Here is a 144,179-nt window from a genome sequence, read left to right on the forward strand (position 1 = left end):
GTCCTCATTAATGCCACTTCAGGGAAGCCTTACAGTACGTATGTATGCACTGAACAAGTGTACATATATAATTTCCTGGTATATGTGAACTACACATCAGCTTACATGCTTGTGTTTTCAGTTATACATGATTAAGTAGACCAGCTTGACACAAGTACTACTTTATTGTCTGTATTGTGTTGAGGCATGTTGCATAGTAGGTTTCTCGTGTCGATTTATTCATGTATGTGTTTAAGAGCTGAATTTAGATGTTGGGTTTGGCAGGAGAGCGAGGGGGTGGTCACCAAGAAGGAAGGCATTGACTTTATGTCTATCTGGAATGCATCGTGAAGACCAAAGTGAATGTGGATTAGTGCTTTGAGGAGGTTGTACTGAAGGTATATGTATATGTTGCCACTTTCAGCTCCGTATTTTTGTATCTGGCTTCTTAGCAACATCAATATTGGGCTTTGAAACTGTCCCTGCTTAAACAGCTACTTGTCCACACTTGATTGAAGTGGAAGTACTTGTTCGGTTTTTATGCTAGTATATAGTAGGATTATTAATTAGCTCTTGTTAGTTGGTATTCTTGTTGTACAAGCGGGGCCCTCTCTCCTAGAGATATAATTCTGGGTGCAGGTTCATCATAGTTTTAGTGCAAATATTTGCATCATATGGATGCATGGAGTGTTCCTTTCTTCCTTATAAAGCTAGCCTACTATATTGAAATTGACACACTTTTGCATGCATGATGATGCAGATTGTAGGCACGCCGAGGCTGCTGGCGGATGCTTCTTCAGGGGCAAAGAATAAATCTTCAAGAAGAAGGTGCCCGAAGCTGATGCCGCGGAAAGTGACTGATGTTTACATGTTGGGTCACGATGAAAATCATTTGTTGTTGCAGAAAGTTATAGGTAAGCAGCCAACTTGTTTGTTCCATCCACTTTACAGCTGGACTGTCCGTTTAATTTATAAATGGTTACCTGTTGTTGCTGCTGTAGGAGCAACATTACTGATGGCGACGGGTACGTGATGAAGTTCATAAAGGTATGATAAGAACTGAGAACTCAGATTCACTAATTGTCTAAGATATTCCATTAGGATCTGTAAACTACTTGAGGTACATAAACTGCCCGCACCACCAATGTGTGTAGTTCTTGGGCCCTCTTGGTAGTTGATTCTCAGTAGGACTATAGAGTTGATAGTATGCTACTATGCATCACCATTTATGAGTTATGCAGAATAAGAATTAAAATTTGCTGCAATTCACATGCTTTGTACCACTTTACTTGCAATTTAAGATACACTCTTATGTTTTTCACTCCTGTATTGCAGAACTGTGTGTATCAAACAAATCATGACATCTGCTTCATTTCAAACAAATCAACGAGTCAATGGATGATGGTTTCTAATTTGCTCCTCACAACTTATTATTTTGTTGTATATGGTTACTAATTTAAAAGGCATGTGGATAGCTGATGTTGAACTCATGATGGCATTATTTGCAGGACAAGTATCAGTGTGTGGTGAAGGCCAATGTTAATCTGGAGAAGCAATTTCTGTCCTTGGTTTTGCTCTATTGGTGAAGCCTCCTCACTGCTATTCTGCAGGAGAATCTGAGATGCACCTCCAATGCCTCAAAATCCAGCAGAAAAAGGTTTGGTTTTGCTCCTCCTAGTCCTCTTCTAGCTAGTTGTACACTGCTGTTACCTGCACTTTGCATTCCTGCCACCCATGGATGCCTAACTGAATCACAACCTCAACGAAAAAGAAAAAATAATATCAATCTAGTTTACTGCAGTATATGCAAATACAGTTGGGGATTCAGTTGTTGACTTGTGTAATCGCGCCATAAAATGGCACGACTTTGTTTGCATCATCATGTACAGGACCCTGCTGTGTTCGCGACGCATGCATCGACACCGAGCCGCTTCTGGTACAGCTGAACCGTCTCCCCTCTCTACTCATACATGGAACCATGTTCGTGTGTTTCATTTAGACCGTGATATAAGACACAATGTAGGCAGCATGTAAGCTAGATTGTCGTTTCTTCTTATTCCTAAAATTTGAGAATTGAACAACTTCTCAGGCTTCTACCTTGGAGGTAGCCTACGTGTGTGTGTATTAGGGTTTCTAGGTGTGGTCCTATGTGCTACTTTAGAATTTTCTTGCTCTCCTGTGAACTGTTCTATTTTCAACAGTTTTTGTGGTTCATGCTAGCAAGAGTCCTTGCGTGATTAGTGTGGTCTTTTGAAAACTTCCATGAGAGCAGGCTAGCTAATTTTCTACATTTAATTACCTGCCTGCATCTACCATTGACCTGAACAGTGGCAATTCAGCACCACCACTACTAGTAGATTCAGAATATGTAGTCCTGAAAATTAAAGGGAGTAGCAATAAATGAGTCAAACAAAGATATCCATCTGCAAATGTTTGCTCTGTTGCCGAAGCTCCTCTTTGCTCTAACCATTTTCGCACCAAATGCAGAATGTTCTGTTTTTATTTTGTTCCTAATTGTTTTGTTTATAAGTTGTAGATGTCCTTTGTTCAAGTGTCGAAGCACCCAGCAAGTCCCATGATGAAGAAGCACCCAGCAAGGAGTACCTAATTGGAGCTTGTTATTTTTGATCTTTTTGTGTATTAGAAAACTGGATACTATGTATTATTGTAATGTACCAAGTTTGGCTGTACTGAGAAATATTCTGCATTTATAGCATATATTTGAACTGGAAATTGACTGAAAATTACGCATGTATAGAACTTAAGAGTGATGAGTCATAAATTAAAATGCCATGGCTGAGTGCCAAAAAAATAGACTGTAAAAGGCAGAGGCAAAAAAGAAAAGAAAAACAGGACCATAAAAGGCTGAGTGCCAAAAAAATACTAGACTGTAAAAGGCCGTGGCCCAACAAGAAATTGAATGTCAAATTTCATAAAAATAAAAAAGGCAGCAAATGTTGGGCCAGGCCCATGTAGCTAGCGAAAATTAACAAAAAAAATATATATTAAAAAGGCTGAATTAATGGGCTCGGCCCATCTAAAGCACCGAAATGGACCAGGCTGATTCTAAGTAACGACCTTTTCAATTGGTCGCAATTTTGCCACGTCAGATTGCCACGTTGGATCCGACGTGGCCTGGGCAGACAGCCAGTGACCAAATCAAAAGGTCATGGGTTCAACGACCTTCTGTTTTGGTCGTAAACATCTACGACCTTCTCACAGAGAAGGTCGTTAATTTCAGTTTATGACCGCCAGCTTTTGACCTTCTGTTTTTGGTCACAAAAAGGTCACAAATGAAAAACAATGACCTTTCAGTGACCAATAGTCAAGGTCACAAGTTGATATATTTCTTGTAGTGATCGGGATATCCTAACGAGACAATCTACATAGAAACATAATGATTGTATGAACATCGGGCATCTAAAAAAACAACATTTGTTTAAGTGGCTGTGATGGTTACCTGAAATTGGCTCAACCATCTAAAAAGAGGCCCATGAGGATCGTTGTCTATGGCCCTAGCAGTCGGCACCGCAGCCAAAAAATGGGTCTGCATCGCTGCTTGCCAACCAGATTCTGCCTCTAAGGGACCTATGGCAGCACCGGCCAGAGGTAATCCCAAAAAGTAAGACACATCCTGTAAAGTAGGCGCCATCTCTCCCTAGGGAAAGTGAAACGTATGTGTCTCTGATCTCCATCTATCTACTAAGCAGGTAAGGAGTGACTTGTCGTAAGAGAAACGTTTCACTTGCCTCTTGTGTAACTGCAATGGTTCACCTGCCTCATCTAAGTCCGGACCATGAACACACTCACCCAATGTACCCTCAAACAGTCGTGCCAAGGGTAGAAGTCCAGCCCAATTTAACCTACAAAATAAAGAGTTTGTTAGCGGCTATGAAAAGTATGACAAACATAATAAGTCATTATATGGATTCCATTATATGCACACTAACCTATCAACCCATGACTCGTGTATCATCCAGTTAGTCTTTGGGGTACGAGTGACCAACACGTCTAAGTTGTTGCCCGCTTCCAAAAGGGCGCCTCGGTGCTTTCTATCGATGTTACCATTAAGCAACGGATACGAAGACATATCTGCAATTCAAACAACAAATCTGAGGTGCAAATAAAACATAGTACAAACATATTAGAAATTAAAACATAGTCCTGACATATTATGAATTAAAACATAGTCCTGACATATTACATATTAAAACACAGTCCTGACATATTACGAATTAAAACACAGTCCTGACATATTACAAATTAAAACATAGTCATGACATATTACAAATTAAAACATAGTCCTGACATATTACATATTAAAAACCACTACGACACAATATATAGCTTGTGAGTTATTTCTTCCTCGTCCGCGCCTTCGGCCTCGACTGCCACGACCACGTCTGCCTCTTGCTCCTGTTGTCGCAGCCGTCGACATGGAAGCACTCGTCGATGTGGAAGCACCATCTTTGTTCAGGTCGGGACAGTATTTCATCCTATGCCCATAAGCCGCGCATAACAAGCATTGTCTGGTTGCTCCACCAGCTTCAGACTGGTCCATATCGTTCCGGATGCGACGGGCCTTTCGTCTGCCCCTACTTGTTCGGCAATGGTCTGGATGCGGGATGTATACACTAGTAGAAAACGGAGCTTTAAAACCGGTTCGTAAGGGCCTTTAGTGCCGGTTCCATAACCGGCACTAATTGGTGGGCACTAAAGCCCCCCCCTTTAGTACCGGTTCGGCACGAACCGGCGCTAAAGTGCCACCACGTGGTGTGAACTCGCACCCTGGTATGGGGGACCTTTAGTACCGGTTGGTGTTACCAACCGGTACTAAAGGTTTTTTTAATTTTTTTAAAAAAAAATTGGAAATTTTTTTGATTTTTTTTTCGATTTTTAATTTTTCTGAATTATTTGGTGATTTAGTCTCTAATGACCTCTCTTAACTGTTCAAGTGAGGATCACTCATTCCAAATAATATAACTTCCCGACCGGTCACCCATCCCTCTCACTACTCCAGCCCGAGCACGCTTAACTTTCGGGTTCTATTCTCCTTCGTTTCCAAGTCTGCACTTGTTGTTTTCCTGACAATAGTAAGATGCCAATCCTATTAACCCTCAGGAGTTTAGCTTGAGAATGAAGTCACACATTTCACTGTTTGAGTTTGAAACTATTATTCTAAAAAACAGTAATTATTTAGTAACACTAATATTTCTTGAATAAGTTTGACCAAAGTTTGACCATAGTTTGACCACAGTTTGACCAGATTTGACGAAAATTCAAAAAATTGAAATAATTATTTAGTAACACTAATATTCTTGAATAATTATGTAGTAACATTAATACTTCTTGAATAAGTAGTTTGACCAGATTTAACAAAAAAAACTTAAAAAACTTAAATTTGACCATATCTTTTTTTCCTTTTGGAATTTGAGGATTCTAAAAAATTGCAAACAGGCCATAGGCCGTCTCCATCGGATGCGGATTTTCGTGCTGATTTTTTTGATATATTATACTTTTTTTCCGACATCGTATGCAAAATTTATAGTCGTTTTACATTTTCCCTACACTTTTTGCAAAACATGTCCAAATTTAAGTTTTCAAATTTTCCTAACTAGTAGATGTAGTAATATAACTACCTCTCGAAGGATTTTATTTTTTGAAGTTTTTATCATTTTCTTTTGATTTTTTCAGAACTGAAATGGCGACACACCTGGGGGGTAGAGTTTGAAAATTGCCCTATAGTGCCGGTTTGTGTCACAAACCGGTACTATAGGTCAGACCCCTTTAGTACCGGTTCGTGGCACAAACTGGTACTAAAGGTGATCGTGGGGCCCCAGCCTGATGCCAGCCTACCATCACCCCTTTAGTACCGGTTCATGGCACGAACCGGTACTCAAGGTTCAACACGAACCGGCATTAATGCATAGTCATTCGAACCGGCACTAATGATACCACTAGTGCCGGCTCAAATTCAAACCGACACTCATGTGCTTCACGTTTGACCCTTTTTCTACTAGTGATACTCTCTCACCGCCGTTAACCTGGTTGAAATTGCCGACGAATCTAAACCCTGTCATCTCGCTTGTCCAGGTGTTGAGCACTACCTCTTTTAAATAGTATGGGGACACGAAGGAGATAGCATCCAACTCAATCTGGCCACATGCAGCCAACACATGAGAGCAAGGTAGGTGCAACAACTTCGGTTTGTTGCATGTACACTCACACGCTGGATAAAATTCCGTTCCAATTTTTACCTCATGTGTCTTCACCTCATGTCCAGAACCAAAACCATCGGTAGGAAGCTGAACCTCATACCTCCTTTCTTGATTCCCTATGAGTCTGACAGTGTGCTTCTTTGCTTTCTCTATCTTCTTTGCCATGTATTCCATGACACGTCTACAATAAGGTGTGTTCTGATTATCTTCAATATGCTTCTTTGCTAACTCGTGCCTTTCTCTGAAATATCTCAAAGTGCCATGGAATACAACCTCCACAATAGTTGTGAGTGGTAATGCTCTATTCCCTCTCAGCACAAAGTTATACACCTCTGCAAGATTGGTTGTCATGTGGCCATACCTAGCTCCATGTGTGTCATGCAGCAAAGACAAATTCACTGGAGGCTCTTTCTCTATCCACTCAGAAAAATTCTTTATTGCCCTTCCCTTCTTTCTCTTAGTATTAGGAGGGTCAATTGCTAGCAAGTCACAAAGACCTACTGGCTCCTCTAGCTCCGCGATGAGTGCTGCTAATTTAACATGATCTTCTTCCATTTTCTTCCTCGCACGGACCTGCTTCTTAGTAAACTCATCTAGTTTTGACCAAATAAATTCGTATTTGCGCTGCTGACTCTGCTTGCATAATTTTTTGAACAAGTTCATCAACCGCTTGTTCTTGAACTATGAGAAAAAATTAGCCCCAAGATGGCGCATGCACCACCGGCTCTGCAAGTCCCTCCAAGGTGTTGGTTCGTCAACTGTTGGATCACGTAGTGTCTTCACGGCCTTCAATATACCAGCATGTCTGTCATGAATGACACACACGTTTGGTCGGTCCTTCACAATGGCAATTTTCACTTGCCGGAGGAACCATACCTAGCTGGGAAAGTTCTCACCCTCCACAAATGCCATGGCAAGTGGGATGATTTGATTGTTCCCGTCCACACCAATAGCAGTCAGGATTTGCCCTCTATACTGACCGGTCAGGAATGTACCATCCACAAACATAACAGGAGGACAATGCCGAAAAGCTTCGATGCACATAGCGAAAGAGAAGAACACTCGTTTTAACACCTTGTAATCTGGTATACTCAGCAACCTCATGTGTTGTACGTTCACATAAGCGCCAGGATTCCTGTCCTTCAATATGGCAAGGAGACGGAGAACATTATCATATCAGTCGAAGAACGTCCCAAACCTTTCCTCCATAGCCTTCTGCTTAGCCCTCCAAGCCTTCCCATAAGGAATGACATAATTCCATCTGACCTTCACTCCTGTCTGGATGTGTTTTGCTTCCATATCTATCTTCTCTACTATCTCAGTATACATGAGTTGCGCAATGAGACTTGAAGTCAGGTTCGGATGCTTCATCAGCAGGTTCTTCCTCACACAATTATGTGGGATGACAATGGTGACAACCCAGTGGATGTCATACTTCGGCACGTGCCCGTGCACCTTCCCAGGACAACCTGTTTCAACACATTTCACGGTATAGTTTGTTGGACTTGATATGTGTGTCCGGAAAACCCTCTGCGTAGACATAGCCCACTTTATCACCGCATACTTCAATTTTTAATTTATATCAAACATAGCCCCTATCTGTACTTGGTTCAGATTATACTGCCATGGAGTCTCATGGCCATCGTTCATCGTAAGGCCGTTGGATATGTCCTGCTCCCATGCAGAAGGAATCGGTACCTCCACTTCATCCTCGGAATTTTCAGAATCCAGTTCCTCCACCAATCCATCCTCGTCCTCTTCCTCCATCACCCTCTGCATTTGATCCCCTTCCTCATCCCCATCAGCAAAACCAGAACCAGCTAATATTACTGGCTACTCCGCCCAGTATCAGGACCACAAACATTGTGTGGCACGTAGTCCGACTCTTTCTCGGGTTGGCTAGCATCCACATCTTGTGGCTGTGACCCGGATAAAACAATCTAATTAGCCACTTCACTGCCTTGGCCGGGTTCATACCCCCTGTGGAGTTGTACGGTATTCTCCTCCATCAGCACAGGTTGCACAAGTGCATATGGGTGGATTCTTCGGTCTCGGCAGCATCTTAACAGAGACAACCAATGTTGGCTCCTATCTATCGGCATCAACTCCCACTTGACATTTTTACAAGATTTGGTCCACAATGCATGAATACTGACGGAAAATATACTTTAGGATCCAACCCGAAACTAGTTGCCAACCAGTACTTCAACTGTCTAATGTCCAGTCTGTCCGGGTCTGCTAGTGTCATGACGCAATTTTTAAACTCACTAAGATCGACCCCCAACTCATTATATCAAACATTACCAGTGCCGTAGTAAACATTCAGATTTACTGATTCAGACATTTTCACCTGTCAGACATTGTCATCTTCTCATTAATCACAACGAACACTAATATTACCCGCTACACTAACTACGCGCTAAAATGCCGCCAAAAACATATTAACACTAACTAATAAACTATACAATTTAGAGAAAATTTGTGACGCCATGGTTATACATTCGAAGCGTGCGTCTCTTCCGGTCAGCGGCACCGGCCACCTCGCGGAGTACTTGCACCACCGGACAACGGTAGCGCCGCCCACTCGACGACCGGATGTTCAACTCCGGTCACCCCCAAGCTACTGCTCCGCCTCACCACCTCCTCCTCCACAGCTGCTGCTCCTCCTCACCACCACCTTATTCCCAACTGCACCTCCTCCACCCCACCATGGCTCCTCCCCCAAGGGCACAAAAAACTATCCCATAGCAAAAAAACACCGTAGGCCGGTGGAGAATGCTATGATCTATCTATTATGTGCCTTGGTTGTGAAAATGCGTGCAAACTAGAGGAGATCAGGGAGGAGACGCGAGCTCTACAGAGAAGAATGAGAGGAAGAGAAAGAACAGAGGCAAGCTGACCCGAGGAGGAAGGTGACGACGCGGTGGCCTTATCCAAACCTTTTCGGTCTAGGCCTAGCCAAAAAGCTTTTCGGCCGCAGGCTGGCCGAAGACAACCCATTTCGTTCTAGGCCTGGCCGAAGCTACTATTTTCGGCCCACCACCCATCGACGCCACCTCTTCGGCCCAACTGAGGCTCTTTTCGGCCTACTGCTGGACGAAATGTCCTTTTCGGCCAAGTTTGGGCCGAAAACTACCTGACGGTGTCCTGGACTAGGGGATACTCAGCACGTCATCTCCTGATCTGTTAGATTGGGCCGAGGACCCCCATGGCCGTATACTCATGGGCCAGTTCGGACAGCCGCCGCATACAAGGAAGATTCCACAAGACTTGGCGGGACAAGGACTCCTCCCCACCGGCGTATTCGGCTAGGACTCTTCTTATCCTAGGCCTCTGGTGCATTATATAAACCAAGGCCAGGCTAGTTGATAGAGATATACAAAAACCATAACATACAATCATACCATAGGCTAGCTTCTAGGGTTTAGCCTCTCTGATCTCGTGGTAGATCTACTCTTGTACTACCCATATCATCAATATTAATCAAGCAGGATATAGGGTTTTACCGCCATCAAGAGGGCCCGAACCTGGGTAAAACATTGTGTCCCCTGCCTCCTGTTACCATCCGGCCTAGACGCATAGTTTGGGACCCCCTACCCGAGATCCGTTGGTTTTGACACCGACACTACCTCTTCGGCCACCACAAGGCCGACGGGGTCATAGTTTTGATATTTTGGCAATGGGTACTATAGTTTCCGAATTAGCTATAAAAATGTGATACTTTTGAAAAAAATCCACCAAAGCACATGTAGATGTCAAATGTATGGCTCAAACATCCATATATAGTAGTGCTACCAACTTAAATAAATGACATATGTGAATGACTAGTTGCAAAGAAGTTAGGTGCTTAAGGGCATCTCAAACCACCGCAACCGTCCATACCGCGTGGTCCGGACGTGTTTTGCCAACCAATGCAGTCTTGTATCATTCCTCTCGGTGGTCCGGACGAACTTTTTTCCAACAAATCACAGAAAAATTAAGGGGGGGTGTTGGGGAACGTAGTAATTTCAAAATTTTCCTACGCACACGCAAGATCATGGTGATGCATAGCAACGAGAGGGGAGAGTGTTGTCCACGTACCCTCGTAGACCGAAAGCGGAAGCGTTAGCACAACGCGGTTGATGTAGTCGTACGTCTTCACTATCTGACCGATCCAAGTACCGAACGCACGGCACCTCCGAGTTCAGCACACGTTCAGCTCGATGACGTCCCGCGAACTCCGATCCAGCAGAGCTTCACAGGAGAGTTCCCTTAGCACAACGGCGTGGTGACGATGATGATGTTGCTACCGACGCAGGGCTTCACCTAAGCACCGCTACGATATGATCGAGGTGGAATATGGTGGAGGGGGGCACCGCACATGGGCGGGAGAGATCAACTGATCAACTTGTGTGTCTAGAGGGGCCCCCCTGCCCCTGTATATAAAGGAGCAAGGGGGGAGGCTGGCCGGCCCTCTATGGGCGCGCAAGGAGGAGGAGTCCTCCTCCTAGTAGGAGTAGGACTCCCCTTTCCTACTCCTACTAGGAGGAGGAGAGGAAAAAGGCGAAGGAAGGAGAAGGAGGAAAAGGAGGAAAGGGGGGCCGGCCCCCTAGTACAATTCGGGTTGGGCTAGGGGGGCCGCGCGCCCTACCTCCTCTCTTCCACCACTTGGCCCATGAGGCCCATTACTTCTTCCTCGTATTCCCGTAACTCCCCGGTACCCCCGAAAATACCCGAATCACTTGGAACCTTTCCGATGTCCGAATATAGTCGTCCAATATATCGATCTTTATGTCTCGACCATTTCGAGACTCCTCGTCATGTCCCCGATACCGTCCAGGACTCGAACTACCTTCGGTACATCAAATCACATAAACTCATAATACAATCGTCACCGGAACTTTAAGCGTGCGGACCATACGGGTTCGAGAATATGTAGACATGACTGAGACATGTCTCCGGTCAATAACCAATAGCGGAACCTGGATGCTCATATTGGCTCCCACATATTCTACGAAGATCTTTATCGGTCAGACAGCATAACAACATACATTGTTCCCTTTGTCATCGGTATGTTACTTGCCCGAGATTCGATCGTTGGTATCTCAATAACTAGTTCAATCTCGTTACCGGCAAGTCTCTTTACTCGTTCCGTAATACATCATCCCGCAACTAACTTATTAGTTGCAGTGCTTGCAAGGCTTAAGTGATGTGCATTACCGAGAGGGCCCAGAGATACCTCTCCGACAATCGGAGTGACAAATCCTAATCTCGAAATACGCCAACCCAAAAAGTACCTTTGGAGACACCTATAGAGCACCTTCATAATCACCCAGTTATGTTGTGACATTTAAACGGGAGTTGCATAATCTCATAGTCATAGGAACATGTATAAGTTATGAAGAAAGCAATAGCAACAAACTAAACGATCAAGTGCTAAGCTAATGGAATGGGTCAAGTCAATCACATAATTCTCCTAATGATGTGATCCCGTTAATCAAATGACAACTCATGTCTGTGGCTAGGAAACATAACCATCTTCGGTTAACGAGCTAGTCAAGTAGAGGCATACTAGTGACACTCTGTTTGTCTATGTATTCACACATGTATTATGTTTCCGGTTAATACAATTCTAGCATGAATAATAAACATTTATCATGATATAAGGAAATAAATAATAACTTTATTATTGCCTCTAGGGCATATTTCCTTCAGTCTCCCACTTGCACTAGAGTCAATAATCTAGATTACACAGTAATGATTCTAACACCCATGGAGCCTTGGTGCTGATCATGTTTTGCTCGTGGAAAAGGCTTAGTCAGCGGGTCTGCAACATTCAGATCCGTATGTATCTTGCAAATTTCTATGTCTCCCACTTGGACAAAATCCCAAATGGAATTGAAGCGTCTCTTGATGTGCTTGGTTCTCTTGTGAAATCTGGATTCCTTCGCCAAGGCAATTGCACCAGTATTGTCACAAAAGATTTTCATTGGACCCGATGCACTAGGTATGACACCTAGATCGGATATGAACTCCTTCATCCAGACTCCTTCATTTGCTGCTTCCGAAGCAGCTATGTACTCCGCTTCACATGTAGATCCTGCCACGATGCTTTGTTTAGAACTGCACCAACTGACAGCTCCACCGTTCAACATAAACACGTATCCGGTTTGCGATTTAGAATCGTCCGGATCAGTGTCAAAGCTTGCATCAACATAACCATTTACGATGAGCTCTTTGTCACCTCCATATATGAGAAACATATCCTTAGTCCTTTTCAGGTACTTCAGGATGTTCTTGACCGCTGTCCAGTGATCCACTCCAGGATTACTTTGGTACCTCCCTGCTAGACTTATAGCAAGGCACACATCAGGTCTGGTACACGGCATTGCATACATGATAGAGCCTATGGCTGAAGCATAGGGAACATCTTTCATTTTCTCTCTATCTTCTGCGGTGGTCGGACATTGAGTCTTACTCAACTTCACACCTTGTAACACAGGCAAGAACCCTTTCTTTGCCTGATCCATTTTGAACTTCTTCAAAACTTTGTCAAGGTATGTGCTTTGTGAAAGTCCAATTAAGCGTCTTGATCTATCTCTATAGATCTTAATGCCCAATATGTAAGAAGCTTCACCGAGGTCTTTCATTGAAAAACTCTTATTCAAATATCCCTTTATGCTTTCCAGAAATTCTATATCATTTCCAATCAATAATATGTCATCCACATATAATATCATAAATGCTACAGAGCTCCCACTCACTTTCTTTTAAATACAGGCTTCTCCAAAAGTCTGTACAAAACCAAATGCTTTGATCACACTATCAAAGCGTTTATTCCAACTTCGAGAGGCTTGCACCAGTCCATAAATGGATTGCTGGAGCTTGCACACTTTGTTAGCTCCCTTTGGATCAATAAAACCTTCTGGTTGCATCATATACAACTCTTCTTCCAGAAATCCATTCAGGAATGCAGGTTTAACATCCATTTGCCAAATTTCATAATCATAAAATGCGGCAATTGCTAACATGATACGGACAGACTTAAGCATCGCTACGGGTGAGAAGGTCTCATCGTAGTCAATCCCTTGAACTTGTCGAAAACCTTTTGCAACAAGTCGAGCTTTGTAGACAGTAACATTACCGTCAGCATCAGTCTTCTTCTTGAAGATCCATTTATTCTCAATTGCTTGCCGATCAACGGGAAAGTCAACCAAAGTCCACACTTTGTTCTCATACATGGATCCCATCTCAGATTTCATGGCTTCTAGCCATTTTGTGGAATCTGGGCTCACCACCGCTTCTTCATAGTTTGTAGGTTCATCATGATCTAGTAGCATGACTTCCAGAACAGGATTACAGTACCACTCTGGTGAGGATCTTATTCTGGTTGATCTACGAGGTTCGGTAGTAACTTGATCTGAAGTTTCATGATCATTATCATTAGCTTCCTCACTAATTGATGTAGGTGTCACAGAAACCGGTTTCTGTGATGTACTACTTTCCAATAAGGGAGCAGGTAAAGTTACCTCATCAAGTTCTACTTTCCTCCCACTCACTTCTTTCGAGAGAAACTCCTTCTCTAGAAAGGATCCATTCTTAGCAATGAAAGTCTTGCCTTCGGATCTGTGATAGAAAGTGTACCCAACAGTTTCCTTTGGGTATCCTATGAAGACACATTTCTCCGATTTGGGTTCGAGCTTATCAGGTTGAAGCTTTTTCACATAAGCATCGCAGCCCCAAACTTTCAGAAATGACAACTTTGGTTTCTTGCCAAACCACAGTTCATAAGGCGTCGTCTCAACGGATTTCGATGGTGCCCTATTTAATGTGAATGCAGCCGTCTCTAAAGCATAACCCCAAAACGATAGCGGTAAATCTGTAAGAGACATCATAGCTCGCACCATATCTAGTAAAGTACGATTACGACGTTCGGACACACCATTACGCTGTGGTGTTCCGGGTGGCGTGAGTTGCGAAACTATTCCGCATTGTTTCAAATGTAGACCAAACTCGTAACTCAAATATTCTCCTCCACGATCAGATCGTAGAAACTTTATTTTCTTGTTACGATGATTTTCAACTTCACTCTGAAATTCTTTGAACTTTTCAAATGTTTTAGACTTATGTTTCATTAAGTAGATATACCCATATCTGCTTAAATCATCTGTGAAGGTGAGAAACTAACGATATCCGCCATGAGCCTCAATATTCATCGGACCACATACATCTGTATGTATGATTTCCAACAAATCTGTTGCTCTCTCCATAGTACCGGAGAACGGCCTTTTGGTCATCTTGCCCATGAGGCACGGTTCGCAAGTACCAAGTGATTCATAATCAAGTGATTCCAAAAGTCCATCAGTATGGAGTTTCTTCATGCGCTTTACACCGATATGACCTAAACGGCAGTGCCACAAATAAGTTGCACTATCATTATTAACTCTGCATCTTTTGGTTTCAACATTCTGAATATGTGTATCACTACTATTGAGATTCATCAAAAATAGACCACTCTTCAAGGGTGCATGATCATAAAAGATATTATTCATATAAATAGAACAACCATTATTCTCTGATTTAAATGAATAACCGTCTCGCATCAAACAAGATCCAGATATAATGTTCATGCTCAACGCTGGCACCAAATAACAATTATTTAGGTATAAAACTAATCCCGAAGGTAGATGTAGAGGTAGCGTGCCGACCGCGATCACATCGACTTTGGAACCATTTCCCACGCGCATCGTCACCTCGTCCTTTGCCAGTGTTTGCTTAATCTGTAGTCCCTGTTTCGAGTTGCAAATGTTAGCAACAGAACCAGTATCAAATACCCAGGTGCTACTGCGAGCTCTAGTAAGGTACACATCAATAACATGTATATCACATATACCTTTGTTCACCTTGCCATCCTTCTTATCCGCCAAATACTTGGGGCAGTTCCGCTTCCAGTGTCCAGTCTGCTAGCAGTAGAAGCACTCAGTTTCAGGCTTTGGTCCATATTTGGGTTTCTTCTCCTGAGCAGTAACTTGCTTACTGTTCTTCTTGAAGTTCCCCTTCTTCTTCCCTTTGCCCTTTTTCTTGAAACTGGCGGTCTTGTTGACCATCAACACTTGATGCTCCTTCTTGATTTCTACCTCCGCGGACTTTAGCATTGCGAAGAGCTCGAGAATTGTCTTATCCATCCCTTGTATGTTATAGTTCATCACGAAGCTCTTGTAGCTTGTTGGCAGTGATTGAAGAACTCTGTCAATGACACTATCAACAGGAAGATTAACTCCCAGTTGAGTCAAGTGATTATGATACCCAGACATTTTGAGTATATGTTCACTGACAGAACTATTCTCCTCCATTTTGCAGCTATAGAATTTATTGGAGACTTCATATCTCTCAATCCGGGCATTTGCTTGAAATTTTAACTACAACTCCTGGAACATCTCATATGCTCCATGACGTTCAAAACGCCGTTGAAGTCCCGATTCTAAGCCGTAAAGCATGGCACACTGAACTATCGAGTAGTCATCAGCTTTGCTCTGCCAGACGTTCATAACATCTGGTGTTGCTCCAGCAGCAGGCCTGGCACCTAGCGGTGCTTCCAGGACGTAATTCTTCTGTGCAGCAATGAGAATAATCCTCAAGTTATGGACCCAGTTCGTGTAATTGCTACCATCATCTTTCAACTTTGCTTTCTCAAGGAACGCATTAAAATTCAACAGAAGAACAGCACGGGCCATCTATCTACAATCAAACATAACCAAGCAAGATACTATCAGGTACTAAGTTCCTGATAAATTTAAGTTCAATTAATCATATTACTTAAGAACTCCCACTTAGAAAAACATCTCTCTAATCTTCTAAGTGATCATGTGCTCCAAATCAACTAAACCATAACCGATCATCACGTGAAATGGAGTAGCTTTCAATGGTGAACATCAATATGTTGATCATATCTACTATATGATTCACGCTCGACCTTTCGGTCTCAGTGTTCTGAGGCCATATCTGCATATGCTAGGCTCGTCAAGTTTAACCTGAGTATTCTGCGTGTGCAAAACTGGCTTGCACAAGTTGTAGATGGACGTAGAGCTTATCACACCCGATCATCACCTGGTGTCTGGGCACGACGAACTTTGGCAACGGTGCATACTCAGGGAGAACACTTTTATCTTGAAATTTAGTGAGAGATCATCTTATAATGCTACCGTCAATCAAAGCAAGATAAGATGCATAAAAGATAAACATCGCATGCAATCAATATAAGTGATATGATATGGCCATCATCATCTTGTGCTTGTGATCTCCATCTCCGAAGCACCGTCATGATCACCATCGTCACCGGCGCGACACCTTGATCACCATCGTAGCATCGTTGTCGTCTCGCCAATCTTATGCTTCCACGACTATCGCTACCGCTTAGTGATAAAGTAAATCATTACAGCGCAATTGCATTGCATACAATAAAGCGACAACCATATGGATCATGCCAGTTGCCGATAACTCGGTTACAAAACATGATCATCTCATACAATAAAATTTAGCATCATGTCTTGACCATATCACATCACAACATGCCCTGCAAAAATAAGTTAGACGTCCTCTACTTTGTTGTTGCAAGTTTTACGTGGCTGCTACGGGCTTAGCAAGAACCGTTCTTACCTACGCATCAAAACCACAATGATAGTTTGTCAAGTTGGTGCTGTTTTAACCTTCGCCAAGACCGGGCATAGCCACACTTGGTTCAACTAAAGTTGGAGAAACTGACACCCGCCAGACACCTGTGTGCAAAGCACGTTGGTAGAACCAGTCTCGCGTAAGCGTACGCGTAATGTCGGTCTGGGCCGCTTCATCCAACAATACCGCCGAACCAAAGTATGACATGCTGGTAATCAGTATGACTTATATCGCCCACAACTCACTTGTGTTCTACTCGTGCACAACATCACCGCATAAAACCTAGGCTCGGATGCCACTATTGGGGAACGTAGTAATTTCAAAATTTTCCTACGCACACGCAAGATCATGGTGATGCATAGCAACGAGAGGGGAGAGTGTTGTCCACGTACCCTCATAGACCGAAATTGGAAGCGTTAGCACAACGCGGTTGATGTAGTCGTACATCTTCACGATCCGACCGATCCAAGTACCGAACGCACGGCACCTCCGAGTTCAGCACACGTTCAGCTCGATGACGTCCCCCGAACTCCGATCCAGCAGAGCTTCACGGGAGAGTTCCGTCAGCACAATGGCGTGGTGACGGTGATGATGTTGCTACCGACGCAGGGCTTCGCCTAAGCACTGCTACGATATGACCGAGATGGAATATGGTGGAGGGGGGCACCGCACACGGGTGGGAGAGATCAACTGATCAACTTGTGTGTCTAGAGGTGCCCCCCTGCCCCTGTATATAAAGGAGCAAGGGGGAGGCCGGCCGGCCCTCTATGGGCGCGCCAGGAGGAGGAGTCCTCCTCCTAGTAGGAGTAGGACTCCCCTTTCCTACTCCTAATAGGAGGAAAGGAAGGAGGAGAAGGAGAAGGAAGGAGAAGGAGGAAAAGGAGGAAAGGGGGCCGGCCCCCTAGTCCAATTTGGTTTGGGCTAGGGGGGCCGCCCGCCCTACCTCCTCTCTTCCAACACTTGGCCCATGAGGCCCATTACTTCTTCCTCGTATTCCCGTAACTCCCCGGTACCCCTGAAAATACCCGAATCACTCGGAACCTTTCCGATGTCCGAATATAGTCGTCCAATATATTGATCTTTACATCTCGACCATTTTGAGACTCCTCGTCATGTCCCTAATCCCATCCGGGACTCCGAACTACCTTCGGTACATCAAATCACATAAACTCATAATACAATCGTCACCGAAACTTTAAGCATGCAGACCCTACGGGTTCGAGAACTATGTAGACATGACTGAGACATGTCTCCGGTCAATAACCAATAGCGGAACCTGGATGCTCATATTGGCTCCCACATATTCTACGAAGATCTTTATCGGTCAGACCGCATAACAACATACGTTGTTCCCTTTGTCATCGGTATGTTACTTGCCCGAGATTCGATCGTTGGTATCTCAATACCTAGTTCAATCTCGTTACCGGCAAGTCTCTTTACTCGTTCCGTCATACATCATCCCGCAACTAACTTATTAGTTGCAATACTTGCAAGGCTTAAGTGATGTGCATTACCGAGAGGGCCCAGAGATACCTCTCCGACAATCGGAGTGGCAAATCCTAATCTCGAAATACGCCAACCCAACAAGTACCTTCGGAGACACCTGTAGAGCACCTTTATAATCACCCAGTTACATTGTGACGTTTGGTAGCACACATAGTGTTCCTCCGGTAAACAGGATTTGCATAATCTCATAGTCATAGGAACATGTATAAGTTATTAATAAAGCAATAGCAACAAACTAAACGATCAAGTGCTAAGCTAATGGAATTGGTCAAGTCAATCACATCATTCTCCTAATGATGTGATCCCGTTAATCAAATGACAATTCATGTCTATGGCTAGGAAACATAACCATCTTCGATTAACGAGCTAGTCAAGTAGAGGCATACTAGTGACACTCTGTTTGTCTATGTATTCACACATGTATTATGTTTTCAGTTAATACAATTCTAGCATGAATAATAAACATTTATCATGATATAAGGAAATAAATAATAACTTTATTATTGCCTCTAGGGCATATTTCCTTCAGTCTCCCACTTGCACTAGAGTCAATAATCTAGATTACACAGTAATGATTCTAACACCCATGGAGCCTTGGTGCTGATCTTGTTTTTCTCGTGGAAGAGGCTTAGTCAGCGGGTCTGCAACATTGAGTGGGCGTTACAGGCATCCAGACCGTTGTCATGTCCGTTTCTGATTGTCTTGGCCCACTATTAACCCCCTGCCTCGCCCGCACGTGCTTCCCGCCCGAAAGAGTCAGCACCGCTCTAGAGCGTCAGTGTTGCATTCATGCCCGGCCAGAGTGGACACGACCTCTCACTGATGCCGGCATTGAAGTGGGGCGCCTGCTGAAAAAGCACCTCTTGCGCCGCTTCCCGGTGCAGGCAACTGCTCCGGTTCAAACAACACCCCTTTGGTCTGTTACCCTACATTAATGATATGCGGGTGTCGAGGAACCTACTCCGATGCCACCCACCCATCCATCCGTCTGCCGTCCACCGTTAACCACACCGTTGCGGCCCATTGTCATCCACCCACTATATAAACTTGAGCCTCGGCCATAGCCCTCCTCCGGCCCCTTTCTCCTCTCCGCACCACGCCTGCCATGGCCTCCTCGCGCTCCAAAGCCCTTTGGTACACCCTCTCATCGGAGCAGAAGAAGGAGATGGCCGCCATTGTTACCGGTTGGCAGGGCGACAGATAAACAAAGGCTGATGATGCCCCAACGGAGGACGAGCCGGCACCACCCTCCTCGTCGGTACATGCCGACATCATCATCATCGGCGAGGCCCGTGCCCATTACACGGATATGGTACGGCAGGAGCAGGAGTCCAAGTTCTGGCAGGCGCAGACCGACCAGGCCTACAACCTCAGCCTCCTTGACGAGCACCGGCGCGTAGAGGAGCAACTCGCCCTCGGGAGGGCCATCGCGCCGGGCGTGGGCATGGTGGAGCAGGAGGCACTACTCGACTCATGCCGCTCCGCCCATGACATCCGCCGCGACCGCTGGTGGTACCGCCTCCATCAGGCGAAATTGAAGGTCTCATACAATGAGATGGACGAGGCGGCGACTGAGGTGTTCGGCAGGAGCGGTGGTAAGGAGGACATCAACAGTTCCGTCGAAGTCGCGCCCTGCCGCCACGACGACTAAGCCAGCACGTCCGTGGGTGCCTCCGATAGCGAGGAAGAGTACTGCATGGTTGGTCGCCACCGTGAGGGTCCCAAGAAGGCCACAACTCCTCCCATCCCATTGAAGACAAGCTTGGTGGGCTGAACATCGTCGGCTGATTAGCCGCTTGGCTAGTGGCATGAAGGCAGACAACTTCATTTTTGGGGCTCATCGCTGTGGAGGCGGAGGCTACGGAGGCAGAGCTGGAGAGCGCCGAGGCGGAACCTGAGAGGGCTAAGGCAAGAGCCGGAGCTTCAGTTTTCGGGGCTCATGGCTGGACGGGCGCCCACGATCATTTAGATTAGGTTAAGAGTAGGGTTTAGTTAAAAATTGTCCAAAATGTAATGAATTTCGTCTAGTTTATATGAAATATGTCGTGTTTGCATGAATTTCGTTTGTTTAGTTCAAACAGTGGTTGAAATGTATGCGAGCAGTTTTGTAAAACATAAAATAAAAATGAAAAATAATTAAATGGTAAAAACAAAAAGAAAAGGGAAACACAAAACGATACCCCTAAACCCTCCAAAACCATAAACCCCTACAAACCCTCCAAAGCCCTAAACCCCAACTCCTGAGGTGTGGCGTCCTTTAGTCCCGGTTGGTGTTACCAACCGGGACTAAAGGACCCTTACGAACCGGTACTAATGTCCCGTTTCCTATTAGTGTGGCTGGCTCCTGCATCCGTGTCCGCGAACTGACCCCCCTCCCCCCCTATCCACGGACAGATGCCAGAGCAAATTTACGGCTTAGTGTTGGAGATGCCCTAACTATGTGGCAAACAAATGCCTCACTCAAACGGCCGTGTACAGTACCAACTTCTACTATATGTGCTATCAAACTTTGAAGTCTCTCACCACTAAATAGTAAAACATAATTTAAGTGTGTTAGATTGAAAATATACCATTAACATGTTGATGAAAAATAATATTCATAGTATTTATAGTTCTGTATATAGGTACTTCATACATATTCGCACAAAGATTGATATGTAAAGTTGCTCATTAGATATCATGTACTTTTTCGAACCATGCAAGAGGACTGCGTAAATATTGATACACCTTCTGTTTTTGCAAATGAGGGCATCAATGGATGCTTATCTAGGCGGTTATAGACAGAAAAAATAGCAAGACAATTAAAAGGCCCCAGGCGCTATCTGGTCCAACGCTCGGCGCTAACGATCGGCGCTAAATACGTGTGGAAAAAAGGTTAAGGGGGTGTTTGTTTTCAGGGATTTTTTGATGTAGGAACTAGAAAAGGTATCTCTTAGAGACTTTTTAACCAAACAGGAGGGACTACTAGGAACTAAAAGTTGCTTTTTGGGACTAAATGAAGAAGACTCTCAAGGAGTCTTTTTGGGACTTTTTGAGACTTTTCCAACAATGCCCCTCCCTGCACCCATTGCTCCGCCGCCCCATGGTATTGTTTGGTTGTTATTTTTCTGTATACTAGGAGTAACATGGTCTTTTACATATCATTTAATAACCTTTAGGTAAGGACTATGGACTTTTTAGTCCCTAAAAACAAAGAGAGAGGGACTAAGGACTTTTTAATTGGGACTAGAAAAAGTCCTAGGACTTTTTTGCATCACTGCGGCATCCGACGCCAGGATTTGAGGACGGAATAGCCGACTGAACGGGTTTTTTTCCCCTAGCATCCTCTTCTTGCGCTTGGCGTTGGAGATGCCCCGATGGGGCCATGGGGTACATAAATACACTCTGGCAGACAAGGCAAATTCATGTATATAATCATGATAATTAAACTGAAAAAAACATACTCCATTGTATATGTGTAATGATTGGTTTGAGTAAGTACTATATCAAACTACTCCCTCCAAAATAGTGATCTAAACACTCTTTATAGAGGGAGTATTTTGCAAAAAAGAAGGCACTACTATACCAAACTACGAGACTTTGATACAGCGTCCTGGACTGGAGTTCACTCATGAGATGTCACATCGACTTACCCTGGCCAGGCCACCTTGCACTGTGCACCTAACCTACAAACCTTGGTCCTATTTATTAGTCCCACTTGTATTTTGTGTTAAATTTTTACGAAATATTTAATTGATAAACTGTTAATGTATTTAGTAAATAATTTATCATTGAATTTGTATTTAAATGTAGTTTTCGATGATATTATTTTTGATGACATGTATTAATATTTTCTTAATTAAATCTATGATCAAAGTTTAACACAAATGTGAAGAGTGCGACGAAGATAGTATCTATCTACAGGTACCCCAGGACCGCGCATGCCTATCATTAAAAGACAAGACAGGAACAATCCGGTGGAAAATCCATTGAGAATTCACCGGCCACAAGTACGCGATCGACTGGACGTGGCAATCCGATCGTTTTCCTCTGGTTAATGAGTGCTACCCTGGGAAAAGGAGAAAGAAGAATGGTGCTATGTGCGTACCCTCATGTTCTCCGGCCAGTCCCTCCAGGAATCAAATGATTTTGGAATCCATTGCCCATTTTGGCCCTAATCATCACGCGCAAGAAAAGCTCCGTCGCCCTCGGCGGGAAGACACACGCCAACATTTCGAACGTCCATTGACCATGATACGTTCCTTTCTTCTAGTGAGATGAAAATTGTTCCATCGGACGCCTGTCAATCCCCTCAGCCGCCAAGTAGTTGCGTCTGCGGAATTGTGGTGACCCGCCGTTGGGATTGGAGCAACGGGCATAGTGGAGGTCGGCAGGCCACTAAAACGGACATGTGTAAAATGTCTATGCAATGCCGCCAATCTCTTTTAGCAGATGATCGCACTTTATTACCGGACTAGGCAAAAAAATCACCTTAGAACTATTGTTCTCCAGTTTCGGGGTAATTTTTGTCTAATGCAAAGTACATCAAATTGAAGAAACTGGCACACGAAAATAACTGCAAACATCCGTAATGAAACTAATGGTAGCATCAAGATTTTTCCAAGCCACCGGCTTGAAATATTTCTTGCTATTTCATACATGACACTTGGATTGTCAACCACACCAATCATTGTATAAGCACATTTACAGTTTAGGCCACGAAGCACTTTGAATTCAGTAGTAAGATGACCGAAAACATTGTAAGGAGCTTTTTCTTATGTCATGCATATATCATGTAATGCAAGCAAACAAATTTCTATGTTGTTCGTATGGTTTGAAGGACCAAATTTCTTAGGCTTATGTCGAGGAGGCAAGGGGATGACACATTGCATGAATGACACACTACTACAGAAATTGGTGCCGGGGGTGGTTTTGGAACATGAGCATGAGGCGGTTTTTCTTTCCGCCTCTAAGCATGCGTCGCCAATAATCAAACCATCGGAGATGGTTGCAAATCCACCTGAAATGCTTGCAGACCCGCTTGTGGTTCCTCATGAATAGTCATTCTTGCAGCTTTAGGTGTCGAAGGCGGTTCTCCATATAGAACCGTCAGGAATACTTCTTCACTGGAAATGGTTTTAGTTCAGAACCGCCTTCATTGTTTATTCCCGGATTGCCAATTCAGTTCCATTAGGTAACGAAGCCATCTACTGAAATTTACATACATTGAAATACAAAGGCATGCACATTGCCATTGATTGGCAGTTTTATAAGTTCACACCAAACACTCGTATTCATATATGATAATTCGAAGCCAACATGTAGAAAAGTTTTGCTAGTTCATAGTAAACTTAACCAATCCACCATTGGTCGTCTCAAGGAGTCTACTCATCTTGCCTTGCCCTCTCGCTACCAGATATCTGGTTGACGGGTACCACGGATCACTTGTGTGATGCACAAAATAGGCTAAGGCATGGAAATAATATAGCATACTGATTGGTTTGTAATGTAATTGAGAAGATCATACACCCCCTCTGGCTCTCTGGATGTGGAACCAAACAAACAAACATGAGCCAATAGCTGGTGCCATTTATATCTCTAAATCACATAGCTAATTGTCTTTTATTTTGTGCAGTGCAACTAAAATTGACCAACATGTGAAAAATACAATCAGATTATCAGAAATATAATGCAAGCTAAATCCAGGTAAGCGAGTAAACACTAGTAGTTATCAGAGAAGTTGGAACACTTTGCAGTTACGAAGAATAGGAAGCAATTTACATTTGAGAGTGAAGTTGAAGAAGTTGCATTTTTTACACAGAACTTGAAGCAGCAGGAGCGTCGCCGCCTTTCATGGCCTCGTATGCCGCATCGCCTAGTTGAATCACCTCCAATTGCCTTATAAATCGAACCCCTCGCCCCACCCTAAACCTAGTTGTCGACCCCATTACCCGATCTAGCATCGGTTCACCACACCGTTAGCCACCATTCCCTTGATCTAGCTATGAATCTCTGTCGCCCTGCCTAATACGGGTAAATCTCTGCCGCATGTGGTCTCAAATAATTGTGAAGGTGTTTGTGATGGTCGTTGTCATGGGCGTCGTGGCGAGCTCCTATTTAGGGGAGGTGGACGCTAATGAGGAGGGGCAAACAAAGGTATGTGTGTGTATGTGTGTGTGTGTGTGTTTTTTTGGGGGGGGGGGCTCGTTGGAGGATGCTCTGCCTGAGTTCCTCTGGACCATGGTTGAGCACCGTGCCGCCGAGGCTAAACTCGCACCACTGTGCGTGCACACAGTTGTCATCCTTGCCAATCTGGAGCCGATGGTGTAGCACCACACCACTTAGGAATCAATAGAGGACGAGTATGAGGTCATCGCCAAACATCACACCTTGGCCTCGTTGAGGACGTATACGAAACCATTTTTGCCAAGCACGACGACATTGATGACTATAAGGAGTAGAAACCAATGACTTGGATGCTGAGGGGCACCCATGACCATGAGGCCTCTTGCTCCAGCAACCGCGAAGGTCATCGAGCTCTCTTCTAGCATTGATTGGTTTAGCCAATTTTTAGCTTATTGTACTATGTCTGGTGGTGGTAGTACTAAGTCTAGTAATGGTAATGTTGTACTAATCTATGTAATGGTAATGTTGTACTAATCTATGTAATGGTATTGTATAATTATGCAATGTGATTCAAATTTCTATTTCAATTTAGTATTTTTTTAAGGACGAGATCTAAGAGAATGGCAAAATACCGAAGTTAGACGAGCAGAGTGAGGTGGAGGCATGAGGCGCGGGTGACGGAGTCCTGGACTAAGGGGTCCTCGGGCGTGCGGCCTGTTATCCATGGGTCGGACTGATGGGCTGAGAAGACATGAAGGCCGAAGACTGTACCTGTGTCCGGATTGGACTCTTCTTGGCGTGGAAGGTAAGCTTGGCGACCGACTATGAAGATTCTTTCTTATGTAACCGACTCTATGTAACCATAGATTCCCCCTGATGTCTATATAAATCGGAGGGGTTAGTCCGGATAGGAGATACTCATTACCATAGTCATACGGGCTAGGCTTCTAGGGTTTAGCCATTACGATCTCATGGTAGATCAACTCTTGTAACACTCATATTCATCAAGATCAATCAAGCAGGACGTAGGGTATTACCTCCATAGAGAGGGCCCGAACTTGGGTAAACACATCGTGTCCCCCGTCTCCTATTACCATCGATCCTAGACGCACAGTTCGGGACCCCTTGCACGAGATCCGCCAGTTTTGACACCGACATTGGTGCTTTCATTGAGAGTTCCACTATGCCGTCGACGAAAGGTTCGATAGCCCCTTCAATCGTCTATAGCGACGTTGACAAATTTTCGTGTTTGGCGGCTTCGTACTGCGGGCCAACTCGCTTGGCCATCTGAAGCAGATCGATAGCTACGCCCCTGGCCACCAGGTCAGATTTGGAAGCTTGAACTATGTCACGGATATCCGTGGTGACTTGATCTTCAATGGATTTGAGACCGCAGTGATCGCTCCCCCTCGCCCCGATGAACATGACTCAAATCTGTCATCGGACCAGATTCAGGAGATGGCTCCTGTCGCTTCAATGGCCTTAGAACCAGAGCAGATGCGCCATTCGAGGCCACAGAGTCCACGGCGTTAGAGCCGCACGCAGACTCGACACCCTGCAATATTTGCGCCAATGGAACTCCGGACTCGTCTCCGGCTATAAGTTCCGGACCATGTACGCTTGCGTACACCGAGCTAGATCGGTTATCGGTCTTCGAATTCAGCGCCGCAGACGTTTTTCAGCACTCACCTTTGGGAGATGTGCTAAACTCTTCAAAGAACCTGTCATTCACGGGAGACTCGCAGCCGAACTATGTCCGGCTCAAACTAGGGCCTGACGACGGAGAATTTCGCTCCTCACCCGCCACCCACTTCATAGCACTGTCAAGGACTTAACCGACATGCCCGCTCCTGGCTCCGCAGACATTGACGGTATAAACAAAGATGCCGATAAGGAGCAAGGCCAAGACCCGCTAGTCATCAGGCGCGAGACGGCCACCCCTTCACATGACGTGTACATGATCGATACACTTAAAAAGCCTCGCGGCAAAGACAAGGGAGATCCAGTTAAAACTCCTGACTCATAGTCTAAGTTTCGACGCCCCAAACGCTGCCCCAAGTCACACCGCAGCAACAATGGCACTGGAGAAAATAGTACTCCGGACGGCGCTGAAAGCAATGAAGACCCTGTGGGAGCAACATCCGAGCAGGAGGAACAAGAAAACGGGCAAGCCAGCCCCGACGAACAGGCCCTGCCCAGCGACGGTTCGGAGGACGACAACTACCTTCCGCTCTCCGAAGATGAGGTAAGCCTCGGCGACGAAGACTTCATCGTACCCGAAGAGCCCCTCGAACAGGAGCGCTTCAAGCGCAGGCTGATAGCTACGACAAGGAGCCTGAAAAAGAAGCAGCAGCAGCTTCAAGCTGACCAAGACCTACTCAACGACAGATGGACCGAAGTCCTGGTCGCCGAAGAATACGACCTTAGTAGCCTAGCCAAAGGCTACCCAAAGCACAGATTGCTATACCAGTCCGATGAAGGGGCGTTGGAGCCCATACCGTCGTCACACAATGCGACAGGTCGCCGGCAACTCTGTCCGGATAAAGAGGCAACTGAAGCCGAACACCGGACAGCCCATCTCATCGTAAAGGCAGGAACAACACAGGTCACGATTACCCAAATGACCTGCAGAGAGACCTGGACAATAAAGCATGAAACGCAAGACCGATCTACGGATCGCGAAAGCATGCTTCGACACGCGAAGACGGCCACCTATTCGGACGTGTCAAACCTCGCCACGCCCAAGCCGAAAACCGCAAAGGGACTCCTTCGGAGTTACGTCACAGTGTGGCCCAGCATAGAGGCGTCGCACACCCGCTTTGCTTCACTGACGAAGTAATGGATCATGAATTCCCCGAAGGATTCAAACCCGTCAATATTCAATCATACAACAGGGCAACCGATCCCGCAGTGTGGATATAAGATTTCATCCTCCACATCCATATGGCCCGTGGGGACGACCTCCGTGCCATTAAATACCTCCCACTAAAATTAAAAGGGCCAGCTCGGTACTGGTTAAACAGCCTTCCTGAAAATTCCATAGGTAGCTGGGAGGACTTGGAAGAGGCCTTCCTCGATAACTTCGAGGAACATATGTCCGGCCACCAGATGCCGATGACCTAAGTCAAATTGTCCAACAGCCCGGAGAATCAGCCAGGAAGCTCTAGAGTCGGTTCTTAGTCAAAAAGAACCAAATCGTTGACTGTCTGGACGCGGAAACCCTTGCGGCTTTCAGACACGGCGTCTAGGACAAATGGCTTGCACGCCACCTCGGCCAAGATGGACCTAAATCCATGATAGCCCTCACTGCTCTGATGACCCGCTTTTGCGTGGGAGAAGACAGCTGGCTCGCTCATAGAAGCAATAGCGCCAACAACCAGGGCACCTCCGAAATCCGAGACGGCAACGGCAAGCCACGTGGAAGCACAAAACAACAGTCACAATGACAATGAAAGACCAGGTGACACGGTGGTCAACGCCGGATTCAGCATCCCCAAGCCCGGTCAGCGGAAGAAGCCATTCAAGGCGAATCGAGACGAACCATCCAACCTGGACAGGATATTGGCCCAACCATGCCAGATTCATGGCCACCCCGACAAACCAGCTAATCATACCAACAAAAACTGTTGGGTCTTTAAACAGGCCGGCAAGCTCAATGCCGAACATAGGGGGAGAAGGCCGCCAAGCGACAGGGATGACAGAAAAGTTCACCAACGAAACACCGGGGGTCAGAAGCAATCTCCACCCGAGGATCATCTACTCCTAGAACGGAAATAGCAACTCGGCTTCCGCCGCCCACTCCACACACCTACAAAATTTGTACCGGGCATACATCATTACGCACTCAAGATACCATGGGCATTGAAGGAAGCACAATACGGACAAGCCTGCAAGCACTCTAGTAACTTTCTTTTAATGCTTATTTTTTATTTTCTTCCTTCGCTATCCTTTAAAAATAGGTGACGAACAGGATAAACATCTGAAACTGGCTCTATTGGAGTCCGGATCCGTACACTCACCCAAGGGGCTACTTCCATCAAGGATTGCCCCCACCGAGGACTAGCGGCGCACACGTGCGACAGGAGATCCAAAATAACTTTTTGTAGACCGCACTCCCTATTTTTTGAGCCTGTACTATGCCTGTTCCTCTGCCTCCAACCCTGAGCATGTCAAATAGCCGGGCGGATGGCTTTTATCTATACCTACTAATAAAGCAAGGTAATATTCTTGGTTTCGTCCTGCATATGTGATTTTGTATATACGCAAGGTGGTACTAATTCAACTTGCGCGTCCGGCAAAAATAATTTTTGGGCCAAGTAGCCGCACAACTGGGCTTTTCTAGAGTTCAAAGAATAACTGGACCATGTAGATGCGTTGTTGGGTCTTCTCTTATGGCCCATGAGAGGCTGCAAAAACAAGTTAAGACCAAGACTCGAACCGAGGACCTCTTCTAACGTGCTCGGAGGCAACAACCAACTAGGGTAAGGTTGCTTGATGTTTAATAGTCCCACCCTGCGTGTAAACATATTGAGACCGGTTAATACACCAACCAACTCAAAAACCAACATAATGGTGGTGAAAAAGAGGCGAGCTAATTAAGCGGATGAAATTAAAGAAAAGATTCTAGGCTCAAAGGAAGGATTGAGGGGATTGTCAAAAAAGGAAAGGAAGGATTGAGAGGGCTCTACGGAATAGAATATTTAATCAGATATCTTTAATATAAAGAAAGGATTGTGTGAAACGGGTGGATCCTTATAAGGAAGACTTAAACATGGTAATTAAAGGCCGTGTGTTTTGGTTTGGACTAAGTGTGGCAAAGAAAATATGGACGTGGCCAAACACTACTATTTTTTAGTGTTCAGTATTTGTATATTAATGCGTGCATTCTTTTAAGATCTGCGTGTTTAAGAGCTTAGATTTATTTTATTTTTTTATGAGAAAAGAGCTTATAGTTATGATTGTACTTGCCCGTTTGAACATCCAATTAATACTTACAAGTCCGTGAAAATTATAAGTTGGTGGGGGGAGAGAGACACGTGAAGCGATGTGCTAGAGTATGTTGTCAACTCATTGTTGTGTGATTAATCACCATTGACGATGGTGATGAAAAGGAGAATTAACAACAACGATAGGTCTCTAGGAATGTACAAGAATTAGCTTCTCCCATTGCAATGCACGGACCGGCAACAACTGCCGGTCACCAGCCACCTAGCACATGCCAGCACGAACTATGCAACCATCATGGAATATGTTTCAAACAGAGATCAAAGATAACCAATTACGTTTTTACTTGAATATGATAAGGAATTATAGCTGTACTTAAACACACTTTAAGTGCATTTGGAATTAGTATATAACTTTCTATTGTATGGGTCCATGGATCTTGGTAGGCACTAAATATCAAATGAACTATGATTGTTTTTTCTCATATTATTCTAACTATTTAAAAACTCAATTATGTCTCCCGTTGCAACGCACGGGCATTTGTGCTAGTATATATAATAAGTAATCATTGGCATATCGCTCAGTTACCAGTAAACAATATCCGAACTAATCATCCGTATTATTTTCTCAACAAATATGGCTCCTACTGTTATTTCACAGAAATACCTTAGCATAACCTGGCAGGGGCTCGGTGTGGGAACAAATGAGTTGCAGTAAAAGTTTGGCCTTATATGCATCAGCTCCGAATCATTGTCTTGGGTCAAGAGTTGGGTTACCTGACTCCTGTGCTTGCTACCCCATGTTCCGCTCTATCGGTTAGGGTAGTAAAGGGAGAACTACTGCGATTGTGCCCTGGTCTAAACCGGAGGAGCACCTCAGTAGAGAAAGCCGAAAACTGATTGTCATGATGCGGCGTGAGCTGGTCAACCACTTGACGACTTATTGGAATCTTTAGCGATTCTCCGTGTCACACGAGGGATCTTTTTCAGATCAAATATGTAAGGCACCATACGCCGCATACATACCAGGGACTATGTCGTAGCCCCACCACAAAACTCCTATGGCTAAGTGAAAGTGTTAACGCCTTATAGTCTGATTGCCTGGTTCGCCGCATTATCACCTCCTTCATGGACCAAGACGTTGGATAAAGAGTGATTAAATGCTTTTTCGAACACCCCCGTACTTCCTACGAGGGGGCTGAAGCCGACGACTGGAAAACTTTCAGATTATATCAAAACGGCCGCACAGGAGGAATTCAAGCTTTCAAGCAAAACATGAAGAGATTAACTATAAAATTGTGTTTTACAATTTTCATACACCTCACTCAAACATTATGTCTTTTGAGCACTGGCCCTCTATAAAGCGGGCGGCCTCTAGGACGTCTTCAAAATAATGCTCCGGTTCCGGACGGTCCTTGCCTTCGGGTGGACCCTTTGTCGCAACATCGATGGTCTTCATCTTCCCCAGAACGTCCTGACTCGGGCAAAAGCCATCCGTGCACCCTGAATGCACGTTGACCGCTTCACAGCATTGATACACGGCACTGTGTCAACAAGCCTTTGCACCAAACCGAAATAGCTATTCGGAACAGGCTCGGTTGGCCACAACCGGATTACGACGTCCTTCATGGCAGCGCCGGATATCCTATGAAGTTCGGCCCATTGGAACATATGTTCATTGAGCAAGAAAGGGCGCTTTGATGCGTCAAACTGCGACCAAAAAAGCTTCTCCGTTGCATATCCATCTCGCGCTTGGTAATACCACGCCGCATCGGCAGAACTCTTCGGCAAGTCCAAGAACTCATCCGGCGAACTCCATACTTGGTTAAGCTGGGCATAGTTCGAATCACCGAACTTACTTTGCAGCACAAAGGGCTTTCCAGCCGCAATCTCCCTCGCCTGTCGAACCTCCTCATGGGCTGCTCTGCATTCCAACCACGCTTCTCTCGCCTCTTGTAAGGCCTTGTCCAGATTAGCCGTTAAGGCTTTACTCTCCTTCTCCAGAAATTCGCAGCGGCCGGTAGCATTCTCCAGTTCAAGCGTCATCGTGGATATCTTCTCCTCATCTTGGCGTCGTGCAGCTTGTTCGGCTTTTAATTCAATCGATGCCTTTTCGATAGAAGCATTGCTACGCTGGGCCTACTCCTTGGCCCGGGCCAGCTCCGCTACGGAGGCAGCACCATCTACAGCCAAATCTCAGCATCATGCTTATACCACACAAATGTATGAGGATTGTGCCGAATATATACCTTGCGACTCGTCCAAACGCATATTGATTAAATCAATATCATCCCCTACCACATCAAGCTTCCAATGTCCGGGAAGCAGCCAAGGGGGAAGCAGCCTGTGTTCAAAGTTGATCAGGTTAGTCCTCAAACGATCCTTTTCGATCCTCTGTTTCGCTTCCTAGTGGAAGCCGACCCGAGTATCAGGGGCTACTACCTATACATAGGCGCATCTTTACAAATGAAGCATAGCCGAAAACATTATGTCACAAACCTCGAAGCCCTTCAGTAGACTCATGAAGGCTTCATTTAATCCGCTCTTCATGGATGAAATCTTCTCAATCACTGTACCCATCAAGGTATGCTATTCCCCCGAAACAGATGCTTTCCGCAACAAGTCCTGCAATATATCCGGAGTCTCCGGCTTTCCGGAAGCTGCTCCAGGAGCACAATCATCCTTTGAAGGAATTTGTTCACCCGTCAACAGAATCACTATCGGTTGCGAACCAGTCAGTCTGGGGCCTTTGTTATCATCAGCCCCGGACTCCCGGATGGTCGAAGCTCCACCTTCGGGTACTGCCTCTTATGTGCCCTGCGTAACTTGTTGGTCAAAAGGGAACCTCCACGATGACACTTCAGAATCATCCGCCTTGTTGGGCGAGGAGGTTGGAGGAGGCGTCTCGCTCTCCATCATCTCGGGGAGGAGACTCCCCGAAGAAGAGGATTACCCAAAAAACTCTGTGCCAACCTGTAGAAATACATGAATGCATTACGTATATCTTCAGTAACAGAAACGAAGCGCGACGTTATCAAAGTGCTCCGGATTCTCTTACGGTTTGGCCGAGGGCTTGTCCCCTTGTTGGAGCTGTTTAACAACGTCGCTTTCCAAACACAGGCCGCTCGACGGTGGCATCTTGCCCTTCATGGGAGACCGCCCCTCCCAATCTTCGGAGGCGGCCCTTTTCCTCCTGTTTGGAGAAGGGATACTGGGTCCTTTTCCGCCTCCGTCTTCGGGCGAGGAAAGGCCAATTTCTCAGGACTCAGTGTCCGACTTACCCCTGGAACCAAGGTCATCTTGGGTCTTCTTGCCCTCCCCTGCTGGTGCCTGGTGTGGCGCCGAGGCCAGCATCCTTGTTAACACGGGAGTAGCTGAGTCTTCGGGAAGGGGAGACGGACACCTAATCAGTTCCACCTTCTTTATCCAGCCCTGAAAAAAGATGATACTATTGGTATCTTGCCACTTGGTATCTGATTATAGGGTATTCGGTAAACGGGTACTTACCGGGGTATCCGGAAGGTTACAGCCTAGGCCGACATCTTCAGTGGTGTCCGGCCATTTCCTTCGATTCCCGAAGAATAATTTCCACATTCCTTCATGCGTTGTGCCGAAGAAGTGCTGAAGAATCCGCGGCCCTTCTGGATTAAACTCTCATAGGCAGAGTGGTCGTCGATGACACGACAGGGTCCGACGAACTAGCATTACTTGAACGACGTTAGCTATGTCGATGTCCCTCTCAATGAGGCTTCGGATGCGACTTTGCAGAGTTCGCACATCATTCGTTGATCCCCAATCCGCCCCCTTGTTAATCCACGATGCAAGCTGAATTGGGGGGCTAGATCGGAAGGCGGGCGCAGTTTCCCACTTGGAGCTGCGGGGCTCGGTGATATAGAACCACCCCTGCTGCCACAGATCAGAAGATTTGGCGAATGATCCTTTCAGCCAAACGGCGCTAGCAAGCTTGCTCACTACAGCGCTGCCGCACTCGGCTTGCTCCCCCTCTATCACTTGGGGCTTCACATCGAAGGTCTTGAGCCACAAGCAGAAGTGCAGAGTAGTTCGGAGGAAGGCTTCGCACGCGACGATAAACACCGAGATAAGAAGGATAGAGTCCGGGGCCAGATCGTGAAAATCAAGCCCGTAGTAAAACATGAGCCCTCGGACGAACGGGTTAAGTGCAAACCCTAACCCGCGGAGGAAGTGGGACACGAACACGACCCTCTCACCGGATCTGGGGGTGGGAATAACCTGCCCCTCGGCAGGAAGCCGGTGACGGATTTTTGCGGTCAAGTATCTCGCCGCCCGAAGCTTTGCGATATCTTCCTCGGTGACAGAAGAAGCTACCCACCGGCCTTGACGGCTGGATCCGAACATGATTGGGGCTTGTGGCAACCGAACCCAGGGTGTTGGAACTCGGGGTTACAGGGGTCGAGGAAGAGGCAAGCGTAGAAGAAAAAGACGGGTCTGTACCCCTATATAAAGGCTAAAAATATCAAATGTCTCCTCTTGGGCCTCAAAAACGTGCTTGTTTCCAAGGAGTTGTACCCCAGCGACGGTTGGGTTACCCATGTCCGGGTTGACAGGAATCCCTTAAAAAAGGGAGGCACGATCTCCGCTTGGATAAGACGTGCCAATAAAGCCACGTCTTGGGACATGGGGTGACGGGCCGGCTAAAATGGTTTGCAAGTAGTGGTCGGGAAGGCGTGGTGTCATATTACCAAAAAATGGTCGAGGGGGTGAACTCGTAAAATATTATGTCCTTTGCGGTTGTGTATACAAGTCTGGATACTATCATCGCATCCGAAGAGTATCTTGAAGTTCAGATAGAAGGGAACCCGCCTTGCAATGCCAAAGACAATCTGCGCGCCGGACTCCTCGTCATTGAAGCCAGGTTCAGGGGCTACTAAGGGAGTCCTGGACTAAGGGGTCCTCGGGCGTCCGGCCTGTTATCCATGGCCCGACTGATGGGCTGAGAAGATATGAAGGCCGAAGACTGTACCTGTGTCCGGATTGGACTCTTCTTGGTGTGGAAGGCAAGCTTGGCGAACGACTATGAAGATTCTTTCTTATGTAACCGACTCTATGTAACCATAGATTCCCCCTGATGTCTATATAAATCGGAGGGGTTAGTCCGGATAGGAGATACTCATTACCATAGTCATACGGGCTAGGCTTCTAGGGTTTAGCCATTACGATCTCATGGTAGATCAACTCTTGTAACACTCATATTCATCAAGATCAATCAAGCAGGACGTAGGGTATTACCTCCATAGAGAGGGCCCGAACCTGGGTAAACAGCGTGTCCCCATCTCCTGTTACCATCGATCCTAGACGCACAGTTCGGGACCCCCTACCCGAGATCCGCCGGTTTTGGCACCGACAGCAGGGATGTCGCATGGCGGTCGCATGGGTCACACGTGGCACCACGTCCATGTGTTGGTAACAAACAACGTTGGCGACGAAAGATCTGAGTGTGGGGGAGGCAGGGGTGAAAAAGATAGGTTAGGGTGGGTGAAAGCAATTTAGAGAAGATTTGTGTTCAACATGATGAAGGTGGCTATTTGGTATAAACCGGCTCGAATACATATAACTTGCAGGCAGTTTCAAATATCAAACCACCTCCACTTACGATTACAAGTGGCCGCTTCTTATGATATCAATACACTAGCTTCATTGGCCATGTGCAGTTTCTGGAATCCTAGTGGTGTTGGTTCACCATTTTGCATTTCACAACCATCGAAAGAAGTTATTGGCAACTAAAGGATGTGGTTGGTTGGCAACTGATACATCTCCAACGTATCTATAATTTTTTATTGTTCCATGCTTTTATATTATCTGTTTTGGATGTTTTATATGCATTAATATGCTATTTTATGTCATTTTTGGGACTATAATATTGACCTAGAGCCCAATGCCAGTTCCTGTTTTTTCCCTTGTTTTAGAGTTTCGCAGAAAAGGAATACCAAACGGAGTCCAAACGGAATGAATCTTTCGCGATGATTTTTCTTGGACCAGAAAATATCCAGAGGGCTTGGAGTGCACATTAGGAAAGCCACGAGGCGGCCACAAGGTCGGGAGGCGCGCCCTGGGGGTAGGGCACGCCCCCACCCTTGTGGGCCCCTTGTGACTCCACCGACCTATTTCTTCCGCCTATATATTCTCAAATATCCCAAAACCTTCCAGGGGAGCCACGAAACCACTTTTCCACTGGCGCAACCTTCTGTACCCGTGAGATCTCATCTAGGGGCATTTTCCAGGGTCCTGCGGGAGGGGGATTCAATGATCGAGTGTGATACGTCTCCAACGTATCTACTTTTCCAAACACTTTTGCCCTTGTTTTGGACTCTAACTTGCATGATTTGAATGGAACTAACCCAGACTGACGTTGTTTTCAGCAGAACTACCATGGTGTTATTTATGTGCAGGATCAAACATTCTCGGAATGACCTGAAACTTCACGGAGACACTTTTCAGAAAATAAGAAAAATACCTACCAAAGATGAAGGCCAGGGGGCCCACCGTCTTGCCACGAGGGTGGGGGCGCGCCCCCTACCTCGTGGGCCCCCTGTTGCGTCTCCGACTCCAACTCCACCTCCATATATTGAGTTTCGATGAGAAAAAAATCAGAGAGAAAAGATCATCGCATTTTACGATACGGAGGCGCCGCCAAGCCCTAAAACCTCTCGGGAGGGCTGATCTGGAGTCCGTTCGGGGCTCCGGAGAGGGGAATCCGTCGCCATCGTCATCATCAACCATCCTCCATCACCAATTTCATGATGCTCAACGCCGTGCGTGAGTAATTCCATCGTAGGCTTGCTAGACGGTGATGGGTTGCATAGGATCTATCATGTAATCGAGTTACTTTTGTTAGGGTTTGATCCCTAGTGTCCACTATGTTTTGAGATTGATGTTGCTATGACTTTGCTATGCTTAATGCTTGTCACTAGGGCCCGAGTGCCATGATTTCAGATCTGAACCTATTATGTTTTCATAAATATATGAGTGTTCTTATGTGTTATGATCCGTTAACCCCAAAGTGACAATAATCGTGATACTTACCAGTGATGACCGTAGTTTGAGGAGTTCATGTATTCACTATGTGTTAATGCTTTGTTCCAGTACTCTATTAAAAGGAGGACTTAATATCCCTTAGTTTCCGTAAGGACCCCGCTGCCACGGGAGGGTAGGACAAAAGATGTCATGCAAGTTCTTTTCCATAAACACGTATGACTATATTCAGAATACATGCCTACATTATATCAATGAACTGGAGCTAGTTCTGTGTCACCCTAGGTTATGACTGTTACATGATGAACCGCATCCGGCATAATTCTCTATCACTGATCCATTGCCTATGAGCTTTGCATATATTGTGCTTTGCTTATTTAATTTTCCATTGCTATTGCTATCATCACTACAAAATACAAAAAACATTATTTTTACTACTATTACCTTTTGCTACCGTTACCACTACTATCATATTACCTTGCTACTAAACACTTTGCTGCAGATATTAAGTTTCCAGGTATGGTTGAATTGACAACTCAGTTGCTAATACTTGAGAATATTCTTTGGCTCCCCTTGTGTCGAATCAATAAATTTGGGTTGAATACTCTACCCTCGAAAACTGTTGCGATCCCCTATACTTGTGGGTTATCAGAGTGCTTCTACATCAACACGATCGCCTCTCCGATGAAGCGTGAGTAGTTTACCACAGACCTACGGGTACATAGCTAGTAGCTAGATGGCTTCTTCTCTCTCTTTGATTCTCAAGACCATGTTCTCCTCGATGTTCTTGGAAATCTATTCGATGTAATACTCTTTTGTGGTGTGTTTGTCGAGATCCTATAAATTGTGGGTTTATGATCAGCTTATCTATGAATATTATTTGAATCTTCTCTGAATTCTTATATGCATGATTTGATATCTTTACAAGTCTCTTCGAGCTATCGATTTGGTTTGGCCAACTAGATTGGTTTTTCTTGCAATGGGAGATGTGCTTAACTTTGGGTTCAATCTTGCGGTGCTCGATCCTAGTGACAGAAGGGGAACCGACACGTATTGTATTGTTGCCATCGAGGATAAAAAGATGGGGTTTCCATCATATTGCTTGAGTTAATTCCTCTACATCATGTCATCTTTCTTAATGCGTTACTCCGTTCTTTATGAACTTAATACTCTAGATGCATGCTGGATAGCGGTCGATGTGTGAAGTAATAGTAGTAGATGCAGAATCGTTTCGGTCTACTTGAAACGAACGTGATGCCTATATTCATGATCATTGCCTTAGATATCGTCATAACTTTAAGCTTTTCTATCAATTGCTCGACAGTAATATTTTCCATCTTGAGAGAAGCCTCTAGTGAAACCTATGGCCCCCGGGTCGACTTTCCATCTTATAAGTTTCTGATCTATAATTTTAGTTTCCTATTTACTTTATTTGCAATCCTTTACTTTCGTTTGCATAAACCAAAAATATTACTTTACCGTTTATCCATCTATATCAGATCTCACTTTGCAAATAACCGTGAAGGGATTGACAACCCCCTTATCGCGTTGGGTGTAAATTGGTGTTTGTTTGTGCATGTATTCGGTGGCTTATGCGTTATCTCCTACTGGATTGATACATTGGTTCTCAAAACTGAGGAAAATACTTACTCTATTTTGCTGCATCACCCTTTCCTCTTCAAGAGAAAAACCAACGCAAGCTCAAGAGGTAGCAGCAACTGGTCTTCAATGGATATTATGGTCTTCTCTTCTGTTTATGAGAAGACTCTTTGACAAGGTCAGGGAGTATTACAACACTCACCTTAGTCGACCACCACCACTACTTCGTCGCAGTCCTTAACCTACACCACCTTAGCCTGCACTGCTACATGTCGATGCTTGCCTCTTCGACATCACTAATGTTCACTTCGACATTCGTTACCACCGCGACTACGACAATACCAAGGGACATCATGTTTTATGGGAACCAGGCAGTAAGGGCACAATACCATCTTGATGACAAGCTGAGTTTCAAAGTGGAGAATGTCATGGGCATGTCTTCTACAGGGCCTCGGACCTTGCCTTGTCCCTTCTTGATGGACCGACGACCATTCTCACCACAGTTGCGCTACAAAATAAAGTACCCGGGCACCCAAGATGGTATTGATGAACATCTACTAGGAATTGGCTGCTTTTTTAATAAAGCCATCCAAATGGCATCTTAGATCTGATTAATATCGAGGAAAGCAAAGTACAGTCCAATGAATGGACAACTGGACGTAGAACTACTAGTAAAAAAGTAAAATTACATTAAAAATTATACTAGTCTTCTTCTTCCTCCCATTGTACGCTGCCTGCTAGAACTTGAAAATTGCATTGAACTAACAATAAAGAATGAAACCTACAAACGCCCTCGCCAGACGATGCTTTAAAGCCCATAATAGACACTAGCCCCTTGAGACTACATCTATAAATCGTTGAAGCAACATCGGCTGGAGCATCACCCAACACAGAATAGGCTTGCAATCCATCACCATCAGTTCAGAGGGCTGGAGAAATTGGGCCAAGCCACAGAACTACACATAAAAAGATGTCGAAGTTGCCACACCAAAAGGCAGCTAAAAGGTCTTTTTGAAAGATTGAAGGGAAACAACAGATTTGGAGACACAAACTCTTATAGGACCTTTGTCAACGCCGGATCGAACGTCGTTGAGGTAGGGAGAGAACTTAGTTCAACAAACCATTGTCGCCACCACCTCGTCGATGTCGCAGGAGAAGCAGAACATATGGAAGAACGAGTAAATGTTTCTCTAAAATAAGAGTAATTTGACTCTCTTTTTTTCTGGCAGCTGCAGATTTGTACCTTCTTTTCTTCTTTGGGGCTTGAGTGACCCAGCTGAGGTGTAATCTTTTTGACTTAGACCCCTTATGATTCATTGGCTTCCTTCTCTAAATAACCAAAATGGTGTGATAAAAAGTCATAGTAACTCCTACTTCGTCTGAAACGTGCTTTTCTTGACAAGTGAAGACGAGGGCCATTGGGACAGAGAACATGCGTAGTCCAGCCGCCTGCAGAGACTTTAGGACCAGGAGTACTCCGACAAAATATCGGTCAGGCACATGCTCTCTCAGTCTTGCTCGTGCTCGTGAAGAGAAAGGCTGACACGCGTAGGCCCCTGCGGTGGTAGCTAGCTCCTCAATTACTCACGATCACCGAAGAAACCGTCGTGCTGATCTGCTGGATCATGCATGTCTCCGTCAATTTATGGTAGTGTGGCCGTAGCTTTCCGCCATGGACTTTTGGTGGCACATACGGCATGCATGCATGCATGCAGCGGCACAGGCGCTCTAGCTCACGTGCGGCGAAGAGGAGAGGAGAGGCAGCCTTTCATCTGCTCTGATATGATCTGATCGATCGATGGATCAGGCGGGCGCACTCGGGTCCACCCACACGTGTGGCTCGCAGGCCAGAAAAGTGATGGATGCATGCGTTGCACAGAGAGAGAGCCGGAGATCGAGCTGCAGGCCGACTACCAGTTGCGTCGTGCGTGCGTGCATGCATGCGCTGCGCCACGACCGGCGTGATGGACCTTTACCGTGTACGGACCAGTAACATTTATAAGCGCGTCGGCATGCCTTCCTTTCAACTGCGAGATCTCAAATATCCTGCCAAATACTCCACGTTTATACTACAGCCTCTTACCCTTTGATGTATATACCTTGATCCAGCGACGTAGTATATACCTTGACCAATATTTGCATGTGGTGGTGGTGGCAACGATAAGCGCCCCACCTATGTACGCCGACCACAGAACGAACTAAACGTGCACGTACGTACGGTGGACCAGCATGCATGATTAGCGCGCCAGACCAGACGATACACTTTCTACGGTGGAGCACTGTGTAACCTGGACCAGCAGTGAAGATCTATAGAACTTTTGGACCAGCGCGTACGCATGAAAACCAACATGCTGATTAGATGCATGCATGAGATTGGGATGTATCGAGCAGGCAGCCCTGCGGTGCTCTCGTCAGGCAAACCATTCTACGGGGCCATTTGGAACAGTGCAACTTTTAACGTGCAACTGTACGTACGTGCAGGATGAGCCGCCAAAGAGAAAAGGAGATTGCCATGACTTTTTCTTTTTCTTCTATCACAGTTGATTTTGACCGGTCCTAGGATTTGAATCGAGAGGTGTCCTATTTTTTTAAACATGCAGCCACCTTTTTACTTCTCTCTTGCCTCCGATCGACGCGCTCGCCGGATTCGTCACATATGTCTATCACTCCGACGGCAGTGGTGGAGAGGGAAATCTCGGTGCCTAAGCTTAGTCTAGTAGTTTAGGTTAGTGTTTTTTAGTCCTTGCATGGGCGGCCCTCAGGCGGATTATGGTTTTTCTACGAGTTGAACTTTTGGGCTCCAATCCTCTTAAAGGTCGTCCATCTAGTCGGGTCGACGCAACTTCGACATAGATTCCCACAGTCTCCTTAGGGCGGCAAATTTAGAGTCTAACGGTGTGCGTGCGTGATGGCGAGATCTATTGTTAGGAGCTTTAGGCCTATTCAAAGGTTCAACAACGGTGACTGCTGATGCTAGACATTAGGGATACGTGCATAAAGACTTTTCAACTATTAACAACGAGGCCAGCACGGCACTGGTACTGGAGTGGTGACATCGACACAACAATGGCTCGTTGCGGCAGTACTGGTTGTTCTATAGTCCAGTTTTTTCTGTGTGTGAATAGGTCCAGGGGTTCATTGACCCTTTGCCGGCAAAAGTATTTGACTAGATTTATGAAGAGAATGTGAGGTGAGTTGGCAAGATTCCAGAGACAAGGAAATGCTAACAACCAACCAAGCAAGAGGCAAGAATCTTGCGGCCCATCTAGAAAGAGTGCATCTACGAACCGCTTCACGAAACACCATCTTGCCATCTTCCCTTCTGCAACAATACGAGAGCAAAATCTTAATAGCAAACCCCTAAACCCCTAACCCACCTTCATCTTGGTCGAATCTCGCTCCCGTCCTTGCTAACTTTGTCGAAGATCGTCTTTGTCGGCTACATTCGCATCGAGTTGTTGCCGCCATCTGTTTGGAGCAAAATTCCCGAAGAAACCACATGGTCGGAAAATTCAATTAGGAAAATTCCTATCAAATGAAAGAAAATAAACTATTTGCTCGTAGGAAATAGATTTAGGCTGTGCTTCGATTTTTTTCTAGAAAAGGAGGATGACCCCCGACCTCCGTATCTGGGAGATGCATGTGGCCACTTTATTGATTATTCTCGAGGACCTTACAAAGTATTACAACAATATGCTTGAATCCGCCGCTACTCCTATCCAAATGATGAAGGCGTGCTAGCTGGGCCACTACCCAGACCACTCATCTAAACCTAACATCAAAATGATGAAGGGGTGCTAGTTGGGCCACTACCCAGACCACTCATCTAAGCCTAACATCAAAAGCCGGAAGCCCCAGCCGAGCCACATACCGGGTCTGGGGTACAAAGCGGTCTGACGCACTCGTGTGTCGTCGCCGCCATATTCCACAGATCCGTCTTCAGAGCAAATATTGAGGCTTCTACCTTGTCTGGCCACTCAGCCATCGGCATCACCACGACACCAGACAGCTTCGTCCTCCTGCGCGAGTCCATCGCCACACATCGGACGCGGAATCTCCACTGCACCACGCCGCCGAGATACGTCACCATCAATGAGTAGGATGAAGCACCGCTCCGCCGAGTCCGGCAGGGCTGCTGAAGACCAAGCACCGTGGAAGGACTCCGAGGCTGAGCGCATATGTGGCAGAGCGCCAACGCACCGCCACCAGACGAACTGCGACCACACCACCAACCGCCGCCAAGCAACCAAAGCATCACATCCACCCCAAGCTCACCACGAACGACACCCCCAAGAGGGTGACGACGTCCGGAGCACCGCTGTCGCTCGATCCGGCAAGGATTTAAGCTTTCACCCGGCATACGAGCTGGACGGAAGGAAGAGGGGAAGGAGGCAACCTGGACGGCGTCTACAAGAAGGGTACGCCGCCCTCGGGTGTCGCCACCGTCGTGGCCAGCACTGCTGGCCTCGGATTTCTCCGAAGCCACCTCCCACCTCCAGCCGCCAAACAGGTACAACTCCGGCGACAAAGGCCGCCCAAAGCAAGACCATCGGAGACAGCCCTGGTTGAAGTAGACGGAGGCCTTCAGATTTGGATCGGGCGCCGTCGAGACGCCCGCACCACAGCCGCCACCTGCTGTCGCCTCACCGCCCCCCGCGGCCGAGGAAGAACGGCCAGCACCAACGAGCACCGGTCACCGCAGACCCGGCGTCGATCCACCAGCCGAGGCCGCCGCCACGGATCCAAAGTCCCCCGAGAAGGAACGGGGCAGCCAGATCCTCGCCGCCACCTTCACCGGCGGCCGAGCGGCGAGCCGCGGCCACCTCCGGTGGCTACGAGGGAGAGGGCCGGCGGCGGGCTAGGGTTACGCCGCCCGAGTCGCCCCTGCGGGAGCGACGCGGGGGCCTCCGTTTGTTGTTCTCAGTGGGTGCGGTAGCTAGGAAACAAGGCTGCTAAGTTTTTGTTCAAACTCTACGTTTGGTGTGTGGTGCGTGTGGGGTGGTAAGAATTTGTTCGTGGTAGCTATTTGGGACTTTACCTGTAAAGCCAGAGCAGTGCTATAAGGACGATAACTTTTCACCCAATTTTAGAACGATGAATCAAATCATCCATTAGATTGCATCATTTCACAAATCGGCATCGTTCAAGATAGGCATCATTCAGATATCGTCCGTGGACTGTCGTGTGCAAAGCAGTTTCGATAAAGCCAAGCAGGAAATGCAAGATGCCTTTATTAGTCCAAAATGAAAGAATCCACTTGCAAGCTAAAAAAACTTAGAAGTGATTAATGAGGCAATTAAGCTTAAGTAGGAGCAGAAGAAGAGGAGAAAACACACGTACCAGGAGAGAGAGCATGCACGACATAGCTACAGTTGCTCTCTCACTCTCTAGTGCACTTTCTCATGGTGGCCATGACATGCCGGGTTAACTAAACACTGTATACGTACGTGTCACAGCACTGTGGACGTAACCTGCTAACCTAGAGAACAGGATGCAGTTAAAGTACATGACGGGACAACGGGAGTACGCGATACATTTTGCCCGTATGCTCGAAAACTGCATATCAGAACAGTAGAGAGAGAGAGAGTAATCGTTGTGTGTGTGTGGTGGTGGTTTTTAACTGGTAGTAGATGGAGGCGACGCCGACCGGGCGGTGGAAGCCCATGCGTACCACATCCACACGGAGCAGCATCGGCGACAGTGTGGCGCAGCGGCGGTTTGTTGGCTTGCGCCGGTGACGGGACGTCTCCATGCCCCCGCCCCGCGTGAGAGGTGGTGGTGAGCGAGTGAAGGAGGGCAGCAAGCTGGCCGGTGAAAAGACGGGTGAGATGACGACCTTTTCCCTGCCGTGGAAAGGCAAATTTGACAAATCTGACCTATAGACGAAATCAAATCACAAAATAAACTGTCCGTTAAACTATTTCATGCAGCTGACCTGTGGCGCCTAGCTTTTAGGCGCTGCACTAGTGCAACGCCCGGGAGCTAGGCGCTGCACTGTATAGTGTGGCGCCTAGCTCTTAGGCGCTGCACACTGTTTTAGTAATTTTCGGGTATGACGCTGGCCGTGTAGCGCCTATCTGTGAGGCGTTGCACAGTGTAGTGTGGCGCCGTCGTAGCGGGCGCTACACAAAAGGGTCAAGCGTGTGAAATAGTTTCACGGGCAGTTCATTCCATGATTTGATTTCGTCTATAGGTCAGATTTGTCAAATTTGCCGTGGAAAGAATCACCGCCCCTTATCACTCGCTCACTCACTCACTCACGCTGCCTGTCTGCCATCACGCCCACGAGGTGGATGTCTACGTTCAGGGCCCCATGCGTACGTCCGGCCCTTCTCCCGTCGGTCTCCCAGGCTACTGCCCTGCTTGTCCGCCATGCCTTGGCTGCAAGCGGCATTGATCCTGCCCTCTCTCGCGCCGACGAGTCAATCTTTTGGTCTTTTGGACCAGTTTCCTCGTTACGGTTTCTCTGAATCTTGACGCAAGGATTTCACCATTCAGTTTTGCAAATATTAGGTCGAATCCACTAGCCAGAAAAAAGGCAGGATACAACCAGGGGTGGAGTGGATTTAGATTTAGGAAGGCCAAGGGCTTCAAGACGGACCCGTAAACCGCCCGCATTCATTTGGATCACGTTGTCCGGACCGCGAAAATCATCCAACACAGTCTGTAACGATCCGCAGGATGGTTCGGACGTGTTTTCTCTCAAAACAAAGTGGGAGAAGGTTCGCGGGAGTTCGGACACCTGAAATGTAGGACATCGACACCCTCGACTCACCCAATCTCCCTCCTGGTCTTATTTTCTTTCACTCTGCCCTTCTCCCACTTACTTTGCATCGGCACCTTCCACCTCCGCTCTCGCTGTTGTACGTCTTCGGCCGCCACAGAGGACCTGCTGGATGTCCGCAACCTGCACCGACGCGCCCGCTCGACGGAGCTGTCCACCCTAGAGCCGTTTGTACCCAGATACACTTCGCCCCTTGTCGACGGCCTCCATGGTGGACACCACGCTCGGCAGGTATTCGGTCAAATGTCATTGAGCTTATTTTCAAATGTTATGTCGTTTCCTGGGGTACAAAGGATGGTGAGCTACTTGACCATGGAGGATGCGTTATTATGCGATGTGTGGCCGGCCGTATCCGTGGAATTCGTAGGCAGGAGAAGATGGAAGCCCTTCTGGGAGCAAATGCATGAAAAGTTTCACGCACGAAAGCACATTGCGTCCTACGACATGTACATCATTCCACCACGCAATATGAGGTCGTTGTCGTATCGCTGACACGCTATTCAGATCAGCGTCGCCAAGTTTTGCAACGTGATTCGTCAGCTCGAGGTAAGGTGACCATTGCACACGGCGGAGGACTATATCGCAAGTTTTACTTTCTCTTGCTCAATTTGTTGATTGATTCATTCACTCAGTGTCGATCTACACATTATATATAGGCCGCATGCGCTGCCGTGGTGTACCACATGACAGAGGGACGGCCATTTACGTGCACACACTATTGGATGAAGCTGAAGGGGGGAGTATGTGTGGGACGACATGATCCTTTTATAAAAAACTTGTTGGACATCCGGAATTTAGTCGAATTTGAAACCTTATTGTACTAGACTTAATTTGCATGGTATTTATGGATGATTTGTGCTATTTTTTATCCGAACTATGATGAATATCGGCTGGTTTGCATGAATTTCGTCCTGTTAGTTAAAATGCGGATTGACATATATGCGGCTACGGTTGAATGACAACCTTTCACATCAATGTTCACAGACTGGTCCACCTATTCACGGACTGATGCGGAAGAAAATTTGCAGGTTGCCACTGAAGATGCCCTGAAACATCACACAATACAATATATTACTCCCTCCGTCCCACAATAGGAAACGTCGTATATCGTGGGACGGAGGGAGTAGGTCTCAATATAGATACTCTAGATAAATAAAAATTTAAAACACAAGTGTACAAATTAACTAGACTAGTATATTGTAATTCAAGGAAATAACTAAATAGTACTAGCACTACTAGTGGTAGATTGTGTACACCGATCTGATTTAAAATCCAGTGCTACATCAAGTAGTTATAGGTGTAAAAGAAATACTTACGGTGATAAACGACCTGATGGCTGGACATCCGGCGGGAGTGCAAAATCAACGGAGTGCATGCGCACCTAGCACCATAGCTGAATCACGGCGGTGTCCTGGCATGGTCATTTACTGGGGCATGCGGACAGGGAGCAGCGGCAGGAAGATCAGGATCTTGCCCTAGGCTCCAGCGGCGAGACACAGTTTTTTTTTTTGAATCAATACGACCTCAAATAATACTCAGGTCATTTTTTTTTTGCGGCACAGAGGAGTTTTATTACAAAATTATAGGATTACAATGTATTGGCAAGAGATCCTCGATACACGTAGAGCCTCTCTGAAGCCAAACAGCAATACATGGTTCTGTACTGCTGTAATTAGTCAGACAATCTGCTACCCTATAATACTCAACTCATTTACTGTCACATTCTATGAAACGATTATCAGAGCAAAACCAAGCATCAAAGAGGGCATGCTATCATGGCTAGATTGTATTTAAGTGATCTCTTTTCTTGCATTTTTTTTCTTTTCTTTGTCAGGTTTTCCAACCCTTACTGTTCTCTGGTAAAAAATCATGCTCAAGTCATTTACAATGAAGTAAGAAATAAAGTCAAGGATAGACAATTCTCAGAAAATAAAAGATTTATCACTAAAGCATTTTTACGCTAATGTGTGTGCATGCCACCTCATATAGAAGATTTATCACTAAAACATTTTTACGCTAATGTGTGTGCCACCTCATTCGCCTCACGGAAGCACCGCGAGACAGAGATACGATACACTGATTGTTACAATGGCGGCGCCAGATTGCTTTGTGGAAAAGAACGGTGAAATGATTAATTAAGGAGTACTCGTTGTAAAGAACACTTCACTTTTTCAGGTCGCGACAAGTGGCGTAAACTTTTTTTTTCACGAAAAAAACCGGACGAAAAAAACCGGGAGAAAAAACCGAACCGGGAGGACGGTTTTTTCCCTTCCGAAAGAGGCACGTCCGTGCCTCTCGCGAAATCACAACCGTGCCTCACGTAAAAGCAAAATCATGACTATCGTGAAAAGAAAAAAAAACAAAAAACATGTTTTTTTTCGTTTCCGAGAGGCACGGCCGTGACTCTCGCGAAGGCACAACCGTGCCTCTTGCGAAAGCAAAACCGCGACTCGCGAAAGAAAAAAAAAACAAAAAACGCGTTTTTTCCCTTTCCTAGAGGCACGGCCGTGACTTTCGCAAAAGCATAACCGTGCCTCTCGCGGAAGCAAAACCGTGACTCTCACGAAAGAAAAAAAAACAAAAAACATGTTTTGTTTTTCTCTTTTCTAGAGGCACGGTCGTGACTTTCGCGAAAGCACAACCGTGCCTCTCACGGAAGCAAAACCGTGACTCTCACGAAAGAAAAAAAATAGAAAATGCGTTTTGTTTTTCCCTTTTGCGAGAGGCACGGCCGTGACTCTCGCAAAAGCACAACCGTGCCTCTCGAGGAAGCAAAACCGTGACTCTCGCAAAAGAAAAAAAAACAGAAAACGTGTTTTTTTCGTTTCCGAAAGGCACGGTCGTGACTCTCGCCAAAGCACAACCGTGCCTCTCGCGAAAAAAACCATGACTTTCGCGAAAGGAAAATAAAAGAAAATGCGTTCTTTTCGCGTAAAAAAATTTCTTTTCAAATTTTTTTTGATCGAAAAGCTAAGAAAGACCGAGGGAAAACCAAAATGTCGAAAAAACCAGAAAAACCCGTTTAAAAAGCCGAAAACGCGTGCGAAAAAATTAAAAAAATTCCGAAGGAAGCGTCCAGAACGCGACACATGGCAAATGACTAAGAGTGCGACAAGTAGCGCTGATCGTTGCGAGGCTCCCGATGAAACGCTCGTTAACTAGTTGCTCCCAAAAATGGGCACTTTGCAAGCCAGGATTGGCAGGCTTCTATTGGGCTTGGGCTCATGTAATTTGTTAGTAGTTGTCTACTACTCGTACTACTATTTCTTAACAAAAACCTGCTACTCGCACTTCGTTGCATACCTGCTGTTTGTCGGGATCATAACTACTTGCCTAGGGAAAATTCTACGAGGCCTACAACTGCAGCTAATAATAAACCGGGAGAAACCTTTTCGTTTTTGGGTGTATATGCACATCAAATGAAAAAACAATAACTAAAAATTAGTCAAAAAACTTTAGAAGTTTTTTGGAACAGTATATAATTTTCACACAAAAAAATCAGTGTTGACTTCAGGAAAACAAGCAAAATTTATTGTCATTTGACCATTTTTTAAAGAAGTAAACATGGGTTTTTCTTTTTTGTAATTTTTTCACAAGTATAATGGAAGGTCAAGTTTATTTCAAAAATATCTTAAGAATTTTTTTGACTTTGTATTTAATTACTAATTTCTTTTTCCATATAGAGTGTATGTACTTCCATAGACCAAAAGTTCCCCTTCCTAATAATACTGTCCTTTTGTCTCGGACCTTATTGATGCGACTAAGGGAAACTCAAACGGGGCGACCCATTTTGTTCGCTGGTGTCCATTTGGGTCGGTGCGGACACAAAAGACGACCTAATGCGCTGACCCAAACGGACACACATCTGCTTGGCGTCCGCATGCCAATCCGTTCCCGACCCATTTTTTAAGCCGGATTTACGTCGGCGCAGACACGAGACGGACGCGCACGCGTGCCCACTCCTCTCCCTAGGTCCGCCGGTTGATGGCAGCCACCATCATTTCCCCCCATTTTCCCCAAAACCCTCCCGCTCGCGCGCGCTCCCGCCCCACACCCACCATGGATGACGACCTCGACGCTGCCGCCGGCCTCTTCGGCATGACGACCGCCCCCTCCGGCGAAGGCAAGCCTCGTGCCCCCACGCAAGACCGCCGCGACGCCCAAGCCAAAGAAGGCGCTCATGCCCGAACAACGGGCAAGGGTGTCGGCCAAGAGGAAGGGCCGGAGGCACACCACGGACGCGAGGGATGAAGCCGTCGCGGCTGCCGCCATCACCGCCGCCGCGCAGCAGGAGGTCATCAACGCCCGCGTCGTGGCAGCAACGAGGGAGGCACTGTATTTGCTAGGGTTAAACCCTAGCCAGCATGGCCTCGTCAACGCCGCCGCGGCCAACACCGGCTCATCAGCGTTCCCTCGGATGGTGCTGCCCGATTTGCCCCGCCAACCAAGCCGCCGGGCCGAAGCCGAAGCGCAAGAGCAAGCGCACGAAGGCATACACGGCGGCCGAGGACAAGCTTCTTTGCGAGTGTTGGCGAGACATTGGACAAGACCCCAAGACCGGCGCCGAACAAAAGCATTCAACTTTTTATATGAGCACAAGTTTCCTCCTTACCAAATTTGTGAGCACACGCGGGTGGGTGTCCATTTCGAAGCGATGAAGGGTGATCCAACAAGAGTGCAACAAGTTTTGTCCACTCTTGAGAGTGTCGAGGCCTGCCCCGTGAGCGGCATCGACATGCAAGATATGGTATGCTAGCAAGCCGTCCTTTTTGGTGTCATCAAATTTATGCTTGCCGGTTCATTTGCATACCATTTGCCAATATGCTTGCATGAAAACATTTGTAGGCATTTCAAACTTTAGAGGCATTCAAGGTCCAACACAACGACATGTGCTTCAACCTCTCCCATTGCTTTAGGGTCATCAAAGATGAGGAGAAGTTCAAGGCGCAATATGCCGTCCTCAAGTCGCGTGGGGGAAAGAAAGCCATGGAGGAGGTTGGGGACGGCAAACCGGCACGACCGCGGGGGAAGACCAACTCCAAGAAGGAGGACAAGCGGGACGCGACATCGAACGCCTTGATCGCAAGCGTGGAGGGCATGATGAACAAGAAGGACTCACGGGAGGAGGAGCACCGGCCTTTCAAAGAGGAGTAAATGAACGCCTTCATGGAAATCCAAAGAAGGAGGCTTGAGATGGACGCGGAGAAGCAAGCCAAGATGCTTGAGATGAGTGTGGAGAAATAAGCCAAGATGCTCGAGATCGAGGCCGCCAACGCCAACACCAAGGCGAAAGAAGTGGCTCTCGCGAGCATGATGATCGGGGTGGAGATCATTAAGGCGGCTCAACACCGTGTCGCCAAGGAAGAGGCCGTGGTTCGAGAAAGCCTACATGCTCAAATTCACCGACGAGTGATCTCATGGCCAAGAGCGCCTTCCTTTTTTGTACTCAATTCTCACCCTTTTTATGTCCTGGCATGTGTGCCGGCCACTGGCGAGTGTGTCAGTATGAACTTTGTGGTGATATTTTTGAAGCCGGCAATGTATGCCGACGCTGACATGATGCTGGCATGAGACATAGCCGCTGGCGCGCATGAACTATGGCCGCGACCTTTTTAAAAAAAATGAGTGCGGACATGAAAATGGGTCGGCGTGTTGGGCGCATTGCCGACCCAAATGCAAAACAGGGCGAACACCGGACGGACAGCCGACCTAAATGGACAAAAATCGAACAAATGCGCCATCCGTTTGGGTCGGCGTGTTCCCTTTAATACCAGGTAGAGCAAAGAACTGGTGAGAAATACTTTTTTACCCATGGATGGCACCTCGAATTTTGAAGTTCCTATTTGCGCAAGGAACATATCAGATTTTTCATCTTGGGTTTCTGAGAGTAACGGATATTTTTTAGTTAGTTCCACCTATATTATGTTCATAAACACAAAAATCTCAAGGGAGCTTCCGACCATGTGTCAACTTCGAATCAATGGACGGGTCTGTGGGGAATTTTTGTTCCTGCAAAACTAAAGGTGTTCATGTGGCTCTCTTGCAACACTCAATCCCTACCTTGGATGTTTTGAATCACAGAAACATGGCTGACACTCGGCACTGTCTTTTATGTGACACACTACAGGAATCAGACACTTTGCCATCTGCCATGGCTGAGGCAAAAGCATGTCTGGCGGACGACAAAGGTTGTCGTCTGCCAGCAGACGGCAATAGGTCCGGCTGGTGAAGGGTTCTTTGTCGTTTGCTGGGGAACGGCAAAGATGAAACGGTCTTTGCTGTCCGCCAACAGACGGCAAAGAGCCTAGACGGCACTCGTGGCAGGTTAGGTCCGTTAGGGGGTTAACGTCATGCTTTGCCGTCCGCTAGCAGATGGCAAAGACCATTGCACCTTTGCCGTCTGCCAGCGGACGACAAAGTAACCAAATAGGCTAGCCCCCAGGTGCTACCACGTGGCATGCTATGCCATCCATTGACAGACAACAAAGAACCTATGTAGCCAAAGTAACCAAATAAGCTCTTTGCCGTTTGCCGGTATACGGCAAAGATCCTGTATAGCCCCTGTTTTTTCTGTTTTTTTGAAATTCATTCAATTTCACATATATATATAGACAAGCATATCCAACAAGTTTACTTTGGAGCTAACCTAGCTTATTATGGATCTAACCTAGATATATCTGTGAAATTCTTTGAAATTCACTACTAGGAAAAGGCCTACTAATGGCGCACCAGTTTTGCCTACTAATGGCGCATCACTGCTGCGCCATTACTAGCACGCCACTAGGAGAGGAGGAAGGAGAAACCATGAGGGAATGGGAGGAGAGGAGGGATGAGGAGCTCACCGGAGAGGAGGGAGGAGAAACCGTGAGGGGAGGGGAGGGGAGGAGAGGAGGGAGGAGGAGATTCCCAGAGAGGAGGAGGAGGTCGCCGGAGAGGAGGAGTAGGTCGCCGGAGAGGAGGAGGAGGTCGTCGGAGAGGAGGAGAAGGTCGCCTGAGAGGAGAAGGAGGTCGCCGGAGAGGAGGAGGGTAGTATGGTGGAGGAGAGAAGGAAAGATGGAGTGGAGGAGAGGAGGAGATGGAGTGGAGGAGAGGAGAGGAGGAGATGGAGTGGAGGAGAGGTGGAGTGGAGGAGGTGCGCCCAGCCATATATACGGCATAGTAATGGCGCATCGTGGCCAGGTGCGCCATTATTAACTTTTTTTATTGTTTTATTTATTTTGAATTTGAAGGCGGGAAGATACTAATGGCGCAGCATGGGCAGGTGCACCATTAGTAACTTTTTTTTTATTTTGTTGACTTATTTTGAATTTTGAAGGCGGGAAGATACTAATGGCGCACCATGGGCAGGTGCGCCATTAGTAAGTTTGAATTTTTTTGCCTCTCCAGATCTTAAAAGCCCCGTATCTTTTTTTCTATTAGGTTTTTGAGGATTTTGAAAATGTTTAACGGGGTTCCACTCTTGAGAGTGTCGAGGCCTGCCCCGTGAGCGACATCGACATGCAAGATATGGTATGCTAGCAAGCCGTCCTTTTTGGTGTCATCAACTTTATGCTTGCCGGTTCATTTGCATACCATTTGCCAATATGCTTGCATGAAAACATTCGTAGGCATTTCAAACTTTAGAGGCATTCAAGGTTCAACACAACGACATGTGCTTCAACCTCTCCCATTGCTTTAGGGTCATCAAATATGAGGAGAAGTTCAAGGCGCAATATGCCGTCCTCAAGTCGCGTGGGGGAAAGAAAGCCGTGGAGGAGGTTGGGGACGGCAAACCGGGACGACCGCGGGGGAAGACCAACTCCAAGAAGGAGGACAAGCGGGACGTGGCATCGAACGCCTTGATCGCAAGCGTGGAGGGCATGATGAACAAGAAGGACTCATGGGAGGAGGAGCACCGGCCTTTCAAAGAGGAGCAAATGAACACCTTCATGGAAATCCAAAGGAGGAGGCTTGAGATGGACGCGGAGAAGCAAGCCAAGATGCTTGAGATGAGTCTGGAGAAATAAGCCAAGATGGTCGAGAACGAGGCTGCCAAAGCCAATGCCAAGGCGAAAGAAGTGGCTCTCGCGAGCATGATGATCGGGGTGGAGATCATTAAGGCGGCTCAACACCGTGTCGCCAAGGAAGAGGCCGTGGTTCGAGAAAGCCGACATGCTCAAATTCACCGATGAGTGATCTCGTGGCCGCGAGCGCCTTCCTTTTTTGTACTCAAGTCTCACCCTTTTTATGTGCCGGCATGTGTGTCGGCCACTGGCGAGTGTGTCAGCATGAACTTTGTGGTGATATTTTTGAAGCCGGCAATGTATGCCAACGCTGACATGATGCTGGCATGAGACATAGCCGCTGGCATGATCTATGGCCGCGACCTTTTAAAAAAAAAGAGTGCGGACATAAAAATGGGTCGGCGTGTTGGGCGCATTGCCGACCCAAATGCAAAACAGGGCGAACACCGGACGGACAGCCGACCTAAATGGACAAAAATCGAACAAATGCGCCATCCGTTTGGGTCGGCGTGTTCTAGTTGCTTTAATACTAGGTAGAGCAAAGAACTGGTGAGAAATACTTTTTTACCCATGGATGGCACCTCGATTTTGGAAGTTCCTATTAGCACAAGGAACATATCAGATTTTTCGTCTTGGGTTTCTGAGAGTAACGGATATTTTTTAGTTCGTTCCGCCTATATTATGTTCATAAACACAAAAATCTCAAGGGAGCTTCCGACCATGTGTCAACTTTGAATCAATGGAAGGATATGTGGGGAATTTTGGTTCCTGCAAAACTAAAGGTGTTCATGTGGCTCTCCTACAACACTCAATCCCTACCTTGGATGTTTTGAATCACAGAAACAAGGCTGACACTCGGCACTGTCTTTTATGTGACTCACTACAGGAATCAGGCACTTTGCCATCTGCCATGGCTGAGGCAAAAGCATGTCTAGCGGACGACAAAGGTTGTCATCTGCCAGCAGACGGCAATAGGTCCGGCTGGTGAAGGGTTCTTTGTCGTTTGCTGGCGAACAGCAAAGATGAAACGGTCTTTGCTGTCCGCCAACAGACGGCAAAGAGCCTAGAGGGCACTTGTGGCAGGTTATGTCCGTTAGGGGGTTAACGTCATGCTTTGCCGTCCGCTAGCAGATGGCAAAGACCATTGCACCTTTGCCGTCTGCCAGCGGAAGACAAATTAACCAAATAGGCTAGCCCCCAGGTGCTGCCACATGGCATGCTATGCCATCCGTTGACAGACGACAAAGAGCCTCTATAGCCAAAGTAGCCAAATAAGCTCTTTGCCGTTTGCCGGTATACGGCAAAGAGCCTGTATAGCCCCTGTTTTTTCTGTTTTTTCTTAAATTCATTCAATTTCACAGATATATATATATATATATATAGACAAGCATATCCAACAAGTTTACTTTGGAGCTAACCTAGCTTATTATGGAGCTAACCTAGATATATCTATGAAATTCTATGAAATTCACTACTAGGAAAAGGCCTACTAATGGCGCACCAGTTTTTCCTACTAATGGGGCATCACTGGTGCGCCATTACTAGCACGCTACTAGGAGAGGAGGAAGGAGAAACCATGAGGGAATGGGAGGAGAGGAGGGAGGAGGAGCTCACCGGAGAGGAGGGAGGAGAAACCGTGAGGGGAGGGGAGGGGAGGAGAGGAGGGAGGAGGAGGTTCCCAGAGAGGAGGAGGAGGTCGCCGGAGAGGAGGAGGAGGTCGCCGGAGAGGAGAAGGAGGTCGCTGGAGAGGAGGAGGAGGAGGTCGCCGGAGAGGAGGAGGGTAGTATGGTGGAGGAGAGAAGGGAAGATGGAGTGGAGGAGAGGAGGAGATGGAGTGGAGGAGAGGAGAGGAGGAGATGGAGTGGAGGAGAGGTGGAGTGGAGGAGGTGCACCCAGCCATATATACGACATAGTAATGGCGCACCGTGGGCAGATGCGCCATTACTAATTTTTTTTTTATCTTTTTGATTTATTTTGAATTTTGAAGGCGGGAAGATACTAATGGCGCACCATGGGCAGGTGCGCCATTAGTAAGTTTTAATTTTTTTGATTTTTTTGCCTCTCCAGATCTTAAAAGCCTCGTATCTTTTTTTCTGTTAGGTTTTTGAGGATTTTGAAAATGGTTAATGGGGTTCCACTCTTGAGAGTGTCGAGGACTGCCCCGTGAGCGGCATCGACATGCAAGATATGGTATGCTAGCAAGCCGTCCTTTTTGGTATCATCAAGTTTATGCTTGCCGGTTCATTTGCATACCATTTGCCAATATGCTTGCATGAAAACATTTGTAGGCATTTCAAACTTTAGAGGCATTCAAGGTCCAACACAACGACATGCGCTTCAACCTCTCCCATTGCTTTAGGGTCATCAAAGACGATGAGAAGTTCAAGGCGCAATATGCCGTCCTCAAGTCGCGTGGGGGAAAGAAACCATGGAGGAGGTTGGGGACGGCAAACCGGCACGACCGCGGGGGAAGACCAACTCCAAGAAGGAGGACAAGCGGGACGCGGCATCGAACGCCTTGATCGCAAGCATGGAGGGCATGATGACCAAGGACTCATGGGAGGAGGAGCACCGGCCTTTCAAAGAGGAGAAAATGAACGCATTCATGGAAATCCAAAGGAGGAGGCTTGAGATGGACGCGGAGAAGCAAGCCAAGATGCTTGAGATGAGTGTGGAGAAATAAGCCAAGATGCTCGAGATCGAGGCCGCCAATGCCAACACGAAGGCGAAAGAAGTGGCTCTCGCGAGCATGATGATCGGGGTGGAGATCATTAAGGCGGCTCAACACCGTGTCGCCAAGGAAGAGGTCGTGGTTCGAGAAAGCCGGCATGCTCAAATTCACCGACGAGTGATCTCGTGGCCGCGAGTGCCTTCCTTTTTTGTACTCAAGTCTCACCCTTTTATGTGCTGGATTGTGTGCCGGCCACTGGCTAGTGTGTCAGCATGAACTTTGTGGTGATATTTTTGAAGCCGGCAATGTATGCCGACGCTGACATGATGCTGGCATGAGACATAGCCGCTGGCATGATCTATGGCCGCGACCTTTTTTTAAAAAATGAGTGCGGACATAAAAATGGGTCGGCGTGTTGGGCGCATTGCCGACCCAAATGCAAAACAGGGCGAACACCGGACGGACAGCCGACCTAAATGGACAAAAATCGAACAAATGCGCAATCCGTTTGGGTCGGCGTGTTCCAGTTGCTTTAATACCAGGTAGAGCAAAGAACTGGTGAGAAATACTTTTTTACCCATGGATGGCACCTCGATTTTGGAAGTTCCTATTTGCACAAGGAACATATCAGATTTTTCGTCTTGGGTTTCTAAGAGTAACGGATATTTTTAGTTCGTTCCGCCTATATTATGTTCATAAACACAAAAATCTCAAGGGAGCTTCCGACCATGTGTCAACTTCGAATCAATGGACGGATCTGTGGGTAATTTTGGTTCCTGCAAAACTAAAGGTGTTCATGTGGGTCTCCTGCAACACTCAATCCCTACCTTGGATGTTTTGAATCACAGAAACATGGCTGACACTCGGCACTGTCTTTTATGTGACACAAAATAGGAATCAGGCACTTTGCCATCTGCCATGGCTGAAGCAAAAGCATGTCTGGCGGACGACAAAGGTTGTCGTCTGCCAGCAGACGACAATAGGTCAGGCTGGTGAAGGGTTCTTTGTCGTTTGCTGGGGAACGGCAAAGATGAAACGGTCTTTGCTGTCCGCCAACAGACGGCAAAGAGCCTAGACGACACTCGTGGCAGGTTAGGTCTGTTAGGGGGTTAACGTCATGGTTTGCCGTCCGCTAGCAGATGGCAAAGACCATTGCACCTTTGCCGTCTGCCAGCGGACGACAAAGTAACCAAATAGGCTAGCCCCCAGGTGCTGCCATGTGGCATGCTATTCCATCCGTTGACAGACGAAAAGAGCCTGTATAGCCAAAGTAACCAAATAAGCTCTTTGTCGTTTGCCGGTATACGGCAAAGAGCCTGTATAGCCCCTGTTTTTTTTCTGTTTTTTCTTAAATTCATTCAATTTCACAGATATATATATATACACAAGCATATCCAACAGGTTTACTTTGGAGCTAACCTAGCTTATTATGGAGCTAACCTAGATATATCTGTGAAATTCTGTGAAATTCACTACTAGGAAAAGGCCTACTAATGGCGCACCAGTTTTTCCTACTAATGGCGCATCACTGGTGCGCCATTACTAGCACGCCACTAGGAGAGGAGGAAGGAGAAACCATGAGGGAATGGGAGGAGAGGAGGAAGGAGGAGATCACCAGAGAGGAGGGAGGAGAAACCGTGAGGGGAGGGGAGGGGAGGAGAGGAGGGAGGAGGAGGTTCCTGGAGAGGAGGAGGAGGTCGCCGGAGAGGAGGAGGAGGTCGCCGGAGAGGAGGAGGAGGTCGCCGGAGAGGAGAAGGAGGTCGCCGGAGAGGAGGAGGAAGAGGTCGCCGGAGAGGACGAGGGTAGCATGGTGGAGGAGAGAAGGGAAGATGGAGTGGAAGAGAGGAGAGGAGGAGATGGAGTGGAGGAGAGGTGGAGTGGAGGAGGTGCGCCCAGCCATATATACGACATAGTAATGGCGCACGGTGGGCAGGTGCGCGATTACTAACTTTTTTTTATTTTTTTAATTTATTTTGAATTTTGAAGGCAGGAAGATACTAATGGCGCACCATTAGCAGGTGCGCCATTTGTAACTTTTTTTTTATTTTGTTGACTTATTTTGAATTTTGAAGGCGGGAAGATACTAATGGCGCACCGTGGATGTGGTGCGCCATTACTAGTTCAACTAGTAATGGCGCACCACTCCCACGGTGCGCCATTAGTATGTTTGAAAAAATAAAAAAAACATTTTGTTACTAGTGGCGCACCGTGTGCCTGGTGCGCCATTAGTGTCTTCCACACTAATGGCGCATCTCCACATGGTGCGCCATTAGTGTCAATTCCATCTATAGCCCTTTTCCTAGTAGTGATTGAATGAATTTAAGAAAAAACAGGGGCTATACAGGCTCTTTGCCGTCTGCCGGCAAACGACAAAGAGCTTTGCCATCAGCTAGCAGACGGCAAAGCTGCCACGTGGTAGCTACCTGTGCAACCTAGGGCACTGCCTGGTCATTTTGGAGCTAAACTAGCTTATTATGCCATTTTGAGTTAACTAAGCATATTATGCCAATTTTGAAATAAGTTAACTAATTATAGGTCTTTATTGAGCTAACCCAGGTAGCTAAGCATATTAGAACTAATTTAGCATTTTAGAGCTAAGTTAGGTCATTTTGGAGCTAACTTAGGTAAAATTGATCATTTTGGAGCTAATTAGGCTTGTTATGTCATTTTCGAGGAAAATAAGCTAACTGTGCCATTTTTTAGAACCGAAGTAAGCTAATTATGCCATTTTTTTACATATGTAAGCTAAGTGTATGTCATTATTTAGCAAACCTAGGTAAGTAAGCATATTAGAGATAACTTAGCATATTAGAGCAAACTTAGGTCATTTCAGAGGAAACAAAGCTAAGTATATATCATTTAGGAGCTAAGTCTAGGTCTTTATGCATTTGGTAAGAAGAACACTAGAGAAAACTTACCGGCATCACGGAGGTGAAGGACCGGTCGGGTTAGCGCCAGTGCCAGACGGAGAAGGATCAATTGGGTCTGGTTTGTGCCTGTCGGTGTCAAAACCTGCGGATCTCGGGTAGGGGGTCCCGAACTGTGCGTCTAGGCCGGATGGTAACAGGAGGCAGGGAACACGATGTTTTATCCAGGTTCGGTCCCTCTTGATGGAGGTAAAACCCTACGTCCTGCTTGATTAATATTGATGATATGGGTAGTACAAGAGTAGATCTACCACGAGATCAAGGAGGCTAAACCCTGGAAGCTAGCCTATGGTATGATTGTTGTGTATGGAGTTGATTGCCTACGGACTACAACCCTCCGGTTTATATAGACACCGGATAGGGTCAGGGTTACATAGAGTCGGTTACAATGGTAGGAGATCTTGAATATCCGCATCGCCAGGCTTGCCTTCCACGCCAAGGAATGTCCCATCCGGATACGGGACGAAGTCTTCAATCTTGTATCTTCATAGTCCAGGAGTCCGGCTGAAGGTATAGTCCGGCTACCCGAACACCCCCTAATCCAGGACTCCCTCAGTAGCCCCTGAACCAGGCTTCAATGACGACGAGTCCGGCGCGCAAATTGTCTTCGGCATTGCAAGGCGGGTTCCTCCTCCAAGTCCTTCATAGAAGATTGTAAACACCAAGAGTAGTGTCCGACTCTGCAAAATAAGCTTCCACATATTGCAATAGAGAGAATAATATTAACACAAATCAAATCTGCTGACGTATTCCGCAGTGCGTCATCACACTACAGCCAAGTCCTTCACTTGAATCGTTTTCACTTTTCCACCTCAGCGTGTTTTGCGAGGCGGTTTCCTTGGCACGTCTTGTCAAAGCAGAGATCGTGTACCCCCCTTTTACGGGATTCTCATCAATACGGACGTGGGTAACCCAACCGCGCCACCTATCACGGCGCTTGGGAGGCAAGCGAGTTTTACTAGGCAGGTGGGGACGCACAACCGCATCCGCCCATATAAGGGGACAAGGATCCACCTTTTTACCTACGCCTTCTTCCTCCTTTGCCTATCCATCTCCTGCACACCCGAGCTCCAGCGCCCAAGCCCGCACTTCCCACCTCAACCTTCTCCAGCAATGTCCGGAGCGGGAGGCAAGTGGATGGTCTCCTCCTCCACGGAGGGCAAAGTCAAGAAGCTAAGGAAGGCAGGATACCTGTCCAAGGACATTGCGCACCGGCTTCCCGAAGAGGGGCAGCTTCTCCCCACCCCAAGGCCCCATGAGAGGGTTGTATTTCTCCCCCACTTCCTCCACGGACTGGGTTTTCCACTCCACCCATTTGTCTGGGGGCTCATGTTCTACTACAGCCTGGATTTCCACGATCTGGCTCCGAAATTCATTCTCAACATCTCGGTGTTTATCGTCGTGTGCGAGGCTTTTCTCCGCGTCCGCCCTCATTTCGTCCTCTGGCTCAAGACCTTCAACGTCAAGCCCAAGGTGGTGCGCGGTAGCCAGGCGGAGTGCGGAGGCGCCATGGCGGGCAAGATGGCCAACGTCCTATGGTTCGAGGGCTCTTTCGTGGAGACCCTAAAGGGATGGAAATCCGGGTGGTTTTATATCACCGAGCCGCGCGATCCGAAATGGACTGCAGCCCCCGAGTTCCGATCCGGACCCCCCACGTGGCGTATGTCCTGGAAAGAGACGGGCCTGTCGTGGGGTGATGAAAAAGAGGTGACCGGATTGCAAACATGCATCCAGTCCCTGGTGAACAAGCCAGTCCGGCTTATTAATGTAATCCAGGTTATGCTCGTCCGCCGGATCCTCCCGTGCCAACAATGGGATTTTAATCTGTGGGAGTTCGACCTGGCGAAGCATCAAACCCTCAGCAGGCTCTTCGACAGGACGTATGAAGACGCCTAGAAGATGCTATTCAAGGGCGCCGAGGCTCCCGCATCCGCTTCCGAGGACCGCGGATACAGCTCGCAGCGTCACGCTAGCGAGGTATGCCATCTACACCTTTTACAGGATGTTAAGATTTTTTTCATAGTTTGACTCTATGCGGGATCTAAACTCCCTTACCTTTGACAGGCTTGGCAGGCGATATCCAGACCGATTAACTGTCCGGCTCCGCTGCCCGAAGACCCAGCCCCAGCTCTACTAGCGAAGCTGCTGGTTCCGGCGCCTTATGTGGTGCCGGAGAAGAAGGCCAAGAAGAAGAGGACCACAGGGACTCGAAAGAGTGCCCGCAACGTGGTGGTGTTGGACTCGTCATCTGACGAGTCTAAGACGCCCTCCTCCCACGAAAACGAGGAGGAGGAAGAAGAAAACTCCCCCCCCCAATCGGAGGGAGGAGAGAAGAGGAAGGCCGCCCCAACAGGGGAGGCCGAGGGGTCTAGGAAAAGGAAGACCCCTCCGCCGGACTACGCCCCCAACGTCGAAGAGGGCAAAGAGGAGTGGCCAGACAGGGCCAAGCGTCCGGCGAAATCGTAAGTTCGGATATCAGAATAACTCATGATGTTCCTTTGTTGCACAGCTTTCCCTAATGTCGAATGTAATTATGCAGTCCGCCCCGGGCCGAATTCGACGAATCGTCGGGCGGCTTCCTGGACTCATCGGACGTGAACTCAGTTCCACCCGCTGTCTCCCCCCGCACTGCAGACGACGCCGAAGTGGCGTCGCGACAAGCTCTGGGGCAGGAGGAGGTGGTCCCGGAGGAGCCGCAAGGCAACCTCCCGGACTCCAGGGGTGAAGGGGATAAGGCTCCCCAGGGCTCTCAGTCCGGCTTTGTGCCGGACACCGCGCCGGAATATTCCACAGTTCCGGACCGCGGTAGGCGAACTCCTTCCAAGAGGAGCAAGCCTTCTGAGCCGGCGGCCTCCGTCCAACCGGAGGTGCCGGACAATTTGCTGGAGGTGCTTGACGATGCCTCCATCGACGAGGGGCACCGTACTATTATGAGTATGGTGATCCAGAAGGTTCAGTCCACCAAGAGCGGACTGACTGAAGCTTGCGCTTGCTTTCTAACAGGCTTCAAGGTAAGTAAAAATATGTAAAAATATTACCGCATAGACAGTAGCCCGTGATGCTCTATTTGGCGTTCGGAAAGAAAAGCCGAATAGAGGATCTATTAAATATCGCAGGAGTCTAACAAAAAGGAGTCAATATGCGTATGCAGGCTTCGCTGCTATCCACCGCCGCACTGACTACGGAGGTGGGTGTCCTGAAGCAGGACCTCGAGCGTACCGAGCAAGAGCTCGGCCTTGCCAAGCGGCGGCTCGAGGAGGAAGAAGGTAAGAAATACCTTACAGAAAAGTGCCTATAAAAAGGCTTGATTGCAAAAAGAGTAACAGGATTGTACTGCTTATTGTAGGGGCCACGACTGAGGTGGCGACCCTTAAGCAGGCGCTGTCTGAGGCCGAAAAGAAAACGGCCGCAGAGAGCACTGAGCGAGATAGACTTGGGGCTCAGGTTGGCGAGGAGCAGCAAGAGCTTCAGGCTCTCATGAAAAAACATGAGAGTTTGGAGCTGGAGTCGAAGGCGCAAGCATCCGAGCTTGCAATGGCCCTAGGGGCTGCCAAGTCTGCCAAGGCCGAAGCCCAAAAGGCCCTCCAAGAGTTGGAGGAGATGAGGAAGATAGTAGCGGGTAAGGTATTCTTTATGCAAAGCAGAAATATAAAAGTGAACTACCTGTTACTTACCCGAATCCGGAGCTCTCTAGGGGCATTCGCGGATCTTCCCCACAGCGTATCCGACGCCGCCGCATTCTACCGAGATGAAGAGGGTAGCTCGACGGAGAAGGTGTTCTGGTCTCAGTATTCTGAGGCCAGACACCCTGTGCCCTTGAGCGACCAGCTGAAACAGCTGGTCGAGCTCCACAAGGCGGCCGAGCAGGCCATGAAGGGCTTCATAGTTCGGCTGTGGTCTGGAGAGGCCCTGCCTGGGAGCTATTTTGGGCGGGTGCGGCGGCTGGTGGAGGCCTGTCCGAGGCTTGAGGTCATCAACCGCTCCGTCTGCATCGAAGGTGCCCGTCGGGCTCTTGCCCGTGCAAAGGTGCACTGAGGTAAGCTGGACGGTGAGAAGCTTGTGAAGGACGGGCCGCCACCGGGGAAGGAGCATCGCAAGCCCGAGAACTACTACAAGGATGTTCTTGTAGGTGCCCGCCTTGTGGCGGATGAATGTACCAAGGATGTGATATTTGAATAAACTCGCTCGTGTTTATCCTGTGCGCTGAAAACTTGTTCATATGCGCTAAGCAATGCTTATTGAATTTAAAAAATTACTTTCTGTGCGGCCGTTTATCAAAAATTGAGAGATGGCCAGTCGTCGGCTTCTGCCCCCGTGCCACTAGTGCTGGGGTGTTTGGGATAAACCTGAGTGCTCTTTTTCCCATAGTTGGGTCCTTTGAGGGAGGCGCTCAGCACAACGAACCAAGCAATCGGACTATAATGCTTGAACACTCTCACTTAGCCACAGAACTCTATAATTTTAAATTTCGGCGAAGCCCCTAGTTCGGAAGACCGAGTTCGGGGCGCTATCCACGCCTTGGCCGGACAAAGCCAGCTCCTCGCTCGAAGCGGCATAAGCCTTTAGGGACTCGAAAAACCTCTCGAACAGCGACCGGTCTCTTGCCACATCATGACAGTCAGTTTTAGCTTTCTCCACTGAAGTGCTTAACCCAGCTGAACCGGGGCACAATCGCAGTGGTTCTCCTAGTGCTACCTTAGCCGATAGAGCAGAACGTAAGGCACCAAAACATAGGAGCCGGGAAAACCCAACTATTGACCCAAATCATGATTCGGAGCTGATCCATATAGTGCTATAAGTTTGGGGTGCCGCACTTGTGAAAGTGTACGGACTACTCAGACCATTATGAGGGGTACTGAAGCCCCTTGCGTGTTTGCCGTACCATGGTGTACGGGTGCAATCATGTCATTTAATAAACATAAATGTGAAAAGAAGATAATGCAAAAAATAGACAAGAAGCTAAGCATTGTTTATAGAGAGGCTATTTATCAAAGCCGAACGATACAAATAGTGCGGTAAGCAAAAGATATTGGACTATTCAGTATGTCCTAACCAGGGGCAGGCTGCGAATTGTATTTAAAACAGGTATACCGCTCGTAACGGAGACCACCTAGGAGTTCCATAATGCGGCATGGCTTGTCTGCCTCCCTGGATCTTGCATCGTTTGTGCGGCAGTCGAATTGCCGAACAGGTCATCCGAAGTATGGAGTCCTGAAAGTAAGAAAAAATTAAAAAAAGAATCCGGCAGCCCCTAGTACGTTTTAAGCCGTATTTTGGGCGTGCCGTTATTGTGCCCCTTCCCCTGTGCCCATGGTATTTCAAGGGCGTAGTTATGTACGCAAGGTACTGGTTTCGCTATGTCGCGAAAGCTGGGGTTGGGGCCGCATTGCTACGTTTGCTCAGAGTGTGCCAGGCGGTCCTGCTGTGGGTTACTCCGGGCGCGCTTGGCAGTGTCTGGCTTTTTAATGGCCGGACTGGAGAATTGCCTGAGAAGGCTACTTTGTACCTCCGCTACGAGAGTTGCCGTATGCTCCTCCGTACGGAGGGAGCGTTTGGTGTTTCCGTTGACCGTAATTACTCCTCGAGGGCCTGGCATCTTGAGCTTGAGATATGCGTAGTGCGGCACCGCATTGAACTTTGCGAATGCGGTTCGTCCGAGCAGGGCATGATAGCCACTGCGAAACGAGACTATATTGAAGATTAACTCTTCGCTTTGGAAATTGTCCGGGGATCCGAAGACCACATCAAGTGTTACTGAGCCTGTACAGTTGGCTTCTACACCTGGTATAACGCCTTTAAAGGTCGTTCTTGTGGGCTTAATCCTTGAGGGATCTATGCCCATTTTCCGCACTGTATCCTGATAAAGCAGGTTCAGGCTACTGCCGCCGTCCATGAGGACTCTTGTGAGATAAAATCCATCGATGATTGGGTCGAGAACCAATGCGGCGAAGCCGCCATGACGGATGCTAGTGGGATGGTCCCTTCGATCAAAAGTGATCGGGCAGGAGGACCATGGGTTGAACTTTGGGGCGACTGGCTCCAGCGCGTATACGTCCCGTAGCGCACGCTTCTGCTCCCGCTTGGCAATGTGGGTTGCGCATATCATGTTCACCGTCCGCACTTGTGGGGGAAAGCCGTTCTGTCCATTGTTGTTCGATGGCTTGGGCCCTTAACTTGCCCGCCTGCTTGAACACCCAACAATCCCTGTTAGTGTGATTGGGTGGCCTTTCGGGGGTGCCATGTATCTGGCACAAGCGATCAAGTATTCGGTCCAAACTGGACGGGCCGTGAGTATTCTTTTTGAATGGCCTTTTCCGCTGACCAGATTTATAGCCTTTGAATCCGGCATTGACTGCCGTGTCTTCATTGCTGTCGTTGTTAACGCGGCGTTTTTGCTTATTCTGACGTGTCCTGCCACCTTTGTCCTTGGTATCCGAATTACCAGGGTTCTTTGATAAGTTGTTACTGCGAGCTAGCCAGCTGTCTTCTCCCGCGCAAAAGCGGGTCATGAGTGTCGTGAGGGCTGCCATAGATTTCGGCTTTTCCTGTCCCAGGTGCCGGGCAAGCCACTCATCACGGATGTTATGCTTGAAGGCTGCTAGGGCCTCTGCGTCCGGACAGTCGACTATCTGGTTTTCTTTGTTAGGAACCGTGTCCAGAATTGTCTAGCCGATTCCTCTGGCTGCTGAATTATGTGGCTTAAGTCATCGGCATCCGGCGGTTGCACGTAAGTGCCCTGGAAGTTGTCGAGGAATGTGGCTTCCAGGTCCTCCAAAGAACCGATTGAGTCTGCTGGCAAGCTGTTAAGCCAATGCCGGGCCGGTCCTTTAAGTTTGAGCGGGAGGTATTTGATGGCGTGTAGATCATCGCCGCGTGCCATGTGGATGTGAAGGAGATAATCCTTGATCCATACCGCCGGATCTGTTGTGCCATCATATGATTCGATGTTTACGGGTTTGAAACCCTCTGGGATTTTATGATCCATTACTTCATTCGTGAAGCATAGCGGGTGCGCGGCGCCTCTGTACCGGGCTATATCACGACGCAGCTCGGAAGAGCTATGTCTGTTGTGTTCGGCCCGGCCGGATTTGTTGTATCCAGCGTGAAGATCATTGTCACATGCCATAGGGCGCCTGCGCGATCCGTAGATCGATATTGTTTGCCTTGCCTTATCCTCCAGTATGTTTCGCAGGTCGGGCGCATTTTCCCGTGCCTTAGTTGAGCGACGTCGGGGCATGGCTTGGGTGGAGGGCCGAGAGGCCTCTCTGTCGCGGCCACGAGGTGGCTGGTCTGCCATGTCATGCGCTGGTGATGTAGGTGCTTCCTCCTCTGATCGGGGTAGCGGCCTGTGCTTCGGGTAACTCTTGGAGGGGCGTCCGAGTTCATACTCTTCGGCCGCAAGGACTTCAGTCCATCTGTCAGCTAGCAAATCTTGGGCACCTCTAAGCTGTTGCTGCTTTTTCTTGAGGCTGCTTGCCGTGGCTAAAAGCCTGCGTTTAAAACGCTCTTGTTTGGCGGGGTCTGATGGTATGATGAATTCATCGTCATCGAGGCTCGCCTCGTCTTCGCAGGGAGGCGTATAGTTATCATCCTCGACCTCTTGGTCCGCCGCTCTCTCATGAGGGCTGGCTTCTCCATCTTCCTGTGCCGAATCTTGCTGAGGTGGGTGTTCTTCGGCGCTATCCGGGGTAGTATTATCTCCCGTGTCGGATTCACCGTTTTTGCTTTGGCGGGATTTAGAGCGGCGCCGCTGACGTTGGCGCTTTGGCTGTTTCTTGGGGGCGTCATCCCCCACTGTTCCATCGCCATCTCCATCTTTTGGAGTATCCACCATATATATGTCATATGACGAGGTGGCCTTCCAGCGCCCTACAAGTGCTAGTTCCTGTTCATCTCCTACATCATCGTCCATGCCGTCGATGTCTTCGGAGCTGAAGTCAAGCATGTCGGTTAGATCGTCGACAGTGGCGACAAAGTGGGTGGTGGGTGGGCTTTGAATTTCCTCATTGTCTGTATCCCACCCTCGCTGACCGTAGTCCGGCCAGGGCTCTTTTGATAAAGAGAGAGACTTAAGAGAATTCAGGATGTCGCCAAAAGCCGAATGCTGAAAGATGTCTGCGGCGGTGAACTCCATTATCGGCGCCTAATCGGATTCGATTGGCAGGGGCGCGGGGTGCGGAGTCCGGATCCTCGGAGTCACGGGTCGTGCAGAGTGCAGGGCTAGCGTTCGGCTCGATCGCTTTCGGGATCGCAGCCCCCGAGGTGACGTCCAACCGCTCATCCTCGATTGGCGCAATAGGCTCCGAGTTAGGGGTCGGAACCGATGCGTGTGCGGCCTCCAGGACACTGTCCGGGGGCAGAGCTAGATCATGCCCCTCGAGATAGTGTGGCGTGCTTGGCCGTGGCTCGAGCCCGTCGAAGATCAAGTCTCCGCGGATGTCAGGCGTGTAGTTTAAGCTTCCAAACCTAACTTGATGGCCAGGGGCGTAGCTTTCGATCTGCTCCAGGTGGCCGAGCGAATTGGCCTGCAGAGCGAAGCCGCCGAAGATGAAGATCTGTCCGGGGAGCAAAGTCTCACCCTGGACCGCATCGTTGTTGATGATCAAAGGAGCCATCGGGCCTAAAGGCGATGACACAGAGGAACTCTCAATGAAAGCACCAATGTTGGTGTCAAAACCGGCGGATCTCGGGTAGGGGGTCTCGAACTGTGCGTCTAGGCCGGATGGTAATAGGAGGCAGGGAACACAATGTTTTACCCAGGTTCAGGCCCTCTTGATGGAGGTAAAACCCTACGTCCTGCTTGATTAATATTGATGATATGGGTAGTACAAGAGTAGATCTACCACGAGATCAAGGAGGCTAAACCCTAGAAGCTAGCCTATGGTATGATTGTTGTATATGGAGTTGATTGCCTACGGACTACAACCCTCCGGTTTATATAGACATCGGATAGGGTCAGGGTTACATAGAGTCGGTTACAATGGTAGGAGATCTTGAATATCCGCATCGCCAAGCTTGCCTTCCATGCCAAGGAAAGTCCCATCCGGACACGGGACGAAGTCTTCAATCTTGTATCTTCATAGTCCAGGAGTCCGGCTGAAGGTATAGTCTGGCTACCTGAACACCCCCTAATCCAGGACTCCCTCAGTGCCAGTGCGAGACGGAGAAGGATCGGTCGATGCTTGCCGGGAGGCATGCTGCACCAAAGATCATTTGCAATATCTCCTTAGTATGATGCAACTGAAATGTGAATACTAGTAACTAATGACCATTCAAATGAAACTAACCGTGTCCGCTATAGCAATCTGGGGCATCGGTGGAGGGGTTTGACGTTTTTCTCATGCACGGACTGCACGTTTTGTTTTCACAAGTCAGTCATATTACTTAGTAAAGAAACAAACATTACGTGCAAGATTTGACTAATATGCAGGAGAAACTTACCACGAGGAGCTCGTATAGGGCCCGGTGAGATGCGTCGTTCCGGTTCCTCTCCGCCTCCAACAGACTAGCCGTCCTCTCCTCCAGCTCGATCTCCCTCTGCTTAGCCTGCCTGTTTGCCTCCACCAGAAGCTCCTGGGCCCTAGCCTCGATGGTGAGCTCCACTGGCCGTGGTCGAGGCAGTATCTCAGGAAGAGACATCACATGGCGCTTCTTGATCTCTGGGAGACTTCTAGTAGTACGTATCAGTCCATCCCCAATGGCTACCAAGCCATGTTTCCTCCCCTCACCAGATAGCATCATGAGCTGTGGATCAAAAGGACTCTGGCTCAGGTTGAAGTCATCCCCTTTCATTGCCTTCCCAAAGTCTCTGTACCTCAGAGCTTGTTGTGGGAGGAGATGTTGGTGAAGCTCTCTGGATGATCGAGGTCATCCCCAGAGAATGCCTTGGCCTTCTTGAACGGGGCAGTATGGGCCATGGCATAGAGGTTGTACAACGATGGAACGTCCTTCTTGTTGTGTTTTGCCTAAAAGAGAGGAACAACATATTAGTTAAGGGCTCAAGCAAGCATGGAGAATGAAATTGCATGAATCATTAAGCGCTCAAACCACATACCCAGTGATCCCCGTACTCAAACAGGTTGCAGCTCCCTTGATGGTGTGGCACACCTCGCATTTGGGCACGCTTATCCCTGGACTTTTTGTGTTCGGCTAGCCATTGGGGAGAGCACCACTCATCCACCAATGCCTCCCAACAGTCCGTCCTGTCCGTACACCATCTTGGGGGCACCTAAGTTTGGCAAAGAGAAATTTCATCGCTACGCCTACGAATGAAATCAAGGAAACTAAGTACAAGGCCTTAAGAATAGGTAATTACCTTCATGTACTTCTCCTTACTCAAATACTTGCCGCGGGACTTCTTCTTTGCCCTCATAATGTTAGTAGAGGCGTAGTAGTCTCGAACATCCTGCACCCTAGCCTCGTGCCGCAAGTTCTGAAGTAGGCGCTTCCACTCGGCTTCGAGAACCCTAGCTGCTTCTGCCTTGTGTTCCTCAAAACACCTGTAGAAGGTCTGCAATCGTACAAGACAACACTGATTAGTATAATCACCAGGTAATGTTGATTTTTAATTTTGTAAAGGAGAAAGTACACAAAACCGCCGCCTCACAATGTCGGCCACTGTCTCGCACAAGACACCGTCGATCTCTCCTCTGGCGGGGCCCGGGCAACCACATACAGCTCCCAGCTTAGTGCTAGTTGTGGAACCTGACCCTCATCGGGCAACATGACCCACCCCGGGAAGTGGTGCCGGCAAAGTACGCCAAGGACCTGGTTGGGCCTGTAGACACCATCGGTGTATATCCAACCCCTGCAGTATGCGGCGTATATCCAACCCCTGCAGTATGACAAGGCCAACACATTAGATATTAATTTGAATAAACACGAAGGACAAAGGTTAAAAAAGAGTAAATGCACTTACTTCTCCCCGTTAGGCTCAATGAACCACCTCTGATCACGGGTCGCCGGCACGGCCGGGAGCTTCGTACCACCATGCTGGTAGACCTTCTTGCCCTGCTCAACCAGCTCTCCCTCGCTAAGACTATCGTCAGACTAGGTCTCCTCGCCATTAGCATGGCCACTAGTCTTCGAAGTCATGTGGGACGAAGACTCCGGGTCTGGAGTCTCATGGGACAAAGACTCTGGGGCCCGAGTCTCCTGGGACGAAGACTCTGGGGCCTGAGGCTCGTTGGCCCGAGGCTTGTGGACCGGAGTCCGAGACGGGTCCAAGTCTGACGAGTCCACCTAAGATGGAGCACTCCGGTGGTTCGGAGAAACAGCTGGGGTTGCGGCGAGGAAGGCGCAATAGGCTTCCTACCTCTCCTGCCGCCATGTCCACCTCTAGCTCCACCCCTCTTCGTCTTCCCCCGACATGTCCCGGCCAAAGAAGCTCCCGCCGGTGTCGTCATGCTATCTGCGAGAGCTCTCCGAAGCTGTCGGGGTGCAATATAGCCACCCCTCCTAGCATGCACCGAGGAAGGAAGCTCGGAGCGCTCTCGACCCATGCCCACCATCTGTCAACACCTGCAATGACAAAGAGTAAATGAAATTAGTACAACATACACATAATAAAAAATTTGGTGGGTGAAAACAACACCTAAAAAATTAACTAACTAAATAAGTAATTAACCTAAAAAATAACTAACTACCTAATTAAAGGCTTTTCCTTAAGGCCAAAAATGGTCTTTAATAGGTTAAAATTATTTTAGTGTTTCAAAAATATTTGAGAAAAATTAGGGAAGCTCATTGGACATATATTGTCCATATATAAGAGTTTCAACACACGGTCATGTTCAAAATATTGGTCAAATCCATCAAAAACCCTATATGCAAAATTCTACCTTTCCTAGTTGCTACCTGTCCATGCCCATGGTCAAATAATTCTAGAAACCATTAGCCAACTAATTGACAAATGATGAATAAACCTGCATTTTCTTTTTCTTTTCCGATTTTCAAGAAACAAAAGAAAAGGGATGCATATGCATATGCATCCTAATCCTAATCATTTACATGGTTGTTTTCTAGGAGTAGTAATTAGTAAAACTAAAACTAGAACTGGTTAACAGAACTAACCTAACTAACCTACAAACTAATTAATCTAACTAACGTAGTCTAAAGATCAAAGCAAAAGTGTCCAGATAACAACAAAGATCTTCTTGTATTCTCTTCATAGAGAAAGATTTTAAACCAAGAATTAACAACAAAGATCAAAACAAATAAACAATTTATGAACATTTGTGTCTAGATAACAGAAATATCACCAAAAAAACACAAACATAAAAAAGTTGGATATGTTGTCGGACACATCACTCCGAGTGATTATATAGATATCATCAATGTATGAATCAGGCCACTACTTTTTAACATCACAAGTCATCACCGGGATCTATAGACAACAATCTCCTATTAGGAAAAAAATCAACTACAAACGTTACACAGATTCCCGAGCTTAAATAAGAATATTTGAAGAGTTTCATAACAAATGGTTGAGCGGTCAGACACTACTTTCTAGGAAAATAGGATTATGCTTATGATCAAACAAGTAGCAGTAAGCAACTCTAGATCCTCCAAAAGGATAGGCCATTTGAAAAATTCTAGCCCGATTAACATTTCGCCATAAAATTCAGTCTCCAAAATTACATCATAGCCAATGTGGACATCAGAATTATAGATTGTCACAGCATAAGTTCATAAGTACTCAGAAAATTACGCTAAGATGTTCAATTTGTCCTCATAATTGTAGAATGACAGCATGGGCGCACATCGACCAATCAGTCGCTAAAGATGGTATGATTAACTCGTTTTTCATCACCGGACAAACAGAAAGACAAACTCAAACAAACAAGTCAACAAAACAGAACTTAAATTACTACAGAAAACAAAATCTGACAAAAGAAGACATGACATGAATGACAATAACCTAGTCTAAAGATAACTAACATAACTAACCTAGAAAATCAAACTAACCTAACTAACAGTACTGACTAACCTAATTAGTAGCAGTAGAAAAAAAAGAAACTAACAATAAACCTAATTACTAGCAGTAAAAAAAGAAAGAAAAAATAGGGGGAGCTCATCGGAGTGGGTCGGCGGGGCACCGGGGCGGTGGGGTGTCGGGGCGACTAGGGCGTCGGGACGGCAGGGCGCCTGGTTGTCGAGGTGGCGGGGCGAAGGGCCGGCGAGGGCGCCGGGGCGGCGAGGGCGTTAGGGTGGCGCGGGCGGTGAGGGCGTCGGGGTGCCGCGGGCGGCGAGGGCGTCGGGGTGGCGAGGGAGGCGAGGGCGTTGCGATGGCGGGGCGGCGTTGGGTCGGGGCCGTCGAGGGCATTGAGGGCGGCTGGGGCGTTGGGGTGGTGCGGGCGGCGAGGGCGTCGGGGCGTCGGGGGGGTCGGGGTGCGGGCCGGTGGGGGGTCGGGGGCATCAGGGTGGCACCAGTGAGGTGAGGGAGAGAGAGAGGGAAGACTGAGGGGTGGGTGCGGGTCCGACCGTTTTTTAGTTAGGTTTAATTTCTTTGCCGTCTGCTAGCAGACGGCAAAGAGCGTAGCTAGTGGGGTGCGGCCGGGGGGAAACAGCCGTTAGGTTTTCACTTTCTTTGCCGTCTACTTGTGGAGGCAAAGAAAGTGGCCGTTAGGTGGTTCTCACTAGTGGGCCACCCTCCCACTTTGTCGTCTGCTAGCCGACGACAAAGCTTCTATGTCATCCGCTAGCGGACGACAAAGAGCTAGCAGACGAAAAACAAGCTCTTTGCCATTCGCTCTTTCTCTGCCGTCAGTTTTCTGTATGCTCATGGCAAAGTCCTTCTTTGCCATCAGTTAGCTGAAGGAAAAGAGCTGGCTGACGGCAAAGATCCTGATTCCAATGGTGACATCTGTGATTCATGGAACCATGCGCTGGTTGAGTGTGCTCTATGGCCATTCTAGTATGGGCACTAGCGAAGGATGGTATGGTGAAACACATGTTGGCGACGAGGATTAAAAATGTAAAATTATGGCTAGCAACTATGCACGATTTGTTGTAGTGGGAAGATTTTACAGAGATGGTAGTGCACTTGTGGGCAGCATGGTATGCACAAAGGAAAGCTTATATGAACATGAATGTCAGTCACTAATGTCCACTCATCTTTTTATTAAACACTTCATCGCTGAGATTAACTCCATCTCCTATAAACAGCAAGTCGAGCCCCAACCAGCTCGAGCTCATGTACGAGAACCTTGGACCAGACCGCCGATTTGGTACTATGAAGATCAAGGTGGACGGTGTGGTGAGGAGACATGGAGATAGAGGATCTCCTGCTGCTATCTGTTGGGATCTTCTTGGTATCTACTTGGGCTCATTGCCGATTACTTTTATGGGTGTGACAGATGTATTAACTTTGGAAGCCCTACCTTGTCACGAGGCTTTGGCATTGTCAAATGATTTTAGCATCTCTCGGGTGATTATTTCTTCAAACAGTGTCATGGTGCTCAAGGACATTGAAACAAACTAAGGTGGGAAACATGCAACTGTTATTCAAGAGATTCAAGCTACTTATGTAGAGTTTTTGGAGTGTAAATTTATACATGGAGAAGGTATAGAAATTTTCAAGTTGATAGTATAGCCAAAATTTCTTTTATCTTTAGTTTTAGGAAGGCATTTGTGGTTCCTTCAACCACATGACATTGTATCGATTCTATTGAACTTACTAGAATAAAGAGTCGTCACACCCCTAAAAAATCATGGGAATTACTTGGGGAGTTCCACTCCTATTATCTTTGGTATGCAGGATGCGACTACTCTCAAAGAAGTCGCATGCCATGAAGCACTATCATTGGTGGAGGTCTTGGGTCTTCAAAGTTTCATAATAGTGTCAGACGCGAAACAGGTGGTGAGTAATTTGGCAAATAGCAACCGAGGTCGACACAGTGCAATCATCTCCGAAATTATTTCTAGAGCAGCAACTTTTACATGTAACTTTACTTTCAGGGGACATTCAGTTAATGAGGAGCTAAAAGTTAGCTAGACTTTCCCGTTCTTTAGATTAGGGGCGTCATGTGTGACTCATTCAACCCCATGCATTGCTTTAGCCCTAAAAATACTACTTTGCTACATGCGGCAAGTAAACACCCTTCAGGTTTAAACACTTTTAATGACTCATAATGTATCTTCAACTGGATACAAGACAATAAGCACACATGATCTTTGTATGATTAAGATGCACACAATCAACTCTCCCATCACATGAGTTTAGGGTATCAACTCGAGATAGTGATATGTTTGGTTTTGAGAGAGAGCGTTTCATGGATGTAGTCATGAAAAGTTGGCATGTTCCTGCTTTTTTGCATACATGATTTAGATAAGTGGCAAGAGAAAGCTAGAAGATTGAAAAGAAATTTGAAAGGTTGGCATTTGAATGTTAAGGTCTACATGAGTCTTAAGAAACAAATTCTGTCTAAGATGGATCAACTCTAAAAAAAGTGAGATTCAACCTTTGTCTCATGGTGAAAAAGAGCTTAAGTTAGTTCCTGATACCAATTTAAAGAAATTTTCGAGAGATGAAGAGGCGAAGTGGAGACAGTGGGCTATTGAAAAAGAGCTACTGGAAGGAGATGCAAAAAATGCGTATTTCAAATCGAGGCTAGTGCTAGGAAAAAGAAGAATCATATTGTTCTTCCGCTCTAAGATGGAGTAGAAATTAAGGGTGATGATGACCTTGTGAAACATATTACTGATTTCTATATTGAAGTATTGAAACCTCTTCATGTTACCTCCACTAAATTAGTGGGTTTGGAGTGCAATCAATTGTATAAAGATGATTGGTGTTTTTACCAAAGATTTTAGTTTTGAAGAGATCATTGAGGTTGGTGTTGGTATGAAACATAGTAAGGCAACTGGCCAGATGGATTGCCCATTGAATTTCACCATAAATTATGGGATGATATAAACCATGACTTGAAATAGCTATTTTATGCTTTCCATAATGGTTGTTTGATGTGAATAGATTGAATCTCGGTGTGATTGATTTAATTCCTAAAGTTCTAAATGCTAAATTGATTAAACAATTTAGACCTATATGCGTGTTGAATGTCAGTTATAATATACTGACAAAAAATTACTAGTAAGGCTGGGTTTGGCATTGAAGGACTTCTTACTAATACTCAAGCTACTTTTATAAAAGATAGAGACATCATGAAAGTGGTAGTTTTACAACTTGATACTATTCATGAAATTCAATTAAAGAAAAAAAATCTAGTGTTGTGCTAAAGATTAGTTGTGAAAAAGCGTATGAAAAAGTCAAATGATCTTTCTTATATCAAATGATGCAATCTAAGGGATTTGGGTATGTTTGGTGTGATTGGATCATCAAGTTGGTTAGGGGAGAAAGGTTGTTATCAAGGTTAATGATCTTGTGGGTCCTTATCTCCACTTTTTAATATCATTGCTATTGGAATAGCTTTGATGATGAGGAAGGCTCAACATAATGGTCTAATATGTGCATTCATACCTAATCGAGTTGATGTGACCTAGTATTGTTATAGTATATAGTTGACACTATACTCCATTTTGAAGATAATTTTGAAAATGCAAAGAACCTAAAGTTTATCATGTGTGTGTTTGAGAAAGTTTCTGGTTTAAAGATCAACTTTCATAAGAGTGAAATCTTTTGTTTAGGAGATGTTGTTACAAGGAAGCTGATTATTGTTAAAATTTTACTTGTAAAGCTATAAAAAATCCCAGGAAATATCTTGTGATGCCTATTGATGCAAAAAGACTCACTAGAGTTCGGTGGGAGCGAGTGGATGAGAAGATTTGTAAGATGATAGCTGGTTGGAAATGTAATCTTCTGGAAATTGGTGACAGAGTGATCTTGGTCAATTCCTGCTTGAGTAGTATACCTTAATCCATGCAATCCTTTTTTGAAGATCCTAAGGGTGTTCTAAGTATGGACTATAGAAGGGCTAGAATGCTTTCGAAGGAATATAAAGATGTTAGAAAGTACCACCTGGTGAACTGGAGGTCATAAACCAATTGCCGCCAACCAAAGAGCTTTGAAAAATGGAAAAAATTCATGGATTATGGCAAGAGATGCTCACTAAATAGTATTTAACTAGCAATCTTTGTCATGCTGGAAAGCTGGAGATGGTGGTTCATGCTTCTAGCATGGTTTGATAAATGTTTTATCATATATTTCATACTTCGGCTCTCAGGATTGTTGGAAACAGAGCTAAGAAATTTGCTGGAAAACAAGTGGCTGGGAGATAAATCTCTGGCTGAAATGTTTCCTAGATTGTATAATTTGACTTTTACCAAGCTGGTTACTATACATTTTGGGATGCACAATGGCTTAGATGTTCTTGAGTTTAGAAGAACACTACATGGTGTGACTGTTGATCGATGAGAGGATCTAAGAAAATTGTTGATGAGAAAGAGTTGAGAAATTGTCAAGATATAGTGGATTGGCCTTTAAATGGCTAGAAAAAGAGAGAACTGTATCTTTTCTTGAAAGTTGGAAGACTGGTTGGGATAGATCTATTTGGAAGATTCCCAAAATAATTAAGGCTTTTCTTTGTTGATGCTTTAAAATAGCATCCTAACCAAAGATAACCTGATGAGAAGAGGTGGACAGGGAATGACGAATGCAATTTCTATGGTGCTAAAGAAAGCGTTGATCATATGTTTTTTGATTATACCTTGGCCAATTGATCTGGCAAGTAGAGATGTGTGCTTTCGACCTCCAAAAGCTCCAGTCAACATATGTGACCTAATGGGAAATTGGATTAAACTTTCCCTAGTGGTCAGTGAAAGATTATACTTTGTGGTGGAGTCACTATTTGGTGGACTATTTGGATAGTTAGGAATAATGTTTGTTTTCACAAAAATCAAGATGATCCTGCTTCACTGGTATAGCGACTATGTTACTATCGTAACTAGATGACTATTTTGCCACTAGCACAAATACCAACTGTAGCCTGGGAGGTAAGTGAATTATTTGAGTCATATCTATCCTTAACTGTCTGCAAATGATTATATTCATACTGCGTTTGTATTTCCCCCCATGACAATGATTTCTCATTGCTTTCTTTGGTGACACATAAGTTGTTTTCTTGAACTCATCAATGGACTCTGATTTTATTATGCTGCGGCCTTTCTTCGCCTCGTATTGCAACAAAAAAACGAACGACACTAGCACGGTTTGAGGTGTGTATTTGGTGGTTGGCGAGAAGATCGTGCGGTAGGGGACGTCTGAACAAATAGACAGGCCCAAAGAGGACCAGCCAGGGCAACCGGTAGATCGAAAGCCCAAACATTCCCTGACGGCAAGTGATCTCAACCATCAGAACCGGCCACGCAACACATAGGAACGCACAAGTTGAACAAAACAACACACATATTGACTCAACCAGCCAACTAGAACCAATGGCATACAACATCTGGGTGGATTGTGTAGGACATACATCAGGCAATCATTCAGACGGGTACTATCTAGATCATGTGCCTATTAAAATGTGATGTACGTAATTGAATTAATAGGTTAGTCTGAAAAGAAATCATGAGAAACCCCATGGTATTTTGAGGTCCAAAGATACCGATTTTCTATAAAACCAAAACATGCAAAAAAAACAACAACTGACTATGGGCATTGAATTAATAATTTTTTCAAAAAAATCAATATAATAAACAATACTTTATTCCAGTTCTCTACTAAAAGGAGTGTCTTAATTACCCTTAGTTTCCTTTAGGACCCTGCTATCAGGGGAAGGTAGGACAAAAGATGTTTTGCAAGTTCTTATTGCAAGCACGTATGGCTATATAAGGAATACATGCCTACATATGATTGATGAATTGGAGCTAGTTTGCATATTGAATCTCATCTGAACACCCGATCGCTACTCCATACCTACGATTTTCTGCTATGGTTTCCATTATAGCTAATACTACTGCACCTTGCTACTACTTTACAAACTTGTTACTATTGTTGTTAATGTTACTCTAGTATCACTATTATCATATTATATTGCTACTAAGAAATTTTTGTAAGAAAGTTATTTATCAAGTGTGGTTGAATTGACAACTCAACTGCCAAGTCTTATAATATTCTTCGGCTCCCCCTGTGCCGAATCAATAAATTTGGATTGAAATGCTACCCACAAAGACTATTGCGGTCCCCTATACTTGTGGGTCATCAGATGTATCACTTATGCGCACATGATTTTCATATTCCACATCAATCGAAATGGGTTAATGCGGGAGGGGTAGATATCATTCCTCCTCTTTATCACAGCAACCAAGAGACCAAACAAAAGTAGCTGTAAAGGGCTAATGAGAATTTGCCTACAATTGGGAGAGCGTAGAAAAATCCATGTTTAGTGTGGCAACTGCATTAAGATGAGCCACAATATTAGGGACTGCAATGTGCCACTCAAGTATTATCTTGCTCTAAGGGTCAGGAATCATGTGGTAAGTGACCTGCCTGCAATTCATGTTGTGATTTTCTAATGCCGATTGTTCTATTGTAGCTAAATATTGGCTAGATTTTCCTTTTTGTGACCATCATTACCTTCTCAGGAATGTCAGGCAAGGAGAAGAGGCGAGGCAAGATAGCTGGTAATCCATACATGAGAAGCTTGTTGCCATTGAGTCAGTGGATAATGGCAGAAGGTTCTTGGCTTGCGGAGAAAAAGTTAGTGGTGATTGAGCGAGTTAATAGTCCATTATGTCATATTCGTGGATATTCAGACATTTTCCATGTAGCCACATTAGTTGTTTAGTTGTAGACGTATTTAGTGTTAAGTTGCAGACATATTAAATTTTTAGTTGCAGTAATTTCACTCTGTACATACTCAGTGTTAAGTTGCAGACATATTCATTGTGTAGTGTTGGATCAGTGTTTAGTTTCAGACATATATAGTGTGTAGAGATTCAATGTTTAGTTTCAGACATTCGGTGTAGGTTCATATATATTAAGTGTTGTAGTGTAGGTTCAGATCTATTCAGTGTACTCTACACTGTTGTACATTTTAATAGAAATTGGTTTCAGAGTAGTATAGTTTTGGGTGCAGTGTTGTAACATATATCGGTTTCAGAGAAATATTCGGTGCACAGTTCAATTTCTTCAATGTAGATTTTGTTGAAACCAAGGATTTTGCTTGTGTTGAAGTGTACTTTTATATTTTGTAACTTCCATAGGAAAAATTGAATGGAGCTATCTGGAGTGGGTTAATCCTGAGCGCCCAAACCGGAAAGCGGGCGACAAAGGCCTTTGCCGTCTGCTGTGGACGACAAATATGCCCGACAAATAAAGCTACGGTAAACAGCTCGTTTGCCGTCTGTTTTCGGCCAACGAACATCAAATAAACCTTTGCCTTCAATGGCAGCCGACAAAGAACATGGACGACAAAGAATAGATGTTAGCCACGTTAGGTGGCTAACGGGAGGCTTTGCCGTCTGCCAGCTGACGGCAAACATGCCCACTCCTTTGTCGTCTGCCTTGTGACGTCAGCAGACGCATCATGCCCTCTCATTCTTTGCCGTCTGCCATGGACAGCAATCTGCACAAGCCTTCGACGTCTGTCACGGATGGCAAAGTGACAAGATGGGTCAGCTCCCAGGTTGCACAGGTTGCTGTCACATGGCCTCTTTGTTGTCAGTGGCAGACGGCAAATACCCCTTTGCCGTCGGTGGCGGATGGCAAAGTGCCTGTATTGTTTCTGTTTTTTCCTATTTTTTCTTATATCCCTGCATTTTCAATATATATATGATATACATAGTTTCAACCTCAAACATAGCCCATGTATCAAACATCTAGCAGTCCATCAATGCAACAGAACACATAGGGTATTAAAAGATCCAATACATACATAGTTTCACAGAGTTCATCCATATATACACACATAATTTCACATTGTTCATCAATACAAATGAAAACAAGAACTTAAGACTGGCAGTCCAACAATGCTGCTTCCATGAAGTGAATCAAACCTGCAAAATGGGAGTAAGAAAGTTAGAAGAAGAAGAAGACTAGAAGAAAAAGAAGAAGAAGAAGAAGAAGAAGAAGACTAGAAGAAAAAGAAGAAGAAGAAGAAGAACACTAGAAGAAGAAGAAGAACACTAGAAGAGGAAGAAGAAGAAGACTAGAAGAATAAGAAGAAGAAGAAGTCTTCTTCTTCTCTTCTATCTTTTTATCCTTTTCCTTCTCATTCTCATTATTCTTCTTTTATTCTTTATTTTCTTCTCTTTCTTCATCTATTATTTCTTTTTCTCTTCTTCCTTGTTTTATTCTTCTTATTCTTATTTGTGTAATTTTAGAGCTAAGTTAGGCAATTATGCCATTGTTTTAGCTAACTAAGCTTATTATGTGAATTTGGAAGAAAATAAGGTAAGTATAGGTCATTTTTGTGCTAACCTAGCTGATGCTGTCATTTTTGAGCCAACTTAGGTAAGTATAGCTCATTTTTATATAACTTTGGTAATTATGCGATTTTGGAGGAAAATAAGCTAAGTATGTGACATTTATGAGAGAACCAAGGTTAAGTATGCATTTTGGAGGAAAATAAGCTAAGTATGCATTTGTTAAGCAAAAAACTAGAGGAAACTTACCCTAATCACAACAAATGCGATCAAGATCGCAACTAAGGTAACAATTGATCCAACGGCATAATGATACCAAGCCTCATTATCAATGGCATATTTTCTAATCTTCTTAATATTCAAGCGCATTGCATCCATCTTCATCTTGTGATCATCGATGACATTGGCAACATACAACTCCAATTTCATCTTGTCTTCTTCAATTCTTTTCAGTTTTCTTTCAAATACTCATTTTCTTTTTCAACTAAATTTAACCTATCGGCAAGAGGGTCGGTTGCAATTTCTTATTCACATTCCTCCTAGATAAAAATATCTCTATGTCAACTTGATGGCCATAATTGTCATAAATGCGAATAAATCAAGTACATTTCTATGTCAACTTGATGGCCATAATTGTCATAAATGCGAATAAATAGTTATAAAAGAGAATATACACATCCGAATCATAAACTTGGCGAGGGCCGATGGGGACGGATATCAAGACCATGGCACTATGTATAACAAACAATCATACAAAGTAGGAAAAATCATACAAGTAAATATATAATTCATACAATCATACAAGTAACTATATAAATCAAGTACAACATAACAAAATTGAATACCTAACATGAACTAATAATAAATATATGTATATAATACAAATTGAATACCTGACATGAACTAATAGTAATTTTGACCGTGGGGTTCAATAAATGCTCCGGGGTCAATAAATGCGTCATCATCATCACTATCATGAATGACATGCTCATCGGGTTCAGCGGCATCAACATGTGGAAGGCCACCTTTATGTAATCGGTCAAGCATTGACAAGTCATCCGCAGCAGTAACCTCTTCTTGTTCCGTCTCAGGGCTAAAGTCTGATTCACTATCGCCGTCTACTTCAATGCTCTGGGGTGAAGTAGAGCGTTTGTTGAAGCATTTTTTGGAAAGACCTGTTTCTTGGAAGAATTCACCTTCATATGTGTCTATGTTAATGTGAGGTTCATAATCCTGTTCATTGGGGGAGGTGGTCTAACACGTGTTGGCACTTCCTAAACGGCATCCTAACCATTCAGATTTGGATCAGTTTGGTAGGCCCACGGTAGATAGAAAACTTGGGTCGCCTGTTCAGCCATAATATAGACATCGAGAATATCTAAATGGGTGCTTTGTTTGATTTCGACTAGCCCTATATGTCCATGAGTCCTTTTAGTCTCCTTCGGCTGGAACCAATAACATTTGAAGACTACGACGTTCGGTGGGTTTTCACCATGGAATAGAAGTTCATAAATTGCTTCAACTCTCCCATAATACTCGGTACCTCCATCGTCGATAGCAATGACACAACAATTTGTAGACTTTCGGTCGGCCATAGATAGCTCTTTGTCGTAGGTATGAAAGCGATACCCATTGATGTTGTATTTGTCAAATGAACGGACTTTATAGTCAAAACCATTAGCGACTTGTCTCAGTTCAGCGTCCATAGACTTTGAATTAGCCTACAAGTTTAATACAAAAGGATTGTTGCATTACCCGCAAATTAGACGCAGAAATGAGAATGGTCTAATGGAAATTACCGTTTGTTTAAGCCAAGAGATGAAACCGGGAAAGCTGCCTCCTTGCTTTCCCAGAAGCTCATACTCTTTGATGGAATCCTTTTCGATCTCCACTCCATCCGAGAATTTGGCGACGTATTGACTATATAAAATATCCAAGAATAAGAGAATTTTAAAGGAATTAGAAGTTGCAAAACAATGTACCACGATAACTTACTCGATGTACGGCCGCACTTCTGTTAGGTTGTTGAAGATATACAACGAAATGGTCTACCATTCTTCGACATCCAACAATATTGGTTTAGAAGCACCGGTTGGTGCGAGATTCCCTTTGAATAGGCTCAGGTTGGATTCACCTTTTTTATGGTCACTAGCATTGTACCAAGGCTTCGGCTTATGCAAACAACAATTTTTGGCTTCATAGTGCGCTGTCACAAAATTTGTTGCCTCCTCAGTAATGAATGCCTCGGCCATCGATGCTTCAATTCTATGTTTATTTTTACATTTTGCTCGAAGCCCGATGGAAAGATCTTCTCTAACTTGCAGATCAACTCCGACACCAACTCTTCCATTTCTTCTAGCATGGCAGTTGATATTTCTTTCGCACAAAGAACACAGAAGAGCTCAGCTCTATCAGTACTAGCCATTCATCCTTTGGGATAAAGCCACGCAACATCACCGGCAGTACCCGCTCAATCCATATGTGCCAATCATATGACTCTTGAGACCAAATATTTTCAATTTTTGAAGACTCGCTCCCCTCTTTAGATTTGCTGCATACCCATCGGGGAACACCAACTGCATTTTCACCCACAAGATAATTTCCCTCTTGGCTAGCCTTCCAAGATTTAACCATGCCTTTGGCTTCGTCCAGTTCTGCTTTCCCTTCGGTTCTTTCATGTTCTGTAACGTTCTATCGCATAGCGCCTCTTGATCGACTCAAGCCTTAGTATTATCCTTTGACTTCCCCTCTATGCTGAACAATGTACCAAATAGGGCCTCGGTGATATTCTTTTCAGTGTGCATCACGTTGATGTTGTGTGGGCAAAGGAGGTCTTCGAAGGAAGGCAGATCCCACAAGCATGTCTTGTGAGTCCAGGCGTGTTCCGAATTATACCCCTTGAAATACCTTGGATGCTCTGGATCTGGCTCAAGAGCGTTTAACTAATCCAGGGTCTCTTGGCCTGTCAATGGAGGCGGTGCAGAGTTTTTGACAAGTTTACCTTTGATGAAGTTATTCTTGTCTTTCTTGAACTTATGGCGAGGATCCAGGAACTGTCTATGCAAGTCGAAGCAAGAAAACTTGCGACCCACCTACAACCAATGAAACTCAAGAGCTACCTTGCATGTGGGGCATGGGAACCTTCCATGAACACACTAGCCAACGAATAGCTCATAAGTCGGCAAGTCATGCGTCGAGTACATGTACCAGACACGCATTATGAAGTTCTGTTTGCTAGCGGAGTCGTATATCTTGAACCCATTATCCCAAGATTCTTGCAATTTATCCTTGAGTGGCTGCATGTACACATTCATATTCTTCCCCGGATAGTTGATCCGTGGAATTATCAAAGTCAGGAAAATGTTCTTTTTCTGCATAATCTGTCCGGGGGGGTGGAGATTGAGTGGATGTTTTATAATCGTCTACAAATACGGCCTGATATGTCTCCAACGTATTTATAATTTTTTATTGTTCCATGCTGTTATATTATCATTCTTGGATGTTTTATAATCATTTTATAGTCATTGTATATCAATTTTTGGTACTGTTGGGGATATGACTATTGGGTATGAACCGCCCAGGAGGGGCCGGGTTATACCACCGGCGGCTTACCAATGAAGATGGTGGATCATGTGAGCCTGTTGACGGCCCAAGAACCATAGGTGACTTAAGGACCAGAAGGATGAACCGCCACATGTGTATGACTTGTATTGTAAGGCAAGCGTAGCTAGTAACTGAGCTGGATACATTGTGTATATAATGGGACGACCCAGCGGCGGTTTAGGGCAAGAAATAAGAGATCGAAAGCTAGGTCAAGCGTATTCACTCCCTGGTAATCGAAACACAAGCAATACCACCTCAAACTGGAATAGGCCTTTACCTTCACCGCAAGGGGCCGAACCAGTATAAACTCCTTATGTCGTTTGTCCCATTTAACCCTTTTAAGCTAACCTATTTCGATGGCTCCACGACCAAGTCCTTCTACTAGGACTTCTTCCGTGACAAATCCACGACAGTTGACGCCCACCGTGGGGCTGGCACACGGTGGTTTCAAGTTCTTACAGGGCAGCTTAGAAGGGATCAAGGGATACGCTGTGGACCGGATGACCAAGAGTGAGGGAGTCCTGGATTAGGGGGTGTTCGGGTAGCCGGACTATACCTTCAGCCGGACTCCTGGACTATGAAGATACAAGATTGAAGACTTCATCCCGTGTTTGGATGGGACTTTCCTTGGCGTGGAAGGCAAGCTTGGTGAGGGAGTCCTGGATTAGGGGGTGTTCGGGTAGCCGGACTATACCTTCAGCCGGACACCTGGACTATGAAGATATAAGATTGAAGACTTCGTCCCGTGTCCGGATGGGACTTTCCTTTGTGTGGAAGGCAAGCTTAGCGATGCGGACATTCAAGATCTCCTACCATTGTAACCGACCCTGTGTAACCCTAACCCTATCTGGTGTCTATATAAACTGGAGGATTGTAGTCCGTAGGCAATCAACTCCATACACAACAATCATACCATAGGCTAGCTTCTAGGGTTTAGCCTCCTTGATCTCGTGGTAGATGTACTCTTGTACTACCCATATCATCAATATTAATCAAGCAGGAGTAGGGTATTACCTCCATCGAGAGGGCCCGAACCTGGGTAAAAACATCGTGTCCCTTGTCTCCTGTTACCATCCGGCTTTGACGCACAGTTCAGGACCCCCTACCCGAGATCCGCCAATGTCGGTGTCAAAACCGGCGGATCCCGGGTAGGGGGTCCCGAACTGTGCGTCAAGGCCGGATGGTAACAGGAGACAAGGGACACGATGTTTTTACCCAGGTTCGGGCCCTCTCGATGGAGGTAATACCCTACTCCTGCGTGATTAATATTGATGATATGGGTAGTACAAGAGTAGATCTACCACGAGATGAAGGAGGCTAAACCCTAGAAGCTAGCCTATGGTATGATTATTGTGTATGGAGTTGATCCCCTACGGACTACAACCCTCCGGTTTATATAGACACCGGATAGGGTTAGGGTTACACAGAGTCGGTTACAACGGTAGGAGATCTTGAATATCCGCATCTTTGGACAAGTACCCGGCCTTCCTTAACCTTTTGACATGGCCCTCCGTAACGGAGGAGACCATCCACTTGCCTCCCGCTCCGGACATTGTTGGAGAGGGTTGAGGTAGGAAGTGCGGGCTCGGGCGCTGGAGCTCGAGTGCGCAGGAGATGGATGGCAAAGGAGGAAGAAGGCGTAGGTAAAAAGGTGGATCCTTATCCCCTTATATGGGCAGATGCGGTTGTGCGTCCCCACCTGCCTAGTAATACTCGCTTGCCTCCCAAGCGCCATGATAAATGGTGCGGTTAGGGTTACCCACGTCAGTATTGATGAGAATCCCGTAAAAGGGGTACACGATCTCTGCTTTGACAAGACGTGCCAAGGAAACTGCCTCGCAAAACATGCTGAGGTGGAAAAGTAAAAACGATTCGAGTAAAGGACTTGGCTGTAGTGTGATGACGCACTGCGGAATACGTCAGCGGATTTGATTTGTGTTAATATTATTCTCTCTATGGCAATATGTGGAAGCTTATTTTGCAGAGCCGGATACTACTCTTGGTGTTTGCAATCTTCTATGAAGGACTTGGAGGAGGAACCCGCCTTGCAATGCCGAAGACAATTTGCGCGCCGGACTCGTTGTCATTGAAGCCTGGTTCAGGGGCTACTGAGGGAGTCCTGGATTAGGGGGTGTTCGGGTAGCCGGACTATACCTTCAGCCGAACTCCTCGACTATGAAGATATAAGATTGAAGACTTCGTCCCGTGTCCGGATGGGACTTTCCTTGGCGTGGAAGGCAAGCTGGGCGATGCGGACATTCAAGATCTCCTACCATTGTAACCGACCCTGTGTAACCCTAAGACTATCCGGTGTCTATATAAACCGGAGGGTTGTAGTCCGTAGGCAATCAACTCCATACACAACAATCATACCATAGGCTAGCTTCTAGGGTTTAGCCTCCTTGATCTCGTGGTAGATCTACTCTTGTACTACCCATATCATCAATATTAATCAAGCAGGAGTAGGGTATAACCTCCATCGAGAGGGCCCGAACCTGGGTAGAAACATCGTGTCCCTTGTCTCCTGTTACCATCCGGCCTTGACGCACAGTTCGGGACCCCCTACCCGAGATCCGCCGGTTTTGACACCGACACTTGGCGATGCGGATATTCAAGATCTCCTACCGTTGTAACCGACTCTGCGTAACCCTAACCCTATCCAGTGTCTATATAAACCGGAGGGTTGTAGTCCGTAGGGAATCAACTCCATACACAACAATCATACCATAGGCTAGCTTCTAGGGTTTAGCCTCCTTGATCTCGTGGTAGATCTACTCTTGTACTACCCATATCATCAATATTAATCAAGCAGGAGTAGGGTATTACTTCCATCGAGAGGGCCCGAACCTGGGTAAAAACATCGTGTCCCTTGTCTCCTATTACCATCCGGCCTTGACGCACAGTTCGGGACCCCCTACCCGAGATCCGCCGGTTTTGACATCGACATTGGTGCTTTCATTGAGAGTTCCTCTATGTCGTCGCAATCAGGAAGGATGCCTCTTCCCGTCTTTAAAGACGGCGCCGTTACTAAGGGAGCCTTGGCTGTCGGCTAAACCCTCCGGCTAGGTGGTTTTCTCATGACCGCCTGTTCGGCCGTTGCGCCGACGGTGACCTCTCGGGTTATCGAAAGCAACATTCACGTCAGCTCGGAGCTTGTCGAGCAGCTAGATCCAATGGAGCTCTCTTCCGTAAACGAGCTCTTGGATCGCATCGCCGCCCTGGGGGTCGCTACGGATTACGACCAGGTTGGGCTAAAACCCGATCTAAGAGAAATTAACTCTCCCCGAGTCACCCACCACGTTGCCGTGGTAGAGGCGCAGCGCGGCGACCCTTCATCTATTTTAAGGACTAGCTACGTCCTAATTCCCGACTCCTCCAAGCCGGATACTCGCGGAGAGGAGGATGTAACTCAAGACCTGAGCTTAGGATCAGGCAACAGGCTAGATTCGTTGGACAACATCCAAGAATCTGAACTTCAGAGTTCGGAAACTCTTCAGCCTCCGAATCTTGGATTGGGTGAGGTTTCAGATTCAACGACACCCGCCCACCTGAACATAAACGATCTCTCCCAAATCAGGCAGAGGCCCGAGGAAACAATACATCATTACTGGGCCATATTCCTCCTGGTTATGAACAGGATAAAGGATTGCCGCGAGGGAGACGCAATCTCAATTTTCTGCAGTAATTGCACGGACGAGGGAATCCTTAACGCCGTAAGTCGTCGTGATATTACACGCTTCGCTGACTTGGCGTCCATAGTACAAAAATACTGTGCGATGGAAAGCGCCTGGAAAACCGAAATAAAATTTTGGGATAATCCGGCCTTGAATAGTAATCCCGTCCGAACTAAGAGGGTGCATCATCATAGGACACCCGGGATAAACACCAAAAAGCCAAAACCCTCTACAGGGCATGGAACCGTACTGAAAAGGTGGCTTGATGGACCCTGTAGAATTCAAAGTACAAAGGACGCCACACCAACTCACAACCTTAGAGCATGTTGGATACTCCGGCAGGTGGCCAAAATTGGCGAGGACCTCTTAATTCTGGAGGCCGCAGAAAGCCAGCCCGAGGACACCAGTACCGTTCTCACAGTCTTCGAGACTTTCGCATCAAACAATATGCGAAAAAGAACACTCCGCAGCCTCGCCAAAGTCTATCAAGTTGTAACAATAAATCCATGGAGTGACACTGCTATTACCTTCAACGCAAGTGATGAACCTAGATTCCGAACAGCCCGAGCACCAGCCGCATTGGTCCTCAGTCCCATAGTGGACGGCTTTCGCCTCACCAAGGTGCTCATGGATGGAGGCAGCGGACTGAACCTCATTTATGAGGAAACCCTTCAAAAAATGGAAATTGACTGGAACCGCGTCGAGCGAAGCAGCACAACCTTTAGAGGAATAATCCCCAGTCGGGAAGCGCGCCGCACAGGAAAAATCACACTAGATGTGGTGTTCGGCACGCCGGATAATTACAGGTCCGAAGAGGTCACGTTTCAGGTGGCCCCGTTTAGAAGCGGATATCACGCTCTGCTAGGGCGGGAAGTATTCATAATCTTCCAAGCAATACCCCATTACGGGTACATGAAGCTTAAGATGCCCGGGCCGAACGGAATTATCACTCTCGCTAGTGATCCGGACACAGCACTCCGCGCCGAAAACAAGACGGCCGCATTAGCCCTTGAGGCACTATCCGAAGCCTTAGCGGCCCAGGAACTTACTGCGCTGCGCTCCACGGTTAACAGGGATGATGTGATACTCGATAAGAGATCCAAATCCACATCCTTCAAGCCAGCTGACGAAATAGTCAAATTCCAGGTCCATCCAACGGACCCCAATAAAACAGCCTCCATCGGGGCATGACTGAACCCTGATGTAGATGCCGCACTGCGAGAGTTCCTATGAGAGAACTGGGACATTTTCGCCTGGCACCCTTCAGACATGCCAGGGATCCCACGCAGGCTGGCCGAACACAGCTTAAATATCCTAAAAGGATTCAAACCTGTCAAACAAGCCCTTTTGGTGTTTTTCCGAACCCAAGAGACAGGCTATGGGAGAGGAGCTAGCCAAGCTATTGGAGGCCGGATTCATTACAGACATAAAACATCCGGACTGGCTAGCAAACTTGGTGATGGTACCAAAGAAGGACAAACCCTGGTGCCTGTGTGTCGATTTTAAAGAACTTAACAAGGCTTGCCCAAAGGATCCCTTCCCCCTCCCCCGTATCGATCAAATTATCGATGCCACCGCAGGCCATGACTCGTTGTGTTTCCTCGACGCATACTCCGGATACCATCAAATCAAGATGGCAGAATCATACCAAGCTGCTACAGCATTCATCACACCATACGGCCCATTCTGCTTCAACACAATGCCCTTCGGGCTAAAAAACGCCGGCGCAACATATCAGCGCATGATCCAAACATGTCTGGCAAATCAGATCGGCAAAATAGTAGAGGCATATGTGGATGATGTGGTCGTCAAATCAAGACATGTCGAATCTCTAATAGACGACTTGAGGCTTACATTCGATAACCTCCGAAAATATGACATCAAGCTCAACCCAGAAAAATGCGTCTTCGGTGTTCCAGCCGGAAAGCTCTTGGGCTTCATTGTATCCGGAAGAGGAATTGAAGCAAATCCAGCCAATATCCGAGCTTTGTCACAATTGGATATCCCAAAGGACCTCAAACAAATACAAAAATTAACCGGATGTGTGGCGGCTCTAAGCCGCTTCATCTCCCGCTTGGGAGAAAAGGCACTACCCCTCTATCACCTCCTTCGGTGCACCGAACACTTCGAGTGGACGGAGGCCGCCACGGCCGGACTTGAAGAAATAAAAGCCATATTGGCAACAAACCCAGTCCTGGCCGCGCCAAACACCGGCGAACCAATGTTATTGTACATTCCAGCAACACACCAAGTTGTTAGCGCAGTACTCGTTGTCGAGCGGGAAACGGACGGACACAAATTCCCCCTTCAAAGGCTGGTCTACTACGTGTCCACTATCCTCACTCCATGCAAATCACGGTACCCGCATTATCAAAAGATTGCATAGGCGGTATTCATGGCATCCCGGAAGCTTCGACACTACTTTCAAGAGTGTTCCATAACAGTAGCCTCGGAAGTACCACTCAACGATATTATCAACAACCGTGATGCAACGGGCCGGATTGCAAAATGGGCCATCGAGCTCCTCCCGTTCGATATAACCTATAAGCCACGGTGAGCTATCAAATCGCAAGTTTTGGCCGACTTCGTCGTAGAATGGACGGAGGCCGAACTCCCTAAAGAGTACGGCACATACTCAAACTGGATCACGCATTTCGACGGCTCTAAAATGTTGGCCGGACTGGGGGCTGGCGTCGTTTTGACGTCCCCCACAGGAGACACAGTCCAATACGTACTCCAAATTATGTACACTGACTCCAAAAATGCAGCCGAATATGAGGCCCTTCTACATGGCCTCCGGATGGCAGTATCCATGGGCATTCAACGCCTAGAGGTACACGGGGATTCGACCCTCGCGATATCCGAAATAAATGGCGACTTCGATGCCAAGGATCCAAAAATGGCAGCTTACCGCAATGCCGTCCTAAAAATGTCAGCTCGGTTTGAAGGGCTCGAATTTCACCATATAGCCCGAGAAAACAATCAAGCAGCGGACGTCCTAGCACGCATCGGAGCAAAACGCGATACAGTCCCCCCAACATCTTTTTGGAAAGATTGTTCAAGCCATCCGTAGCATGGGAGGGGGAACCCGCAGATAACAGCCCGGACCCAACCGCACCACTCGAAGCCGAACAATCTGACATAATTGGAGGCTCTGCCACCGATATTACACCTTCAGCCCACGTAATAATGGCGGTCATCGCCCCATGGACAGAACCGTTCCTAGCCTACCTTACTAGGCAGGAACTCCCAGAGGACCAAAATGAGGCACGCTGCATAGTGCGGCGATCTAAAGCCTATAGAGTCCATGAGGAAGAGCTTTATAAGAAAAGCACTACCGGAGTCCTTCAAAGGTGCATCTCCGAAGAGGAAGGCGGAACCTCCTGGCTGAAATTCATGCCGGACTCGGTGGTCACCACGCTGCTGCTCGGTCCCTTGTTAGCAAGGCTTTCCGTACAGGATTTTATTGGTCGACGGCCCGGGCAGACGCTCAGGACCTAGTCCAACAATGCGCTGGTTGCCAACCTTTTGCCAACCAAAGCCATATGCCACCCACCGCACTCCAAACTATACCCATCATCTGGCCTTTCGCGGTCTGGGGGCTTGACATGGTCGGACCCCTTAAAGGTGGGACCGATAGGAAAAAATACTTCCTGGTCATGGTGGATAAATTCACCAAATGGATAGAAGCCAAGCCCGTTAAAACGGCCGAATCCGGACCTGTGATAGACTTCATATCCGGGGTTGTACACCGTTATGGCGTCCCCCACAGCATCATAACCGATAACGGTACAAACTATACCGCGGACGAGGTAAAACTCTGGTGAAAAACATGGGCATCAAGCTCGATTATGCTTCCATCTATCACCCACAAACCAACGGCCAGGTCGAACGTGCAAATGGTCTTATTATGAGCGGCATCAAAGCCAGATTAGTGTTGTCCCTTAAGGAATCTAATACACACTAGGTAGAGGAGCTCGACTCCGTACTCTGGGGGCTGCGGACCACGCCGAATCGCACCACCGGATACACACCATTCTTTATGGTGTATGGCGCAGAGGCAGTTCTGCCCTGCGACATAATTCATGACTCACCTCGAGTGCGCATGTACGAAGAAAGAGAAGCCGAGCTCGATCGACAGGACAGTTTGGACGCTTTGGAGGAGGAGCGCGACGTGGCAAAAGCCCGTTCCGCATTCTATCAACAGCAGGCTCGAAGATATCAAAGCAGAGAAGTACGGGCCAAAAACTACAATGTTGGCGAACTAGTTCTATGCCTGCCGGACAAGAAAAAGGACAAACTCAAGCCCAAGTGGGAAGGTCCCTTCATGATTGACCAAGTCCTGACTGGAGGAGCATACCGCCTACGAGATGCATCGGATAACCGACTCGAGCCGAACCCATGGAACGCAACCCGTCTCCGAAGATTCTATGCCTAGCGCCGGACTCTGTGTTCATCTACTTCCTCTGTCCATTTTTTGCATTTTTCTGTCTTACATTTCTCTCCTTCCCCTCTTTTCTTTTATAGCCCTTAAAGGCTCATCTAGTGATGCGCTACTCGCGCTCATTAAACCTGGGTGCTTCTTTAACAAAAGCTTATTTATACGGGCTTCACGCCCAACACATGCGTCAAACTTCTGCATGTACATTTTTCTTCACCAATATATGCATCGATATGACTTAAGTTTTTGCCAAGCTGGGTTGCCTGGCTCCTGTGCTTACCCCTACGTTCCCGATTGTTCGGCTAGGCGGTAAAGGGAGCACCTCTGCGATTGTTACTGCCGGGTCAGCCGGATGTGTACCTCAGACTGGGTGAAGCCGAAAGCTAGCGTTCTTAAGGGAATATTCGGTCAGTGAGATAAAAGATGATCTTTTTACCCATTTTATACGCCCCCGGATGCTTTTTTCTGCTTCTTTTTACGCAGTACGGACATGCACTTTAGGGCATGCCTCCCAGAGAAAGGAACCCCTAACGGAACTATTCTCTCTGGAAGATGTTTCTTACTAACCATGTAATATAACATAACTAGTTGGGCACTTGTCTGATAAAGCCATAATGACCCCTACGCCTAGTCTCCACGCATGCCACGGTTCTTATATAACCGCTATGGTATTCGGACACACTCCGGACCGTCAGGTCCCGAGGTTGAAGCGAAAAGGTCGGCAACGACAAACGATCTACAATCCGGCTAGAAGGCATTACACATGTCAATTCAAAATTACATAGTCATTCTGACTGATTGTATTCCTCTTCTATACCATCTAACAGGCTATCTAATTTACAGTCCTGCTAGGAATACTTCACGGCCAACTCTACCTGGCCATATACTAAGCTCACAGGGATCTCCTTCCCGTCAGGCCCCACTGGTCCGACCTCGGACATGTGGTTTCGATTAGACTTCGTAAAACGAGTCTTCACCATGGCCCAGGCTTCTCTAGCGCCTTGTCGGCAGGCCGATAACTTCCACAACCGGAAGCGCCGCCGAGCTCCCCTCAGCTTCTCCGCAAGCTCTCCAAGGCCCTCGGGCATGGGGTGGGCAGGCCATAAGCCTTGGGCAATGCCTCGCATCGCCTGCCGAATTCGCTCGTGCAGTTGCATGAGTTTGGGAAGAAGGTCACCCGTAGAACCGGGCATCTCCTCTGCAGGACGACCTGTGAGCATACCTACAGACATTACTCTGTTAGTCGACTTCCTCGCCGAACTCTTTTTTCAAAGTTCGTTCAAGCACTTACTAAATATGCCGCGTCGAAGCCGCTAATTCTCCTTCGTGGAGTCCAACAGCTGGCCACGAACATCTTTAAGTTCAACGTCCAGCTTGGTGTTGGCATCCTGAAGTTTGTTCTTCTCTTGCCTCACCTTTGTCAGCACGCTCTCACTGGCCTTTAGCTGGCGTAAGAGTTGTTGCCTCTCCGGATTGAGTCCGGCACCATCTGCAATACAACTTGTCAGATTTGCACCCACGCCGCAAAATACTAATCTTTCGAAGTGTATCTTACCAGAGGGGGTCTCTTTAGGCTCCCCCGCCGTGGCCAGTGCGGCCTCTAGTTGGGCCTTGCACTCTTTCAGCTCCTGGGACAGTACGGTATTCTTCTCGGTAAGAACCTGCAAAATAAATGATCCTTAAATCAGTTGCTCTACCTGTTTCAAGTCTCGGGGGCTACTAGTATATATATATTTGACCAAACTTTCTTACCCGTATGTCTTTTACATACTGCTCCGTGGCTCTAGCTAAACCATTTTGAGCGGCACGGAGGTACGCATCTCCCGAATTAAAGGCATCTAAAGCCTCTGGGGAGAAAAAAGCATCGCGTAGAACTGTCCGGCGACGCCTGTGGTTCATGGCACTCTCCACTTCAGAATTTGTGGCAGATAGCCTGTCCGCATCCTCTGTCGAAGGAGCGTCCGGTGCGCGCCTTGTGCTCGCCTCCGCTTCCTGGCCAGACGTTGGAGCCTGGCTGGTGGAGGCGCGATTGGCAACCTCTCCGGATGTAGTCCGGCGACGTCTCTTCATTCTGAAGATAGCACGAACGTTAATATGCCCTGACAGAATAACACCAGGGAAACAGAGGGTGCACTATACCTTTGCATCGGCATCTCAGTCCGGACTTCATTCCTTTTTGCCCCACAGGGCCCTGCGGCCCCTCGTTGGCTAGTCGCCGCAGGTTCGGCCTCCTGCCTCAGAAATCTCCCCTGTAAAACATGGTTGTCGTCAGAAACACCAGAATACGTGAGAGTGGAATCTCTCTCAAGGGAATGAGACTCCGGTTTTTGTCACCTAGGAGGCCGGGATTAACCCTGGGTAATCAGCCGTGATGGCTACCAAGGTATTGTCCTTGCTTAGCTGATGGAACACCCCGTCGATAAGCTCCACCGATATGTCCGGATCCTCTTCGGAGTCCGGATCGAGGGACCGTTCTGGGTCCTCGGGCTGTGGAGGGCGGCTGCTTATATCCTTTACCTCCTGTCCTAGTTCCTGCATTGAAGTCGTTAGACTACCTATCTAACCATGGGAGTATAAAACAAACGGGCAAGCGCAATTGTTCACTTACCCAACCTGGAGGATCGTACATACTGAATCCGGCCCGCGGGTTGACGCGGAGGAATTCGAGCTCGGTACCCGGGGATCCTCTAGAGTCGATAAGATCTTTACTAAGACGGCGGCTGAGGCCGGCCCCTTACGACCGTAACGTGTGGCGTCATCCTCCCCGTTGAAATCCCACATGGGGTGCCTCTATATTGAAGCGGTTGCACCCCCCGCATAATGCATGTGGCCATGACTCCAATCATGGTTAGTCCGGAATGAGCCAACAGTCTTATCCGGCCCATCAGGTAAAGGACGTCTCTGTCGCTTTCTCTCTGAGAGCTCCGCGGACGCCAGCTCAAGCGTTTCTTCAATGGAGCACTGTTGAACTCAGGGAGACCGACCCGGATAGGGTCCGGCAGCGGGACATCATCTATATAAAACCATTCCGAAGGCCAGTCCTCGGACGCCTTCTTTGGGGTTCCAGATAGGTATCCGGTCCCGGCGATGCGCCATACTTCGGCTCCGCCCACTTGATATATGGACCCCTCTTTAGAACAGGGCACCAGGCAGAATAACCTCTTCCACAGCACGAAATGAGCCTCAACGCCTAAAAATAGCTCGCAAAGGGCGACGAAACCCGCAATATGCAATACGGAGGCTGGAGGCCGTAGAACTCCAGAAGCCGCGGAGAAATGGATGAATTGGAAACCCCAGTCCCCTTATTAGATAGGGGACGAGGCACATCCGCTCTCCTTTAGAAGGATTGGGGGTGCTCTCCGCTTGTTTTCCGCCATTATAGGTGGCGAGACCGGCTCGGACCGGGACCATGTATGCCTAAGGGAGAAATCCCTTGGCCTGAAGTGATGCTAACTCGCTATGCGGGATGGTGCAATTCTCCCAGTCCCCGGGTTTGGGACCGGAGGGGCGAGGGGAGGAGCTGCGACGGCTGGTCATGTTGGAATGGACCTTTGCTGGAAGCGCTCTGATGATAACTCGCGGAAGGGAGAAGATGTGGTTTGGACCTAAATCCCCATCCCGTTAAATAGGCGGCTCGCTTATACGGCTAGGGGTGTGAATGTAAAAACGCCCTGGCTTTTCGCATTTGTTTAACATGTGGAAGACAGCCATTATTGGGCATGGAAGCCGAGGAGCACTACATTACAAAAATCAGACAACATTCCTACAAGTACACAAGATTTGGAGAAGAACCCACCTTACAATGCCGAACAATCTGCGCGCCGGACTCGTCGTCATTGAAGCCTGGTTCGGGGGCTACTGAGGGAGTCCTGGATTAGGGGGTGTTCGGGTAGCCGGACTATACCTTCAGCCGGACTCCTGGACTATGAAGATACAAGATTGAAGACTTCGTCCCGTGTCCGGATGGGACTTTCCTTGGCATGGAAGGCAAGCTTGGCGATGCGGATATTCAAGATCTCCTACCGTTGTAACCGACTCTGTGTAACCCTAACCCTATCCGGTGTCTATATAAACCGGAGGGTTGTAGTCCATAGGGAATCAACTCCATACACAACAATCATACCATAGGCTAGCTTCTAGGGTTTACCTCCTTGATCTCGTGGTAGATCTACTCTTGTACTACCCATATCATCAATATTAATCAAGCAGGAGTAGGGTATTACCTCCATCGAGAGGGCCCGAACCTGGGTAGAAACATCGTGTCCCTTGTCTCCTGTTACCATCCGGCCTTGACGCACAGTTCGGGAGCCCCTACCCGAGATCCGCCGGTTTTGACACCGACAAAGAGTCATCGCGACAAGCTCTACATCGACGATGCAGGCTGGGGCCCCGAGGCCGGCTCAATTGAGTACGGGTACTGGGTAAACCTTCGGCGGAATCCACGTCTTCATCGGCAAGATCGGCGAACTGGGCCCTGAGCCGGACACCTGCACCGGCATCATCAAGATGGCTTAGTGTGCATGACTCGCCTGGGTTCAATCCATCGTGAAGCGCGCCTTTGTTGGATTTATCCATGGGGTGGAATTTGAGGAAGGATCTGTGTCTGGCGGTGAGACAGTCATCTATTTTGATGGGGAGTCGTCCACGGGCGAGACTGATTCATTGTATCAACTACAAGATGGCCGGCTTGGGGGCTAATCCGATGGTAACCGTATTCTTGACCCCTATGAGCCACCGAACTGGGTTGCGATCTTCATGGCTGGCACACGGCCGATGTCGGTGTCTAAACCGGCGGATCTCGGGTAGGGGGTCCCGAACTACGCGTCTAAGGCGGATGGTAATAGGAGGCAGGGGACACGATGTTTACCTAGGTTCGGGCCCTCTTGATGGAGGTAATACCCTACGTCCTGCTTGATTGTTCTTGATGATATGAGTATTACAAGAGTTGATCTACCGTGAGATCAGAGAGGCTAAACCCTAGAAGCTAGCCTATGGTATGATTGTTGTATATCTCTATCGACTAGCCTGGCCTCGGTTTATATAATGCACCACAGGCCTAGGATAACAAGAGTGCTAGTCGAATACGCCGGTGTGGAGAAGTCCTTGTCTTGATTGCCAAGTCTTGTGGAATCTTCCTTGTATGCGGCAGCTGTCCAAACTGGCCCATGAGTATACGGCCACAGGGGTCCTCGGCCCAATCTAACAAATCAGGAGATGACGTGGTGAGTACCCCCTAGTCCAGGACACTGTCAGTAGCCCCCTGAACCGTTCTTCAAGTTAGGGATGCTCCTCGATTCTTCCTAACTGTTCTTCATCTTCGGTCGTCACTCTTGAAAACTGGTTCAACAAATCTTCTCATCTTCGATCTTGAGGATCGCCGAAGTGCATCTGAAGAGTTTACACGTCGAGTATCCGAGGAGCCCCTTTAAGTTTCCGGCCTTTATCAATGCCTTGTTATTTTTACGCCAGACCTCGGGTTTTGAAGTTGTTCCCGGGAGGCAGTGTCCTCTTGCGTCCGAGCTCCAACGCTGGACTGCATCCGAGGTATCTTTTGCAGCCGAGCACCAATGCCGGACCACTTTCCGAGCTCCAACGCCGGAATGTATCTGAGCTCCAACGCCGAACTATGTCCAAACTCCAACGCCGAACTGTATCCGGGCTCCAACGCTGGACTATATCCGAGGTGTCATAGCACCTTGGTTCAAAAAAGTCGAAGGATTTTAGCCGAGCTTAATGCCGGAAATGCCCTCTATGGAGCCAGCCACTCATGCCTGAGCTTTATGTCGGACTGCTTCCGAGTTGGTGCACCACCCCGACTGTGGGTCAATTTTTTGTAAATATTTTTTATTGATGCAATTTATTCTCTGCCGATATATATAGCCACTAGCCCTCAAGGTGTGTATCGGTCTAAAACCCGAGATGCACCTGAAGGATGACATAAGACTGTTGATCCCAGTAGCCGCTGAGACTAAGGTTGATTTGCAAAATCAGCCTGAGGATCAAGTCCTAGCTTGGCAAAATACTTCGGGACACAAAAAGCGGCGTGCTCAGTCCTCGAGACTCGGGTTGGGTGCGAACGACCAACCTGAGGATCAAAATCTCCTCGAAAACTGTATTACACTTAAAATTTTCTGCATTGGACAGGCAATGCAGTAGCCCCCCAGACACTAGTCGGGTGGCAACACCAGATCCAGGGATTGATGTGCCCCTTTAATCTGTAAATAATAAGCCCGAAGCCCAGTAGCCCCCGAGCCTTAATGCGGGCACGGGTGGCCGAATTAAGGATCGATATCCATAGTAAAATCACAAATTATGTGTAATGACACTATGTATCCAAGTACTTTACGTCATTAATGCTCGGATCTGCATTGTACAAAACTTTGGTGACCGACCATCGGCTTCAACCTCCTCGGCCAGTAGCCGAGGAGTGTTTGTACTACTTTATAAAGCCTTTATGAGGGCAAAGATTTACGACAAACAAGGCAATCTGGCTATACGGTTTTATAAACAAAGGTACGCAGAGAGATATGTTATATTACTGTTTAATATAAGAAATGTCTTCCAAAGAAAATAGTCCCGCTATCGGTTCCTTTCTATGGGTTGTCATGCTAAGCATGATCATGAAACCTCAGCCCTAATGTAAGAGCAAAATATTGAGGATTTAGTTTGGGAGGCCAGTTACTAGCCCCCGGTAGTGTTCGGTGACAGTCGGGCACTAGTAGAAAAAGGGCCTTTAGTCCCGGTTCATAAGGGCCTTTAGTCCCGGTTCTGAAACCGGGACTAAAATGTCGGTACTAATGCCTCTCCCTTTAGTCCCGGTTCAATCGAGAACCGGGACAAAAGGGTGCGGCCACGTGGAGCTCCACCTTTAGTCCCGGTTGGTAACACCAACTGGGACTAAAAGAAATTTTATGATTATTTTTTAAAAAAAAAAATTGAAATTTTTTTTGAATTTTTTTTATTTTCAAATTTCTGAATTATTTTAACCTCTAGCCTATAATCACCACCCCTCATCACTTCTCAATTTATCCTCTAATCACCCCTCATCATTCCAAATCATCTAACTTCCCGAACGGTCACCCATCCTCCCACTCCCCCAGCCTGAGCACGCTTAACTTCCGGTTCTATTCTCCCTCGTTCCAAGTCTGCACTTGGTGTTTTCCTGACAATACTAAGATGTCAATCCTATTAACCTTCAGGAATTTTGCTTGAGCATGAAGTGACACATTTCATAGTTTTATTTTGAAACTATTGTTTTAAAAAACAATAATTATTTAGTAACACTAATATTTCTTGAATAATTAGTTTGACCATTGTTTGACCACAGTTTGACCAGATTTGACCAAAATTGAAATAACTGAAATAATTATTTAGTAACACTAATATTCTAGAATAATTAGTTTGACCATTGTTTGACCACAGTTTGCCCACTTTTTGATTTTTTTTCGATTTTTTTCACTCTAGATCTTAAAAGCCCCGTAACTTTTTCTCTATTAGGTTTTTGAGGATTTTGAAAATGTTTAACGGGGTAGATGATTTTTCGAGTAGATGATTTTTCATATAAAAAACTTTTTCATCCGAGTTAGTATGCAAAAGTTATCCCATTTTTACAAATTTCAGAGAGACTTTGCAAATAAAGTCAAAATTCACATTTGCAAATTTTCCCAACAACTAGACCACATATCACATGGGAAACTTATTTTCTTTTATTTTTTGACATTTCCATCATTTTCTTTTATTTTTTTTAAAACTGAAAAGGCGATCCACAGGGGGGGTATAGTTTGAAAATGGGACCTTTAGTACCGGTTCGTGGCATGAACTGGGACTAAAGGTCTCATCCCCATTAGTCCCGGTTCGTGCCTCAAACCGGGACTAAAGGTCTAATCTTTAGTCCCGGTTTGTGGCACGAACCGGGACCAATGGTTGTGGGCCAGGAGCGAGGCCCATAGGTCCTAGTTCATCCCACCAACCGGGACAAAAAGGTCTAGATGAACCGGGACCAATGCCCCCATTGGTCCCGGTTCTGGACTGAACTGGGACTAATGGGGTTACCCGGCCTGGACCAAAGCCCCCTTTTCTACTAGTGGGGGTCAAGCCATAAATACTTCGGCCAATGTTATGAATGGCCCGTCATTTAACACAGTCATCGGATCGCTGACCAGTTTACGCTTATTGTGACAGTAAGTTTTCGGCTCTCTCCACTGAGGTGCTTAATCATGTGAGCTGGAAGCACAATCGCAGTGGTTCTCCCATTGCACACCTAGCCGAACAAAGCGGAACATAGGAGGCAAGCGCAGGAGCTGGGCAACCCAACTATTGACCGAAGACACAATTCAAAACCGATGCATATATAGCAACATCCGAGAATGTTTTTGCCGAATCTCTAAAGGTGTCTGGCGTTGCACTGCAAGACTTGTGCTAAAAACACACAAATAGTTTAAAAGTGCCATAAGCTTGGAAAACCAAAAAACGTTAGTAAAAACTTGACGTCTGAACTAGATCAAGTGTTCGATGCCAATCCAAAAATTGGAAAAAAAATTGTGCTTCTGGCGTTCTTTAACATGACACATCCGATCTCAAGACTTCACGTGGGTCATCCTACGGCTTCAAGCTCTTTATCCCAAAGGCGGAGTACTTCTCCGAGGTCAGTTTAGCAAACTAATCTCAAGTGGCTTTCAGAGAGAAGATAGTCTATCCGGCTATTGACCATAAACTCGAGTCGAAAAAGGAGCGGTAGAAAAAGACTTTGCAACGACGAAGAAGAAAACACATTTACTATAAAACAGCTCATATAAATTTTAAGACCCCCCAAGTGACTTGGGTAAAAGAATTTTATGTATAATGATTGTATATATCGAAGTACTTAAATCATATCTGTGTTCACCCGAACTTTAAACGCGTCTTAACCGACCGTCGGCTTCCCCCTCTTCGGCCAAGGGCCGAAAAGTGTCATGTACTCCACCTATCGAGAGTATCGACGGTGTTTCCGATGACCAGGCAATCAGGCCGTAAGGCTGTAATAGACAAAGCGCGCTCAGGGAACTTATGCTATATTACTGACGAAGTGTAAGAAGCATCTTCAAAGAAAATAGTACCCCCACTGATACCTTTCTTCGGTGCTTATTATTACTATGAGACTTGTGCAATAGATTTTTTGTACTCATGAGTTCCGTTGTGTGCCGACCATTATTGAAAACAATAAGAGCGCTAGCTTTCGGCTTCACCCAATCTGAGGTCAGAGCTCGGATGACCTGGTCATGACAATCGCAGAGGTGCTCCCTTTACTCCCTAGCCGAACAATCGGGAACGTAGGGGTAAACACAGGAGCGAGGCAACCCAGCTTGCAAATCGCTTAGGTCAATATGGTGCATATTGTGGTGTAATAAACGAACAAGGAACGAATCCGTATAAGTATAATCACATGCAAGAGGAAAAGCTCCATCAAGGGAGCCCCCAAATAAACAGGGTATTTGAATATACGCGTCACAAACAAAGTTTTGACAAGGAACTTTGTCACAAACAACTTTGTGCCGAAAAGTATAATGCTTGGTCATACCGAACAAAATTTAAAACTGAAAGTTTTTGAGCATGAAAGCAACTTAGCTGGTTAATGTGCTCGGTGTTGATGACGCTATTCGGGCTTGTGGCAGGACGAAGACGCCAACTGATTTGTGACAGATCCGACAAGGTTCGCAGTCCTCGGCATGGCCGAGGTCCCAACCCCCAGGCCCGAGGTGTCTGAGCAAGGAGTTTGGTACTTCGGAGTAGTGACCACCTAACGCAGTCAAAATCGATTACCTGCACACATAAAACAGTGCGGTCCAGGAAATAATAATAATATACATATAATACTTGCATAATTGCTTTACGCAAAAATAATTTGTTTAATGAAATGTGGCATGGCACCGAAGCCAATGTCGATGCAGGGCATCAGCGTGACACAATGAAGACGTGACAAAGCCTGAATTTGCAGGGCGGTCCGGGCTCTGGATGCGGCGTTCGTCGAACTATGTACGGAAACTGACCGAACCACCACGCGACCGTTTTTAATGTGGCCGCCATTTGATAGACCTGTGTACAGATAATGGAACAAACCGGAGTAATAATTCGTTAAGAAAAATAAACCCAACAAGAAAAAATTGTTAGGATTAATAGCACCTGATTTATTTGTTGTAGCATTCCGAAGAAAAGCGACTCCCAAAATCGGGAATCGATCCACACACCCATTGCCTGATGGGCGATAAAGCGATGACCTGGTGATGCTGGCAAAGGTTGGCTTGCCGAGGCGAAGCCCTCGGTCCAGCTAACATGACGAAGCTGGTCGGCTGGTGACGCCGAAGTCACCGAATTATGTTGATGAAGAAATAGCCAAGTCCCCGGTCTAGCCGAGGTGACGGAGCAGGCCGGTGAGGGGTTGTTGTAGCTGCCATGTCAGCCGAGGTGTTGAAGTATTTAGGCGTGATGGACATTGGCCCGAAGAAGCAACAGTGCGGCCATGCCTACCCAGGTCGTAACTTGCGACGCGGCTAATGCTGGTCTGATGAATTGACCATGCGGCGATGCCGGTGTGCCTGCTCCATGTAATCCCTAGGGCGGCGATGTTGGTGATGATTTATCCTTGGCGATTCCGAACTCTTATTCGGCTCGTCGAGGTGAGGATCCAAAGAAGTTGAGCTCGTCTAAAAAAGCGACGACATGTCTAGCGCAGATCAGCAGTCACGAAGCTATATTGCCGGACTGGTTTGACACCAGCGTGATGGCGAAGATTACCTCAGAGGAGGATTAAAATTTTATGGGCGCGTGTTAAAAACAACACACAACACCTTAGAAGAAAATTCCTTTTAAAAAGGTTGTCAAATATCACGATCATAAAGAAACATGAATTCGGGTCGGATCAGTATTCGCGCAGAAAACAGATCTGAAAAAGTGATGCACTAATCGGAAGGTTCCCGGAGTTTGGACGGTGGGATCGAGCTGAAATTGTGAGGGGCAGTAGATATGGGAATTCCGCAGCAGATGAACGGTTTGATCTTATAAAGGACTTCCGAGCTGGGCTCTGGAGACCACGCCCTAAACTCATTCAGATTCCCGTCTGGATTTGATAGGGCTCCGATATATCGTAGATTGTGAGAGATTCCTCCATCGGAACTCGACAAAATTTTCTAGGTTTGTTGTAGACTCGATTCCGCACAATACCACCGAACCGATCGTTAAAACGACGCTCGAGGAGGCGGTGGCGGCGGATATGCGTTCGCTTCAAAAAAATAGCACGGTCGCCCGAGGGCAATGTTGACGTTGAGCCCCCGAGCTCCATGGACGATTCCTCCATGATCTTCATAGAGATCGGAGTTGGTGTTGATGAAGGCCCTTGTCCGAACATGACGATCGGAGGCAGGGCACAGTCCTCGGTCAAGCCAAGGTGACCAGTCGAGCCGGTGACGAAGATGTCGACGTCGTAGTTCATCTACAGACGAGTCATCGATCCTTTTGCCGATCACACATCGGAACTCTCAATGAAAGCACCAATGTCGGTGTCAAAACCGGCGGATCTCGGGTAGGGGGGTCCTGAACTGTGCATCTAAGGCGGATGGTAACAGGAGGCAGGGGACACGATGTTTACCCAGGTCCGGGCCCTCTTGATGGAGGTAATACCCTACGTCCTGCTTGATTGTTTTTGATGATATGAGTATTACAAGAGTTGATCTATCACGAGATCAGAGAGGCTAAACCCTAGAAGCTAGCCTATGGTATGATTGTTGTATATCTCTATGGACTAGCCTGGCCTCGATTTATATAATGCACCAGAGGCCTAAGATAACAAGAGTCCTAGTCGAATACGCCGGTGGGGAGAAGTCCTTATCTTGATTGCCAAATCTTGTGGAATCTTGCTTGTATGTGGCAGCTGTCCGAACTGGCCCATGAAAATATGGCCATGGGGGTCCTCGGCCCAATCTAACAGATCGGGAGATGACGTGGTGAGTACCCCCTAGTCCAGGACATTGTCAGTCGGCGCTTGGTTCAACAACCACCGCGGCTATGACCTCCAGTTCAATGGCTGCGGCGGCGGCTGGTGCTAGCGGCTCTGCGTGCCAGTCGGCTCAAGTTCTCACAGAATTGTTAGAAGCTCTAGTGACTCTGATGGGGGTGGAAGTAACCCTCGACACCAATGAGCAGCACAAGGTGGACGTGGCTAAGCTGCAAGATGAGATAGCTCAAGCTAAGGAAGAGCTGGCAGCTGAAAACGCTAGGATGGTTGCAGAACGAGTTGTCTTGGATGCTCAGGCACAGCTGATCCAAGCGGATTCCTTCTGGCTCATGTTGGATTAGAATGCTTCAAATGAAGTCATGAGGAGGAAACACCTGAGTCATCTACCCCCGCTTTATGAGCCGAGGAAACTCTTCAATACGCCAGGAGCAGGGACTAGTGACCCGCCATGGTAAACCGGACGGTTGAAGCGCCGATTCAGCTGCACACAATGGGCTCCCCGCGTGTGAATAATACCCCGCCTTAGCATGTTTCAACGCCACCGGGTCATCATTCTAACCATTTGGACAATATGATTGCTGCGACAATGTGATTGGCGGCTCTACCGGTTGAAGGCGAGTCTCCAACGGCGATTGAAATGTGGAGAGCCAGAGAACTTCTTCAGACAACATTGGAGCAGCAAGCGGCTTATTCTTATAGTCACGAGCGGATTCACTCAACCCCTCGTCCAAGCCGGAGTTACAACAGGCACATTGACTCACCGACGGTTTCAAGCAGTGAACATCGTCGTAATCAGCCTCATGGACATGGCCCGGCGTGTGGTGGTGCCAATGCTCAGACTCTGGTGGATCAGGGCAGAGCGTGTTAGAAGGCCGAGCTGGCGGCTTAGCAAGCGGCTCATGAACATTCTTTGGCTTATCTGACAACTTCGGTAGACATAGGCGTGACCTCTAAAACCTTGATTGTGCCATGTTTAGTGCCGGCTCTGCGTAAAGAGCGTTTTCCCAAGGATTTCAAGGGTCCTCGTAAGGTGCCTAACTACACAGCAGACCAACCCCCTGAATCTTGGGTGGAAAGTTATGAGATGGCAATGGAGCTTCTAGATGTTGGTGATGCCGCATGTGTTAAGTATTTCACTATGACTTTGGATGGGATGGCCCGTACTTGGTTGAATGGGCTGCCTGCCAACTCCATTGGATCATGGGCCGAGTTTAAAGCCCGGTCTATCCAGAATTTTAAAGACACGTGCAAACAGCCTATGTCAATTGTGGATTTGGACTCCTATGTCCAATAAGACGGCGAGTCAACAACCCATTGGGTGCGCTGGGTCTCAGCTATCCTACACTCATCCGATCGCATCAATGCCGGTTCAGCAGTCTTGATGTTAGAGAAGAATTGTCATTTCATGCCCCTTAAGCAGAAATTAGGACGGCTCAAACGCCGCTGTAGTGAAATGGGGGAGCTAATGGCGGCTCTAGTCAAGTATGCCGACTCTGATAGTACCAAAGACCCCGAGTCTGATGATGAAAAGCCGGGTAAGGGAAAGAAGAGTAGCAACACCAAGGGGCAGCAGCATAACCCGGCGAGTCAGGGGGAAGCTGATAGTAATTTGGATTTTATGGCTAACACCAATGTGTAGAATAATGGTCAGTGTCGCAAAGGAAAGCCGCCTCCTCGGTTTGGAGGGCCAAATATCAATCTTGAGGAGCTGATGAATCAGCCCTACCCGAAGCATGGCACACGGGAAAAGCTGGCTGCTCACCTTTGGAAGGATTGCTTCATTATGAAGGAGTACAGAAAGTCAATTTTTTTTCCAGAACAATCATGGGCCGAACGGTGGCTCATGTTTCGTCCCATATAATCCGGGTTATGGTGGTGGCGGTTCAAATTTCGGATTTCAAGGCCAAGGCAATCAGGGTAGTTATAATCAACAGTCTGGTCAGGAGGCTCAGCAGCAGCAGTCTGGTTATCAGAGTAACCTGAAGCAGTTGAATAGTGGGCAGTACCACGTCTTCACCACGAGTTTATGGAAGCGGGATCAGAAGCTCCATAAAAGGGCAGTAAACGCCGTTGAGCCGGTGGTTCCCCGTTACTTACGATGGTCTGAACACCCTATTCTCTGGAGCCGTGAGGATCACCCGCCCCAGGTTGATAATCTGGGTCACTTGGCGCTGGTGGTGGCGCCTCAGGTTGGAGTGTACAAGTTCACTAAAGTACTCATGGATGGAGGCAGTAGCATCAATATCCTTTACTATGATACTTTCCGTCGCATGGGATTAACCGACAAAAATCTTAAGCCGTCGAACACTGTTTTTCACGTTGTGGTGCCCGGTAAGTCAGCATATTCAGTGGGCAAAATATCTTTGGAGGTTGCCTTTGGAGATGAGTATGATTCAAGATCTGAGACGTTGACCTTCGAAGTGGTTAAAATCAACAGCCCTTATCATGCTCTGTTTGGGTGGCCGGCTTACGCTAAGTTCATGGCAAGGCCTTGTTATGTTTATTTGCAGCTTAAGATGTCGGGTCACAAGGGCACTATCACAGTGCATGGAAGTCGCAAGATAGCCTTGGAGTGTGAAGAAGGCGATGCTGCTTACGCTGAGTCTGTTTGTGCAACAGAGGAATTGGAATTTTAAAAGGATAATGTTGACCCGGCGGATATGACGTCCTTGATGCCAACCATAGAGCATGACCCCTTGTTGAAGTTTAAGTCGGTAGATGACACTAAGCTAGTTGACTTCGTTCCTAGCAATTCATCCAAGCAGTTCAGCATCAGTGCTAATCTGGATCCGAAATAGGAAAGCGTGCTCATCGAGTTCATCCGTGAGAACTGGGACATCTTTGCATGGAAGCCTTCAGGCATGCCAGGTGTACCGAGGGAACTCGCTGGTCACACTCTCAATATTGATTCAAAGTTTAAATCGGTCAAGCAATTCCTTCGCCGTTTCAATGAAGAGAGGCACAAGGCTATTGGTGAAGAAGTGGCCCAGCTCTTGGCGGCTGGGTTCATTGTTGAAGTTTTTCATCCTGAGTGGTTGGCTAACCTAGTGCTGGTGCTTAAGAAAAACGGCACTTGGCGCATGTGTGTGGATTACAGAGACCTTAATAAAGCATATCCAGCTGATCCTTTTGCTCTCCCTCGTATTGATCAGATCAATGATGCTACGGCGGGTTGTGAACGTTTGAGTTTTTTGGATGCTTATTCTAGTTATCATCAGAGCAAGATGGTAGTTAAGGACCAGGAGAAGACAGCCTTCATCACTCCCTTTGGAGCCTTCTGTTACGTGTCTATGCCTTTTGGGCTAAAGAGTGCACAGGTGACTTACCGCCGGTGTGTGCAAAATTGCCTTCATGATCAGATTAGGCGCAATGTTCATGCTTATGTGGATGATATCATGGTGAAATCTAGGAAGAAGGAAACCTTGATAGATGATTTGAAGGAGACCTTTGATAATCTCCAGGTTTACAAGATGATACTTAACCCGGCCAAGTGTGTCTTTGGCGTACCGGCAGGCAAGCTCTTAGGGTTTCTGGTTTCAGAACGGGGTATTGAAGCTAAACCAGAGAAAATAAAGGCTATCACCTCTCTGGCTAAACTGGCGTGAATCAATGAAGAAACAATTGGCGGGTCACATTGTGGCCTTAAGCCGGTTCATAAGCCGACTGGGTGAGAAGGCTATCCCTCTGTACCAGATGACGAAGAAGATAGGTCACTTTGTCTGGAGTGATGCTGCCGATTAGGCATTTGAGGACTTGAAGAAACAATTGGCTGACCCACCGGTTCTTGCTGCTCCCATTGATAAAGTGGCTTTGTTGTTATATGTGGCTGCCAATAGCCGAGCTGTCAGTGTAGCCATTGTGGTGGAAAGGAAGGAATAAATCAGGCAAGGAGCATCCAGTTCAGCGGCCGGTTTACTACATCAGTGAGGTGCTTATTGAGTCCAAGCAGACATATCCGCATTGGCAGAAGCTTGTATATGCGGTGTTCATGGCTAGTCAAAAGCTCAAACAATATTTTCTGGGTCATCCCATCATTGTGGTTAGTTCTGCTCCTTTAGGGGATATTATTCAAAATAGAGAAGCCACAGGTCAGGTAGCCAAGTGGGCCATTGAGCTTGGACCTCATGGTTTGAAGTATATGCCTCGAACAGCCATCAAGTCTCAAGCACTTGTGGATTTCATAAATGATTGGACAGAGCTGTAGATGCCTAAGGAGAAGCCAGATAACACATAATGGACTACTTACTTTGATGGATCCAAGCTGTTGGAGGGCTTGGGGGCTGGAGTTCTCTTAACTTCCCCACAAGGTGACAAATTTTCTTATGTTCTTCGGTTGATGTTCCCCTATACTAACAATGCAGCTGAGTATGAGGCCTTTCTCCATGGTCTTTGGATGGCTAAGGAGATGAACTTAAGCCGAGTGAGGTGTTTCGGCGACTCAAATCTGGTAGCTCAGCAAGTTTCTGGCACTTGGGATTTCAAGGATCCACTCATGCTGGCTTATCACCGAAAGGTTAATGCTATTGCTGGTCACTTCAAAGGTTATCAAGTTGAACATGCTGATCATAGGAAAAATGAGGCGGCTGATGCTTTGAGCCGGTTAGGTCCCAGCGTAAGCCGGTGCCACCTAACACTTTCTTGGATATTCTGCATAACCCTTTAATCAAATTGCCTACAGAGGAAGATCTAGCTATTACTGACTCGGAAGCACAATTGGTGGCAGCTCTTCATGTTATTCCTGATTGGACAGTTCCATATTTGGCTTATATGACCCGGGGCGAGTTACCTGAGGATGAAACTTTGGCAGGAAGATAACCCGGTAGTCTAAGTCAATGGCTATTGTCAATGGAGAGTTGCATCATCGCAGTGTCACAGGGGCATTTCAACGTTGCGTTTCTCCTGAGGAAGGCTATGAGATTTTACAAGATATTCATGAAGGAGATTGTGGTCATCGTGCCGGCTCAAATCTCTCATAGCCAAGGCTTACCGTCACGGATTTTATTGGCTAACGGCTCATGCTGATGCAGAATATTTGGTTAGTAAATGCGATGGTTGTCAGAAATTTTCACAACGAGCTCATGTGCCGGCTCAGGAATTGAGGATGATTCCAATTGTTTGGCCTTTTGCAGTCTGGGGGCTTGATATGGTCGGGCCTCTCAAAAGGTCCAAGGATAAAAAGACCCACCTTTTGGTGACGGTTGACAAATTTACAAAGTGGGTTGAAGCAGAGCCGGTTAGTAAGTGTGACGCGGCCATGGCGCTTCAATTCATCAAAAAGGTGATTTTCCGGTTTGGCTTTCCCCACACCATTATAACTGATAATGGCACTAATCTATCCAAGGGTGCTATGAAAGAGTTTTGTCAACGAGAGCATATTCTACTTGATCTATCATCATTGGCTCACCCCAGTCCAATGGTCAAGCAGAGAGAACCAATCAAGAGATTTTGAGAGCCATCAAGCCCCGGCTTATGGTTCATTTGCAAAGGAGGCTGGATTGTTGGGTGGAAGAGTTTCCCTCGGTGTTATGGAGTATCAATACTACCCCAACAGATCTACGGGTTACACGCCTTTCTTCATGGTTTACAGAGCAGAGGCGGTTCTCCCTAGTGACATCCTCCATGACTCGCCCTGGGTGGCGGCTTTTGTTGAAGCTGATAATGAAAAAGCACGCTAGGATGCACTTAACCTATTGGATGAGGAGCGTGACCTTGTGGCGGCTCGTTCAGCGATTTACCAGCAAGATTTACGCCGTTATCACAGCCGCCGAGTTAAAACCAGAACCTTTCAAGAAGGCGACTTGGTGCTCCGGCTTATCAAGGATCAGACTGATATGCATAAACTATCCCCACCTTGGGAAGGGCCTTTTGTGGTCAGCAAAAATCTGAACAATGGGTCATACTACCTTATCGATGTTCGAGGCCACAAGGACTCACGCACGTCAGAGGAGGAGACCCGCAGGTCGTGGAATATTGCTCATCTTCGGATTTACTATACCTGAGCCACTGGCTCTTGTGATGTACATATTTTGACAATATACATATTATGATAAATATAATAAAGCCGACATCCCTGATAATTCAGGGCCTCTATCATTTCATTTTTGAGAAGAATGAGTCTTTATTGTCCCTTCATGTGGTCACTTGGGGGCTTCCTGCTCCTTGAGCATAGCTGTCAGTGTCAAAACTGGCGGATCTCGGGTAGGGGGTCTCGAACTGTGCATCTAAGGCGGATGGTAACAGGAGGCAGGGGACACGATTTTTACCCAGGTTCAGGCCCTCTCGATGGAGGTAATACCCTACTTCCTACTTGATTGATCTTGATGATATGAGTATTATAAGAGTTGATCTACCACGAGATCGTATAGGCTAAACCCTAGAAGCTAGCCTATGGTATAATTGTTGTTTTGTATATCTATCGACTAGCCTGGCCCTGGTTTATATAATGCACCAGAGGCCTAGGATAACACGAGTCCTAGCCGAATACGCCGGTGGGGGAGGAGTTCTTGTCTTGACCACCAAGTCTTGAGGAATCTTCCTTGTATGCGGCAGCTGTCCGAACTGGCCCATGAGTATATGGCCATGGGGGTCCTCGTCCCAATCTAACTGACTGGGAGACGGCGTGGTGAGTACCCCCTAGTCCAGGACACCGTCAGTAGCCCCCTAAACCGGTCTCCAAGTTGGGAACGCTCCTCGATTCTTCTGAACTGTTCTTCATCTTCGGTCGTCGGTCTTGAAAACTAGTTCAACAAATCTTCTTCGATCTTGAGGATCATCAACGTGCATCCGAAGTGTTTATACGTCGGGTATCTGAGGAGCCCCTTTAAGTTTTCGGCCTTTATCAATGCCTTGTTCATTTTTATGCCACGCATCAGGTTTGAAGTTGTTCCCGGGCGGCAGCGCCCTTTTGCGTCCGAGTTCCAATGCCGGACTACATTCGAGGTATGTTTTTCAGACGAGTACCAACGTCGGACCGCTTCCGAGTTCCAACGCCGGACTATGTCAGAGCTCCAACGCCGGACTATATCCGAGGTGTCATAGATCACCTTGGTTCAAAAAAGTTGAAGGTGTTTAGCCGAGCTTAATGCCGGAAATGCCCTCTATGGAGCCAACCACTAGCGCACGAGCTTTATGCCAGACTACTTCTGAAGTGGTGCACCACCCCGACTGTGGGCCGATTTTTTGTCAATATTTTTTATTGGTGCAATTTATTCTCTGCCGAGATGTATAGCCAGTAGCCCTCAAGGTGTGCATCGGTCTAATACCCGATATGCACTTGAAGGATGACATAAAACCGCTGATCCCAGTAGCCGCTGAGACTCAGGTTGATTTCCAAAATCGGTCTAAGGACCAACTCCTAGCTTAGCAGAATACTTTGGGACACAAAAAACGGTTTGCAGAGTCCTCGAGACTCAGGTTGGGTGCGGCCGACCAACCTGAGGATCATAATCTCCTCGAAAACTATATTGCACTTAAATTTTCTGCACTGGATTGCCAATGCAGTATCCCCCGAGACATTGGTCGGGTGGTAACACCAGATCAGGGGATCGATAAGCCCCTTTAATATGATTAAATGATAAGCCCAAAGCCCAGTAGCCCCCGAGCCTTAATGCGGGCATGGGTGGCTGATTAAGGATCGATATCTAGAGTAAAATCACAAATTATGTGTAATGATTCTATGTATGCAATACATCATTAATGCTCGGATCCGCATTGTACAAAACTTTGTTGACCGACCATCGGCTTCCACCTCCTCGACCAGTAGCCGAGGAGTGTTTGTCCTACTTTATAAAGCCTTTATGCGGGCAAAGATTTATGATAAACAAGGCAATCTGGCCATACTGTTTTATAAACAAAGGTACACAGAGAGATATGTCATATTACTTGTTTAACATAAGAAATGTCTTCCAAAGAAAACAGTCCCGCTATCGGTTCCTTTCTTTGGGTTGTCATGCTAAGCATGATCATGAAACCTCAGCTCTAATGTAAGACCAAAATATTGAGCATTTTGTTTGGGAGGCCAGTTACTAGCCCCCGGTAGTGTTCAGTGACAGTCGAGGTCAAGCTGTAAACACTTCGGCGAATGTTATGTATGGCCCGTCATTTAACACAGTCATCGGATCGCTGACCAGTTTACGCTTATTGTGACAGTCAGTTTTCGGCTTTCTCCACTGACATGCTTAACCATGTGAGCTGGAAGCACAATCGCAGTGGTTCTCCCTTTGCACACCTAGCCGAACAAAGCGGAATGTAGGAGGCAAGCACAGGAGCCGGGCAACCCAATTATTTGACCGAAGACATAATTCGAAACAAATGCATATTTAGCAATATCCTAGAATGTTTTTGCTGAATCTCTAAAGGTGTCCGCCGTTGCACTGCGAAACTTGTGGTGAAAACACACAAATAGTTTAAAAGTGCCAAAAGCTTGGAAAACCAAAAAACGTCAGTAAAAACATGATGTCCGAACAATATCAAGTGTTTGGTGCCAATCCGAAAATTGGAAGAGAAAAAAATTGTGCTTCTGTCGTGTTTTGACAACGACCAAGAAGAAAACACATTTACAGCTCATATATAAATTTTAAGAGCCCCCAAGTGACTTGGGTAAAAGAATTTTATGTATAATGATTGTATGTACTGAAGTACTTATATCATATATGTGTTCACCCGAACTTTAAACGCGTCTTGACCGACCATCGGCTTCTCCCTCTTACGCCAAGGGCCGAAGAGTGTCATGTACTCAACCTGTCAAGAGTATCGATGGTGTTTCTGATGACCAGGCAATCAGGCCATAAGGCTGTAACAGACAAAGTGCACTCAGGGCACTTATGCTATATTATAAACGAAGTGTAAGAAGCATCTTCGAAGAAAATAGTACCCCATCGATACCTTTCTTCAATGCTCATTATTACTATGAGACTTATGCAATAGATTTTTTGTACTCATGAGTTCCGTTGTGTGACGACCATGATTGAAAACAATAAGAGCGCTAGGTTTCGGCTTCACCTAGTCTGAGGTCAGAGCTCGGATGACCTGGTCGTGACAATCGCAGAGGTGCTCCCTTTACTCCCTAGCCGAACAATCGGGAACGTAGGGGTAAACATAGGAGCGAGGCAACCCAGCTTGCAAATCGCTTAGGTCAATATGGTGCATATTGTGGCGTAATACACGAACAAGGAACGAAGCCGTACAAGTATAATCATATGCAAGAGGAAAAGCTCCATCAAGGGAGCCCCCAAATGAACGAGGTATTTGAATATGCGAGTCACAAACAAAGGTTTGACAAGGAACTTTGTCAGAAACAACTTTCTGCCGAAAAGTATAATTCTTGGTCGAACCAAACAAAATTTAAAACTGAAAGTTTTTGAGCATGAAAGCGACTTAGCTGGTTAATGTGCTCGATGTTGATGACGCAGGCCAAGATTGTGGCGGGACGAGATCCCAGCCCCCAAGCCGGTCCCAAGATGTCCGAGTAGAGAACTCGGCTTGATGAAGTGGTGACATAGCATAGTCGATGGGCGAGGTGAAAACCCTAGTCCGACCGCGGCAAGGGAGCAGTTCGGCAGTGTGACACCGAAGCCCCCAGCGTGTGTTAATGAAGTGAAGACGAAGCCCTCGGTCAGCCGAAGTGACGTGGTATGTCGGTACGCCGCGGTGACAGTGTTGCCCGGATTATCTACCTGTGCACAGAAAATAGTGCAAGCCGGAGATAATAGGAATAATAATTAAAAAAATTGTTGCATAATCAATAATTTATGCAAAGTGAGTAATAAAACAAATATGGCCTGTGCGCCGAACACTCGATGAGGTAGAGCTCTCTCGGCGATGCCGAAGTCCCCGAGGCAACCGAACACGTCAGTATGGCAACACGACCAACAAGGTGATCACGTGAGCCGATTTATGCCGATTGGGACGACGACATCGGCTTTCCGAAGAGACTACGTGACACAGTCGGAGTCGATCACCTACACACATAAAATAGTGCGGTCCAAAAAGGATAATTGTGAAAGTGCGTTATATCGACTAGAGGGGGGTGAATAGGAGATTTTTATGAAATTCTTCACTGAGGAATTTGCCGGTGAGGAAATTCCTTAGCGAAGAACTACTAGCAGCGGAATAAGTACTCAAAAGTAAACATAACAGAATACAAGCATAGTCATCATGATGATATGAAGACAGGCACAGAGTACAGAAGCGTAAGCACAGGATAACACAGGATGAAGACAAACAGACTGAAGAAATTGAACTGAGGAAATTGAGAAAGTCTTCAGTCAAAGTATTCAAACACAGATATGAACAAGCAAACAACACAGTTATGAGGAAATGGAAGAGTTGAGGAAATAGAACCAGTAAGCTTGGTGAAGACAATGATTTGGTAGACCAGTTCCAACTGCTGTCTCAGTTGTACGTCTGGTTGGAGCGGCTGAGTATTTAAACTCGAGGACACACAGTCCCGGACACCCAGTTGTCGGTGGGAACGACACCTATGGGATCACAAGAATCCCTACTACGATTGCGGGGCGCGGGGTCGTGAGAAGAGCGGATCAAGCAGATAGCACACGGTTCGTTTATCCAGGTTCGGGCCGCGAGGATGTGTAAAACCCTACTCCTGCTTTGGTGGATTGTATATCTGTGTTCTTGAGCTAGCTATGGGGCGTGGGGAGCTCCAAAAAGCCGAATCCTCCTCCTGGTCGCCTCGGGCCTCCTTTTATAGGAAAGGGGTTGCCAGAGTGGCACACAGGAGGTGGAAAGGGTACGGTGATGTGAGGTTATCCCTCGCAGTACATGACAAGGCGCATTTAATGCGTCTTGACCAGGTGTCCTTGCTTTATCGGGGACGGGGGAGAGCCCTGTCTCGTCCGTCGCCGCTCCCTCTCGTGCCGTGTAGTGGTGGGTCCCTGGCCAGCGGCGCCCGCGGTGCCATGTAGGCAGGCAGGCAGCTGAGGTAGCGTAGTGGTGGGTCTCCACAAAGATCCGGGTCTCCACATAGATCCGCATGCCGCCACGCAGGTGCCTGCCCAGCTGGTTGGGTCGGCAGCTGCATGCGAACAGCGGTAAAGGTTTGACTAGCGTGGGCCTGATGGTGGCCCTATGGGTGTTCTTGGCAAGGGCCTTGCCGGGGCCCCACCAAGGGTCTTGCCGTGGCGCCTGCTGTCATCCCCGGCAAGGCTCTTGCCGCGGGCCTTGTGGTCCTCCTTGGCTGGGATCCCGCCAAGGATCATCATCTTCTAAAGGGTGTATCTGATCTTGAATGTCTTCACAAAGATCTGCATGCCACCACGGGGATGTCTCCCGAACCCTTGGCCCAATGAGGCAGTGGACTCAAGGGTGACTCACTCCGTAGGTGTGGGGCGAGCTGCCACGGCAAGGTTCTTGCCGGGTTTGTTAAAACCGCCTCCCGGCAAGGATCTTGCCAGGGGGAGTCCGCTTCGTCTCCTTTGCTCTTTGTGGTCTTGGTCTTGCCGTCGTTCTGCTTCTCTCGAGCTTCGGCCTTACCTTTGGCTCACCTGCCATGCTTTGCTCAGTGTGGTGGTGCCCGTGGCTCAGACTGCCCGTGCACAGTTATAGGGGTACAAAAAGCGTACCCCTCTTTTTGTACACCGACAGGAGCCCCCGGGCATGGGCCACACGTAAGCGCAACCGCATCGTTGGGCTAGGCCCAAAAACGGTGCGTGGGCACACGGGGCGGTTTTTACCACGGTATGTCTCTTCGTGCGCTGCGCTTCCCATGCTTCCCGCTCGTGGAGCGGCGCGGGGAGGCGTGTGTGACGTGGGCAGCATGCGTGGGGCTGAGCTCTGCATGCATGCGTTATGTCGTAGTAAAGGGGGCGGTTCACGCCTTCCCCATAAATGGAGGGAGGCGTGGAGGCGCGGCCCATTTACTGAACGGGGCCGAGGCGTGGTCTTCAAGGCGTCCACTCCCCTCGATCACGGGGTGGGGAGAGGTCGCCTCACCCGTCGCCTTGGTCCTGCACGCCTGCCACGTGGCTCTCATGCGCTTGGGGTGGCGAACGGTGGAGGCGGGAAACCGGCCGCCGCGGGCTAGGGCGGCAGGTCGGTCCCAGTTCCCTACCCTTCCGCGTCTTGATTGGCTGAGCGGGCGGCCGAGCCCCCACCCCATTCCTTTATAAAGAGCGGGAGGGGGATGGCGTCCCGCATTCTTTCATCTCCTCCTTCCTTCAGCTTTTGCTCCTCCCTTCCATCCGCCATGGAGAGAGGGAATCCTGGTCCTTCAACGGTGGCAGCGAGGGTCGCCGCTCGAGAACGTGTCCCTCCTTCTCCTGCACCCGCGGTGGCAGAGCCAGTCGCGAGGGGAAGGAGGAGGGGGCGAGGCTGAGGCGCTCGGGGAAGAGGAGGACGGGGTAGCGCTCCGGCCTCGCCTCCGCCAGCAGTTCCTCCCCCCATGGAGGGCCATGTTGGGGATGACCCTTGCGAGTTCCTCGTCAGGCTGCACGGGCCGCCTCGCCGTCGCCTTCGTCTCCCAACTCCATTCGCGCGGGAGATGGAGCTGGATCCGCCGGAGTCGCTGCCGCTGCACATGAGGGGCTGTGGGATCAGCGGCACGTGGGTTCGCGTCGACTTCCAAGCCCCTCATGTGATGTATCTTCGTCGAGGATGGAAGATGTTCGCTCATATCCACCGCTTGACGGAGGGGCTCACACTCCATTTCAAGCTGATGGTGGGTGGCCTTCTCTCCGTCAAGGTCTTCGGGTGCTTTGGGACCCGTGCAAGGTGCTGCGTGGAGAGCTCTTCTGATAGCGAAGACTCCTCCTCGGGCGAGAGTGATGAGGAGGATAACGGCGATGACGACGAGGGTAGCAGGCGACAGGATGACGGGTCCGATTAGGTGTCGGGCGCCGCTCCGTGCGGCACCGGCGACCCCATCATCCGTGTCGCCGGCTCCCTGAATTCTCGGGGTCGTCTCCTTGGGCGGCTGGCGTTGGGAGGCTGCGGAAGAGAAAGAGTGCGGGCGGCAAGGCTGTCAAATCGGAGTACGCGGGCACCGACGCCTTCGATGCGTGCTGACGTCCTGCCGCCTCGTCTTCGAGCTCTGCTTCCGGCGCTGCCATCACCATCCAGCCTTCGGACGGCCACCGAGATGTTCTCTTGTTGTCTTCTGCCACCCGTAGGTCGCCTAGGCGCCCCTTTTGCCCTTTTCGCCTCCTTGACCTACCTCCTGAGGAGAGGGACAAGAAAGGGATTACAGGCATCTTATCTCTTTTTAGTTTGTAAGCCTTCAGGCCTTAGCTGAATTTAAAACTTGTAATCCCATCATTCATGTTTTTCATTCCCTATGGACTGTACGTGAGTGGAATGATTTTAATAAAAAAGGGATGCTTGTCGGGTCATTTGTTTGTGGGTAGAACCCACGACAAGGAGTAAATCCCTGATATCTTTAAAATAAACATTTCCTTGCCCGGCAACAGGCCTTGCCGTCTCCCCACTTCGCTCGACCTTTCTCACACCTTTGGCGGAGGCAGGGATGAGGTGGGTTCAGGCTCCTTGTTTCATCCTCTCGCTGCCGCGATTACGGCCAAACCTAGCCCCAGGAACAAACCCTAGGGCCTAGAGTTAGGGGAGCACGGTAGCTTTAGGAAAAAACAAGGTTTCACATACCTCAGTCCATAAGGGAATGCATGATAAGGGATGAAGAACTTATCTGAAGCTGTAGCCACCGGCAACTCTGGTTTGCCATGGGTGAATCTTTGCTCTTGCAGCCCCCGGCAATACTGGCTTGCCGGGGTCTAGATGCTGGTCTGTCCCTCTTCTCTTTTTTGTCCTCAAGTGATCCGGCAAGGATACCTGTGAGTCCTGCGAACCAAAGAAGGCGAAAGAACGGCAAAGTGACGCACACTCGACCTCTAAGCTAGGGGTTAGTCGCCGCTAAGCACTATCAACTCTAACCAAGGACGAGACTCGACCTAGCATGCATGCTATAACTTAGGGCACCAGCGCTTCATTTATTTATGCTCAGGGTCTGCGCCTGGCTTTGTACAAAGGGTTTCATGCATCATCGGCAATGCTTGTACAAAAGGTGGCTTGCCGGGGGGCCCAGCAAGCCGCGCCTCACGGGAAAAACTTGCGAAGATGCTCAATGTTCCAGGAGCTACTCACCGGAACGGCATCTTCGGTCTCCAGGCGGACTGCGCCGGGCCTGGTGACTCGTATTACCCAATAAGGGCCTTCCCACTTTGGCGTCAACTTGTTGGAATTCTTGGCCGATTGAACGCGTCGAAGGACAAGGTTGCCTTCCTCAAGGCTTCGGGCATGAACCTTGCGGCTACGGTAGCGGCACAAGGCTTGCTGGTAGCGTGCTGCTCTCACAGCCGCCCGAAGATGATCTTCCTCAAGGAGCATTGCGTCATCTTGCCACAGTTGCTCTTGCTCAAGCTCATCATAAGCGAGCACTCGAGGTGACCCATATATGAGTTCAGTGGGGAGAACTGCTTTTGCCCCGTATACTAGGGCAAAGGGTGTCTGGCCGGTGGCTCGATTAGGCGTCGTCCTGATCGACCAGAGAACCGTCGGCAACTCATCAATCCAGCGCCTTCCACTCTTGTGCAGCCTGTCAAAGGTCTTGGTCCTTAAGCCTTGCAGCACTTCGGCGTTTGCCCTCTCAGCTTGACCATTGCTTCGTGGGTGAGCAACGGAAGCGAAACAGACTTTGCTGCCGAGGTCTTGGATATACTGCATGATGGTGCGGCTTGTGAACTGTATGCCGTTGTCGGTGATGACCCTGTTGGGTCCACCAAAACGGCACACTAGTCCCTTGAAGAACTTGACGGCTGACTGAGCTGTGACCTTCCTCACTGCCTCCACATCCGGCCACTTTGTGAACTTGTCGATTGCAACGTACAAGTACTCAAAGCCCCCGACAACGTGGGGGAAAGGGCCCAGTATGTCGAGCCCCCAGACCGAGAAGGGCCAGGAGAGAGGAATGGTTTGAAGGGCTTGAGCTGGCTGATGAAGCTTCTTTGAATGGAACTGACACGCTTCACACCTGGTGACTAGTGTCGTCGCATCCTGGAGGGCGGTGGGCCAGAAGAAGCCTTGTCGAAATGCCTTGCCGGCAAGGGCCCTTGACCCGATGTGGGATCCACATATGCCTCCATGTATCTCCGCCAACAGCTCCAGTCATCGACGAACTGGTACATGGTAGAGCGACGGGTTACCTTTTCCGCTTCTTCGTGCTCTTCAGGAAGTTCCCCTGTTTGGAGGAATTAGACGGTATGCTGTGCCCACGCTGGAGCCTGGGGCTCGACGGCGAGGACTAAAGGCATTTCCTCCGCTATAGGAGCGGCTGTCTCGACAGAAAGAGCTTGACGCTCCGCCGGAGCTAGCCGTCCCGTGGCGGGCTCAGTGTCCCCGGCAACATCCTTGTCGGCGGCTCCGGGGAGCTCGGCCGGAAAGTACTTGCCGGGTCCTGATTTCCTCCTTTTGTTTTGCTCTGTTGATGGATCAATGGATGGCTGAGTTAGCTGGAGAACAAAGGTACCTGGTTCCACAGGTAGCTTCAGGGCAGCGCGTTTTGACAGGTTATCGGCGATATCGTTCTCCGCTCGGGGAACATATTCAACATGTATACCGTTGAAACGCTCTTCCAGCTTTCTCACTTCATCGACGTAGGCCTTCATCCATGGGCTCTAGTAGTCCTTGTTGACTTGCTTGACGACGAGCTGCGAGTCGCCCCTGACGATGAGCTTCTTGATTCCGAGGTCCACCGCGATCCTAAGACCGGCAATCAGTCCTTCGTACTCTGCCGTATTTTTTGTTGACACCTCCCTGTGGAAGTGCATCTGGATCACGTACTTGAGGTGCTCTCCGGTGGGCGCGACAAGCAGTACGCCAACCCCGGCGCCGTGTAAGGAGAAAGCTCCATCAAAGTACATGATCCAATTGCAACTTGCCTCCTTGCCGGGTAGAGCAGCCTCTTGGGCTTCTTCGTCAGGCGTTGCGGTCCATTCTGCGATGAACTCCGCCAGGACTCGGCTCTGAATCGTCGAAGTACTTTCAAACTTGAGGCCAAAGCTGGACAGCTCCAGTGCCCATTCCACAATTCTTCCCGTTGCATCTGCATTGTGCAATATCCGTTGTAGAGGGAGGCGAGTGACGATAGTGATCTCGTGTGCCTGGAAGTAGTGACGCAGCTTCCTCGAGGCCATAAGAAGGCCGAAGAGCAGTTTCTGCACGCCGGAGTATCTTGATCTAGCTCCCTGCAGGAGGGAACTAACAAAGTAGACCGAGTGCTGCATCATTTTCTTCTTCGCCAGCACTTCAACTGGCTGTGTCATCTCTGCATTGGTGGTCTCGGGCTCTGTCGCTGCCATTACTTCGTCGTCAACCTCTCTCTGCGCCACTAGTGCGGCGATGACCACCTGGTTCGTTGCAGCCAGGTATAGTAGCAACAGCTCCTGTGGCCTAGGCGCAACTAGTATTGGCATGGAGGAGAGGTACTTCTTCAAATCTTGCAATGCTGCTTCGGCTTCTGGCGTCCACTCCATCGGGCCCGCCTTTTTCAAGATCTTGAAAAAGGGAAGGGCGCGCTCGGCAGACTTGGAAATGAATCTGCCCATGGCGGCGACGCAACCAGCAAGCCGACGCACATCCTTGATTCGCTTGGGTGCTTCAATCTGCTCTATAGCTTTGATATTGTCCGGATTGGCCTCTATCCCATGCTGTGACACAAAGAACCCGAGAAGCTTGCCGGACGGGACGCCAAAGACGCACTTCTTAGGGTTCAGCTTGAGATTGATCTTGTGCAGGTTTGCAAATGTTTCTTGCAAATCCGGTATAAGGGTTGCCCTGTCCTTGGTTTTGACCACTATGTCATCCATATAAGCTTCCATATTTCTGTGGAGCTGGGGTTTAAAACCAATCTGGACCGCGCGCCCTTGCAAACGTCGAACCAGCACTCTTCAGCCCGAAAGGCATCCGCATGAAACAATACGTACCACATGGGGTGATGAATGATGTTTTCTCTTCATCTTCTCTTGTCATGAAGATCTGGTGGTAGCCGGAGTAGGCATCAAGGAATGACAACAGATCACACCCAGCTATGGAGTCAACAATCTGGTCGATGTGCGGCAACGGGAAGGGGTCCTTAGGACAAGCCTTATTGATATCTGTGTAATCAATACGCAGCCTCCACTTCCCATTAGCCTTGCGCACTACGACCGGATTGGCCAACCACGTTGGATGGAGCACTCCTCTTACCAAACCCGCTGCTTCCAGTTTCCGGACTCCTCTGTGATTAACTCTTGTCGTTCCAAAGCTTGCTTTCTGACCTTCTGCTTGACGGGCCATGCATGAGGACAGACAGCAAGGTGGTGCTCAATCACCTCCCTGGGAATGCCGGGGGTGTCGGAAGCTTGCCATGCAAACACATCGACATTCGCCTGAAGGAAGGTGACGAGCGCGTCTTCCTATTTGTCGTCAAGGGTGGAGCTTATGGTGAAAGCCCCTCCCATGCCGTCCTCATTGACAGAAACCTTCTTGGTTCCCGGCGGTATGGCCCTGGGCTTCTTGTTTCCGCCGGTGGAGCTCTCTGGCACGTCCTCGACGGGAGCGCTACACTCCGAAGAGGTGCGCTTGCTGGAGTGGGTGTCCGAGGTCTCACCGGTCCTCTTCTTCTTCCCTCCTGGGGTCCCAGCGGCAGGAGCAAGTGCCCTAGTGGCAGCTGCTGCTGCAACTACTTGTTGGTATAGTTGGTCAGCGCAAATCAGCGCATCTTTCTTATCGGAGGGGATGGTGATGATCGTCACAGGTCCTGGCATCTTCAGGGTGTTGTAGGCGTAGTGTGACGCCGCCATGAACTTGGCCAGCGCTGGGTGGCCAAGGATCCCGTTGTAGGGCCAGGGGATCTTGGCAACATCAAATACGATCCTCTCCGTCCTGTAGTTCAGATCGCTTCCAAAAGTCGCGGGCAGTGTGACCTTTCCCTTAGGTTGGCTTCTTCCTAGGTTGACCCCCTGAAACGTGCCCGTCTCTTCGAGGTCTCCATCAGGAATCTGCAGTTTCTCGATCACGGCAGGCGAGATCAAGTTCAGACCGGCCCCACCATCGACTAGCATCTTTGTCACCTTGAGGATGCGTATTGTTGGTGAAACCAACAATGGCAAGCACCCGACCGTAGTAGTGCGATCAGGGTGATCCTCGGTGTCAAAAATGATAGGTGTGCTGGACCACTTCAGCGGCCTTTGGGCATCAAACGATGGCTCTGCCGCTATAATCTCTCGCGCCCACTGTTTAAGCTGGCGGTGAGAAGTATGCAGCGAGGCGCCGCCGTCGATGCACATGGCCTCTGTAGCTTTCTGAAACTCTTGGTCGCCGGATTCGTCGTCCTCTTCGTGATCGTCGTCTTCTGGCTTTTTGTCACGGCCCCGGGCGGGCCTCTCCTGTTGTTTATCTTTGCCGCGACGGCCCGCCTGGCCATCACGCTTCTCGCCGGACCCCTTAGCACCATCTTGGCCCTTCTCCTTGTCCCGCCTCTCATATTCAGCCCTCTGCTTCTCAGCGAGGAGCTCAACCTGTCGGCAGTCTTGGAGAGCATGGCCTTTGGTGCGATGGATCTTGAAGTATCGCTTGTCGGAGTTTCCTGGCTTCTCGGAAACCGCCGAGGCCCGGCAGGCGACACATCCGACAATTTCCTTGCCGGGGCCATCTGCCTTGGTTTTCTTTGTGGAGCCGGTGTCATCAGATCCCTCGACGGCAAGCACGGATTTACCTTTGCGCTTCCTGTTACGGCGCCGGCCCTTCTTCGCCGGGGCGGTAGTATCTTCATCTGACTAGTCGGTTTCCACGCCGGCGTCTTCGCCGGGGTACTTCCTTCCCTCTTCACCCTAGGCACATCTGTCAGCAAGAACATAGAGTTCTGCTACATCTTTCACCTTGTTCATTGCCAGCTCTTCGTGCATCTTGCGGTTACGCACGTTCTGATGGAACGCGCTGATGATGGCGGCAGGGTGAACATCAGGGATATTGTACTGTATCCGGCTGAACCTCTGTATATACTTGCGGAGACTCTCGCCTCCCTTCTGGGGAATGACATGTAGGTCGCTCGCTTGGCCATGGGCTTGGTGGCCTCCAGTAAAGGCGCCCACAAACTCATGGCACAAATCCGACCAGGAGGAAATAGAGTCTACCGGCAAGTGCATCAACCATGACATGGCGTTGGGTTTAAGAGCCAACGGAAACTAATTCGCAAGCACCTTATCGTCGCGAGCTCCGGCAGCTTGCATCGCAATGGTGTAGATGCTGAGGAACTCGAACATGTGGGTCTTGCCGCTGTACTTTTCGCCCACGTCAGGTTTGAAGGTGCGGTGAGTGGGCCACTGGAACTGCTGCAGCTCACAGGTAAAGCCAGACAGCCTACCTCGTAAGGTAGGCCTCCAGGGCTCTCCGGTGCCGGGTGGTTCACAGTAGGCCCTGCTCGCCTGTCTAACTGGTGGCACGCTCTGCGCCGGCGCTTGATAGTGGTTCGAGCGTATTCATTTTCTCGTTCCCGAAGGACTTGGCGCTGGTCACAGTGGGTCCGCGGGTCAGACGACGCTATGGAGATTTCGTCGCCTGTAACGTCGCGGCGGGCTAGCGTCCGTGGTACCGGGAGAGGAGGAGGCGAGTGCACCGTGGTCGCGGCGCCGCCGGCTTTCCTGCCACTGGTGCGTGGGACCCCGTCGGAGCGTCAACCCGGGGGTCCACCGGACTCAGTTCATCTTTGTTGGCCACCGCAACAAGGCTTCGGATAGTGGCTCTCCATTCGTTGAGTTTCCCCGTAGTGGGAGGAAAATCGAGGAGCAACTGCGCGCATGCCAGGGCTTCTGCTGGCGTTGGTGACAGCGAAACCTGCACGGACCGTGACGTGCTTCGACATCTGACCATGTCAGAAGGAGCTCTATCACGACCCTGCGGTCGCATGCCATCTTCACCAGTGCCTCGGCGAGCGGGCAGGTCTTCTACCTCCCGGGAGTGGCGCTCGGGGCTCTTCCGGCAGCGACGCCCGGGGTCTTCACCGTGATTACGTTGTTCGTCGCGCCCGCTTGAGAGGAGCGCGCCGTTGGCGCCGGCGTGGGAGTCTTGGAGGCCCTTGCATCGCATTCGGGCGGGGTGGCAGCGATCTTGGAAGTCCCCACGCCACCTGCGGAGGGCCTGGCTTCGTCTTTGGATTCGGCAGCATGCGGCCTGTTACCAGGTGCACGAATATCGCCGCCTCCCAAACTCCGGCTGCTGGGACGGTGTTGGTGTTCGCGAACGGCGCCCCGGGTCCTTTCTGCGACCGGTCCGCTGCTCGCCCGCGTCGGGACGGGATGTCCGGCTTCTGACGGGCCAACCACCACCATCGTCTTCTTCTTGGGCGCCATGATGATGAAGAAGTGTCGAACTAACTGCTAAAGCCGATTCTCACAACTGCGCCCCCTACCTGGCGCGCCAAAGATGTCGGTGGGAACGACACCTATGGGATCACAAGAATCCCTCCTACGGTTGCGAGGCGTGGGGTCGTGAGAAGAGCGGATCAAACAGATAGCACACGGTTCGTTTATCCAAGTTCGGGCCACGAGGATGCGTAAAACCCTACTCCTGCTTTGGTGGATTGTATATCTGTGTTCTTGAGCTAGCTATGGGGCGTGAGGAGCTCCAAAAAGCCGAATCCTCCTCCTGGTCGCCTCGGGCCTCCTTTTATAGGAAAGGTGTTGCCACAGTGGCACACAAGAGGTGGAAAGGGTACAGTGATGTGAGGTTATCCCTCGCAGTACATAACAAGGGACATTTAATGCGTCTTGCCCACGTGTCCTTGCTTTATCGGGGACGGGGGAGAGCCCTGTCTCATCCGTCGCCGCTCCCTCTCATGCTGACACGCGCCCTGGCCAGCGGCGCCCGCGGTGCGATGTAGGCAGGTAGGCAGCTGAGGTGCCACAGTGGTGGGTCTCCACGAAGATCTGCATGCCGCCACGAAGGTGCCTGCCCAGCTGGTTGGGTCGGCAGCTGCATGCGAACGGCGGTGGAGGTTTAACTGGCGTGGGCCTGATGGTGGCCCTATGGGTGTTCTTGGCTAGGGCCTTGCCGGGGCCCCGGCAAGGGTCTTGCCGTGGCGCCTGCTGTCATCCCCGGCAAGGCTCTTGCCGGGGGCCTTGTGGTCCTCCTTGGCCGGCATCCCGCCAAGGATCATCATCTTCTAAAGGGTGAATATGATCTTGAATGTCTTCACAAAGATCTGCATGCCACCATGGGGATGTCTCCCGAATCCTTGCCCCAACGGGGCAGTGGACTCAAGGGTGACTCACTCCGTAGGTGTGGGGCGAGCTGCCACGGCAAGGGTCTTGCCGTGTTTGTTAAAACCGCCTCCCGGCAAGGATCTTGCTGGGGGGAGTCCGCTTCATCTCCTTTGCTCTTTGTGGTCTTGGTCTTGGCGTCATTCTGCTTCTCTCGAGCTTCGGCCTTACCTTTGGCTCACCTCCCTTGCCTTGCTCAGTGTGGTGGTGCCCGTGGCTCAGACTGCCCGTGCACAGTTATAGGGGTACAAAAAGCGTACCCCTCTTTTTGTACACCGACACCAGTCCTGAACACGCAGCTCAGGACACCAAGTCCTCACCGTATTCTCCTTAAACTAAGGTCACACAGACCTCGTCCAATCACTCATGGTAAGTCTTCAGGCGAGTTCCAAACCTTCACAAACTCGGTCACTCGGCGATCCACAATTCCTCTTGGATGCTCTAGACCATGACGCCTAACCGTCTGGAAGAAGCACAGTCTTCAAAGGTAACAAGCGTCAGATCCATGCAGGATCTATCTCATCAGTGATGCTCAATCACTTGGGGTTTTTAGGTGTTTGGGTTTTGGGTTTTTCCTCACTTGATGATTTTCGCTCAAAGTCCTCAGAGGATGGGTTGCTCTCAAATGAGAAGTGTCAGTTTGTCTCGGAGCAGCCAACCAACTAGTGGTTGTAGGGGTCGGCTATTTATAGCCTAGGGAGCAGCCCGACATGATAAGACATAAATGCCCTTCAATGATATGACCGTTAGGTGGATAGATATTTTGGGATAGCTGGCGCATAGCACAACAACGGTCAGAATTTTGAGTAGCAAAATCCTCAGGGCTATCATGTTCCTCACTGTGTAGGCAATCCGCACTGGTGAATTCCTAACTCCTCAATCTGAACAAATTCCTCAGAGACCAGAAGAACTTCGTCTCTGTCACTGAAGAAATTGACCGAACTGTATGAGATTTCCAATGGCTTCACTCGAAGGGATTGGTAGGTGTAGGATTTTGAGTTGAGCATCACATGGAAATTTTCCTTAGTATTTCCTCGACCCCCTTTAACAGTACGGTGTTTCCTATGACTCAAGAAAGAGAAAATGAAACTATGAAAACAAAAGTCTTCACGCTTCATGTTCCTCGAACGAATACCAAGTCTTCAAGGTCACACCAATTTCTTCACTTTCAAAGTCTTCAGAAAGTCTTCAGTGATCCAAAGTCTTCAGTCGAAGAACTTCATTTTTAGCGGTCGACTTTCTCTATAAATATCAAGCTCCTCATAGACTTATAGACCTGTGTACACTCACAAACGCATTAGTCCCTTAACCTATAAGTCTTCAATACACCAAAATCACTAAGGGGCACTAGATGCACTTACAATCTCCCCCTTTTTGGTGATTGATGACAATATAGGTTAAGTTTTCAACGGGCATAAACATATGAAGTGTAACTACTGATATTGAGGAATTTGATTGCAAGATATAGAAGAACTCCCCCTGAAGATGTGCATAGTGAGGAATTTGCTTTTGAAGCAATGCGCACTTGAAGAGTTGAATCATGGAGATCTCCCCCTATATCTTGTAATTCATACACGCATTTGACATATAACAGAGAAGAATTTGAAATGCATGATGAAATATGGTGACTGATGTAATTTAGCATGCGTGCATTAGCATATATGAGGAATAAGCATGCAGCAAAACATATCAAAAGTATCAGAGAACCATCGGGTTTAAGTTTACAACTCGATCCAATAAAGTCTCAGAAGAACGAGAGTTCTAACTTAACAAAAAAAGCCCATATAGAAAGACCCGCTTGAAGACTAACTCAAAATTCTCCCCATTTGTCATCAAATGACCAAAAGGATCGAATATGAGGACTAACGCCCCTGAACAATATCAAGTTGATGAAGGAGCGCCAGCGTTGTTGGGGTCATTTATCGTAGTAGGGCCTGTCGCAGTGTCGTCCAAGTCTTCATTTTCATCAGTGTCGCGCGATGAAGAATATGAGCTGGCCACCAGAGAAGGAACCTTGACCTTCTTGAATTTCTTCGGTGGAGGTGCAGACCAGTCAAAATCTTCATTGAGAACCATTTTCTTCATATCTTCTTCACCATACAGATGTGACAGGATTGCCCAGGTGCGACCGAAGACTTGATGGAGGTAGTAGTGGTTTTTCTTCACCGCATTGTGTGTCGCAGTCATGTTGTGAAGAAGTGAACCAAACTGACGCTTAACCCATTTGTGATTTCGATCCACCTTCTGGTGAAGAGTAAGCAGAAGTTCACGGTCAATCATCACGCGCAGAGCAGTGGCTTGAGGAGTGGACTTGGGTGCATTGGCAGAGTCATGTGTGGCAGAGTCATCATTGGTGGAATAAGATGCAGCTTTGCGAAACTGACCATCCAATGGACGAATGCCTTCATCTATTACAGCTGGTGCCTTGCCCTTTCCATCAACTGAGGAATATGTCTGCTTGTGGACTTCAATTGGGGGCAAGTAGCTGAGGTGATTCTGGAAATCAGCTTTGTAGTTGAGTGAAGACCTTGTCCTGAGGAATCTCTTAATCCAAGGTGCATAAGGCTTCAGCTCAAATGGAGACAGTGCAACATTTGCCATAGTCCTCATGAAGAAATCATGATAATTGACAGCAATGCCATGAACAATGTTGAATACCAGATTCTTCATGATGCCAACAATTTCCTCATCAGATGAGTCGTGGCCTTTGATAGGACTGATTGTCCTCGTAAGAATGCGATAGACAGTTCTGGGCACGTACATCAATTCCTTCACGAGGAATTTGGTTCTTGGTGCTTGACCTGGCTTCAAAGGTTTCACCAGCACCTGCATGTAATGATGTGTGAGCTCAGGTTCACTATAGATGCAGCGAGCTTCTTCAAGGGGAGGACTGAGTGGTAGAGCACGAAGCAATTCAGATGCCGGTGCAGTGTATTGAGTGTTTTCAGACATCCAGTCTAGCACCCATGAATTCACATCTTCAGCATCTCCGGTGATGTGCAGCGTTGCATAGAATTGAAGAATCATTTCTTCATTCCAATCGCAGATGTCAGAGCAAAAGTTTAGCAGTCCAGCGTCGTGAAGAACACTAAGGACTGGTGCGAAGCACAGCAGAGATTCCATATCCACGTGAGGAATATGCTCATGGTAGAAGATTTTCTCCTTGTTAAATAGCATTGAGGAATAGAAGTTGGCTTGACTAGCAGTCTAGAAATGCCTCTTCCTAATGCGAGCAGAGTTATATGGGTTGTAATCTTCGAAGAATACGTGCTCGCCGAAGAAATCATCAGCCTTGAACTTTTGCTTGCGTGAGAATGGATCCTTTGGCTTCGGCAGAGGAGTGTCAGTGAGTTGCATCACGACCTCAGGAATCTCAATCGTAGGTTCTTCAGGCTGAGGTATTTCTGGTTCCTCCTCACTGGCAGTCTGCGTCGTTGGTTGTTCAGCAGCAGCAGTTTCTTCAACGCTAGTGGCTGGAATTTCCTCATGGATAGATGTAGTGGGATGAGTTTCTTCAGAGCCCATTTGTACAGTTTGTGTGGGGGACCGAGGAATTTGCTATAGAGGGGTGAACATTGGAGAGTTTGGATGCTGACTTTCCCAGAATTCATCACTGATTACGGGTGTGGAGCAGCCAACGTCCACATCTTCATCTTCCATTTCTTCAACGCCAGCCTCTTCAGCTGTGAAGAAACTGATGCTTTCCTTTTCTTCACTATAGCACGCTCTGCAGCCTTGGTCTTCTTCACATCTGATGCAGATGGAAGGATTGGAGTTGAAGTTGGTGCAGGAGCAGCTGAGGAATCTGGTTGATGTTCTTCAGGCACAACTGATGCAGTTGCCCTGAGTTCTTCAGTTTCTTCAGGCGCACCACTAGTGGGTGCCCTGGCAATTTCTTCAGTGGCTGGAATGCAGTCATCAGCCCTGGAACTCACATTTTCTTCAGCAGCCTAATTATCATCAGCGGTGATGGCATTTTCTTCAGTAGGCTGAGCAGATGCTTCAGCCTGAGGAATTTCCTGTTGCGTTGGGGCTGCAACATTGGAAGTGAAGTTATCCACAAGTTTCACAAAACGAACCTTGGCTCCAAGCCAATTAGCGCGATATGCGTCAAAGTCATCACTGAGTTTCTTGATCTCAGTCTGAATAGTGACAAGTTCTTCAGTTGTCATAGAGACAATGTTTTTCTTCAGATAGCGCTCTTTCTTGTACTGCGCTTTCTTGATCTGCCTGGCCTTCTTAAATTTCCACTTTTCTTCTTGAATGAAGTGGGGCAGCATGTGACTTTGGCCAGGAGTCAGCTTGAAGTCAGGCATGGGAGTGTTGGGGTCCTTGTGCCAGACATCAATGTAGTCGAGGATCAACTTGGGATCCAAAAGCAGTGGCACCTCTGATCCTTTGGCTCTAGCGGCCCTGACTTGCCTGTCTCTGATGATCTGTGCAAGTTCATCATCATCAGCTTCGTCTTCTTCATACGGTAGTTGGAAAGCGACTTGTTTCTTTTGAGGACTTGGGCGAGGACCTCGTCCAGCAGTGGCCTTTGTCTTCAGCAGTGAGGGGCCAGTTGAGGAACTTGGTGCAGCTGAGGAACTACCTGAGACACCTGAGGCAATGGAGATGCCTGCAGTCCTTTGGCACGAGGCGAGATGCACAGGTGCTGAGGATTTAGTCGGAACAGCTGAGGGCTTAGGCGGAGGAGCTGAGGACTTTGGAGGAACAGGAGAAGCATGAGGAATTGGCCGTGAGGGCTTTGAGGATTCTGGCCATGAGGGCATTGCTGAGGAACTTGGCCTTGAGGGTGTTGCTGGTGAAGCACTTGGCTTGCGCGCAGGCTTATTTGACATAGCCTTCCTTGGCTTGACAGCAAAGGCCTCACCAGAGGTAGCAACAGCAGCAGAGTCTTCATTGAATTTCCTCACTACTTCTTTGGCTTTCTTAGCCAACTTGGCTTGGCGCTTGGCCCATTCATCAGGATAGTCCTCACCGCACTTGAGGCTGGTGGGATCAGCGATTTGGCCAGGTGCCAATGGAGCTCTTGGGCATGGAGGATTGAGTGCGAATTCCTTCATATACTTAGGAGTGACATATCTGTACACCCTCCATTCTCTTGCCCATCTCCTCTCTATCTTCTGAATGCGCACTTTGTGCTCATTCTTGGTTTCCTCACTAAGTGTGCAGTACCCAACATATATTTCATCAGGGATCTCAAACGTTGTATTTACCTCAGGCCTCTTTCCTCCCTTCTGTGGCTTCGTACCGTCAGCCATTTTCTTCAGTTGAGGAATTTGGACAATTGAATTTTCTGAAGAAGTATGCAACTTTTCTTCGAGGAATGCTGCAAATGAGTTAAGTTGATGAGAACCTAGTGATTCAGCAGCTGACATGTGTACCTGTGAACAGAGTATAGTTGCGAGGAATTTGGAGAGGTCATATGCGTTCTCAGAGGGTTTTTCAAAAGAACAAGTTTGAGGAATTTGACCAGATGAGTCTTGAAGAATTTCACTAAGCGTTCTTTGTCTTAGGTTCCAGAGTTGTATAGATCGAAGATCCACACAATTGAGGAATCTTGAAGAAAAATGATGCTTAGAGAAACGAATCAAGAATAGATGACTTGTGAGGTGTTTAGTGTGTGAAACTATGAAGAAAAACACCTTTGAAGATTTTGAAGATAATCATTCGAATCAATGAGGGCAGTAAAAGTAACTTTTAATTACCTTGGACGAAGAACACGACGAACTGGAGTGAGGAGATGTGAAGTTCGTCTGTGCAGATCTTCCACGCCCTAACTTGGCGGAGGAAGACGGCTACGGCGGCGGCGGAGTGAAGATTTCCACGGTCGGCGCGAGTACGTCGGCGACGAGGTCGAGGCAGTGAAGCTCTTCCTCACCGGCGACGATGAATTAGCGGCGGCGCTAGGGTTTAAGAAGCTCGAGCTGGAGAGAGAGGTTGAGCGGAGTAAATGAAGTGAGGAAGGGGCGGAGGGGTATTTATAGCCACGGTGAAAAACTGCTCGCCCAAAGAAATTGGGCGAACGTGCCCCTGACCCTTCTCATTCGCTTGACATGTGTCGCCCACGTACTGAGATGTGGAGATCGTGTGCGATCATGGGTGAGTGGATAAGTATAACGTGGGATGCGAAACGGTGTGAGTGGCAAAGCCGATTTTTTTAAAAAAAAATAGGTTTTAAAGTTCCGTTCGCAATTTCTTCAACTGACAAGGACACAGTGAAGATTTTGAACGAGTTTCAAGTAGAACGCACATGAAGAATTTGTGAATAGATTGGGTTGAGTATAGCATAGAGGGGGAAGGGTCCGATCACATTCACTTAGCAGAAAAACCAACTTCAAGAATTAGCAATAAGTGAATGCTGTAGCGGACATAAACTAATATATATATATATAGTCAATGAAGAAAAACAACGGAAGCAGTGAAGAATATGAATAATTGAGGAATTTCAACTTTTGGTGGTGGCGTGACCCACCGTATAAGAATGATGATTTCAGACACCGCGTACAATTATCGTAGGGTTCTGAGAATCAAATTCTTCGTTAATTTCTTCACAGTAAGAATGTTATTCTTCATTGAATCGAAGAAAAACGTTTCTTCATGTGTTGCACATCTAAGTCATCAATTTTGCATAAGTGTTAGGATGAGTGTCCTTTTCAAAGAACATTCGAAGATTCTAGGATATTTAGCTCACACCGCAACTTGCTAAATCTCTTCTCATCCAAGGGCTTTGTGAAGATATCGGCTAGCTCTTCTTCAGTCTTCACATGCTCAATAGAAATGTCGCCCTTCAACACATGATCACGAAGAAAATGATGACGAATCTGAATGTGCTTTGTCTTCGAGTGCTGAACTGGGTTGTGAGCAATCTTGATGGCACTCTCATTGTCATAGAAGAGAGGCACATTCTACATGTTGACGCCGTAGTCCTTGAGAGTTTGCTTTATCCAAGCAGTTGAGCACAGCAAGAACCAGCGGCAATGTACTCAGCTTCAGCAGTAGATAGTGATACGCAGTTTTGTTTCTTCGAGGACCAACAGACCCAAGATCATCCGAGGAAATGACATGTACCAGATGTTGACTTGCGGTCCACACGATCACCAGCATAGTCAGAGTCAGAATATCCAATGAGATCAAAAGCCGAGCCCTTGGGGTACCATAATCCAAGTGTTGGTGTGTGAGCTAGATATCAAAGAATATGCTTCACAGCCTTATGGTGTGATTCCTTCGGTGTAGCTTGAAATCGGGCACACATGCAAACACTAAGCATTATATCTGGCCTAGATGCACATAAGTACAATAAAGAACCAATCATGGAGCGGTATACCTTATGATCGAAGTCAATACCATTTTCATCAGTGCACAGATGGCCATTTGTGGGCATAGGAATTCTGACGCCTTTGCAATCTTGCATGCCGAATTTCCTTAGTACATCCTTGAGGTATTTCTCCTGAGATATGAATATGCCATTGCGTTGTTGACGAATTTGAAGACCTAAGAAGAATTTCAACTCTCCCACATAGACATTTTGTATTCTTCACTCATCATATAGGAAAATTCATCACTATAACGTTGGTCAGTACAGCCAAAGATAATATCATCAACATATATTTGGCACACAAACAATTCACCATCATAAGATTTAATGAAAAGAGTAGGGTCGAGGGAACCGGGTTTGAAGCCTTTCGTCATGAGGAATTCCTTCAAAGTATCATACCACACCCGTGGGGCCTGCTTGAGGCCATAGAGGGCCTTGTTGAGTCTGAAGACTTTGTCAGGATTCTTTGGATCTTCAAAACCTGGGGGTTGAGCAACATATACTTCTTCCTCAAGCTTACCATTGAGGAATGCACTTTTCACATCCATTTGATATAAAGTGATATTATGATGGTTAGCATAAGCAAGTAATATGCGAATAGCCTCAAGCCTAGCAAAAGGTGCAAAAGTTTCATCGAAATCAATTCCTTCAACCTGTGTGTAGCCTTGAGCTACAAGCCGTGCCTTATTCCTCACCACAAGGCCATTTTCATCTTGCTTGTTGCGGTAGATCCACTTTGTGCCGATGATATTGTGCTTGCGAGGATCTGGACGTTTGACCAGTTCCGAGACATTGTTGAGCTCGAACTGATGTAATTCTTCTTGCATGGCCTGAATCCACTCAGGCTCCAGAAATGCTTCATCTACCTTAGTGGGCTCTGTAATAGAGACAAAAGCATAGTGCCCACAAAAGTTAGACAAATGTGAAGCTTTTGAGCGTGTGAGAGGACCTGGCGCTTTGATGTCATTGATGATCTTTTCAACTTGCACTTCTTTTGCAATGCGAGGATGAGCTGGTTGCCATTGAAGAATTTGATCAGCGTTTTCTTCAGCACCATTTTCTTCAGGTGCATTAGCTCGACATTCTTCATGTTCTGGAATGAATTCTTCAGAAGATTCTTCAGTGGAAATGACATCCTCAGTAGCCTTGAACTTGATAGTTTCCTCAGGTGCTGGTTCATCTATCACAGTAGGTAGGTGCTCTCTTTGTGAGCCATTAGTTTCATCGAACCGCACACCTACAGTTTCAACAACCTTGTGAAGAACGTTGTTGAAGACTCTGTAGGTGTGCGAGTCCTTTCCGTAACCAAGCGTAAAACCTTCATGTGCTTTTGGTGCAAATTTTGAGTTGTGATGAGGATCTCTAATCCAACATTTAGCACCGAAGACTTTGAAATAACTTACATTGGGTTTCTTATCAGTGAGGAGTTCATAGGCAGTTTTCTTGAAGAATTTGTGAAGATATACTCTGTTGATGATGTGGCACGCAGTATCAATTGCCTCAGTCCAGAACCGATGAGGCGTTTTGTATTCATCAAGCATAGTGCGAGCCATCTCAGCAAGAGTCCTGTTCTTACGCTCCACGATGCCGTTCTGCTGAGGAGTATAAGGAGCAGATAACTCATGAGTAATACCAAGTTCATCAAGATAGTCATCGAGACCAAAATTCTTGAACTCAGTGCCATTGTCACTTCTGATGTGCTTGATCTTCACGCCAAAGTTGGTTGAAGCCCTCGAGGAAAATCGTTTTGTAAGTAACAAGGTGTACCCATGTGTAGCGAGAATAATCATCAACAATAACAAAGCCATATTGAGATGCTTCATTTGAAATAGCAGAATAATGATTAGGACCAAAGAGATCCATGTGAAGCAATTCAAATGGGCGAGTGGTGGTCATGACAGTCTTCGCTGGATGCTTGGCCTTCGTCACCTTCCCAGCTTCACAGGCTCCGCATAGGTGATCCTTGAGGAATTGACATTCTCGATGCCAATGACATGCTTCTTCTTCGCAAGCGTGTGCAAATTTCTCATGCCCGCATGACCAAGTCGTCGATGCCAGAGACAGCCTTCTGAAGCTTTTGCAAGTAGACACACGGCTGGTTGTGGTCCTGTAGAGAAATCAACAATATACAGGTCTCCTCTCCTAAAGCCTTCGAATACTTTGGAATTGTCAGCTTCCATAACCACAACACAATGGTACTTGCCAAAGACAACAACCATATCAAGATCACAAAGCATTGAGATAGACATAAGGTTGTATCCTAAGGACTCAACAAGCATGACCTTGTCCATGTGTCGATCCTTTGTGATCGCAACCTTACCTAGACCCAATACCAGACTTTTTCCTTTGTCAGCAAAGATGATATGCTTCAGATGCGACAGAGATAATGGAGCATCCATCAATAGATTCTTGTCACCAGTCATGTGGTTTGTACATCCACTATCGAGGACCCACTCAGTGGCTTTGGGTTGATCATCTTGCAGATGAATTAGTGCAGCTTACAAACTCATATACTTCATCAGTGAAGAATATGACATCAATTCATCAGATCAATTTCATCAAGCAAGAGAACAGATAAAGCAATATGAGGACGTGAGAAATGAAAGTTCATTTCTTCATGATTAGCCTGCGTCCTATCAGGCATACTCAGGTCTCCAGCAAATTCTTCAGACGATTACGTACGTCTGGAGACCTGACCCTGCAGAAGAGATTAGTTATTTTTCTTCACCACCCACATCTGAAGGGGTGGCAAAGAGTTCATCATTCTGCGAGCTCCATACGAGAAGGATGGCATAGAAGCCAGTCCATTTCGTTTCACATAAGAGGGGTTAGAATAAGCATATGAGTAAGCAGAGAAATTCCTTGAGGACTTATGGACATAATAATTTGAAGAATAATGCACATATCCATAATCCTTAGATCTTTCTTGTGAAACTGACGGGTTAGCACGATGATGTTCATTTGAGGACTTTGATCCTTTTGAGGAATATGATCCATGTGAGGAGTTTTGTCCGTATGAGGACTTGGATCCATATGAAGAATTTGGTCCATATGAAGCATTTGATCTGGGGTTCCTATTCTTCACAGGTGGCGTCATGATGACATTCACCTGAAGATTTTCAAGGCATCTTTTGGGAACCCAGATTTTCTTCATAGAGGGATCGTTCCTGCAGTTAGTGCCAACATATCTAGCAAATACTTCACCATTCTGATTTTTGAATAGTTTGTAGTTGGAGTCAAATGACTCATCACCAGAATGAGGAGATTCACATGCATATCCAGACAGGTTAGATGGATTAATAGGAGGTCCCTTTGCAGCAACCCATGTAGTTTTGGGGTACTGCTCAGGCTTCCAATATGTACCATCAGCATTGAGTTTCCTCTCAAAGGCAATACCCTCTTTCCTAGGGTTCCTGTTGAGGATCTTCTTTTTAAGCACATCACAAAGAGTCTGATGCCCTTTGAGGCTTTTGTACATGCCTGTCATGTACAATTCCTTCAACCCTGCATCATCAGTGATACTAGCAATGTCCTCAGATGAGGAATTAGTGATAGCAGAGGTATGTGAAGAATTTGAAACATTAGTAGCATTTGAACATTCAGGTGAAGAATTAGCAGATTCACATTCAATGCACTTCAAGCATGGAGGAACAAATTCTTCCTGAGAAGCGCTGATTTGTTGAGCAAGTAATGAATCACGCTCCTTCTGAAGATCTTCATAACTCACTCTTAGCTTCTCAAGGTCTTGCTTTCTTTGAAGAAATTCATAAGAAAGCTTCTCATGATCAGATAAGAGAGTGTTATGTCGATCTTGAAGGGTGTCATACTTAGTATGAAGTCTCTGAAGACTTTCAGCCAAAGCTTTTGACTGATCCATTTCTTCACCCAACATATCATCGCTCTTGTTTAGCATATAGTGAACTTTTTCCAAAGCTTGTTGTTTAGTGGCAAGGGAAGCAAGTTTGACATAGCTGGGTCCAAATTCATCCCCAAATTCATCATCACTAGACTCGGATAGGTAGCATTCAGTTACCTCAGCATCTTTTGCCATAAGGCATGATGCAGAAGATGATGATTCTGGTTCGAATGTCATCGCTTTGAGAGATTCCTTGAAGTCCTCAAACCAAGGATCATGACAGGTTCGATGACCTTCATAGACCTCAAAGAGATGGTCCCAGATGAGCATCGCATGATCGAGATGCATGATATTCATGAACTAATTTTGTGACAGACTGGAGCAGATGACATCCTTCGCCGTGAGGTTGAGAAGAGTGTACTTGCTAATGTCATCAGCTTCCGCCATCTTGCACAGCTCGGTCAGACCAATCTCAGTGACGGTCCACAGCTCGCTGTTCATCGCCATGAGGCGTTTCTTCATCATGGCCTTCCACTTGGGATACCCGTGACCGTCAAAGATGGGGCATGTCACTTTCGTCACACCTGCGGTCAACATAACTAAAACTCCAGGCGGTTAAACCAAAATCACACAGAACAAGGGAGTACCTTGCTCTGATACCAATTGAAAGTGCGTTATATCGACTAGAGGGGGGTGAATAGGCGATTTTTATGAAATTATTCACTTAGGAATTTGCCGGTGAGGAAATTTCTTAGCGAAGAACTACTAGCAGCGGAATGAGTACTCAAAAGTAAACATAACAGAATACAAGCAGTCATCATGATGAAATGAAGACAGGCACAGAGTACAGAAGCGTAAGCAAAGGATAACACAGGATGAAGACAAACAGACTGAAGAAATTAAACTGAGGAAATTGAGAAAGTCTTCAGTCAAAGTCTTCAAACACAGATATGAACAAGCACACAACATAGTTATGAGGAAATGGAAGAGTTGAGGAAATAGAACCAGTAAACTTGGTGAAGACAATGATTTGGTAGACCAGTTCCAACTGCTGTCTCAATTGTACGTCTGGTTGGAGCGGCTGAGTATTTAAAATTGAGGACACACAGTCCCGGGCACCCAGTCCTGAACACGCAGCTCAGGAAACCAGTCCTCACCGTATTCTGCTTGAACTAAGGTCACACAAACCTCATCCAATCACTCGTGGTAAGTCTTCAGGCGACTTCCAAACCTTCACAAACTCGGTCACTCGGTGATCCACAATTCCTCTTGGATGCTCTAGACCATGACGCCTAACCGTCTGGAAGAAGCACAGTCTTCAAAGGTAACAAGCGTCGGATCCTTGCAGGATCAATCTCTTCAGTGATGCTCAATCACTTGGGGTTTGTAGGTGTTTGGGTTTTGGGTTTTTCCTCACTTGATGATTTTCGCTCAAAGTCCTCAGAGGATGGGTTGCTCTCAAATGACAAGTGTCAGTTTCTCTCGGAGAAGCCAACCAACTAGTGGTTGTAGGGGTCGGCTATTTATAGCCTAGGGAGCAGCCCGACTTGATAAGACATAAATGCCCTTCAATGATATGACCGTTAGGTGGATAGATATTTTGGGATAGCTGGCGCATAGCACAACAACGGTTAGAATTTTGAGTAGCAAAATCCTCAGGGCTATCATGTTTCTCACTGTGTAGGCAATCTGCACTGGCGAATTCCTAACTCCTCAGTCAGGACAAATTCCTCAGGGACCAGAAGAACTTCGTCTCTGTCACTAAAGAAATTGACTGAACTGTATGAGATTTCCAATGGCTTCACTCGAAGGGATTGGTAGGTGTAGGATTTTGAGTTGAGCATCATGTGGAAATTTTCCTTAGTATTTCCTCGACCCCCTTTAACAGTATGGTGTTTCCTATGACTCAAGAAAGAGAAAATGAAACTAAGAAAACAAAAGTCTTCACGCTTCATGTTCCTCGAACGAATACCAAGTCTTCAAGGTCACACCAATTTCTTCACTTTCAAAGTCTTCAGAAAGTCTTCAGTGATCCAAAGTCTTCAGTCGAAGAACTTCATTTTTAGGGGTCGACTTTCTCTGTAAATATCAAGATCGTCATAGACTTATAGACCTGTGTACACTCACAAATGCATTAGTCCCTTAACCTATAAGTCTTCAATACACCAAAATCACTAAGGAGCACTAGATGCACTTACAAATTGCTTTTCACAAAAATAATTTATTAAAAGAGATGGCCTAGCGCCAAAGTCATGTCGATGCAGGGCGTCGGTGTGACGCGGTGAAGGCATGGCCAAGCCCGAATTCGTAGGCCGGTCTGAGTTTCAGATGCGGCATTCGCCGAACTGTATACGAAAACTGACCGAACCACCACGCGGCCGTTGTTAATGCGGTCACCATTTGATAGACCTGTGTATAGATGATGAAACAAACCGGAGTAATAATTCCTTGGGAAAATAAACCCAAGCAAGAAAAAATAATAGGAATGATAGCACCTGGTTTATCTGTTGTAGCAATCTGGAGAGAGGTTACTCCCAAAATTGGGGCTCGATCCGCACAACCATTGCCTGATGGGTGATGAAGCGGTGACATGACGATGCTAGCAAAGGTTGGCTCGCCGAGGAAAAGCCCGTGGTCCAGCTAATGTGATGAAGCTGGTCGGCTGGTGACGCCAAAGTCTCCGAAGTAAGTTGATGAAGAGATGGTGAAGCCCTCGGTCTAGCCGAGGAGACGGAGCAGGTCGGTAAGGAGACGTTGCAGCTGCCGTGTCAGCCGAGGTGTTGAAGCAGTTCGGCGTGATGGACATCGGCTTGAATAAGCAACAGTGCGGCCATGCCGACGCAGGTCGTCACTTGTGGTGCGGTCAATGCCGGTTTGATGAAGTGACCATGCGGCGATGCCTGTGTTCCCACTCCATGTATTCCGTGAGGCAGCGATGTTGGTGATGATTTGTCCTTGTTGATTCCGAACTCTTGTTCGCTCGCCGAGATGATGATCTAAAGAAGTTGAGCTCGGCTCAAAAGGCGACGACATGTCTAGCGCATGTCGATAGCCGTGGAGCAGTATTGCTGGACTGGTTTGACACCAGCATGATAGTGAAGATTACCTCGGAGCAGGCTTAAAATTTTATGGGCACGTGTTTAAAAATAACGCACAATACCCTAGGAGAAAATTCCTTTAAGAAGGTTGTCCCATATCACGTTCATAAAGAAACATGAATTCGGGTCGGATCCGTATTCGCACAGAAAACAGACCTGAAAAGTGACGCACCAATTGGAAGTTTCCCGGAGTTTGGACGGCCGGATCGAGATGAAATTTGGAGGGGTGTTAGATATAGGAATTCCACAGAGGATCAACGGTTGGATCTTCCAAAGGACGTACGAGCTAGGTGCTGGTGACCACGCCCTAAACTCGTCCAGATTCCTATCCAGATTTGACAGGGCTCCGGTATATCGTGGATTGCCGGAGATTCCTTCATCGAAACTCGACAGAATTTTGCATGGTTGTTGTAGACTCAATTCCGCACAATCCCACCAAAGGGATCATCAAAGTGACGCTCTAAGAGGTGGTGGCAGCCGATACAAGTTCGCTGTCCGGAAAAACAGCACGGTCACCCGAGGGCAATGTTGACGTCGAGCCCCCGGGCTCCATGGATGATTCCTCCATGATCTTGATAGAGATCGGAGTTGGTTTTGATGAAGGCCCTCATCCGAACATGACTATCGGAGGCAAGGCACAGTCCTCGGTCAAGCCAAGGTGACCAGTCGAGCCGGTGACGAAGATGTCGACGTCGCAGTTAATCTGCGGACGAGCCATCGATCCTTTTGCCGATCACACAGAGGAACTCTCAATGAAAGCAACAATGTCGGTGTCAAAACCGGCGGATCTCGGGTAGGGGGGTCCCGAACTGTGCATCTAAGGCGGATGGTAACAGGAGGCGGGGGACACGATGTTTACCCAGGTTCGGGCCCTCTCGATGGAGGTAATACCCTACTTCCTGCTTGATTGATCTTGATGATATGAGTATTACAAGAGTTGATCTACCACGAGATCGTAGAGGCTAAAACCCTAGAAGCTAGCCTATGGTATGATTATTGTTTTGTATATCTATCGACTAGCCTGGCCCTGATTTATATAGCGCACCAGAGGCCTAGGATAACAAGATTCCTAGCCGAATACGCCGGTGGGGGAGGAGTCCTTGTCTTGCCCACCAAGTCTTGTGGAATCTTCCTTGTATGCGGCAACTGTTCGAACTGGCCCATGAGTATAAGGCCATGGGAGTCCTCGGCCCAATCTAACTGACCGGGAGACGGCGTGGTGAGTACCCCCTAGTTCAGGACACCATCAATAGCTATGATTACCCTTTTTGATCCAGCTTGTACGCCATGATTGCAAAATACTTGGGGGCTTCCTGCCCATTGAGCATAGCTATGATTACCATATTCATCCGGCTTGTACGCCTGGAATGAAATATTACTTAGGGGCTCTTTGCTCAACGGACGAGAGTTTTTATGACCCTTGTAATAGGCTTGGAAGCCGGGTGTATTCAGCTAAAAACCCGGGTTATCCTGCCTTTTTAAGTCTGTCACTCCGCCCAGATTGACTGGAATGACTCACCGTACTTTTGACTGTCAATATTATACATGCCCTGAACTTGTCAAAGTTAAACCGACGATTGGTCATGTGAGGCCCGGCTTATAAGGTTGCATGAAGGTTTAACTCAGCGGCTGTGCGGCCCTTTGACTTGAAGGTTTGGCAGTCTATGAAGGCCTTGTTTTTGTCTTTTGATTTATATTTGATTTGAACATTTTTTGAGGTTAATCTCTTGTGACATGTTAATACATGGTTGAAAACCGATGATGGCTATGGTGCCTTGTGGTTCATATATGAATTTCCCCGGCGTTTGTTAACCCGACCTGGATTTGGACTATAAGTCGCCAGTGTATGACGATCTTATATACTTGGAAGCGTTGTGCTCTAAGTTTTGGGATATTACCCCTTGCTACATACGGCGTTGTAAGCCGGCGGTATATGTCAATTGAATAGGGCATTGTGCACTCAATCTTTTGGGTTATAACCCTTACTGCACAGGTATGATAAGCCAGCAATGTGAGCACATATCACACGTATGATATTTCGTTATGGTTATATAAGGTTATGATTGAACCAGCCCTGGTTATGGGCTGCTTTTAGTCACAAGTGGTTTTTATAGGGTATGGTGACCCGCCCTGGGGTAAAGTGCCAGGGTACTTGTGAGCTGTTTGTGTGCATGTAAAATAATAAATCTGATACACATAGTTGATGAAATCATGAGCATAAGTGATAGATCTTCAATTGGCAAATCAACAATATTGTGCGGAACAAAACGTGCATGATGGCATGACAGATAAAAGTTTAACTAGTCTATTACATGGCTCCCCGAGCCCAATTGGTTAAGTGTTTTCAAAACTAATGCTTGATGATGAACATTGTGAGCCGTCCGACGGTTTAACTCCCCTCGTCTTGGCAGCTCGAGGCTTCTAGGTCATCCCGCCGGTTCTTTTTCTCCCTCCACCGTCTAGAAGTCAGGCGATGACCAATCGATGCCAGATAAGGCTTGAAATTCAGCTTCATTATTGATAAGCTCAGACGGGTCGATTTGAGGGGCAAAAGTATGCTTATGAATTGCAGGAATAAGATGTGCAATTTTGTAAGCTGGCGTGCACATCTTCTGGTTATCTGCAGTATAAGCCGCCTGATATTTGGTCAGATCTGTTTCTTCCACAAGCAGGCTCGCCAAGGGATGCATCTCCTTCATGCATGCAGCAAAATCTTTCTTATCAAAAACAGACCCGTCCTCTTTGAAACTAGGGCAGCCAGTGGCTAGCTCGGCGGGGTCTAATTCCGACTGTCATGCCTTCGCCTGGCTTAAAGCCGTAATGGCACCGACTCTCGCAGCCGACCATTTGTTTTCTTGGATACGGGCAGGAAGAACAAAAAGTTGGCTTAAAACATTGTTGAGCAAAGTTGAAGTTTGATTACTTGAGGAGATGGTGGCTATTGTACGCTGGACTCCAGTGTATAGTTGTTCCACCAACGTGTAAACCGCCTTTAGCTTGGTCCGCATTACTTTCCCAAGATTGTTGCTTCTGGGACCTATATATGCCATATTATGATTAAATCCACTGACGATTTATAACATGGAGGGTGGAAATTCATTACAAGATAACAGGTCTTACCAAATATAGCAAAAGTCATCTGATTGATATGATGCTTCAAGCCCGTAAGTTTTGTGTTGACCTCTGCTAATGAGACCTCAACCTTTTCAGCTCTCTTGATCAGGGAAGCTTTTTCTTCAGCCCAAGAAGCTTTTTCAATATTAAACTCAGTCTTGAGTTTCTCTTTTTCTTCCAAGCTAAATTTAAACTTGGAGTCAGCCTTCCGGGTCTCAGATTCTTGTGCTTCAAGCCGGGTTTTAAACCAGTCAGCTGAGACTGAAATTGACTGGATGCTTCCTGAAAATAGCAGGTTCAAGCAAGTATGCACAGTTATGACATAATATATCTTGATAAGTCCCAAGCCCTTTGCAAGCAATAGCATTTGGCACTTGGGGGCTAATGTGTGCAGAAGTTTTTCTTGTATCACATTTACATATTGCTAAGTCCCAAGCCCTTTGCAAGTAATAGCACTTGGCACTTGGGGGCTAATTGATACGTCGCCAACGTATCTATAATTTAAGAAGTATTCACGCCAAGTTTACAATAGTTTTATATGATTTTGGCATGATTTGATTAGAACTAACACGATTGACACTATTTTCAGCAGAATTACCGTGGTGTTGTTTTTGTGCAGAAATAAAAGTTCTCGGAATGTGATGAAAATCAATGGAGAATTTTTTTGGAAAATATAAAAAATACTGGAACAAAAATCTACCAGAGGGGAGTCCCGTGGGACCCACGAGGGTGGGGGGTGTGCGCCCACCTCCCTGGGCATGCCCCTGTGCCTTGTGGACTTCCCGTGGGGCCCCCTGACTTGTTCTCGACGCCAACCTCTCCTATAAATGCCCAAACCTCCAGAAAATAACCTAGAACAGAAGTTCCGCCGTCGAAAGCCTCTGTAGCCAGGAGAAATCAATCTAGGCCCTCTCTGGCACCCTGCCGGAGGGGGCCATCATCACCGGAGGCTATGAAGGACGATCCCGGAAGGGCCATCATCACCACGAAGGCCAAGGACCAGAGGGAGAACCTCTCCCCATCCAGGGGGGAGGCCATGGAGGAGGAAGTACAAGGGGGAGAACCTCTCCTCCTCTCTCTCCGTGGCACCGAAGTGCCATCGGGAGAGGAATCATCACCGTGGTGATAGTCTTCATCAACATCACCATCATCATCACCATCCTCATCTCTTTTACGCGGTACACTCTCCTGCACCCCGTTGTAATCCATACTTGAACATGGTGCTTTATGCCACATATTATGATCCAATGATGTGTTCCCATCCTATGATGTTTTGAGTATATATCCTTTGTCTTTGAGTTGATTGATGATCTAGATTGGTATGAGTTCTATGTTTTATTTTGGTGTTGTCCTATTGTGCCCTCCATGTCGCACAAGCATGAGGGATTCCCGCTGTAGGGTGTTGCAATACGTTCAGGATTGGCTTATAGTGGGTTGCTTGAGTGACAGAAGCATAAACCCGAGTAAGGGGGTTGTTGCGTATGGGATAAAGGGGACTTGATGCTTTAATGCTATGGTCGGGTTTTACCTTAATGATCTTTAGTAGTCGCGGATGCTTGCTAGAGTTCCAATCATAAGTGCATATGATCCAAGAAGAGAAAGTATATTAGCTTATGCCTCTCCCTCATATGAAATTGCAATGACGACTACCGGTCTTGTTAACGATTGCCTAGGATAATTCCGCACACTGACCCATCATTATTCCACACTCGGTATTTATAATATTTATTAATATATTCTAACTTTATGATAACAGCACCTACTTTTGTATTTTAGCTCTCCGATATCATGCAAAGTTATCCTCTTCATACCCACAACATAGTTTTATTTCTCGTTTCTAGTTGGAAGCAAACGTTCGGTGTACGTAGAGTTGTATCAGTGGCAGATAGGACTTGAGAGAATATTGATCTTAGCTTTAGCTCCTTGTGTGTTCGACACTCCATACTTATCACTTCCACCATTGGGAATTGCTACGATGATTCCCTGCACTTGGGGATTATCATGCTCTTTTCTGGCGCCGTTGCCGGGGAGCAATAGCATGGGGTTGATATTCTAGTTTGTGCATGTTTGCTTTCTTCACTAAGTAGATTTTGTTTTTCCTTATTTGTT

At 47.3% G+C, this 144,179-nt stretch overlaps 1 non-coding gene across 1 annotated transcript; it reads right to left on the bottom strand.

Moving 5' to 3' along the window:
• Positions 1-71,118: 71,118 nt before the first annotated feature.
• LOC125526089 lies at positions 71,119-71,210 on the bottom strand. Its single transcript, XR_007291551.1, has one exon. It is a non-coding gene; the product is annotated as a small nucleolar RNA SNORD96 family (small nucleolar RNA).
• Between the last annotated feature and the right edge of the window lie 72,969 nt (positions 71,211-144,179).

This window comes from Triticum urartu, chromosome 7 (assembly GCF_003073215.2).
Source record: "Triticum urartu cultivar G1812 chromosome 7, Tu2.1, whole genome shotgun sequence".
Classification (NCBI taxonomy): domain Eukaryota; kingdom Viridiplantae; phylum Streptophyta; class Magnoliopsida; order Poales; family Poaceae; genus Triticum; species Triticum urartu.